At 35.4% G+C, this 135,387-nt stretch overlaps 4 protein-coding genes and 2 long non-coding RNA genes across 8 annotated transcripts in view; 4 read left to right on the forward strand and 2 right to left on the reverse strand.

Moving 5' to 3' along the window:
- LOC121416238 (transient receptor potential cation channel subfamily M member 3-like) overlaps nucleotides 1-9,227 on the forward strand; it is a 30,123-nt gene extending 20,896 nt beyond the window's left edge. For both annotated transcript variants that reach the window (XM_041609745.1, XM_041609744.1), the window contains exons 16-25: nucleotides 80-229; nucleotides 829-1,020; nucleotides 1,525-1,653; nucleotides 2,354-2,465; nucleotides 4,084-4,229; nucleotides 4,821-4,995; nucleotides 5,590-5,731; nucleotides 6,120-6,313; nucleotides 6,851-6,983; nucleotides 8,137-9,227. In XM_041609745.1, coding sequence (XP_041465679.1) covers nucleotides 80-229; nucleotides 829-1,020; nucleotides 1,525-1,653; nucleotides 2,354-2,465; nucleotides 4,084-4,229; nucleotides 4,821-4,995; nucleotides 5,590-5,731; nucleotides 6,120-6,313; nucleotides 6,851-6,983; nucleotides 8,137-8,272 — 1,509 coding nt within the window. In that variant the 3' untranslated portion in view covers nucleotides 8,273-9,227. The remainder of the gene's footprint in view (nucleotides 1-79; nucleotides 230-828; nucleotides 1,021-1,524; nucleotides 1,654-2,353; nucleotides 2,466-4,083; nucleotides 4,230-4,820; nucleotides 4,996-5,589; nucleotides 5,732-6,119; nucleotides 6,314-6,850; nucleotides 6,984-8,136) is intronic.
- Nucleotides 9,228-10,429: 1,202 nt separating this feature from the next.
- On the reverse strand, nucleotides 10,430-33,439 carry LOC121416239 (protein dead ringer homolog). Its single transcript, XM_041609746.1, has 7 exons — nucleotides 32,999-33,439; nucleotides 31,179-32,021; nucleotides 30,526-30,598; nucleotides 16,180-16,363; nucleotides 15,532-15,797; nucleotides 14,700-14,909; nucleotides 10,430-14,197 (listed from the first exon to the last, which is right to left on the reverse strand). The coding sequence occupies exons 1-7, from the start codon at nucleotides 33,092-33,094 to the stop codon at nucleotides 14,028-14,030; spliced, it is 1,842 nt and encodes a 613-aa protein (XP_041465680.1). The 5' UTR covers nucleotides 33,095-33,439; the 3' UTR covers nucleotides 10,430-14,027.
- Nucleotides 33,440-53,761: 20,322 nt separating this feature from the next.
- LOC121416240 (sodium-dependent phosphate transport protein 2B-like) lies at nucleotides 53,762-63,469 on the reverse strand. Its single transcript, XM_041609748.1, has 6 exons — nucleotides 63,289-63,469; nucleotides 59,821-59,953; nucleotides 58,796-59,071; nucleotides 57,247-57,551; nucleotides 56,689-56,836; nucleotides 53,762-56,343 (listed from the first exon to the last, which is right to left on the reverse strand). The coding sequence occupies exons 1-6, from the start codon at nucleotides 63,289-63,291 to the stop codon at nucleotides 55,439-55,441; spliced, it is 1,770 nt and encodes a 589-aa protein (XP_041465682.1). The 5' UTR covers nucleotides 63,292-63,469; the 3' UTR covers nucleotides 53,762-55,438.
- A 19,230-nt stretch (nucleotides 63,470-82,699) lies between these two features.
- On the forward strand, nucleotides 82,700-84,619 carry LOC121414978. Its single transcript, XR_005969933.1, has 3 exons — nucleotides 82,700-83,120; nucleotides 83,587-83,687; nucleotides 84,484-84,619. It is a non-coding gene; the product is annotated as an uncharacterized LOC121414978 (long non-coding RNA).
- A 200-nt stretch (nucleotides 84,620-84,819) lies between these two features.
- Nucleotides 84,820-102,162, forward strand: LOC121416241. 2 transcript variants are annotated; one of them, XM_041609750.1, is made up of 4 exons: nucleotides 84,820-85,000; nucleotides 91,918-92,043; nucleotides 94,286-94,465; nucleotides 98,541-102,162. In XM_041609750.1, exon 4 carries the CDS (start codon nucleotides 98,581-98,583, stop codon nucleotides 101,341-101,343), a length of 2,763 nt encoding a protein of 920 aa, XP_041465684.1. In that variant the 5' UTR covers nucleotides 84,820-85,000; nucleotides 91,918-92,043; nucleotides 94,286-94,465; nucleotides 98,541-98,580; the 3' UTR covers nucleotides 101,344-102,162. The 2 variants fall into 2 exon arrangements, with proteins under 2 accessions (XP_041465684.1, XP_041465683.1); XM_041609749.1 differs by having other exon boundaries at nucleotides 94,318-94,465.
- Nucleotide 102,163: 1 nt separating this feature from the next.
- On the forward strand, nucleotides 102,164-104,374 carry LOC121416242. The gene is made up of 2 exons (XR_005970113.1): nucleotides 102,164-102,734; nucleotides 102,840-104,374. It is a non-coding gene; the product is annotated as an uncharacterized LOC121416242 (long non-coding RNA).
- The last annotated feature ends 31,013 nt before the right edge of the window (nucleotides 104,375-135,387 follow it).

A 135,387-nucleotide genomic window follows, 5' to 3' on the forward strand; every position in this document is an offset into this window, starting at 1 on the left:
CTTCGGCTTCAGTCAGCCGCAAAACAATAACCTAGAGCTTGCAATTACTTTGATGATAATTTCTCTTTCAATTTTGCAGGAGTTCTTCCAATGGTTACTGTGTACGAATGATGACGTAGATGATGACGTAGGACAGGGGGAGTACATGGTGACGTCAAGACGAAATACTCAGTTTGGTAGCAGCGCGGAAACGAATATGATGAATGCAGACAGCGCCTCCATGAAAGTGGTATGAGCCTTATTACTATCAGGTGGTTAAATGGAATGTCAGAATAAGGGGAATAAAATTAATTGCTGGCATGTTGGTACGCAGCGCTAGCATGGGTGCTTACATTTTTGTTTTACTCTATCACCCCTGCTATCACCTTAGAAAATGCAAAAGCGTCCGAATGACAAGCTTGGTCGCTTTGCTTTCCCGCTTTCGAGTTTCTTCGAAAACTTCATCAGTGCCGCTCCCACCCGCAGGGTAAAAGAATCTGGTACCGCCATGATTGTTGGTTGTGCTTATTATGTTATTATAACTATTCAAATTACAATAAGATCACTTAAAAATCTTTTCTGGTAGTAAAAGGACAAATCAAAACAAAAACCAAATTTTAAATAAACCGATTTTATCTTTCCTCGTTTTTAAAATAATATAACAAATTACAAATACTAATCACTACGCTAACAAATGTCTGTATGGTATTTAGTATTCAGATGAACCAGATGGAAGTTAAAAAGAAAACTCAAATCAAACTGAAACAAAATCATATTGGTTAATTACTGCAAATGCAAGCCAATAAAGTCACCGCGTTCTTTCTTCCAATTTTGTTTCTGTTATACCAGGCGTATGAGCCACGCCCTAGTGTGTTACGATTTCCAGCAGTCATCGAGGATCGATCAGTGGGCGTGGTCAATCCACAAGATAAGACTGGTAGAAGGAATACCTTTCAGGTTGACCAGGAGGGTCGAGAGTCTTACTTTCAGAAGGTTCGAATCATCTTCACCGCTCCTATCGTCAAGTTCTGGATCAATGCGGTCAGTTTTACAGTTTTACATCATCATCTCTTACACGAGTTTCAAAGTGAAAACTCGAGATCACCCTGTAGTCTTAGCGTAACTCCCGCGTGATTTTCATTCACTTTGAAAAGGCTGCTATACGTTTTAAAGGCAACTTGATATATTCATAACAGTTTTGCAATATCAAAGCTGAGAATTTCGTGTTAATAAGAAATGAATAACGGATCCATGCCAGCATTGTATTTGCATAACGAATTCATGATTATAAAATACCGAATTTTATGACAAATAAATCACGTGTACTAATTTCAATTTAATACAATCACCAGTTTTGTGGAAGTAATCTTCTGCAGCTATGAATATTGTAGAAAATATGGAAGTAATTGGTTTATTCAGGTCTTTTATGTAGGAATTAAATTTGGTCATTTGCTTTTTCCTATGGATTTCTTCCCCGCTTGATCTCTCGTCGTAATTATTTACACTGTACAATGTTCACTTTCATTCTCTTTCTCTTTCCTATAGATGTTTTATTTTCTGTTCCTGATAGCATTCAGTTACGTGGTATTGATGGAGCTACATCCTAAGGTTGGATTGGTAGAACTGATTGTCTCTATCACTGTCTTCAGTTTAGCTACTGAGGAGATTCGACAGGTTAGTATCGAGATGTCAATTCACATTTCTCTAGTGTCCATGTTTCTCTAGTCCTGTTTCTCTAGTGTCCATGTTTGTGGTACTTTTATATCGGGGGCGGAACAGGGATTGACGAGACAAATAACAAACAACCTAGTAAAAATAATTCTAAATAAATATAAAAGAAAATAAAACTCAAAGGAACATTTCTGTGAAAAGCAAATCGACCAAAAAATGTCACCACTCACGAATAGAATCGAATAAAAATAAATATGATAACCATATTTTATGGTTTGAAATGAAACAAGAAAAGAGAAATACTCCGAAAATTCTTTTTGGCCAGTTGGTCGTGGGCCCAGCAGCCACTGTGCAGTGCCAGATCGACGTATGTCCCTTGAATCGTTGAACGTCAAACATCGTAGCAAGCAACTCACATCGTTTAAGGTCTTTTGGTCTGACGCGGCCGAGGCTTGAACCCCCGACCTCCCGGACGCTTACCAACTGAGCCAACACACTGGTTGTCCTGTTAAAAGAGGATGGCAAGCAAAAATAAATATCTAGAAGGTCACCCCCCCGGCGCATATTCTATACACTCCACATTTCTGTGATCCCATTAAATCTCGAGAACATTATACAGTCGGAGTCCAAAAGTATAAAGTACTCACGCTGGGAGAAGTTTATATAAATATTTATTATTTAATTTGATCGTTTTTATTTTCAGTTAGTAATGCAAGGAGACAGTGATATACTAACCTTCCAGCAACAAGTTCAGATGTGGGCTTCGGATAGATGGAATCTATGGGACCTGGTTGGCATATTCACCTTCGCCTTAGGTGAGATATACACTTAATAACTGAATGTAGATTTGTATTATTCCTTATTTTTTAAATTGGGCCTACAGGTATCATTTATTCATATTGTTTCAAGATCAATGTTACCGCTGCCACGAAAGGTTGATCCAAGTGCTAAATATATATCACCTCTAAGATTAAGAACATAGGCCTATTTACGATTCAAAACTCTGTCAACTTGTTATTTTTTTTTCGATTTAGTTACGGGTTGTGCATAGTCAATAGTGGTCCTCCTATTTGAAAACTCTCTCATAGAAAATGTCTTAGTTTGTTCGCTACTAATAAGGGATCGCTATTAATTTGGTTATATTTAATTAATAATGGTCCAAATGAAGACCGGAGAAAGTGTTCACTCCGTCTACTCATCACATGGTCTACATCCATTTAGTCTAATGCCATTTCGTCCATCAGCATTTCGTCTAGTAATAGCCATTTGGTCCAAATAACAATTTGGTCCAATCGTCACTTCGTCTATGCGCCAGTTCACTATGACCATTTCGTCTCAGAATCAGTTGGTCTAATATCCATTCCATTTTCATTAAATTTGCCCAATTAACACTTAGTCCAATCATGGACCTACTGATAGACCAAAAATAATGATATAAGCGAATGGCTATTAGACCAACTGGTTATTAGACGAAATTGTGATTGGATGAAATGGCAATTAGACCATGTATATAGTGGACGAACTGATGGTAGACCAAATGATAGTGGGCGAGCTGGTAATTGGACAAATTGACTTTAGACCAAATGAAAATAAACCAAAGCTGGTCCTAATGGATAGTGAGCACGATTCTAAATATGGTTACACTTCGTAACTCCGAAGGTTCTTTATTCTTTATTATGTGGAGCGTTGTGGCCCAGTGGATTAGTCTTCGGACTTTGAAACAGAGGGTCGTGGCTTCGAATCCCAGCCATGGCGTAATTTCCTTCAGCAAGAAACTGATCCACAATGTGCTGCACTCAACCCAGGTGAGGTAAATGGGTACCGGTAGGAAGTAATTCCTTAAAAAGCTGTGTGCGCTATGAACGCCTAGCTTAGCCGGGTAATATAGGAGCGCCTTGAGCACCTAAAAAGGTGGATATGTGCGCAATATAAATACCCTATATTATTATTCCGAATGTTCGTAATTCCGAAACACGTAAATTGCCCATATACCTCGTTGTTCGTTAATCAAAACGAAAAAGGGTTCGTTAATCCGAACATTTGTGGCGTTATTCCGACGGGTCGTTATTCCGAAGGTTCGATAATCCGAAAACGAAATAAGGTTCGATGTTCCGAAGGTTCATTAGTCCGAAAACAAAATAAGGCCCGTTGTTCCGAAGGTTCGTTAATCCGAAAACTAAATAAGGTTCGTTGTTCCGAAGGTTCGTTAGTCCGAAAACGAAATAAGGTTCGTTAATCATTACGTTTTCGAATTAACGAACCTTCGGAATTACGAACCTCATTTCGTTTTCGGATTAACGAACCTTCGGAATTACGAACCTCATTTCGTTTTCGGACTTACGAACCTTCGGAATAACGAACCTTTGGAATATCCGAAGGTTTAACAAGACTTTAAGTCAGAAGCATCTACATTTTCTTTTCCCCTTCATGCAGGGTTTTGTATCAGACTATGGGAAGGTGGTTTAACTACTGGTCGGATGCTGTACATCCTAGACATCTTAGTCTGGTATGTCAGAGTTCTTGATATCCTCAGTGTCAACAAGCTGATGGGACCCTATGTTAACATGATTGGAAAAATGGTAAGTCAAGCGGATATTGAGGTCTTTGATGTGATATTCCAATATTACAAATTATAGTGGCATTTGAACCGTTTTCATCCATACTATCTTCATGAACAATTTGAACAATTGCAATGTGACCTTTTTATATATCTAGCGTCCCCTCTCGGCGATGTTGCAAATTTAGTGTTGGATTTCAGAAATTCCTACAGAGATTGTTTTGTATCATGTCATTTCAGTCATTCCGTGCTTGGGAAAACTTTTCATACATAAAAAATAGGCAGATATTTTAATGGAACATCCGATCAAAATAAATGTTCATGTGAAATCAAAAAGTTAATCTGTGCTCTGATTCTAATAAAACATATTTGTATTTCATATCTTCCACATCATAACTGTTATAGGGCATATATATTCATATGATCTTGTGATAAATTGAAATGATTTACATCTACTTTGTTGGATTTACCAACACTTTTAAATAAGCTATAAACTGATGTGGAAGTAATTTTCAAAACTTGAACAATATAACTTCAAAATAACCATGGTAACTGTAATTGTTAACACATTTTGCTCTCTGACAAAATCTCCTTGTGATTTACTTTGGTTTAGATGAGTGATACAGCCAAGTTTATTGTCATCCTGTTCGTGTTCTTGGTGAGTTACGGTGTGGCAAGCAATGCTCTGATGAGTCCAATGAAGATATGGGATTGGAATGTTCTTCGTGATATCATCTATATTCCTTACTGGCAAATCTATGGAGAACTGTTCATCGACGAACAAGATAGTAAGTACAAGGGGGAAAAACGATGGTGATGTTTTGGGTGACGATAAATGATGACGGTCGCGTCTGTAATGCGATTGTTGATAATGACGACAACGATGATGATGGTGAAGAGGAGGAGGATGTTAATGTTGATTATAAGGATTATGATGATGATGTTGTTGATGATGATGATGATAATGATGATGGGGATGATGATGAGGATGGTGATGATGATGATGATGATGATGATGGTCATGATAATGATGATGATGATGATGATGATGATGATGGTGATGATGATGATGATGGTGATGATGATGATGATGATGATGATGATGGTGATGGTGATGATGATGATGATGATGATGATGATGATGATGATGATGGTCATGATGTTGATGATGATGATGATGGTGGTGGTGGTGGTATTGGCGATATTTGTGTTGTGGTGGAAGTGGTAGTAGTGGATTATGATGCTATTGATTGTGATAATGGGGACACTTATTGATGATTTAATTTTGAGCTCTCCAATATGTTTCGAAAATGAGCAGGCTTGAGACATCGTGATCCTATGTCTTTTGTAGCCCATGACTTCTTGTTGCTTTTTTTTTACAGATTTCGTCACAAACTGTTCGTTATTTCCCAAGCCTGACATGGAGCTGTGTGATCCTGGAATAGTCTTAGAAAGGTTGATAATGGGCATGTACCTTCTCATTGCTAATGTCCTACTCATTAATATGCTCATCGCTATTTTCAAGTAAGTAACTGGTGATATATTCAGATTCAGGATCAGAATCATTTTTGTGATACCCGGACCCCGTTCTCTTAACGTTCTCATAACTTTGCTACCTTTATTTTGTATCATTGCTCATCAGCAAACACCTAATTCAAAACTAATGTTTCCAAGAAAATGACCATCAGTTTATTGGTAAAGTTTAAACATGAGGCTATTCTTGTTAAAACAACTGTAACACTTATGCAAGCTGTTTTAACAAAGAGCGAGTTAACTAGTTAAGTTGTGTTTTTAACATGTTTAATTTTTTTCATAATAATACTTCGGAATGAGACAATAAAGAAAATGCAGGAAATCGTATTGATTATTTTTCCTTTCTAATCGCCTTCTTATTATATTTTTATTTCCATAGCAACACTTTTCAAAGAGTGCAAGAGAATGCAAACGAGATTTGGAAGTTTCAGCGATATCGTTTGATCATGGAATTCAGCGAGAGGCCATTTCTTCCTCCTCCTTTCATACTCGTTGTCCATATCTATCTCCTACTCAAACGACTTATGACGTCATGCTATCGACATCGAAAGACGAAACCCCCTTCAGATATGAGTATGTTATTATTATGTTTATACCTTATCAAGTTAAATTGACTATTCTGAAAGATTTCTGGAAATGAAATGAGGGTTGTTAAATCGGGCTTGAATAATATGGATGCCCAAAAAGGATTTTTAAAAATACAAAAAGGACTACAATTAGTAATTGATTGAATAATTAAATGCTTAGTTATTTTCTCCTCAAATGGAACTACCAACTTTATTTACTTGATGTCGAAACCAAAGCATGATTTTGGTTGTCATGCCCAAAGAAATTTAAGTTTTAATCTTTATTTCATTTATATTACATTGATTTTTTTACGTTGATTTCGTAAAATATTCGTGTTCTTGATTTACACTCATCTTCATATCGAACTCGGCAAACGAATGGTGTAGTTCTAAAATTTCATCTTACATTTTTTATATGATTCACAGTCACAAAAAATGCTTCTAAATTGTAAAATGTTTAAAAGGTAACAACATTCGGTAGAACTAATCTACCTTTTCTCGCAATCATGCTTTTTATTTTTCTCTCTAAATTTCTTTGTATTAGAAATCCACATGGATGAACAGTCTCTGCATCTCCTGTACAGATTTGAAGAAGACATTGTTGAAAATCACTTGCGAGAGAACACACTAACAGAGCAACAATCGATAGGAGGAACCATTGAACATATCAGTGAAAGGTATCCAGACGATTATTAAGGGTCAACCTTATTGTAGAAAATGATCTAACAGTCTAAACGCAAGTAATAGATACTAGAATTTACCAATTCGGAAAACTTTTTTTCCCTTTTCATTAAGCACTTAGTAATGAATAATCAAATGTAGTTGATAATAGAATGTTCTAAATACATGAGCTTTTCAATATTATATCATTATGATATTCATTACATATCAATCTCAGTAGCCATCTTGACAAATTTTATCTAGAAGGCGACCGAGATTGATTCAGAGACTATCAAAATTGGGTTATTAATGGGCTACAGAGCTCCCCAAACTCTGCCACACTAATCTACCTACGTGTGTGGCGTTTGAATGTATGATTAAACAGTCTTATCCACGTGAAGTTATCGGGCTAATTGCACTCCTACATCATAATTATTATGATGTTATGAATGTTGCACCTCTCTCGTCGCACCCCCATCTTCTATTCTGATGTCATATACCATGTCGACTGGCTCCCGTGATTATCTACCCCTACCATTAATACAACGTTATCACGGTTGTAATTCAGTAATCACATCATATCCTCATACTGGTGTACTGGTGTTGAACTTCAAATATGGGACTTCGGTCATTGACCCCGGCTGTCATAATGTCGCATGATTTAATAGGCGGATATGAATTAATTTGCAAATCTCGAGGTTTGAGGAATTGAAAGCGTTTGTTTGCTACCTTCTCAGTTTGGACAACAAGTTCGAGCAACAAGATTTTCAGGAGAGAGAGAGAGAGAGGGGGGGGGGGGACAAAAGATACAGAAAGAGAGAAAATGAGAGAAAGGGGAAGGACGGGGTAAAAATTACAAGGGGTTGAGTAGGTATATGAGACAGTTCGGGGGGGGGGGAAGACTTTTCTGTGAATCTTTCTATTAAGCTAGAAATGATAAACATATATACATTTTTTCGTACATCACGTATGTATGATTGTTTCTGAAGTATGTGCATTCACTTTCTCTTACATGGTTCGAAATTATTTGATTTTTCATGAATTATAGATCTTCATCTCGTCCATAGAGGTAAAATTTGGTTTTCCTGAATATCAAGTCAGTATCATTTGTAGGCATAATTTTTTTTCCTGATTTTAGTGTTTATCGTGATCTTTTTGCTTTCTTTTCAGAGTGGATGCTTTCACCTTGCAAATGGAACAGATGTGTCGCCATGATAACGAATCAAAACGAAAACTGGATGTACTAACTGAAAGAATGACCAACTTAGAGAAGGCTATTGAGGGATTCATAACACATCACAATTAACTCTCTAGCGCCATCTACTGTTCTCAGTTTAGCCAACCCTAACGTCTTGACCAAAATTTCATTACTTGTCCTTGCCACGGAATTCTAAGGCTGAATGGGTTTTCTTACAAACGAGAAGGAAAATGACGATTTACTGCAATCATCTGGAATTACATATAGAATTTAAAAAATGAAGAGGAAAAGTGGAAGAACTTTACATATAAAGTAGGATTCCTTTTTAACTTGCCAAAGCCAATCGTATAACGCTATTTTACCAAGATGGGTTAGAACTTAGAATTAACCTATCCAATTTTTATTGTTCCGTTAATCAGAACCTTGTAATATTACGTTCATGTGACAAAATAACGTTTATGAAAAAACAATTTTATTTTTCTTTAAAGTAAGGAATATCCACCAACCTCTTCACGTTCCACACAGCTTTAATGTATTCTAATGTTTGGAAACAACATAGCCCCCATGCTTACGAGGATTTTTTTTTGAGGGGGGCTTAGATTTAATGTGGGCCTATTCATGGAGGTTTAGAACAATTTTTATGTTTGAGGGCATTTTGGGGGAGGTAGGGGTCAATGAAGAATATTATTGTAAAGTTATCATGAGAGACTCAGCCATCAACTTTATTTCACATGAACTGAATTATGCCCTTTAGTTTTGAGGCTATGTGGAATCTTAAAGATTAGTGTCATTGTAACGTGTAACAATAATTACTTTTGTGTTTTATTGATTTTTCGTTATAAGAGTTCAGTGCCCCAAAACTCATTTTGCTCAGGTAAATTTTACATTAGGTCGAATTCCATTAATTTTTACTCGAAATCTTCTATAGGGTAACCAATTATAATAGACCATGATGATTACAGACATGTCCGACTGTGGTATTTTAAACATCAAACCAGTAATAAGCTACAACGGTCACGTGCCAAAATAGATTGCAAACCAAGTCAGAGTTGAGATAAATAAACCGTTAGAAAAAAAACTAACTGGCGTACAGATGAGGAGCTTTGGGTGCCCCCCCCCTGCCAAATGGTTCCACGATTAAAGGACAAGTCCACCCAAACAAAAACTTGATTTGAATTAAAAGAGAAAAATTCAACAAGCATAACACTTAAAATTTTATCGAAATCTGATGTAAAATAAGAAAGTTATGACATTTCAAAATTTCGCTTCATTTCACAAAAACAGTTACATGAACGAGCCAGCTACATCCAAATGAGAGAGTCGATGATGTCATTCACTCACTATTTATTTTGTTTTTTATTGTTTGAAATATGAAATATTTTGATTTTCTCATCATTGTCATGTAAAATGAAGTTTCATTCCTCCCTGAACACGTGGAATTCCATTATTTTAACATTTTGTGCAAGGAGGTCCTAATCGTCAAATTCGGAATTGAAATATTGTATAATTCAAACAATAAAAAACAAAAGAAATAGTGAGTGAGTGACATCATCAAATCTCTCATTTGGATGTAACTGGCTCGTTCATATAACTATTTTGTTAAAAATAAGCGAAACTTTGAAATGTCATAACTTTCTTATTTTACATCCGATTTTTATGAAATCTTCAGCATTGTGCTTGTCTGATTTTTCTCTATTGATTCAAATCAACATTTTTCTGAGGTGGACTTGACCTTTAAGAAAACACAAGAAAAATGAGGAAAAGGAGAAAGGAAGGGAAAAAAGAAAGGTGGCAAAATTATATATTTGTGAATAGTATGTCAAAATCCATCGCAAAATTGTATTTTTATATTCAGAAAGCGGGTAGGGATTGCCTGCTTGCTCGCTTCGTTCGCTCGGGATTTATCATGAATGTCACCACGTATTATGCCATGTTGTGTCCCTTAACTTGTTTTGGCGGTGGAGGGGGGGGGCTCATTACGCCACAGAAAGAAATTAAATGATCAAGTGAATTAGAAGATGCTGTTTTAGCCTTATTTTCTTGATAAGGGTCTTTAATCGAAATATTATTTTATCTAGCGGTGTGCTATTTGAAAGTCTTGGTAAATGAATCAGATCATTAATGATAGTGTGTGTAATTATTTTCATTGATGTACTGAGCATAAGCTGTCGGTTCAATTCTCCAACAAATTAACATATTGTTAAAATAAAATGTTTACTACTCAGGTGGATGCACGATCTCTAAATCTTATTTCAAACGACGGCATATCAGAAATACATATTTTTTAAAGAGAAAACTGAAATAAGACAACATTTTTAAGATGTGATATTAAGCTTTCACCATGGTGATTTATTTACATGTTTACAAACAGGGTACTGCATGTACATAATACCGTAAATATTCTCACAAACTTAAAACTAAGTTAACCCCCCAAAAAATCATCAATTTTGAAAGTATTCTTCTAACAAGCCTTTTTAACTAAGTTGATTGCTTCTCCTCTTCTATATTTAAATAGGTAAACGACTCAATAACAAATATATAATTATGAACCCAGCACACAAACGTTTATTAAAAATTGCACCTGTTTGCATTAAAGCAATGAAAGACAAACAAAAGGCACAAAAAAGAGAGTTCAGACAATAAACACTGCGATAAGCATGTACATAGTTAACGATTTGTGCAATGTTTTTTCAGATTTAAATCTATTTTAGTATCTACAAAATAACATAACCTATGATCGTCCCATTGCAGAGAACGAATTGGCACGTGATAAAGAAAATGTTTCATGAATACATGGTTGAATACTTTAAGAAACGTTTAGATTTTATCATGATAAATTAAACCTATTGTACAATTTTCTACAATCAGTTTCATTGAGATATTTCATGTGTTAATGTTTATAGATAACTCAAGAATGAAACTTGCATGTTGTTATATTTCATGGTAGTTGTATTTAAGTATAAAGAACAAATAAATGTGAAGTTACTTATATATTCTTGTATTATGTCCTTTATTTTCTATGAACATTAAAATTAGATTATACGCACAAATACTTATTCACAGAGCTTAACTATATCTTCAAAATGATGATTATGCAATCACTGTTAAATGGATTAAAAATCTATACTACCCATAGTAGAAATAGTAGAGTAATGTAATTATTTTGACATCATTTTCAAGAGCATGGTTGATTGTTATGAAGTTTATATTTCTACAAGATTCGTAGTTACTTATACATATAACTGTACATTTAACATTACATAAGATATAAATACAAACATTAATATTTACAAATCTTATGGAACGCTATCACGATTCTAACACTAATATGACATGCAGAAAATTATCAAGATGAGCACCATATTCATTGAATAAGATATTTATTGGAAGGATTATTGAATAGCAAAGGGTGCAAGTATAATGTTCGTTAAAATTACTAATGTTATCATTTTAGAACATAACAGAGAGGCAGTGTCCTGATATTGATATTAGAAATATTTTATTTAGGGCCTGAATTTAGAGGTGGAAATGTTCTAAAAAAATTGCAGATAAAAAAATAATAAACTAAACCATGTATTGCTGTGTGATAATATAAATAGTAGGTTAATTCAGTCTATAAGTTTTCCTAAAGAAATAGAATAATAAGTTTGATCACATACTTAACAGACATTAGACATGTTAAAGTTCAACAAAGCATTAACATGAAATTTCTATCATAATGACACATACAAACACGAAATTTCAGTTGTATGTGTACATATTTCACATCTGAATTTCCAATTGTTTTATCTATAATAGGCCTATCTCTAACAGGAATACACTCAGAGGTAAATGCTACATGAAATGAAAACCATGAATGTTCAAAATTTTGAGAAGATGAAAACAAAGGGATCTCATTGTTTTTTACTATAAATATATGTTCTTCTTTTGACCCCGACTTTGCAATTTACTTTACCGCCATATATCAACTCCTGTCCTGTAGGTGAGCACGTTTCATAATATATGTCAGGCTTTCCTATATGGCTAAATTATAAAACCAGTTTATATAAATTCATGTTTTAATAAATAGTAAAGATATATGTTCTCATATTAGCAGAATGCTTTGCTGTTAAACATATTTTTGCACATTTTCTCTGTGATAATACTGTAAACATGATAAAGCAGCAAACGATGTAGAATTATTGCCAAGAATGATCAATATTACAATAATTCTACTACGCATTTTTTCCAGTAAAGAAGAAAGAGTTATAAAAAAATATACATTAGAATAACATTATCCAGTCTGTAATCCCCGTTAAGACACGATAAGATTGCAACATAACACCGTATTGTAAGACGTTAGAAGTATAATGACATTTGTATTCTCTGATTATTTTGTCATGAGAAGAACGAACAAAATTTGACACATGAAGATCACTCTCCTTTCTATAATATAATACAAAATGTTTTATTTTTTCAATATGCTTTAATAATTCATGATTGTCTTTTCTCAGGCTGCTTATTGTAAACTCCAAATGAATGCTTATGAAATGGAACATTTATTGCACAAAATAACTCAACATACATGTCCCAAAGCATAAAGGTAAAGTGTGTTAGGTCTCACAATCAAAGTCCTGGGCTCCGTAACACAAAGATTAGCGATCAATCGCTAAATGAACTGACCAATCATTATCAACGTTACACGCGCATTTGGTTTAAAATACTGACCAGGGACCAATCAGTGCGCTTCTTTTATATTTGCAATCCATCGCAAACCTTTGTGTTACGCAGCCAATGTTTTCTGATGAAGGGACCATAGCAAAACCAAGCAAACTACACGTCAATCAAACCAAATTGATACGCTATTTGCAGAATATTATAGTGTGGATTATGAAATGAAAAAAAACTATTTCCTTTAAATATTAGAAAGTAAAAAAAAATAATTTTATTATTTTTATGATCACTATTTTGCAGAAAAAAGGAGATGGTTATTTAGTGATTCTAATCAATTTGAAGTCAAATCTTAAGTCTTTCGATCAATTAAAGGTTTTCATGTGATTGCTGGTCTGCTCCTTTCAACAGAAATATGAATTGATCTACAACAGTGATCTACCGATTGCAATTTATCATTTGAAAACTGCAATCAAGTTTCTCTCATCACTCATAGCATGCTAAGAATATAACATTAGATAGCATATTCTATTCGACCGGTTCAATTCAAATAAACAATTCAATCACAAATACATGTAATCATAACCCTGATTTATAACGAAATAGATTGTCAAATGCAATATACATGTCAAAAACCAAATTCTAAAACTATATAGGTTTTCATATCCCCAAAATACATAAAATAGCCAATATCGTCTACTGAACTAGATTATCTACTAACCCAGGTCATTTTTAAAAGTGAAATAGCATTTTCTAAAATCCGCGAAGAACTTTAACATAGTTACAGGCAGTAATGTTGAGCTGGTATTGTTATCCCCCACTGTATGACAACAATTTTTTGTTCTCACTTCTAAAAGTCGAAAATGTCATGAATTTATACAGTGTTCCATACAATTCTATAACATCATGGAATGTACACATCAAGAAATATGAACTGTTTCAGAATCTTTTAAGTGCACCAATGCATTGCTAGCGACCTTTTAGCTCGGTGCTTTGTCCACTCAGATCCGATCCATATCAGATCAGTCCATCTGGCTCAGAAGACTGCTATCTAATCAGGTTTTCAATCCTGTGCAGTTCATCTTGGAGGACAATCTTGGTTCTCGATTAAATGATGATTCCTCAGAAAATGAGAGTTCAATACACACGTCTGTCCATACAGACAAACATAAAGTCCTTTTGACAGCAGTCCATATTGTTGAGGGGCTCCGTTTTACTTAGGAGACGCACTGGAGCGGGGTACTGGTACACCAAGCAAGGGGTGCCCCGGTGCACCCCTGGGGTAAAGCACTCCTTGGTATAAGACACCATTAAGCTCAATACTCATCACCAATGAATTGTCTCCTCTCATCTCAAACAGAGGCATGCCAGAATCTGGATGTGCTGAAAAATATCAAGATTGAAAATGACAAAGTTTGGTTAATGAAATTATGATGAAATGCATTGTACAAAAGAACTTAATATCTGTAAGACATGTTTTACAAATAATATTAGCGCTGGAAGTCCCGAACAATAACGAGAATGTGGTCCGACAAAAAGATACAAGTAAAACCCAAAGTACCAATGTCTGCTTACAGTAGAGGATTCTCGCTTACAGCCTCTTAAAAGATCAACTCTTCTGAAATACTCCATTCAAGTTCTGATGAGTATCATTTTCACCATACTTCATTGGCTCAGAAGAAAAGGACGAAGCTTTCAGATTTGGGGCTTACACTTTAAAAGATGCTAGTCTGGAGTGTAACCATACTTTTTCAAAGCATCAGTGTAATTGTTATGTGTTCCTCCAAATATATAACTTAAAAGATGATTCACTAATATATAGCTTTAAGAAAGTGGCAAAATATCAAATTATTTAACAATCAAATCACGGGTACTGTTGACCTACCTCTTGCACTGCTCACTTTAAGATGAGCTGAAGGCATGAGAAGATGTTGCTGCTGAAGCTGTAATAGCCGCTGATGATGTTCTTCTGCCAGCAAAGATCGTTTAGAAGGTGGTGGTATCGATCCCCTTTCTGCTAGCTCAGCGAGCATCGCAGCGTGACTGAGAGAGCCTTGTCGTGGGAGGCCTAGGGGTACTGGATGATCATCCTCGACTGAAAGTAAAAAGGGAACACTCTAGATTCACAAGATGAATGAGATATATATGGACATAAAGATTGCTGATGTAGAAATTCAGGTTGAACTTATTATAGCATTTCTGCGGAATTTGCTTCAATATTGTAAAGATGATTTCTTTTACAGTTTTTAAAAACTCTACCATTATTTTCTTCGGTCTAATATTTTATTCAACATGTTCATATCCAGATAATTCAGAAAGACAAGGACACAAAAATGGATTAAAAAAACACGCACACAGGGGAAACACGATCAAAGATCGGGACGAACATTGATTATAAAACACAGAAAATGAAAGTAAAGACGATGAGAGATACAACATGCACAAGCATGCTCTAGTTTGCCTGTTCTGTAACATCGAATCAATGAATTGCTTTATAGTTTAGAAATCTTGGATTAATTTGCAACATTTTAGATGAAGGGGACATGAAACTCCCATATCTGATTAGATGAAGAAGATTAAGAAAGGATTCAATTCAATTTATTTATTCAACCATCATCAAGTACAAACAATTACATAAATACATACAAATATAAATAATCATACAAATACTAAATATAACAATGGAATGATGGTTTGATTCGCGTGTATTGTCTTACTTGGTGATGTAGATGGTGATAATCTCGTAGGCAGAGTAGGGATGCGTGATGGGTGTGGTATCATCGTGGGTGGAGGGGAACCAGAAGGGGTGTGTAGATCTAACCCATGATGGTATGCTAGGGAGGGGCCACGGGGGTGCATGTGAGGGCTGTGGTAGGATGGTCGACGCCCCTCCCGTCTGTTCCCATCGATGGCTGATTGGAGCTCAGATGGTGAACTCAAACTCTTCTTCTCACACTCATATGGGTAGAGATACTTCATATACCTGGATTGAATGAAAGAAACAAATCTCCGTTGGATTTTGTTTATGAACATTTATTTCATAATATACAATTTAGAGAACATTTAGTAGCGAATACATTTTAAATGATTCACTTTTTTCTCTTTATAGCTATGGGTCTTCGCATAACCTTAAAAATTGTGTTCTCTAAATCCAGGATGTAACAAGATTCAATGTACATGTATTCATTGATTCTGGAACCATTGTAAGTATTGCTATTTATTAGGTTCCTCATAGCTGATAATTTACTGAAGCATGACATGGCTCTATGTCTTGTTGACTTCTCAAATATAACTGATATATTGTGGAATGGGTCAAAACAGATCAATATCGAATTTTCGAAGTTTGAAATTAATCTTATACATACTGTGTTCTGAGTGTGAACGCTGCACTGGTAATGGATGCGGGTAGATTCAGACCCTTGGTGATTTCTCTCCATTGTTTCTTGTTAATGACTTCAACCAAACCTCCCTTTGCGACCACTAGATTGTAAAGTTCATACAGATCCAAGACTTGTTTTGCCATGATGGGAATTCTGTTCACTGGTGTACCTGAAACATGTGAAAAATATAAAGTTTAAAGTATCTCAATTAATTTAGTTTGTTGTGATGACAACAACGATAATGAGCAATAAAGCATTGATCTTTGTAAAATGATCTTTGGAATTATATTCAAGGATTTAGCAGAAGAAAAAATCGAATACTTTGGTACAAAATATTGATAAAAAGTCATGCAAATTTACACTTTTCAACGAAACACTGCTCAACTCCATTAAAATGTAGATTTATTCAAACTAAATTTATACAGGTGCGTTCTTAAAATAATTTGTCAAAAATAAATTTGTTTCTGATCTATAAAATGATCAAAGTCATCAAAACTACTCGTAAACACAGGTCTATAATTTGCTCAAAAGCGCTGAACAAAGGTAACGCGGTTCAAACGAAATTTTAATTTAAGAAGGAAATCTAATTAGTCCTAGGTCAAAGAAATAAACTTTTGCTCTATTACTCCAATTCCATTCTACGAAGTTTATTTTGAACAATACTACGTAGAGGTTACGATTCCATCCCGAAAGTACATAAAGGCATTTTAATGATGACCTATAATAATTATATCTCGATTTTCCGTATTTTACAGAAGGGTATTATCATAAATTTCAAGTATATCAATAACTCATTAAATACGAAATGGTCTGTTCCTTGTCCTGCATAACATGTGAGACAAATTATTTTTATTTAGTTAGTATGTAATTGAGAGAAAATAATGATAATGTAATGGTATCACCTTCTCTCAAAGGTAAGATCGGTCATGAATTTTCGCCACAAAATAATTACTGAACTTTTTGGCACGAAAATTGCAATTTGAAAGAGAGACAAATAACTACTGACAGAGAGAGAGAAAAGGAATTGGTGGATAGGAGTATAATGAATACCGGGGAATTGATAGAATTAGGCCTACAAACATTGCAAATAATGAAGTTTAAGACATTCTTAAAGCAAAATAAAAGAATGAAAACTATGATGAGAAATGTGAGACAGAATATAGGATGATATAAGAAAAATTAGAAGGAAAAGAATAGAGAGAGGGGGAAAAGATAGATTTTTTCCAAATCTAAAATAGTTCAATATGAAGGTGTTATTGAGTTTTATCATTATCCCCAAACAAGTCTAAAGCCACCAAAACAAGCAAGCAATGACTGGCAGGAAAATTAAAATCCATCTCGTACGAATTAAGTGTTTCAATTAGAGCTTTCACGCTGGGATATGATGTGATGACAAGATAAAATCAAGCATAATTTAAAAATCCAATCTACATTACGAGGTTAGTAAACACCTTTCGGATGGATTATGCATTAGTGCTCGATGATTGCTCAAATTGCCTCATGTACTTGAAAATAATGAGTTGAAAGGATGCGAGAAATATGGAGCTATGAAGGCAAGCAGTAAATCTAATCACTGCCTTGCAACGACAGGAAAAACTGCATAAAGCACGAGTATTGTTACCGATAAGGGAGGTGGAAATTGTATATCAAAGGCCTAATTCATTTGCATTGATACAGGAAGCTTTGTTAATTGTACATCTTCGATATAATGCCTGGGCCACTTAAACCCCGCCAAGACAAAGGCAACAGAGGAAGAAGATTTTTTCGCTTCAATCCTACAAATTCCCTCACAGCTCGACCCTTTGTTCCGCCGCTACTCTGGCTGCGATCAGTGTAAAGAGAGTGCTGACTGCACGCTGAGTATAGGTTGGATATTGATCCATCTGAAAGGTTTATTAATATAGCAAGCCGGTCACTGGGGAGCTATAATTGTTGTGAACATGTTTTGATATCAATTCCCGTTGCCATTTCTGATTCCTACCCCCCCCCCTCCGTTTTACCGCCGTCACCATCATCATCCTGTACCCAATATAGATCCATCTCCCCCTTCTCCAATCGCCATCCTTGCTAATAATCATACATTGAAATAAATCCTTTGCCCCAGGCGATTTATTCCCTGTTGTCTTCTTATCGATGTGTGACGAAATCCTGGTCAGTGAATCCGGTGGCATCAAACCATCTCGACAATGGTCAGAATCGATAAAAAATTGATGTTGGTGAAGAATAGCCCGGGGCGATATTTACAACTCTTATTGACAATACGTTGGTGCCCTTTTCCTTGTAGCGTCTTTGTCCCTCATTTTTAATTCTAATGGCTTTAGCTCCTTGTTCTATTGTATTGACCCATCAATACCCCCCTCACTGGCCATTCAATGACAACCTATGACATATGTTCCAAAACAATAAATAACAACCTCTACATCTGTCACATACTGACCGTCTTTTCAATACCCATTGATATATTTTTTTTCTCTCATCTTTTATTTGCATTTGTTTCTACTTTGGTGTTTGCGGGTACGGCGAAGTTATCGATTTTCGTTTTATTGTTTATCTAATTCTGGTCAACCTGCTTATGTACAACTCGAAGTTTGGCCATGAAAGGACAAACCCCGCAATTTTTATACAGAAACATGATCAAACTTTGATAAATAAGTCGCTTTCATGTTTTGATCGTCGTCATTGTTTTTCGATCTAAAAAGTATAATACAATTTAGACTTATTACAAAGTGCGTTTCTTCAAAATGTTCACTTTAACAAAAAATAATAACAAAAGTCCGAAAAACGTGTTGTACTGAAATGTGTTGTACTGCCTCCCAAATTGATTTACTTCAATCCTTGAAAGAATTGCCCCTCCAAACAAGCTAGGTCTAAAGAAAACGATCATAAAGTGTGATTTTGTATAAGCGTCATAGCAGTTATTGATGACTGCTAAATATAAAAGTTGGACACATGACAGACAAAGAAAATAAGAAATTGCTATTGCAAAGACAAAAATATCTGATTAACTAATCTACACCTTTGGAGGATGTCAAAGGTGTAACCTTTCCTTGAAGATTCCAATGCCAACATCATCATGCTATCTCCATCATAAAGAGCTATAAGGGATTTTGAAATCAAATAAGTTGAGACTGAAGTTAGCAGCCATTTTAAGCTCTCATATCAATAACAGCTTTTCATCGTACCAACCTGTGCGTACTTCCTATTAAGTAAGGGTTTATGATTACCCCTATCGTCCCCGTACAAGATCTCTATCGCCCCCCTACCTGATGAAAACCTCCCATGTTCACATTTGTTTTATTTGTGAATGTTAATTTGTGGTCTAAGTTGGTTTGTAATCAGTCAAGGGTAAATTTAATCCTCTATTTTACAAAAGGGAGTATGACTCGCAAAGAAAGTATAATTGGTCTATTTCCTTATCATAATTACATTCCATGTCATGGGACAGGATGATAAGAAATAAACACTGTAACCAGAAGTCATAAGGTATGTTTTTTTTATTATGTTGCGAACATGCAGTCACAGAATTAATTATCTTAAAAAGAAAAAATGTTTCCTCTTCGAACACTGAGATCTTTAATTCAATATCCTATATTGTCTTATTGATATACCGCATGGATTTTATACCGCCGAATCGTCCACAGTGATGATGTTTTAAAAACGAAAACGGACCATGTTTCATAAAAGCTTCCATCAGGTTGGAGAAGGGAATAATAACATATTATATTATATTATGCAGGGCCCGCTGGAAGAGCAGTCTTATGATTGAAGTGGTTATCCTGGGTAAATAAAACGTTATCATTATTATTTTAATAATATCAAACCACTCAATATTGTGAAAGAAAGTACACTGTTAAAAAATATTCGGTAAAATACTTTTGTAGTGTAAGTTTTTAGACCAGTTCATCAAGAAGTATTAATGTTATTGTCATCAATTGCTGGCGTGAAGAGTCGGTTCTCCACACCTTATTGGTACGTCCTTAGCAAGTTTTTGATCTCTTCATTTCTCTTCCTCTCCTTCACCTTCTCGTCTTAAGATTAGTCCCCCTAATAGGACTGTTTTCATCGTTTCAACCTCACAAGCTTCCGATAAAGCTACAAGCTGAGGAAAATCTATGTCTTATCTTCTCTAGCCATATGTTGGAGGAAATCATCCCTCATCACATTCACATAGAGGATGCAGCTTCTTTTCTTTTTTGAAGTAGAAAAACAATAATAATATTAATAATATCACCTAAGGGATGTAACATGAATGTTGGTGCAAGAGGTCTTCCTGACATATCACGCCCACTTGGATACACGTCTGCTAATCTTGTATGAGGGATGTTTGACGTCTTGTATTCGAATTCTAAATATTATAGGCATGCGTACATTATACACGACATTACAATCGGATTGCGTTTATGTAAGTGTATGGCGAACCAAGTGCATTTCTCAATTTTGAAAAAAAAGAGAAAGAAACATTGTATCAAAGTATGACCAACTTTCAGTAATTGCTCCAAAATGTTGTATGGTTCATAACAGCATTAAATGAGACGGTCTGAGATAAGAATACAAGTTCCCATTAAAACCATATGGAAAAAATGTAGTTTGGCTTTCCATATATACTTCAAAATTGATCAAAGACATAGGCAGTCACGTATCCAAAATGACATTCTTCGCAATTGTCTTTATCTAGAATGTAAAAACAAAACTTATATCCAATGCTTTTTTATATACTTGCCATACAATCGTTACTTAATAATTTTTCTGAAAAAGAAAAGATTGTCTCAAATTTGGAAAATATAATCATTTTGAAAAATTCCTAATTCCAAAAATATGTATCATATTAATTTTCAATAAAGGAATCCTGTGGAAGGGTTGAAAATAAAGAGATCCTTTATCTTTTTTCATTACACAATAAATTTCATTCTTTGTTCCACAGATTTATTCACTTTGCGTGATTGTGTCATTTCGATAAGACGATTAAAAAAATGAAACACCTAATTTTTCTGATTTATCACGCTAAAATTCCCAAATAATCTCAAGAAAAACAGATGACTTATCTTCCGATGTTTTGTTCAAAACTCTCCAATCATTTCCTTACCCCGAAACTCTATAACATTATTGGGCTGTCTCATGTCTGTCTCCTGCTCTTGTCTCAAATAATTGAATTAAAAACCCAGGATACCTGTTAATCATTACCCATTTTGCTTGAAATTAATCTCGTAATGACCCCATGTCCAATCGCGAGATTGCAAGGAGATGAAGAGGAATTAGCCATCTTGATGACAAACAACCACAATACCTCTCCATCGACTTGGAATTAATGAGAACCATGCAGTCAAGATGGGCGTGGCCCTCTCAAGACAGACCCATAATGCCTCGGGTCTTAAATGAAGAAGGAGAGAAATGCAAAATAAGGGCTTTGTATTTACCTAGAATGCTGAAAACTAGCGAATCACCTTCCCTTCCGCCAGAACATGGTCTAACAATTAAGACTCCGTTCGCTTGGCAAGAGGGATCACAAAACTGGAGATTATTTGTTTATTATGTATGGTCCTAGCATACGAGAATTAATCATTACGAGATTTTTTCATGTTAGGGGTCGTTGGTTCAAATTTAAGTTCTATATCTCATTAGATATGACCGATTTGTCACTGCGACCTTTTCATGCACAACTGTTCAATAAGAAACAGCCCTATGACCAAAAGAGGTAAATGTTATTTTATAATGTTATAAAGATGCAATTTTATCGGCAGGATTTTCCCGGCAAATACAAAAGTAATATCATGAATATATCCATTCTTATTGATTTTCAGAGTTAAAAAGCGGCGCATTCAATTCATAATCTTCTTTTGATAAGAACTCTTCGCACCTTGCATCCAAACTTGAAAAGATGGTTTTGAAATTTATATCAATATTGTCATCATCTTCATTATCATTATCTTCAACGTTATCTTTATCAAGCGATTGAATATTATTAGAAACGAAATGTGGATCACAGTTTCAAAGGGCGCCCTCATCGCCTCTTGGTTTCTACTTTTTTATTCTTTATTTTGTATTCATTGAGAATAAAGTGGAATTAATGTGAACTTTTATTTGGAAGAGTGAATCTCAGAAAAACACTAAATTAAGAGTATAAGACAATCAAAGAATAGAATGAGGCTCAAAGATCAATACTAGAGAGAAAGAGTCTCGTGAAAAGTGCAGTCTGAATTTCAAGACCATCGCCCGCCCTCTAGGGTCCTGTAATCATTTTTCATGCAACTTCCACATAATGGTTTTCATCAAAGGATATCAAGTTAAAGAGGAGCTCTTAATCTCTCTTTCCTCCTTTCTTAAATCATACCATCACCTCTCTCCCTAGGGAGGATTTATCTCCTTATGATCCAAGCATTACTACCCTGGCCTTATTACCCCCTCCCATTACCAATTCAACTCCTCAATACACAGGTATATAGTAGATGGCAGAACTGCTAATTCAGAATGAGAATTAACCAATTTGTAATAATTTGCCAATGTGAATATGAAGTCTTTCCAAGTTTTTAGGGGTTGCAGTTACGAAGAAAAAAAATCTCCGCATCTCTTGTGCATTATTGAGTTGGAATGGTAGTGTCGTCCGCGAATCGCGGAATAAGGGTCAATATTTCAACAGGAAAATAAATTATAAATAGATACGAATATATATCTACTCGAAAGATAGAGAGGTTGCTTCATTTATATATAATTTTCATTTCTCTTTTTAAAGCAAAGGTTTAACAAATACATTGGAAAATGAAATTTTGAATAACAAGATTCGGCTTGAAAATGGCTTTGATTCAAAGAAAAATAAGTTTATCAAGACTTTGCTATTCTACGAGACTTAAAGCAAACCATAACCATAATGTTTTCCTAAGTCCATTCAGCTGCGAAGGCGAACTTGCATGACATTTTGGTATTTTGAACAATTATGAGAGTTTTCGTACTGGTGAGTAATCAGATTGGTTTTGTTCTACATCGAAGAGTAGTCAAGTATTTAATTTGGCGGAAAGGTTGTTGATACATTTAGGACATTTTCTTATACAGTAGAAATGGATAGGTTTAAGATCAATTAAACCCCCAATAGAAATTCAAGTTGATAATAATAGGCATTGAAAATTATAGTGCCATCTATCTAGATATATTCTATTCCGAGGCGCGTTGTTATGACTATTAACCCGGCTATTGCTCGAGCTGCCTTTCAGCGCTCATGCATTCAATGAACTAATCTTGCCGGATACCTTTTTCCCTCACCTGGGTTGAGTGCAGCACAATGTGGATAAATTTCTTGCTGAAGGAAATTACGCCATGGCCGGGATTCGAACCAACGACCCTCTGTTTCAAAGTCAGTTAAAGTTAAAGTTATGACGTTTATGACGTCAAAAATCTAAAACTTAAAATTCTAAGAACTTTCTTAATCTTCAATGGATTTTTTTTCAAACCTTCACCAGTATTTTTTAATCATTTTGCTATTTTTACAACAAAATTTACTTCAGGGTTAATGTTTAAAGAATAAAAGTATTGCACTGATCATCGAAGAAAAAATATGCGCTATGCAAAATAATGTCAATGACCATGATGACACGGTCAAATCTTCGCATTGTGAAATATCCCGCTTTCCTCCTACTTCCTTCGATATATTCCACCAGTATCAAAAGGGAGATTAAATTAAGATAGAGTTTTTCAGTTAGAAGATTAAGCTATTGATGGTGATTGAATAAGAACAAGGAATAGTGGACAACTGTTACCTTCCCATCCAGTGGATTAATTTAATTCCCTCTCTTCCTTGGGAGAAGGAGCGAAAAAAATCAATTATCTATTCATCAAGTTGAGAAACCTGGACAAGTTCATTGCATGTAACAGATCAATCGAGATGTGAAAGTGGGATTTATTGATTTTTGCTTGATTTCCTTTTCAATTACGTTGTATAAACCAAGGAGGTTTGATCGATAACCGCAGTATTAACAACAAACTTACGTCTTAATACCGTGCTTTTGGCAATGGGGATAAGCTTTGAAGTGGGATTTTGATGAGACTTTCCCACAGAATTAATCGGATGTATCCATCCTCCCCCTTCCCCCTTTTTATGGCGGGTTTTCCTTTATTTCAACAATTCTATGATAAACATTTAAGTCACTATTTTCTTTTCCTATTTCACTTTTTTAAACATATTAATTTTGCACCGGTAGTTTTATTCACGAAATGTGGACCGAGGTTTCTTTCCGATAAGTGATGAGGTATTCCCAACACATTTTAGTGATTAATACACTACATCACTTAAAAAGTTCAGATTTAGTTTGCATGTAATACATGTTACTTGACTGACAAGCCTCTAGTAGGCTTTTAGAACATGTAGAATGGAATGGAAATTATTTTCTTGAAATCCTCGAATATAATTTGATATGGGGTCTTCAAGTCTATTTCAGCAAACTCCAAGCACTCAAACCATCTGAGGTGACGACGAATCTACTACAGATACTGATAAATAATTGAGACGAATGGGTGACATGGAGCCTTATTAACTAATTGTTATCTTCTTATTTCTGCCTGTCAGTTGTTATATTGGTTAATGGAATGATATCATTCGCCATGTATAACATAAAAGATACAATTATAATGTTTAGAGTATCAAAATACTTTGAAAGGATAGCCCATGAAAGCCAAAATGGCTTATTTCCAGTGTGGTCCTTATAAACTGTATAGGCTATAGACGTGATTTTATCATTTCTTTTATCCCTAAATTAGAATCCCCTTAATCACATGTTGTTGTTTTTCTCTCTCTTTAAATGCTACAAGATTGGTCCATACAACTCTTAAAGATCAACTATTATTTTTTAATCATCAGATGAATGTATCGGAATCCAATGCATTGCAAAACGTATTTAAACCCCAAAACGATTTGAATTCCATTAACAAGTCTTTATTTACTTAATACCAGTCGCTTTGTCATGGAATTGTTCCATTTAGATTTAAAGCGGAATACTTATTTTGGTCCAGTTCCAATTTGATCAAAGGGGCAAGAGATCTGAGAAAAGTGTGGGATAAAAAAGGTATTTCTTGACTTTCCTTTTGATCAGATAAGTATCTTATATTTCTTAGCGGACAAGAGAGATCTTAAATGGCCGAACGACAGAACCAATTAAGGTACACAGGTGCAAAAAGAATCTTACAATAAACGATCAATGCCTCCAAAATGCCGCAAACTTGTTCTCCGAAACCAATCAATCTATTCCTTTATTGATCTAAACGATATTGCTTCATCTGACCAACAACCACCTCTTTAAGTTCTACTAAGCATTCTTTCATTTGATACACAAGTGTTTTTTATACTAAGCTGAGGTATTTCCTCTTTTTACTAAAACTCTATTGTTCTCTTACATCTCTCCCTTTTCATCAGAAAGTAATTCTTTCTTATTTAGTGTTTCTGTCTTCACGACGGTGGTAGAATCTCTTTTGATATTCAGACCAGATTGAGATTCTGGGCTAGCCCCGGGAACTTGAGCAAACGATACCAGACCAAGTGGAAGTAAACAGCATCTATTCATCCAAACTCGATACAGAAGCAGAAAAATAAGAAGAACCTGCTGGTGGTATGCCTATTCAAAAGCAGGAAGAAATCTGAAGAGATGAGACCGCGCAAGATTAAACCTTTTACATAAGATTTGGACGAAGGGTCCATCCTTGATTAAATACGAGCTATTGTCATGCTAAGGTCCCCTTAAAAGGGGGAGATTATTCTTCAAAAACTGGTATGCGCTATCCAGAAAAGGACCAAGATAACAGGTTGACAACAATCAAACCAAATTTAGGATGCATAGAAAAGAGAAAGTAGATAGTAAAGAAGACTTTCTGATTCTTATTGATCGATTCACTGTCACGGTAACTCGTTTATTCTTGGTATGTTAGTTCTGAGATTTAGCACCAGATCGACAAGAAATTGGTACAATTTTGAGGAAGAAGCCCATTTAGACAAGCTTTGCATTAAGTTGATAGACAAACACCAAAACCTGTTTGTGAAGTTTTTATCATTATCTTGAGGTGTTTACAGCGAGTCGAACCACTGACATATAATTAGAAATTGGATTCGAATTCCTCATGTTGAGCGAAATCACAGAGCGAGCAAATATTAGAACTATATAAAGTTATAAGGATTATCATCTAAAGTTCTGTAAAAAGAAATCATGTAGATTCAATACATCTACTCCGGGGGGGGGATCCATCCTGTCATTCGGTTGCACAGATATGCCACATAAACAAACAACTTATTTTCCCATTTAGGAATTAAAAAAAAAGACATGATCAACTTAGTCATAGCATTCTTACTCTCCCCAAACATCATGTACATAGAGAACATACTCGCAAAGTGCAACCAGACACCGATATGTTTTCTTCCATTATTCATAGATTAGTGCAGATAAATTTGTAGCTTTTTGTAGAGCCGACTGTAGGGAGATTTGGGGCTCATGAAATCTTATATTGGTTAATGGGAATAGCAAAAAAAAAAAGGATTGCTCGGATTCCTTCCTCTGATAGACAAGCAAAAGTGGATAAGAATGCAACGGAAACACTTGTATGAATACACGGTGCGATATCAGCTTCAGAAAAAAAACATGATATAGGATCAACTTTAGAAGACAGGTGTGTATTTATCTGGTTGGGGTTTTTTCTGAAAGGAGCGTCATATTGGCGGTTTTTCGTATTTTTCTTTTAAATATGGGGTTAAGTTAAAAGTCAAGTAACTTTCTAAATACTGGACGTCTTGATCTTTATACCCAATTAAGAAACCGAAAAAATTGATTTGTTTTCAAATAAACAGGAAAGAATGAAGTTTGACAAGTAATAATAGTCATCTATTGAATGCGGTAATAAACCTACAAAATTCTTACTAGACATCATCATAACCCTTTTTTCAATGACTGTTGTTAAAACATAAAAAAGAATGCCGTCGGCTTATTTTCTTGCCCTGTTTTTATTATTATCATTATTATTATTTTTGTTTTTAAGTCTTTAACTTGTTTGTTTTCTTTTGCTGAGTGAATCGAACACAGACACGATGGTTTCGAGCTCAAGTCAGTTTCTGTTTTTGGCATGGTACCGATTTCCGCACTCGACTCGGGTGGGCTAGACCTATATATTGGCCAGTGTTTCAGGAGCCCTGGTGGGTGTTTCAGAAAGCTGTTCATATTAAGTTAAGAGCGACTTTAAGAACAACTGGTGATCCTTTCTTACGCGCTAAACCATCGCCTAAGGTGTATACCGTTTACCTAAAAAGGGATCACCAGTTGTTCTTATCTTACGAACAGCTTTATTAAACACCCACCCGGAGGACTACACAATCGGGTGTTGAAAATTACACCCTTGCAAATTGAACACAGCGTCAATGGATGCCGAAATAGAACTTATCAACACCACTCGGTGTTGAACGAACACCATACATTATTTGGTGTTGTCTTCTATATGTACACAAGTAGCGTTGATTTAACACTAGTGTTATAGTGTACTTGTCCTGAAAGGAGATCTTCAAACATAAAATCTGTAAGATGAGAGCGCTACATCGAAGAATGGACTATTAATATTACCATTAGTATTATCACCATGACAAAAGAAAGCTGAATCCATTTTATTGTTCCTCATATTTGCTCTTCATATTACCTCTTCTCACTGCTTCTTGCATTTTCATTGGAGCGCGGAGAATACCATTTAATATCTACTTTATCAAATACACCCACAAATTTAATGACAAGCCATTTTGTATGCCATCAATCTACTTTCAATTAACCTGCTTTAGGCGTGTGTGTTTGTTTTATATTGATGTAATTAATTTCTTGTTGCTTTTAGGCGTGCATCGTGCGGAATCTATCCTCAAGCTGCTGTGTAAATTCCATCTATTTTTGTACAAGAAACTTTTATTACCATGATAACCCGAAAGATCCGAGGTATACCACTATAACGTTTTTCTCTCCCTTGAGATCTTGCTATCGTGTTTGAGTCATCTTCTGAATGTTATTTAAAAAAAAACTCTCTTAATTTTCCACGATTTCCTTTCTAACTATACAATCTTAATTTTTGGTCAGCATGGTCAGGTAACAATTTCAAGCACTTTAAAACGGATAGCTGATAGTATCAAATAACTATTAATTAGACAAACTCTTATTTCGATGATTTAATGAAATTATTTATGTCAAAGTCTCATGCAAAGCATGAGCCATTAATTGTAAAAATCAACACCACTCCCTGCTAATTGAGTTCATTAGCTACAGGAGACAGAGTTAGTTGATGCAAAACGAGCACTGGTGGACAATATCCCGTAAGAGACATTTTTTTTATTTAACAAGTGCACACCTAGTTACCAGTAATGCATATAGCATTTCCATTTATTTGAAAGCAGGATAAAAGAGCATTGTAGATTAAATGCCTTGCTCATGGGCATAGGTGCCGCGGCCGGGGATCGAACCCCGGACTTTCCATGTATAGCCAGGCGCCTTAGACCACTCGGCCACGGCACCTCCAAGACATGATGGATGCCCCCTCCACACACACACACACACACACTTGAAAAGGGCGGATGGTGTGTGTTATAATTATCCAACTGTACTGAAATTCATTAAATTGCTTTTGAAGAAAAAAAATATTCATTTTTGTTTTAATTCTGAACACGAAAAAACTCCCACTTGACTTTCGCCCTCATCGCTTGCCCCCTCCCTTCCCCCACCCGATGATTTCAACCACTTCTACACTATACCATCAATATTCTTGCGTTTTTTTTTCATTAAAAAATATATACCAAATATCGACGCAGTCATGACAGGCTAACCGTTTTGCTCCCTGACTGTGGAACCCTTTTAAGATGTCAATAACAATGAATAACGGCTTGCGAAAATCTTGGACATGCTCTTGTATGCTCAACAATTGACATTTTTCGATCCCCATCCTTTTGTAAAAAGGCCATTGTATCTTCTCTTCCGTTTTAAGAAAGAGAAACAACACTTGATTTTGACAACTTGCTCAAGATCTCCTACTTTTCGATAAAGTCATGTGTAAATGTCAATTTTATCAATGTCAACTTTTAATTTGTAGGTGAATTAAACGTGATTACAGCCCCATTTAATTAATATATATATATACATATATACATATTTACAAATCCAAAGACATGCGAGAGGTGTACACTCACTTCACTCACTCTAGCATTATCTGACATCAACCCAACTGCAAATGTTTGATGTTGGAGTTTGCCATGTTGCTAGATTGGAAGTGTTAGGTCTTGCATGGTCTTTTGATACAAGAAACTACTACTTCTACGACGATAATCAGCATGATCCATAAGTCAGGATCTGTTGCAAGATTTCAACCACCAATATTTGCTGGAAAGGATGCAGCAAGTGTGCAAAACTACACCTAACGTTGCGAATGGATCGCAAAATTACCCATATACTATTCCTCGTTGGCTTGTGGAATTAATGTAACAGATTGAGATGCGCGTGCTTTCAATGTAATTGATATCGATTTAAGTGCATTAATACTACATCCTATATGGAATCTAAAATCAAATCTAAAGGGAAAAATCAATAGGGATGATCTGATTCATCACACACCAGCTTGAGATTAAAATATAAATATCAATGATCACAAGGATGAAATACATGTAACATTATCATGGACATAAAGCAAGACTTGTGCTGCACTCGACCCAGGTGAGGTAAGTGGGTACCTGGCAGGAATTTATTCCTTGAAATGCCACCGCGCTGTAAAAGGCTGCGGGGCTAAAGCCAGGGTAATAATATCCAATGAAGCGCATAGGGACGCATTTGGCAGTGATATGCGCTATATAAGCGTGTTGGTATTATTATTATTATTAAGATGACATAATATTCATAATCGTTGCCAAATTAAAAATAACTAAAAAGAAATGTCGTCATTCGCAATTTATATGTATTTCATTTATCTATCACTATCATTGTTTTCATCGATATGAGTGCTATTGTCATCATATGAATCAATTATAAACCTCAGCTTCCTCCTCCTCCTGTTTCTATAATGCTGGACATGTCCATCCCATCCCCCTTTGTTTCGTGAGTTTAAATTTCCTTCAACAAATTTATCGACATTATGCTACCCTCGATAGAGGACATTTAAATGGGGAACGGGCACGAACTTATTCCTTGAAACGCAAAAAGCTAAACCCATGGTATTTACGCTGCATTGTCGTAGAGACTATTGATAAAGTAAGTGATAGGCGCTGGACAAACAAATATTATCATGAATAATTATATATTATAAATAATCGTATCAAGGGTTTGAAAATGAAGATACCAATATCAAAATGAGACTTACCTCTTTTCTGCATGAAACTGAAGAGATCATCTAAGAATTCTTTTCTCTTGGAATCACTCGAGAGTTCATAAAGCTGGATAGCGTAAGATAAGACAAGTCGACCAATTCAAAGTAGAACTAAAACACACTTTATTCAAAATGTCTATGTACACTTAACCAATATTAGTATGCGTCTATAGTGTGTATTACTTATTCAATTAAAACATTTCACTATTTTGCATAAAAACCTGGTGATATTATACTTGAAAAAAAACATGTGTTACATGTATCATTACGGTCTTTAGAGGAGATATTATACCTCTTCACCTTTGTCTATTAGGTAGAAGTGTTATCTGTTACTTTCATTCATTTAATTAGACGGTACACGCATGAAAACAATTGATCCGGTGACATTGGTCTCTTCTTGTGTTTCATTGCTATTGACTTTAAAAAAGTGATGATTCATAAAACGTTCATATATCGTGACGTGTATTTTTAGACATGTTTATCGATGTTTTAAGTTTTAGTAAAATTCATGTTTAGGTTAGTTCGTGGTATGCCTCAATAACAAAAGAATATTCCCATTGAGTTTTTATAACAAAATTGTTTAATAATCGTGATTTGTATGAATTTATTTAAAGAAATTGATCATCAGAACGCTTGTGAAAACTCACCTGTTTGAACTGCTCTTCAAAAGACCATTCTGTCTGAGGTTTCTCTCCATCTCTATCCTCAAGATTAGACGTCATCTTCATCTCGTCTTTCAATCCAACATCCATCTCCATTTTACTCAGACCATCTTCTTTCTTTATAAGAGGGTGAGAAGCTTTCATGTAGGAGTGTGGTAGATCAGGACTTCCACCATGAGCAGCCCGATGAGACAGGTACGGATCGTGTTCGTTGCTATGGATACTACCATTGGTGAGGGGTGGAGAATGGGTGTTGGTGTCCTCCAGGCGGGTAGAAACATATCGACGGTTCTTATCAATCATCTCCTTGAGATGAGTGTTGGCTCGCATCATGTTCAGATCGATATGGGCGTGGCTGGTATCACGTCTACCAATCGGATCATCAGCCCTCATCTCATCCTCTGATGGTCCGTCATCTTCGCCCTCCCTTACCTCCTCCTCCTCCTCACCAACCTCTTCATCTTGCTCTTCCCTCATCATCCGTCTCCTCTGTTCTTCAACGATCAACCTTCTTTCCTCATCTTCTTCTTCCATCAGCTGTCTTCGCTGTTCTTCAACCATCCTCCTTCGTTGTTCTTCCACTATCCTCCTCTGTTCCTCAATGATTCTCCTCTGTTCTTCCATCACTCTCCTTCTCTCTATCTCTTCGTCCTCTGCAGTTCCAGTCCTCTCATCCTTCCCTCTTTCTTCTTCCTGATCACTGGTGGTATCTACACTCATCCTTCTTACTTTCTCCTGGTATTCATTCTCGTCTTGTCCATTTTGATGAATATATTTCTCAAGCATCTCTCTTCGTGACATCTCAAACATCGCAAGATGCCTGGGAGACTACATAACAAGAAAATAAAAAAAGATCATACAAATGGAGATTTGATGGCACTGAGATGGTTAGAACAAGCGATAAAGAACAAATTACTCCCATCGTAAACATCCGAAAACAAACATTTCTCAAATCGTACTAACAAATCATATCTTTGATAGCCTTTCATCTAAAAAACACTTTACCTGTAATTAAGGAGATTTAATGTACTTTTGCACACTGGAAAATATTCGGTGAGTGTTTGTGTACGTGTTCATCTCTCACATACTGCGCTGATTAAAAATATAATAAAGCTTGTTAATTGATTTGACATGTACACAACCCCATGTTTGGCCAGTTGTTTTCAAACTTGCTTCAAGATGAAACAACGTCAGTTTGGACTTCGGATTTTTTTATTTCAATGTAAATATTAGACATACTAGTATTTTTCTTTACCTCATCGCCTTGGATCATGAAATTGTAAAGTTCAACTATCATGGCTAACGTTTTATCAAATGAATAAAATAAACACTATGGCAAAATAATTAATATTTTGCTATACTTTAGAAATACAAGGTAAATGATCGATTCCAACATTTCTTTGTGAACGTAACAGAACCAGAATTATGTAAAGAGAGAGATCGTAACGGAACATCCCCCCAAAGGAAAATAACCCGATTCGAACAAAAATTTAGATCAATGTATCTACCATGCGATTCGAACATAAATTTAGATCAATGTACTTTGAACAAAATAAACAGATATTGGCTGTGACCATTGCAAAATGAAAATGAATATAACAAATTTAACCCCCAACAAAATGTCAAGGAGTTAAATATTTTAAAATATATGTTTTTTATGACACCGTGCATTATTAAATAAAAAAACGCACAGAGTATTCCTATTCGATACATGACCAAAACGCAATTCGTAATGTGAAAAAAAATCATCATTTTTATTAGTTGTATAACCGACTACAAAAAAAGAAGAAGAAAAAAAAACTTACCATATGTTTGGTGGTTGCCGCAAGAAGCGATTCCATTTCCTCGTGTTGGTGAAAAGAAATGTGATTTGGTGTGATACATGTAAAGTCTACAGACATTCGTTTGCCTCAACCCCTGAACTGACCGCGCGGTGGTTCACCCGAAAACCGAAGGATCGCTAAAGTCAGTGTTACAAAGTCAAGTTATCCACCGAGTTCTAATTTGTTCTATTCACTTGGCCAGGTGACTTTCATCACAAAACTTTACACCCCAAGAGCGAATGACATGATTGGACAATCGGAGACCAACGAAGTGAGTATTGTTTGAGAGATTCTATCCAACTGTTTCGATGACTTTGTCCAGTGGTCTCACGCTAATTTGATAAGGTGTGCAATAGTAAATGCTCTTGAACAATAAATCTAACTCGCACCGGTGCGATCTGTTCTCACTTCCCGTCTTTGATACGCTCATACCGTGCCGATATTCATTGGATACCGTGGGCTATCAAAAGTTATAGCACAGGTGGTAGCAACCAATCAACGCTCACACACTGAGCTATGCACCAGTGCGCATGCGCGATATCAGCATCAACGTCAAAAAGTACATTCGGAGCGATTGAACCTTTCTTCTTTCTCTTTCTCTTTCCCGATCCCCCTATCACACACTCCAAAATATTAATGCAATATCCGAGTGCAATTATAATATTCTTGTGAAGTTCAAATCAAGGCTATAGTCGCGGAATCTTTCAATTTTATCAAATTGTTGAAGCTAACACAAAAAGGGACAGTATCATAAGGACTCATTGCGTTTTGCGGCGGAAGTTTTATTAAGCAAAATTTAGTTACCAGAGGAAGTAGTATTATTCCTTGGGCATGCTCTTTTTGTTTGTTTGTAAATTCTGTTCTTTTTGGGTCATGAAAGGGACGGTTTATTTCTCACTTCCGTGGATGGACACTCAATGAACACACCCTTGAAATAAAAGACTAATGTGAAACTTATTGACCGGTCCCGAGTTGTTTACTACTACAGGGATGAATGATTATTGATTGGACGATCTGCCTCCCCTAATAATCTAACATGTTTGCTATTCAATCTAGTCATGTACTACTGACCAGTGACCGCATTACATGTTTAATACGAAATAATCGTTATATGGCGTCCATTCAGACAAAGGCAAGTGATGTAGATATCTTTTTCCCTATACCTCACGTTGTCATTGCACTAAACATGTTGAAAAATATATGTCTGTCATGTATACAGCACAATTATTTTGAAGAGCGAAATAGGATACATGCATAAAACAGTGAATGTTGAAAATCGTGAAGTAAGGTATTAGAATAATATAATCACTCATGCATAATTTTCAAGTCAGTTAAACAAAATCGTACATTAGTATATCACAGAGAGATGGCATGAGATACACACGCAGCTACTATACATAATCATTGTCTATCTATTTGGCGTTTGGTTTCTCTATGACAAAGTTGCACAGATTGACAGATATACAGACTTTGGGGGCAAATTATCAATCGGGAAAATTTTTAAAAAGGAATATAATTGATAAAATTCATTTGATTGCAATTCGTCTTTAGAATCATCTGCCCTTTCACACGGAAAATTCGTACCGTAATTGACAAGTCCACCACAACAAATTGTTGATTTAAATAAAAAGAGAAAAATCCAACAAGCAACACTGAATTTTCATCAAATCGGATGTGAAATAAGAAATGTGTTTTATACTATAAGATTCAGTCAATTTGGTCCTTACTGTCAAATCTAAAAAAAAAAATGAAATATTGTATAATTCAGAAGTATTTTTAAAAAATAGTGAGTGAGGGGCATCATCGATTGTCTCATTTGATTTGTACATATTGTGAAAAATGAGCAATACTTTAAAATGTCATAACTTTCTTATTTGACATCCGATTTTGATGAAATTCTGAGTGTTTTGCTAGTTCGATTTTTCTCTATTTATTCAAATCAACATTTTTATTGGGTGGACTTGACCTTTAACTGGAATTCACCTCCGGAGTAGAATTTGAATTCGTGATTGTGATTAGCGTTCGTGATTCTAGTTTGGTTTCACACGTGCTAAAGATCGTCACTAGCCTTATTTTTCAGTGGAATCATCATTATTTTTTTTTTAATTTACCATGTGAAAGGGGGCAGAATGTGTCATGTCCGTAAGCTATATGCTCTACAAATATCATTGTTTGATTGCGTACCAGGAATTAAATGTTAAATGTATATCTGATAAAGTCAGCAAGGGCTGTTTGTTTTGAAACATCATGTTTATGACGCGCCGTTTGACCAGATATATAGATTGAGATTATAAACAAGAATCGAAGAAAATTGAAAAAGGGCCCCGTTTTCTTGAATAATATTTGCATTCATATGAATATTGTTCTTATAAAGGTAATTTATTCCGATGAGTATATGTTTGCTTGATTTGCATCTCGCATTAATTTGAAATCGTCCCGCAGTCTTCTTAAACGAAAATGATTTAATTAAGACTTGTACACCAGAGGGCTTATTGCAGGAGGAATTACAAAAGAACTGGAAGAAAGAAATAGATTGTATCTATCTCCCACAATGAACATGATAAAAAAAAGCGGGAAAGAAGCTTTATAAACACTTAAATTGTTTGCTCCTACCAAACTTCTCATTCATTCCTACTCAAGAACATCAAGACCACAGATGGATTCGCTCGGCTTTTATTCCTGTCAAGCTTTCGATGTTGTTTGATGACCGCGAAAATCCCCTATCCTATATCTTCTTCCCATCAACCATTATCACCTGTCTTAATCCCTTTCCCCTTCATAATCCCCATCTCACCGCAAAATAAGACCAAAAGAATACAAGTTTTACCCCTCGACATTGAAATTGGGAATAAAAGGAGAAGGATTAATGGCCGTTGAAGATCTCCCTAACGGATGATCAACGGAATTCAGTTATATAGATAATTATTATTTTACCTCCTTTACCAGAGAATAGAAAGTGAGGGATCTCTAAACCACACCTGAACTAATTAAAACCTATTCATCTTGATCATCTAAATTGACAGGTCATTCAAAACCAATATCCTTAATCCATCATCATGTTTTGGGAGGTCAAAAGTTTAAAGTCAATTATCATGTCTCGGAAATAGTTATCTTGCATTAAATTTTGCTCGAGTATAATAACGTGATTTTTATGAACAATTATTAGTTGATATTGTTGAAATTCGCAGTGTGTGTGTTTTAACATTTGTCACAAATCAAGATATTGATGTATTTTACCTTTATGGTCAAAGCATCCGATTATTGACGTTTTCAGATTACAGGTGTCGCACCCCCTATAAGAAAATATTCATATACATTCATATCAGCAAGTAGGATGGGGTATATTATACATAACTTATCAAATATTGGTTTTACTAAAAGGTAGTCCCGATGTGAGTACTCGGAAACGGTTATGCCATCCGACTCATTTTCTATTTACTGAATCATAGAGACATGCAGATAGATAGATTTATTGGTTTATTGATAAAAAACATAATTAAGACAAAGTCGAATTGCTATGAGTTTACAAAGGTACTGAGGCATATTACATAAACAATAAAACAAACAAAATATACTTTGGAATATTAGTTCAAAAATATATCACATAATCATACATTCGTAATTTCATAAAAAAGGAAATACATTTTAAACACAATTTAAAAGTATAATACGAGTTCAGTTTGAAAACAAAATATATAAATTCAGAGAAGGATAACAAAGAAAATGCATGTAGATGGAGGAAAAAAGTAGGTGAAGAAGGAAAGTGGGGAGAAGATAATGAACTTAAGGAGAGGAGAAATAAGAGAAAAGGTGAAAGGGAAAAGGATACACAAAAGGAAGGATGGAAGATGAATCATACAGACTGAAATGCTGATAATTTAATGCACTCATAAAATTGAATTTATGTATCTTCTTACAAATAAATATTCATTCATTTGCTTATAATGAAATGATATTACATAAGATTTTTATAGCACACTTACCATCTTGATGCTGTTGATTAGATGCTCAATGCGCTTCAGAGCAGAAGAACAAAAAACTATTTCCATATAATACATGTCTGAGCAATTACTGTACCTTTTCTCTATCCATTTATTCATCTAGATGTATATCATTCATTATATTAATTTATTCATTCATTCAAACGTTTATTTATTTATTTATTATCTATTTATTCAAGTACTTATTTATTTATTTGTTTGATACTATATTTCCATCTGCTTGCTATTCTATTCACTCATTTATTTTGTTAACTTAATTCTTCATACACTCAGGGGCGTCGATCCATTTTTCAGATTGGGGGGGGGGCAAAATCATGATTCAACGTTCCAAAGGCGGTCGATCGTACAAAACACACACACACATAGACATAAATATGACTCATGAGATACAGAAACGTATCTCACCAACAAATTAATGCGAGTGCGAAGCGCGAGCTGAATTTTTTTTTAGTATACTGACCTTAAAACAGGAAAAGCGTACCTGTTTAGGACTGTTTGTAGTAACTCATGAGGAGGATACATATCTCACTAAACAGATATAATGCGAGTGCCGAGAGCAAGCTGAAATTTCTTTATATTCTGACCTGAAAGCTTGATATTGTAAGCATTTTTGGTACAAATGATTAAGATTGGTATCTAAAAGAACAATAGATGCGAGCGCGAAGCGCGAGCTGAAAATTTTCATATTTCGATCTGAAAAAAATTACAGCTTAAAGGACGTTTTTGATAAAAACAAGACAAGATATATATCCAACAAAAGAGTATTGCAAATCGAAGTAGGAGTTTTTTTTTTGAGGTTTAGAACTGAAAACAGGACATTCTATTCACCTATTTAATCATGAAAAGTACGGTTTTGATTCAGAAATGATGCGAGCGTGAAGTGCGAGCTGAGAATTTTATATTCCAATCTGAAAAGCGGACATTTTGAGCACTATATGAAATAAAGAACGATTGTGTATCTCAATCTCGCTTGCTGAACATTACAATCTTATTTTATTTTTGCACATCCGGAATTATTGGGGGGGGGGGGCAAAACGATATGTTTGCCCCCCAATATTTTCATTGTTGAGGCGATCGCCCCCTGCCCCCCAGGATCGACGCCTCTGCATACACTTATTGTTACATTTTATATTGCCCTATTCCATTTGCGACTAAAATATAATGTTGAAATAAAGACCCCAGGCCAAACTACGTAAATAGGCGTAATACTAAGTTTAATATTCACTGTAAACAAGACTAGTGAACAAACATCACGTAATTATTTTGACTGGTAGTTTTTCAAAAGGTTCAAAGGTTTTATGGACAGTTTAATGGTAGTGGTGTAACGCAATTTTCAATCGTAAACATGATCAGTTATAATATCAGTGAATATCATAATCTTTGTTTTATATAATCCCCCACTTTTCTTAAGTGTGTCAAGTACGAAATAAAATCGAGACATAAAGTAAATTTGCACTTTGTGAGGAATAATAAAATGAATTTTTCATTTCAAAATGTCAGAAATACCTGTAAAGAAAGAGAAAACAAAATAATGTTAACCTTTTGCACTTAACTCACCTATAATCTGTTGAACCTTTGTTTAACAGGGTTAAGAAGCAAAGTAAAACAGTTGGGCGGGTCTTGGCCAACAAGGTATGAAGTTTGCATCCTAAATACAAAACTGGTAGCGTAAGATTGAAAACGTTCACCAAAGTTAGAAAGGTGCAAAATATACGTTATTATTCTCTTTCACATTCTTAAATGTGCCACTTCGCGCCTAGACATGTTAGAGGGTGCATGAATATGGCGTTATAAAAGATGCAAATTCACTTTCCCAGACGAGTTCAATTCCACAAAGCTAACTGTAAATAACTTTTAGGCATGTCAGGGCACAATATTTTAACAAGAAGAAGTCCCAAATTCCAAGTGTGTATGTTTGTGTTTTAAGTGTGCCCAATTTTAATGAAGGTCAAGGTAGTATGTTAACATGGTTAAGATTCCATAAATCATAATGTGGCCATTATTGTTACTTATAGATTTTGAGAAGGCATTCGATTCAATTTCTCATGACTTTATTCGCAATGTACTACACTTCTTTAAATTCGGTCCGACCATTGTTAAATGGTTTGATGTGTTTTATGAAAATGCTCAATCTTGTGTTTTAATCAATGGACACCTGTCTCCCAGATTTTCAATAGAGCGAGGCTGTCGCCAAGGAGATCCATTGTCTCCATATATTTTTCTATTATGTGCTGAAATACTTGGCGTTTTGTTTCGACAATCAATGTCAATAGATGGTTTGAGGATGCCCTCTGGTAAATGTCATAAAATATTACAGTATGCAGATGACACTCTTCTGACATTAAACGGTTCAGAAAGAGAATTGAGTAGTGCTTTTGACATCTTGGAAAAATATAAAACAATTTCAGGTTTGACTGTTAATATAACAAAGACACATGCAATATGGATTGGAGGATACAAGAACAAGAAAGACTGTATTCTTGCCAACAGGAATTTGAATTGGGTATTTGATGAATACTTCAGATATTTAGGTATAGATTTTTGTACAGATCTTCAGAAAATGACAGTGCATAATTACAATGAAAAGTTTAAAGAAATCAAAAGTCAAATGACTTCATGGTTGAGACGTTACCTGACGGTCCTTGGAAGAGTTACGGTTGTCAAGTCATTGTTTGTGTCTAAATTGAACTACTTAATTCTTTCTCTCCCGAATCCAAGTGAGTTATTTCTAAAAGATGTAAATTCCCAATTTCATAGATTCATATGGGGAGAGAAACCAGATAAAGTAAGTAGAAATCAAATGTCTCAGAGTTATTCTGAAGGTGGAGTAAAAATGATAGACATAAATCTGCATTGCCAGTCATTGAAAATTTCTTGGATGAAAAAAATGATAAACGGTTCCATTGACGGTAATATTATTTGTCTTCTCCACTCTTTTTTGCATAAAACTAAAAACTTGGATCTTTATATGGGAAATAGCTATTTTTTTAGACTGGCACACGAAATTAAAAATACTTTTTGGAAAGAAATGTTCTTAGCGTATAGCACACTGTTATCTATGCACTGTAATGATATACCTTGCCAACCCTTATGGAACAATGATTTTATCAAAATAGGTAATAGCTCAATTCACAGTAGATCTCTAAATAATAGGGGTGTTCGTTTTGTTAATGATATTTTAGATGTACATGGCAATTTCCTCTCTTTGAATGACCTTCAGGAAAAATACAATGTTCAAATAAATTTTCGTTTTTACCGTGGATTATGTGATGCTATAAGAGACGGTTTTAGCAATGGCACACACTTTAGCAAGTTCCAAGAACCTATCATCCCTGATACAATAGCACTTGTTATGAAATATGATAAAGGTTGTTCACACATCTATACGATTCTTAAAAAGAAAAGAAAAGTGGAGTGTAAAAGTTTTCTTAAGTGGAAGTGTATATTCGATATGAATGACAAGCAATGGCAGTCGTATTGCTCTATTGGATTCAGTTGTACTACCGATGTGAATTTACGTTGGTTTCAGTTCAAAATAATGCAACGCATTTTATATACAAATGAAATATTGTTTAAAATTAATTTAGCTCAACAAAAAGAATGTACTTTTTGTAATGTACACCGTGAAACAGTCACTCATCTACTTTGTGAATGTACATGTATTAAACATATATGGGACAAGTTTGAACAATGGATATTTCTTAAAACTGGAAATAGAATATTTTTCTCTAATAAAGAAAAATTATTTGGCTTAAGAGGTTCAAGTAATCATGCATTAAATTGTTTATTGATAGTGATACGGCAAATGATTTACACTTCCAGAGTAAAACATCAATTACCTGTTTTTGATAATATCAAATTTGCACTTCAGAACTATTTCAAGAATGAAAAATATATCGCAGAGTCAAATTGTAAAATGGTAAAGTTTACAAAGAAATGGTTTCAATTACGTGCCATGTTTACATGAGGTGATCTGTTCAGTTCCCTTTCCATGTACAATTATACATATGAATATTATTGTTCATTTACTCCTCGTTTTTTTCTTAAATTGTTTACTATTATGTGAACCTGACAGTTCAATTTATATATTTGTTGCAATTACTGTTGTACTGTATTTTGTTGTTATTAATTTGATTTGTCATTGAAAAGATATCTTGTTATGTTTGAATAATAATAAAATCCCTGTGGAGGGGAAACAAATTGAAAAAAAAAAATAAAATAATGTGGCTATGGCGATGCCATGAAAATAAAACTGATATACAAGCCATCTCTGGAAATTGCCAAATGTGAGTAATTTATGTTGGCCTGCTTCGTCATGAAAATATAACACTGTGAATATGATTGCAATATGTCACATATTCAACCATTATTTCATATTCATTTATTTTAAGTTAAGATAATTAGCAGTGGATTCGTGCTTGAATAAAAGCATTTACAAAAGGGTTTCACCCTCTTGTTTGAACGCCTGCACTGTTTGCATTCCTGTAATTTGCAAAAACAAATTGGTTTCTTTTTTTATATAAATCATAAACAGAAAAAATAAATTTGAGTATCAAAATACTCCACTCTCATTTTACATGTTAAAACTCATATACTGCCGAGGTCTTAACATTTTTAATGAGATTGTGACGTCACTCCTATATATTCTGAATTCCTCATTATTACGATCAGATCAGACATTATATCCTTGCTTCTTGGTTCCTTTTATGCACAAAAGATTTAAACTCGAAAAAGGATTGAGAAACCTCATTAGTGCTGTAAGTGGATTTTCCCCCTTCGTATCAAACTTTTATCTTCAAGATTAAATGAAAAGTGCGTTTAAACGAAATCCCTGTATCGTGTTTATACAAGGGTAATAGCTTCTCAATTCAGTGGCATCGATGATTAAATAGAGAGAGAATGAGAAAGCAGCCTGTCAAGATATACATAAATTGGTTGCCATGGAGACAATGTCAGGATTTGCTTCTGGCGGTGTCAATGATTATCAGTTACACATGTACTAATGTTTTTATTTCCATTTTTATTTTGCATAAAACGAGTGCTTTTTTGGAGGTTTAGACCTAAAAACGGCGCATTCTTCTAACTTTTTGTAATCATGAAAATCTCTGGTGTATTCCTGAAGAAATGATGCGACCGCGAAGCGCGAGCTGAAAGCTTTCGAAATTCCAATCTGAAAACCGGACATTTTAATCACGGTTTTGAGTATATCTCAATAAACGAAGTAATGTGAGTTTAAGATCGAGTTGATCAAGATAAAAACGGTTTAAAATGTAGGACCACTTAGAAGAGGAATATTATTTGTTGTTATAGATGCAAATGTGAAACGCAAGCTGAATTTTGGTGGGAGATTTAGATCTAATAACGGGATATCCGAAGCACTTTTTGTAATAATGAATGGTCTAACTCAATAACATTAATGCGAATGCAATGCACTAAATATAATTATATGGGTCTACTGATATGAAGAGTAGATATTTCAAAAATTGTTAGTCGGAATTCAGGAATGCCTATCTTGATAATCAAATAATGCGAGCGAGTAGCGGGAGCTGAATTGTTTTTTTTATCAGTTCAACACATTTGTAATCATGAATAGGATGCGTAATTCAGTATCTCGCCGAACTTTCTTCATTTATTAGAATATATCTATCCAGGTACAAAATACCAGCATCATGAGCATAGAGCTGTTTTTCATCAATGAAAATTTAGACGTCAATCACAATGGTGCACAGTAACATAACACACGTACGTCCAGAGGGAGACGACCACCCCTCGCCATCTTTTTTAATCTCTCTATAAAAAATCCATCTTTAAAGCTCAACTTCATATTTAGCATGGTTTCGGAGGTGAAGAGCGTAGAATAATTTTTAATCCATGTATATATTTTATATACATAATTTGGGGAAATTCAGTAATCATTTGTAATCGATTACGTGGGGATTTTCTTTATACTAGTAATGTAATTAATTAAAGGACAAGTCCACCCCAACAAAAAGTTGATTTGAATAAAAGGAGAAAAATCCGACAAGCATAACACTGAACATTTCATCAAAAGCGTAAAACAAGAAAGTTGTGACATTTTAAAGCTTTGCAAGCTTTGCTTAATTTCACAAAACAATTATATGCACATCCTGGTCGTTATACAAATGTTGAGACTGATGACGTCATCCACTCACTACTTCTTGTGTATTTTACTATATGAAACATTCTGATTTTCTTCTCATTGTCAAGTGAAACAACGATTAAGTCCTCCCTGAACATATGGAATTAGCATTGTTTAACACTTCATGGTTCAGTCAAGTTGGTCCTTATGGTCAAATACGTAAAAGCGAAATATTGTATAATTCTAACAATAAAAAAACAAACTTATAGAAATAGTTTTTTTTAAACAAGCTAGTTCACCATGTTCACACCTAGTTACCAATAATGCATACATCATTTCCATTTATTTGAAAGCAGGCAGGATAAAAGAGCTTTGTAGATTAAATACCTCGCTCACTGGCTTGGCTTCCGGGGATCGAACCCCGGACTTTTTCATGTGTAGCGCCCTTAAGTACTCGGCCACGTCACCTCATTGAGTGACAGACATGATCGATTGTCTCATTTGCATGATTGTGCGTATCGCTGTTTTGTGAAAAAATAAGCGAAAATTTAAAATGTCATAACTTTCTTATTTTACACCCAATTTTGATGATACATTCAGCGTTATGCTAGTTTCATTTTTCTCTATTTATTCAAATCAACATTTTGATGGGATGGAATTGACCAATAAACATGTATAATATTCATTTTTAACTGTTCTTTAGTGTTCTGGCATAAAGATAAGTGGAAATTACCATTGCCGTTGACAAAAATATTTATTTCACGATTTCATAACTGTTTTTAAAACAAGCTCAAATTTTATGGACTGACCAGCGCCCGCCAGAAATAATGAGCTTAATCGGAGATTATGTACCATGCACTGCTAGTTAACTAGAAGTTTCTGCACCAAATTCTCTAAAATTTTACAGGAAGCTGTTGCGACAGGATGAGCATGATTACATAAGCAAAATTTCAGAAATATAATACTTTGCTCTTATGCCTGTCATTATTTCGTTGTTGAACGAAGCTTAAGAATGCATGGTCCGAAAAGCTGAAGTATGAAAGTGTTGGAATAACTGTTTCTGTTTCTGTTTGCGGTAACTCCCGTAGGAACTCGGCAGGACAGCATTTTGCTGGTAAACGCCAAGCTGGTATATAACCAATTACCTATGAAACATGTTACGTCTAGGTTAATCAGTCATAATGGCTGACGTTATAAACGACAGATATCACTCTCGGGCCTTTTTATCAAAGTGGAGACAATGGCAGAGTTTGGATTCGAACTCACAACCTTGCGATTATGAGTCCAATGCTCTAACCACTGGACCACACGACCCTAACTAGAAGAAGTAAGAATACTGAAATTACCAAGATACTGAGATGATCCAGTGAGGATACTGAAGATACCGAAATGTCTGAGATCATACTGAAAATACTGTACTGGAATGATGGATTTACTTGAGAAACTGAAAATACTGGAAAAAAAGGTAGAATGACTGGATAGACGAGTATGGTCGTCCTATTAACAAGAAAATCACGCAGGATATTAGGTCTTCATCATAGTTGTGCAGTTCCATGAGATATTATCTAGGTTACTGAGAAGGAGCAAGAAGAGTCAGAAGTGAAAAAGACGGACAATCCACCAACTGGTTGTATATTGCAACCGAAGCAAACCAGTTCATCAGGAAAGAAAGTCGGTTCGGCAACAATATTCTGATAGGAAATTATCATGATTTGAACATTTCAGTCATTTTAGTCGTTAACCGTATGGTTTATGAATAAAATCATTCCACAACCTACCCCATGCAGCACGACCAAAGAGGGCGTATGTGACGATTTTCGAGGGAGTTGTAGGTTGTCAATTTACGAGCCATGCAGAATGAGCTCGAAGTGCGCCAAAATCATATTCCACGTTGTATTCATCGCAAAAACATATTTCAGGGATAATCTTGGGCGTGGAATCGACTTCAAGCCCATTTGACGTCACCTTGATACTAAAACTGGATTGGCTACTTAAAACCTATCTGTGAAGTGGCGTATAACAATAAACGATTCGCCTTTTTATTATTCTTTTATTCCTTATAATCCAATCAGTGTATATACATGTTTCATATATTTATTAAGATGTTGTCTCAATGCAATGTGCACTTTTGTACTGAATTTCCTTTAATGTTTTTTTTTATTTTTACGCTCTTACTTTAGCTTTCCTCTCATGCGTTAACCAAAATATTGTGTTATGTGACAGTTTACAATCTTATTCGTTACCAGTGGTTTGCTCCTTGCGAAAACTTATTTCAATAACATTATGATAGCAGCCTAATTCATTTTATAAAATATTCCGTGTAAATTCTTGCGAAACTATTGAATTTTATAATCTTTTCCTATTAGTAACAGGTTATGTTATTTCACTTTTGTTATTTTGTTTGATTTACTGTATAAGTTATTCTTTCTTGCTTGCTTTTTATTACATATGGACCCCGTGGAAGAACAGTATTGTCATGTTGACAAAACTGAACTATGGGCCATCCGTCCGTCTTATGAACTAATATAAAATCTTGGTTAAGTGTTACTTTACGAGTGACCTGACAGGACCTTGGTTTATACTTCTCACGTCATGTCTAAAAAGTGTCTATGACATCTTGAATATAATTTTATGACATCAAAAGGATCGTTTAATGAACGAAAAAATAACTTCAAAATCTATTATTATTAACCGGATTTTATTAAACTGTGTAGACTAGGGTCGAAACGCAGATAGTATATCACACCAAGAATATATCACAGGATGAACTTCCATGTCATTATCCTGACTAATTGAATTCATTGATGTTTTTTTTTTCATATAAAAATGATTACACAATTATAATGGTTTTTCTCATTATGTTTAATACTTTTTTAATCAAATATCTGAGATAAATTAAAATGAGATGTAAACTAAAAGATCAACAAGCTAGCTAGCTTGTAAACAAGAGCTGCACCACGATTTTTTTTACCATTTTCTGAGATTGAGGTATCAAATTAGAGCAGATAATAAACTTTTTCGACAAACGATTTTAGTTTTGAAACTCCCCGCCGAGCCACATTTGAAAAAAAAGGTTTTGATCACTCACACGTGAATGAAATGTCGTGTACGTCATACCAGATGAAAGAGGAGACTCTAAATTTTTTTCCATTACATTTTGTCTGGTGCAAGGTATTTTGTGAATTGAATTCATAAATCATAGACAATTCTCGGTTTTGCGTTTTATGGTACCAACTAATGATAATAATAATAATCATCATCATGAATATATTTTTTTCAAAGTAAATTGCATTGAATATTGATGAGGCTTGCTTGCCATTATATTTCGTCTGCTCTCAAGTTGAATAAACTTTATACCGCCCTCTTTTGTTTAATACATTGTATGTTTACCAATAAATCTAATGCAGTCGTTCTTTTGTCATGTTTGTCAAATTTATTGATAGATCATGAACCCTCTACAACGGTGAAAATTATGATACTTTTTAATGTAGAACAGTTATGAGATTGTATATTAGATTCATTCAATAATGTAGAACAGATTATATGAGGAAAAGTTTATACAAACCTCATTATACACTAAATAATTATCATGATTATAGGTACACACATGATTTTCCCCTATTTTATTTTAAAAGGAATCCTTAACGAACCATAGGTCCTTTTCACGTCTAGAAAAAACAACAAATTTTCTCCTTCATTTCAAATGAATGTATGTCTCGATTCTGACAAAATATTATTTGATGTTTTACAATATCAATGGGATCCTGATTGAGGGGGCTTATATCTTTTTTCTTATTTTGAAGACCAATGCAAACGATGTTTAATCGTTTTTCATGACTTTAAAAAGGATTGATAAAAACGAAGTGGATCTGTCTGGTTACACTGATTCACTGGACATGTTGAAGTGGGATCCTTTCCAGGGTTCAACATGGGTATCTAGACAACTTAATACCACTGACAATTATTAGGAAAACAAGAAGTTTTCCGAATAGTCATTGTACAGATCTAAACTGACATCAAGTGCCTTTTGTGGCAAGTTTTCTTTTATTGATTTAACATCATGGACGAAAGTAAAATAAAAGAAATTACAATAAATTGGAGACATATAAAAAAAGTTTTACATTTTTAGCTGCTTCAGTTTTGGGACCAATTCGTTGGAACGAAATAATATTTCGAGGGAACGAAAATTTAATAATCCACGGAGAATTTTCGCTTCTTCATGTCACCTGATGGTCTCCTGAAAAAGATAACACTGGCGAGGAAGATATTTTGAACTTACAAAATGGCTCTTGGCAGGAAAATAAACGCATAGCCGATTACATGGCATCCCGTTGGTCATTAATAGCAATCATACTACTTGTACTTCTACCAGCATCACCACGGCGTAACCAGCCTGACTATTCTCATCATCATCATTGACATCGTCACAATTTAAAGTACTGGGGTGGGGGCTCCCCCCCACCCAAGGGCGTATGCGGGTTTGATTTTGAGCATGTGGGTGCACATCCTTGGGAGCTGGAACTAAAGAAGTATGGGGATTCACCCCCCCCCCTCCTGCCACCTCCAGTATTTTCATGCAGCAAAATATCCCAGTTCAGTAAGAGATAAACACTGATAAAGGACTTGTATTCAAGGGAAGTTCCAAACATAGGAGTGCCAATTAAAGTTGTAGGAAGATTTTATGGTTTAGCGCCCTCTGTCGTGTTTTTTAAAACTGTTAGTCACTTTGGTCTCGGTATGGTATCACATTAAATCATTGCGAATTTACCCCCTCCCCTATCCGTGTCTTTAAATGTGCCTTGGGAACTTTGCATCGTGATCGTTTGATCACTGTCATTATTTTTATTTCATTGTGCTTATTTTCATCATCATCGATCCTCATCCTCATTATTACAATTATTATTATTATCATCATCATCATTATCATTATGCATTATGATTATTATTATTTACTTTTATTATTATTATTATATTAATACTGTTACTATCATTTTGATCATCATCGTCATCATTATTATCATCATTATCCACATCATTATCATTACCATCGTCATCATCATCACCTTCGTACCATCCTCATCATCATCACTGCCATCATCATCGTCGTCGTCGTCTTCAGCACTTTCATCATCATCACCATCATTTGATTTGATTTGATTTGATTTATTGTTTTCTTCTGCATCCATAACATTTGTATAATACATTTTTCATAACATAATAAACATAATATGTTAGCATTTTTGGCATAAATTGTAAATAAAGATTACTAAAAAGATAATTCCAGACAAAAATGATTGACTATATGATGTTAACAATTTGCAGGAGAAGGATTGTCATCATAAGCAGATTGCTTGAAAAAAAAAATGACAATCCCAAACTTATACTAATTGAAATTAATACATTTATAACATTGATAAAGCAGAATGGGCATATTCTTTCAAATAGCTGAGGGTGATGGTGATATGATGATGATGTTGATGATGATGATGATGAAGGCCATGGAGATGATGATGGTCAAGATGAAGATATTGGTAATGAATAAAACGAAGGAGGAATAAATTCACGATAAAAAGGATACGACACAGAAATTTTACTTCAAGTATTCTGATAATAACATAGATTTAACGTTTGCCTTAAATGAGTGAAGAGACGAACATTGTTTGACAGGCTCTGGTAGAGAGTTCCACAAATCTGGACCATGGTGTCTTATGGATCTCTGCGCAATAAGCAATTTGGGGTTAATTAAATGGAAATTTGAAGAGTTACGGGTAGGGTATGAATGAATAGATGTATTCAGAGTATAAAAATTGTGGAATGACGGTGGGAGCATGTTATTTACGTACTTAAACATAAGTAGTAAGCTTTGAAGAGTATTTATGTCAAATACTGTTAGAGTCTTTAGTTTATGGAATAATGGATTTGTGTGTGATAAATATTGAGAATCAGTACAGATTCGAATTGCTTTTTTCTGTAATAAGTATATTGTATTAATTTTAGTTTTTGCACATGTTGCCCAAACTATGTTGCAATACGATATATAAGGCAATATTAATGAATTGTATAGTATGACAAGAGTTGTATGTGGAATTATATTCTTCATTTTGTAAAGTATACCAACGTTTCTAGAAATACTAGTAGTTATACAACGTACATGTTCATTCCAATTTAAATTTTCATCTATTGTGACACCTAAAAACTTTGTTTCTCTTTTCCTTTTGAGAGGAATATTGTCTATGTTTATATTATAAGGAAATTCGTTACCATGTAAGTTTGTATGCTTGAAATATATAAAGTTTGTTTTGTCTATATTGAGTGAAAGCTTATTACACTTAAACCACAAAGATAGTTTTGGTAACTCACGGTTAATTATATCTACTAAAGTTTCTAAGCTATTATGTGAACAAAAAATGTTGGTGTCATCTGCAAATAATACATATGATAATAAAGGTGTTACAGAAGTCAAATCATTAATATATATTAAAAAGAGCAAGGGGCCTAGGATTGATCCTTGTGGAACTCCGCATTGTATTAACTGAAAATCAGAAGAAATATTATTGTGAATTACATATTGTTTTCTATTGGACAAATAACTCTTAAACCAAGATAGTGTAATTCCGCGAATTCCATAATTTTCAAGTTTTGTAAGTAATATCTGGTGGTCAAGAGTGTCAAAGGCTTTGCTTAAGTCCATGAATACGCCTATTATATGTTCTTTATTTGCCATTGCATTTGTAATTTTATCATATATTTGTATTAACGCCTGATCAGTCGAATGTCCTTTCCTGAATCCATATTGGTTAGAATTTAGAAAATGAAAAGTATCTAGAAACTTATAAAGTCTATTGTAAATAATCTTCTCTAATATTTTGGAAATGCTGGGAAGAATAGAAATAGGCCTGTAATTTGTTATTTCATGCGGATTGTCTTTTTTAAAAACAGGATTTATCTTTGCAATTTTTAGGGAATCAGGACATATTCCAGTGCTAATTGAGAGATTGAAAATATGACACAAAGGAGAGGCAATATAGTGTATGATCTGCTTAAGAAGGGAAGTACTAATTCTATCAATCCCCTGTGATTTGCTTGATTTTAGATTTTTTGTTATTTCAATTAATTCCTGAACATTTGTTGGGTTAAAGAATAAAGAAGAGTTAATGGGTGTGGGAAGAAATTTTCCAAAATTTTCATCAGTTCTGTCAAGTTTGTTTGCCAAGGAGGGTCCTAAGTTAACAAAAAAAGAATTAAAGGTATCAGCTACATCTTCTGAATTTATTGCAAGATTATGAGCTGTGAAATTATCTTTGGGTAATGTTTTGGGTTTCTTGCCAATCAAATCATTTATAATCTCCCATGTTGCTTTCATGTTTGATTTGACTTTGTAAAGCTTCTCGGAATAATATAATTTGCGAGAAGCTCGAATTGTATTGGTTAGTCTATTTCTATAAGTTTTGTATTTATTTTTGCTTTGAATAGAAGGGTTCTTTAAAAATGCCTTGTAAAGTTTATTTCGGGTACGTATGGATCTTAAAATTCCTTTAGAAATCCATGGCATTTTTGCCTTGTTTCTTTTGACCTGTGATGTCAAGGGAAAATTTTTCTCGTAAAATGTCTGCAATTTATTGTTAAAATTTGTGTAAGCAATGTTTGGATTAGACTCATGAAATACATCCAACCATTCTTCAATTGCAAGATCCCTTTTAAACGATTCAATGTTATTTTGGGATTCATTTCTATACATTGTCGATTTGAGTATTTTTTCTTTTGGAATATCATTATCGCAAAATGAAAAAACCGGCAAATGATCCGATATATCAGATATTAACAATCCGCTGGTAATATCTCTGTTTAATATATTTGAAAAAATGTTGTCGATAAGTGTTGATGAATGGTTATCAATTCTGGTCGGTTTATCTATATGGGGATAATAGCCAAATGAATGCATTGTGTGTAGGAATAAATCGTGTTCATTATTTTGGGATAACAGGTTGATGTTAAAATCTCCCATTAAATATATTTGTTTCTCTTCTTTTCTAATAGTATGAAGGCATGTTTCAAGGTCTTCACAAAATAAATTTACTTTATCATGAGGGGGTCTATAAATCAATCCAATAATTATATTTTTGCTTTTTGGCTTCGTGATTTCTATGAATAAAGTTTCACTCTGTTTTAATGATAATTCTTTCCTTACTTTGAATTGTAAATGTTCACTGATGTAAAATGCTACACCTCCTCCTCTTTGTTCTTCCCGGTCACGCCTAATGAGATTATAGTTTTGCAAACTGAATATGTTAGGTGAAGTATTGTGAAGCCATGTTTCCGTGACACCAATAATGGAAAATTTGAAATTGTTTAAAGTGAAAAGTAATGATTCCAATGACTCAAAATTTTTGTTCAAACTTCGAGCATTAATATGAAGCAAACTGAATTTATGTTCCATGTCTCTAAATCTAGAAGTAAAATCTTCAGTTGAGTAATAGTTATTATCAGATGATATATTGTTTGTATTGAAAATAGAAAAAATGTCCATGTCATTACTCAGGAGGAATATTTAATATTACCAAAAACTTAAGATTATTGGTATGACATGTTATTTGTGTGTAAATTTTCTGTGTCGTGACAGCAAGATGGTGATGAGATGAAGAGAGGATGAAGTTTAAAAAAACTAGAAATGGATGAATGTGAAATAGAATTTGCTGTTGGTGATTATGATGATGATGGTGATGATGATGATGATGAAAATGATGAAAATGATGACAATGATGATGGAGTTGATGATTGGAGAATTCAAATCCTACAACCGGAATCTGATGAATATTCATAATCGAAATGTAATGAACACTCTTATTTCTGAGTGTCTAAGCCATGATTTGTATATGAAGGAACCTTTTAAACACGAAATGTCAGTGGCACTGTAATAATATAAGGATACAAAATAAAGGTTTCGATCCTATCGAAAAAATATACATTTATAATTGATATAATTGGGCCTCGGCATCACGAAGTGTCTCAGAGGTCTGAGTCAATCCAGAATCAAAGAAAAAATTTAATTTGTTAATTTCTAATGAGATGCAAATTGTTAAATATCTCGTTAAATTTCAGAGTCTTTTATTTTTCATGATCGATCACTTGTGTTGGTATTCAAAATAAAAAAAGTAAATTCTAAAAGCTAGAAATTAAACACAAGTTTCTCAAAATTTCAAAATTGATTCATGACCTCTGAAAGAAGGATAGTTCGTGAAAATGATGATAAATTAGCACATAATGTCATGTACAACCAAAGGGTGGTGCCACAATGGATATGCGTGGTATAATCACATAATGCATGGTTGCATAGGGCCTATACACATAATGGCTGCATACAGGTTGATTCAGCAAAAGCTGGTGGATGCAAGGAAGGGAAAATTTCACTTGTCAATAAATGTCTGGACGATCAAATGATTATAAAAACTGCCCTGACCTGGCAACGGGTAATGCATGGACAACGTGATGAGTTTATTCACCGATTAATAACAATGGAACACCCCGTCACGTCACATGGCCACCGAGATAGCAAGAAAGGTATAAAGGTACGGTCCAGTAAACCGCCATAGGCACAGTTGATATTTTCCGGAAACAAAGCAATGAGGTGTCCCTAAACTCACTCATATAGTGAATTGCAGCAATCAGGAAGTTGATTACATAAAACATTTGTTTTCCCTTCCCTATGTTTATCGATTTAGTCTAATTTTTCACTTGAGGCGCCAAAAACAAGATATAATAAAATGACAAATCGAGCCTTCCAATTGATATCAGCTCACGGTGAATAAACTACATTCGCGTGTGCACCTTCACATTCTAGCTACACAGCAATAAAAAAAAAAAAAATTAGATCCACAAAATACATCCACATATTAGAGTCTCACAATATGTGATGAAATATGTGAAGTATACTAATGGTAGTCACTTCTTTAACAATATCTGCAGACATTTCGCATCTCCAGTATAAAAAAAGAAAGATTCACATAGAGCTAGATTTAGTGTACACTTTCACAACTAGCTAAATGAAACTCATGATATATTGAAATTTAATTGTGGTGTCACCGCAACCCGGGCACGTTGTTGTCTAGAGGTTGGACTCTCGCCTTTCAAGCAAAGGGTCATGGATTCGAATCCTAACCATGGCGTGTTTTCCTTCAGCAAGATATTTATCCGCACTGTGTTGCACTCGACCCAGGTGAGGTGAATGGGTACCCGGCATGATTAATTCCTTGCAATGCACTGAGCGCTGGTGATGGTAGCTCGAGCTAAAGCCGGGGTAATAATAGCAGCGCTTTGTATCCTCAGGCAAAAGCGCTTGATAAATACAGCTTTTATTGTCATCATCATTATCACTGCCACGTCATCATCCTCATCATTATCATCACCACCATCATCATCGTCGTCCTCAGCACTTTCATCATCATCATCATCATCACCATGACCATCATCATCATTGTTGTCATCAGCACTTTCATCATCACCCTTGTCATGATTACAATAAAATGGACACTACACAACCATTCAAGGAGAATTGAAAGGGCAGATGTTATCAATTTTAGATTTATTGCAAAATATATAATCTTTTAATTACATATAACGAAACTATATAATATTAACCACTTCAAATCTGGATATATTGATATTTTACTAAAATTTGACAACTGGAAACATAATGCTTAACACGCTTTATATACCAGATGAATTGCAGCACTTTGTGATTTGTGTAGACCCCATTATACAGTGCGTCCCACAAACACACAAAAAAACGTTTTTATAGAAAAAATTCACAATTAAACATGGTGTACTATGAATTTGATACTCATGTTAAGAGTGGAATCTCATCTTTAATTTGAGAGCAACATCTTAGCAAATCATTCATGCATGGCAGGTTACAAACAATATTGAGGCCTCTCAGAAACGATTTGCGCAGAAACTAACGTGTTCATCCGAATCCATACTCATTTCAGGGATCAACGAGAACAAAAGAATATGCTAATGAGTCAATCGTCAAGTAAGCACGGATGTCGCATCACAAATATTTTTTTTTTGTGCGCAAACTGATTTTGACATTAAAATTTCAAACTCGTCTTGCTCATTAATGCGTGAAGTGTTTGTCACATATTATGTATCCCAATGTAGAGGAATAATTCAATTGTATGATGATGTAAATGAAATATCATAAATCATTTGCCTTTGAAGGAAACTTGTGGGAATCCCGGTTTCCTTTTTTTCTGGGACGCACTGTACATCTTCATTCTAAGCCCATACATTAAAAAAAAGAATCAAATCTGCGCTGAGATGTATAATTCAGTTTCTTGGATAATTTTGTTTTCTTTCAATGTTTTTTAACGATATAGATTCAGCATGCATTGAAGATAATGAATAACTACGAGAAAAGGGTTATGACAGTGTTATTAAAATACCATTCAGCATATTGCCCATAAATATGTACATGTACAACATTCATATTGCTCTTAATAACCACGATAAATTTGCATTGTTTTATAGTAGTACTGTGTAAATTTGAAAGAGAGAAGCTACCTGACAAAACTAAATCATAAATAGTATAAGCCTCATTCATGTACAAAATACCGGTTATAATGATCACATCCATAATAATATAAAACCAATTTTCATTCTTACCTTTACGTTTTTTGATCTTATTCGATCACAATTTATCACTTGATTTTCATATTTTCATGTCAAGGCAGGGAAAAGTTATTTCGTACAAAGTCTACCATTTTCTCACAAAAATCAAAAGGTAGCATAATGATTATAGGAATTAAACTAGATTTTCATTGATCTTGTATTTATTCAACAATCACAATTTTTTGGGGGGGAGATAATATTTAAAATGCATAGTCGCTTCATCACATATATCATGTATATAGAAATGAAACAGAGAGTCATCTGGTATGAATAATCAGTGTTAAATGTCTATCTACACCATAGAACATGATAAACTGTATCTTATTGGAGGGAAAAAATCTGGAGTTGACGATATGTTAATAAATACTGCATCCTCAAAAGCATACAACATGATATACCATCTTCACGCGCCTTAAAGCACATGTATGCATTGCATCACATGATGTTATGCGATGTACATGTATTGAATAGTTTTCTAAACTGTCAATCGCCCTGAACATCACATCACAGACCGAATCTTTTTATTAGTAGAAAGAGTTCTTCTGACAAACTGGACACACATTGATCATGGGAACAGGCTGTCTTTCTTTAATTTTTGTTTAAATAAATACAGTTGAAAACTATACTTGTTCAGTAACCATGGAAACAGTCAGTCTACAAAGGAGTATCGAAAGCTGCGTTACTAAGACCATTGACTCCGTTTGCTTTACCATTAGAAGCATAGACAATTGATTTAGTGTCGCTTTCGGATTGGAGTTGTTGCCGACACCACCTGCATCCAAACACGTAATCAAGAGGTTTCAGGGAATGCATCCACCAGGGTAGGAACTCCCAGGTTCGAAGTGGTCTTGGTAGAATTGAAGGACGTTTCTTCTGGATGATATTAAGGAACAGGACAACAAGGAAGACGAAGAGGACGATGCCACCGATAACGAAAAGATAGATGTTACCAGCGATAGAAAGCGCGAATGCAAGAGCGGGAAGTACAAAGAACATGGTGATGAGATAAAAGATGGCGAACCAGCGGTATTTGGCAGTGGTGTTCCCCATAACCCGGGCCATACCGATTGGGAGTTTGCGCATAAAAGGAATAGGATACCAGATTAGGATGCCAAAGATATTGAAGAAAAAGTGCGAGAGGGCAACCTGCATTGCATTGGCGAGGTCCTTGCCTTCGTTCGGTAGGGCTGCGATGATGCCGGTGGCGGTCGTTCCGATGTTCGATCCCAGAGTGAGAGGGTACATGCGCTCGAGCGTGATGACCCCAATGCCTACGAGTGGTGTCATCGCCGACGTGAAGATAGAACTACTCTGGACAATGAATGTGCAGACGGCTCCGATGAGGATGGCGAGGTAGCCTGTCAGGAATGCAGTGTAACCAGGGAAGTCAGCGTTGACAAACTTCTTGATGACGAGGGCTATGCTTCCTCTGAGAAGTGAGTTTAGGAGTTTGACGATACAGACTAAACAGATGCAGAGGAGAGCCAATGCGAATACTAACATGATAACACCGGCGACAGTATCGCTCAAACCAGAGTATGCAAACCAATGCCATGAACCTGGAAGTGGAAAGAAAAAAAAAATCAAAATTTAGAGTATTTAGTTCTTCAAGTTCTTAAGTGACAAAGTGACACATTATGGTTCTTGTTAAGCAACACCTCTATTAATTGCTCTTTAGAAGATTACACAGCTTACTTGGGCTTGGTAGGGATGGTACAATCTCAAAAATCTTATTTTGATTAATCATATTCAACAACGGAGTAGTTCCAAATATTTTCCCTAACCTTAGATAAAGTACCTTAGATAAAGATCTAACCTTATATAAAGTAATGGTCACCAATTAGTTGGTGACCATCTTACTTTTTTGTAACATCGAAACACAGTGATCATTGGTGATAACTTACATGGTTTTGGAGTGGTTGTTTCCATCATTGCAGTGGTCATCTCACCCGGAGCTAATGTACTGGTCATCTCAACCATGCATGTCTTAAGAAGACGGACATTAGTAAGGTTTGGGTTGAGGGCGGTGTCTTCAATGGCTCCTTTGTCAATCTGTATAACAAGCAATCAAGAAATGACTTTAGAACGTATAGAGGGCAGCAATCAATAAAAGAATCAAGGACCGACAGTGTTACAGTAGTCCTTGGCAACAGCATCTTTTGCTCGGGACAAAGGTCATTGATGTAAGGAATAGACCTATCGTAAGGGCGTTACAGAATGGAATGCAAGAATTATATTTTATTTCTAGAATGATGGTACTTATAAATAAGTTTTACCAACTCAATGTACTTTCCTTTGACGTGGGGCCATATTTCCTTTCGTATTCGAGTTATCTCATAACTTATTTCATATCCGACATAATATGAAAGATTGGAGAAGTGCATCTTAAAGAGAGAAGGGCTTTCCTAAAACTAACTTGGTATAGACCATTATCATTTTAAGAATTGATATTGTTTTCTTACCCTAATGACCCAGCTTGTGAATGGCTTAGTGATGACCTTGAGAATTTCAATCTTGACATTGTTTCTTTCGATCCCAGCACCGACAACTATTTTTTCGGTGAGACGGAAGAGAGGCTGTGCGATCACCTCTAATGGTAGAAGAATCAGCACGGCCAGCCAATTAAACATGTCGTGCACCGTAGCACCACCGAACGCACGGCGGAACTCGTTCTTCTCCTTTGCCTGACCTAGCGACACGATAGTGTTTGTGACCGAAGTTCCGATGTTAGCGCCCATGATAATCGGGATAGCAAGCTTCACAGAAACTGGTGGGAGAAAAAAAGGATCAAACATAACACGAAATTAGTTTTTCAAAACGTATCGTCATCTTTTACTTGAAAAGTAATTTCTAGTAATTAACTCAAGAGAGATTTATATCTTATTTCTGATAAAGGGTAAGGAAGTTAAAGCAGAAAAAATGAGAAAAGAAAAAGAACGAAGTGCGAAGGACTCTGGTTTCCTTCTAAGGAATGAAACGAGTGCGACTGACTGTCCATAGGTCACGGGAACATTTTCAACAATAGTTTAATGAACGTTTGACAGGCCCGCGCCTGCTGCAGATACTTTTGGGTCGGCTTGTTTTTTTTTTTCATTTAAAACTCGAAATAAACTTTTAAAAATTAACGCTTATCCAAAATAAGTTGCTTTTTTTAACTTTTGAAAGGTTTTTTCTGCAAGTCTTCCTTAATACAGGGCAATTTTTAAAGCACTTTCTAATGTCAATCTTATTCATCATACCTTATGCTACTGAATAGCGCTGCACGTAGTATCATGGACCTACGACTCAGGATAATAAAGCTGTAGGTCCATGCATGGTTATGGTCTCACCGATGAAGGCTGTATATGCGCTCGGCGGCGCTGCTGTGTATATAGCGGGGCCCGCGCCTTGTTAGCCAAGCCTTGCATTTGCTGCAACTTGCAAAGTTAAGAGAAAGTATAGAAATTGAACTACTTTTCAACAACTTATGTCATGCGAGTTTATATTATCTGTAATGAAAGTCGTGAAGAACAGGCGTTCTTCAATAATGCACAATGAGTTTTGTCATGTTAGTAATGAAAATGAAAACGAAAAAGAGCGAAGAGTGAAGCTATAGGGGCGCTCGTTCCATGACCCCCCCCCCCCGCCTGGTTCCGTTCCCGCATATTCTTTTAAATCCATTGATGTCGAGGGGTATCACATTCAGTTTGAAAATTTTTGCTTATCAAAAAAAAAGGCAAAAATGAAAATGATGAACTTCATATCCGATTGTAAGAGTTAATTGGGCCTACGGTATGGAGGACTTTTTCGTAATAGAAAATTCACCCATCCATGGAATTTTAAGAGACACATGACTCCCCCCCCACACACACACCTCCCTGGCTAAGTGTTAATTCTCTTGGCACTTGGAAACTTTGGTATAAAGCGCTTTATAAATTGTGTATATTATTTTATAATTAGTAATATACTATAGAGGTATAGACGTGTAAATCATATCTCGATGGCAAAATATAAGAGAAATAAATCACTTACTGATTCTAGCTGACGTCATTGATACAACGATTGAAGTTGAAGTACTGGAGCTTTGTACGAGCACCGTAACTAGGACACCAATCATTAACCCACATATTGGATTGGATAGAAGCTCACTGTTCTGAAGAACCTCACCGGCAGCTTCACCACCAAGTAATCTGAAGGCCGTAGCCAGGAAGTCAAGGGCACAGATGAAGAGATAGAGACATCCAAGGAGGAGGGTGATGCGGACCAAGGTTAAGAACACGAAGATGACCTTGCCTGTGGTTGTTCGGTCTGAGTGAAAAAAGCAATATGAATTTGATTTTATTATAATATAATAATAAAATAATAGAATAATATATGATTAATGATAATATCACTATATACAACTACTACTACTACTCCTACTTCTACTACTACTGCTACTACTACTACTACTACCATGACTACTACTACTACTGCTACTATACTACTACTACTACTACTACTACTACTACTATACTACTACTACTACTACTACTACTACTACTACTACTACTACTACTACTGCTACTAGACTACTACTACTACTACTACTACTGCAGCTGCTGCTGCCACTGCTGCTACTACTGCTTCTACTACTACTACTACGACTACTACTACTACTACTACTACTAATAATAATGATAATCGTAATAATGAAATAATTATGATAACAATTACAATGAAAATCAAATAATAATAAATAATGAAAATAACTCACAATGATAATGAAAATTACTATGATAATAATACCTTAATAGTAGTGTCATAATCATTTTGCACTTTAGTTCTGTGCCCTGATAATACCTTAGCATGATAATACCCGGCTTTATTTAGATGGGGCTGCCTACAGGCGTTCAAGCTTTGGAGCAAAGTTTAAATTCATCAATTACTGTATATATTTCTGCAGCAAGAAAAGACTGACTTTTTTCATGCGCTGCTTCCTTATGAAACAAACCATATTATGGCTAGATTTCGACAGAGTCCAGATGTGTTTAGAATGATTACAGAAAGAAACCCACCTTTCCACTTAGTTCCTGGGTTGATCTCATCCAAAGCAACATCCCATGGATCCTCACTGTCGGGGACCAATCCTTTCTCTACTGCATCTGTATCTACCATATCGAGACCACTCTCCGCTGCTTTACTTGACGCCTGCAAAGAGAAAATTAAAAGAAAAAATATTTTAATAATCAGACAATTTGTCAAAACGAATTCACAGTAATGATAACATTCACGATGTTCCGATATAATTGGTGTTGATGTGGTCCTTCCAAATATTGTGCGTAAAAAATGTAGTCCGGCTGATGTTCGCAAATATAATATGTACTCGATGACGAAAAGCTCGTTGTTCTGATACTCTTTCAGGGCCGCGGAAGCGGGAGGGTTTAGCCCCCCCCCCCCACACACACCCTTTTTTTTCCAAAACCGCCAAAATGACCATATAATTGTGATTTTTTGCATGGTCACCCTTATCACGTTACGTACGTAACGTGCCCTATCTTGAAAAAGACATCCTATTTACGTGTTTTATGTTTTGGTCGCGCATGGTATCCACTCGTCAATGTAAGTGCCCCCGGGTCCGCGGCCCCTGACTTTTACTCGAAATCGGCAAAATGTGTAGTTTTTAACAAGTACACAAAGTGGTAAAATGTCTGGGGTTTTTCGCGGTCCTAGTCTACACTTTAAAAAATATATTTGTTACTTCCTAAAATCATTTATTGGAAGGATGATACTAGCGAGGGTTTAACCCAATTTTCGCCGGTTTATCCTTACAAAATAGGTTAAGCGACTGAAAGGGGAACCTGAATCAATGTTCTCTAAGGTGTTGAACAAGGCCCTGTTGTAGAGTTTGTTTCGTATAAAGCAAAATCAAACTCAAATCCACCAGAATTTTGGGTTTCTGAAAATCAGGCTATATTTAATTTCTTGAGTTGCCCGTTATCAATCAATACACTCCCTGAAACTGGTTCTTTGGTTTTACCAAAGTTTTTTTTATAACTCCTTAGCTTTCTGTTTAAAGCTCATTGGCTTTACTCTTCTATCCACATTTTTCGATTTTTTTTCTTCTTCCATATCACTTTATAATGTGGTTAGTGGTCTTACATGCCCCACGGCAACGCCCCTTCATTACAATGAATCAATTGAATCATGCCATTCCTTTCTTTTATGAGGCATGTTATACATCAATGTTCAAAGACTTGCGATATACAGTGCGTATCAAAAAAAAAAAAATACACTTGGAAAAAGCCCTGGGAATTAAAAATATACAACATGTGGGATTTTTTTTCGAATATAATCTTGGGTTTAGGTCTCATCTATTCATGAAAGTAAAAGTATTGACAATATGTTACACTTGAGAGAGCACTGTCCATTTTTGTAAAGCTCGCAGAAATCTGTTTGCGCAGAAATGCTTGTTTTTACGCTGTGTCAAGGGGAAATGGCGAAATCAAACTTACTCTGTGAAACATTTCTCTTACATTTCTCTTGCACTCTTAGTCAATTGAAATAAAACGGATATATTCAAGCATTTTGTAACTATTTTGCCATCAAAATTGAAATTTCAACACTTGGTAAGCACAACCTTTACCCTTTTTCTGAGGACGTAACTGAATCTGAACAAAAATTTATATCAGACATCTCCAGACATTTTTTCCACTTTTTTATAATTTTTCATTTAATACTTGTTTCCCCACACTTTTACCAAGCTTTACAATGATTAACAAAATGAAAATCCTAATCCATTTATGTAAATCACAGCTCAGTGTAAAGCAAATATCGTCACGATGGCCTCGGTGTGGGGGGGGGGAGTGGGGTGGGGCCCAATGCACTCTTCAAAGTGTTTTGGGCAAAGAACAAGTAAAAAAAGGGAAAAGATAATAACTTCCACGTGTTCTTCTTAATTAAGGTCTACTTTTATTCTCATAACTACAGTGTATTTCAAAGTTCTGCGCAAATCATTTTTCACTAACATTTCAAAAGTAAGTGGTGCTCACTCAAGCGGAAATATTTTTCGACAATTATATCGTCATTTGCTTAAATGGATCTGAACCAATGTTAAAATGTGGAAAAATCTTCAGGATATTACCAATGGATAATTTTACAGTGCTTTTTTTGATACGCACTGTATAGCTCGATTCAAACGAGTACTATTGTTTTTAGTTAAGTGAAAAGTTTTGTTATTGTACCAACTTTGTTAGCTATATAGGCAGATTTCAAAGCAAGATATTATGTAAGCATGCCTTGCATAGCAGAATAAAGAAATTGAATAGACCAGAATAGTGCACCAATGAACACTCTCTGAAGGTATTAGCAGTTGTAATACTTAGCCAACTGTGAATTACCAGTCGCTAGTGCTGGACGCATTGTTTTTGTGTATATATCTAATCAAAACACAATTCAAAAGAATATATGAATAATCAAGACATCAATGTTGGTGCTTATCTCATTAAATATTAGACCACCATGTCACTTTAGTACCAATGACTTTCTTCTGATCACGCGTAGAATGGAATTACGAACTGACTTATTTCTACCCCTCCCCCTTTCTCTTTCTATCTCTCTCTCTCTCATTATCAAACTTTAATGAAAGATTTCATTCCAGGCATATTGGTGCCAATTAAGCTGAAAACCTCTTAGCACAAAGAAACATTAGGTCAAATACTCGAGTCTTCGTGCAACCAAATAGCTGGACAACCCGGTATATGAATTTGAATCCGGGTTTAGTCCAATAGACGTTCAGCCATTCGGTATGTTACGTCAACCTTGTTGAAATTGTCAAACAAAAATATATAGACCTATCATTTAAAAATGATTTAAAACAAACAACATCCTGTATTTTTTTCACTTAACCCATTATGATACCAAACACAGATCCGGATTCTATTCAACATGATGTTGACAACATCTCACGATAATTGTTCAGAATATTTGGACAGCGATGCGGATCAAGGGATAGATACTGCTGCAATTACTACGATCAGTAAATTTGTTAATAAAGTTTTTAAACATTTGTATGTGATGTTATTTCTCTTCAAGGGAAATACGAAAGTAGAATGTTATTGACATCATTTTGGATGGGGGGGGGGAACGCATTTCAATTGTGAAATGTTTTATTAAAACTTAAAGGTACTATCATCTCAAATACGTGGCTTTCATTAAAAAGAAATCATCAGAATTTTCAATTCAATTTCAAATATTTAGAAATAAATGTAATTTTCAGGCCTATATTACTACACATAGTCAGTAAGGTAAACTCGTTTGGTAATGTAACGATAAAATGAACCCCTGTAGAATCTATCATTCTTCATTATTTTTGTTAAATCTTCGGATAGATGGTGGAGGCCTTAATTGTTACAGATTGAAAGCTTGAAAATGAATGAAAGCGAGCTCACTGAATTCTAACGTCGTCCGGTTGAAAGCGAGCTCACCGAATTTGACGTTGTGATCGGATTTTTCCAGATTAAACGATTAAAAAGGTCTAAACTCACCATTATCAAGTTCACGTCTAATTCCCCTAAATGAAACAAAACAAAATAAACAGATTCGAAATAAAATCAGAAAAAGATGCAATTGCAACTCAGGAATGTTTAGCCCTTCCAGAGCAGTACGTGACTCCCATCTCTTGCACCAAAGTTTACCAGGAAGAGTGAAAAACCTCTCTTTCTCCGCGCTCTTATCAAACTAAGGGTAAGTTTGTAATTTGACCAAGTATACGGGATGAGCTGACGAATACACCCCTTTCTTTTGTGATGGTAATGAGCGAATACAATAAGGTTTTTGAGTTCATGGGGGATTGAATTATGTCTGCCGTACATGTGATCACCATGAGCAGACGGTCTCAAGGTAAATAATTGCGCGGTGGTGCATGAGATCACGTGACTAGCTATTTATTCAACCAACCAATCAGAGAGACTGCTTTGACTTGCACCTTGCAAATCGTCAACAGATTTTTATACTTGCATTATTTTGTTATTTTGTTGATTTAAAAGGTGGATAAAGAATGTGTTTGGCAAAAAGCGGGTCGGTTTCTAGTATCCTAGCTGATTTAATGGGAAACCTAAATAGACTTTGGTTAGGTCAACATCCGCGAGTACCACAATAACAAATTATTAAGAAAAAACATCTTGACATGTACATGTAGTAAAATCAAGACACATATATGCACCAAAAATGAGTCTAAATGTACTATGTATGACTGTCTTTAATATTGGTCGATATGATTAGTTTGAAGAAGCTTATTTGGCGTCAGAACTCCTTCCTTTATGTACAGATGCATGTGTGGATGTGTGTGAGGGTATTTTCTTCATCGTGGCTTAAATGAGAGTGGAAACTATAAAAGATATCAAATTTGTTTCATACAAATGTACATAATTAAATCTGTTAAATTATGTATAGTTTATGTCATGCAAGCCGGTTATAAGTAAGCTACATTTAACTGCAATGAAAGACAACGTTGAAAAGCTTAAGAGCTATATGTATTATCAAACAAAACCAAAAAATACATGACGGAGAAAAGTTTAGAATTATTGATTCAGAATTCGTTTAAAAAATGACAGAGATTGTTCCTGTTTTGAGGTTTTACAACAAGAATCGTATTACGGCCCAGAGTTATGTATGTATTTCATGATATTGTTATCAAGCTCGGGTATATATCTTAGTTAAACCAATTTGAAGTGTACTTTTTGTTATTTTCGAGGAGTTTCAGTTCACATGAACTGGGAATGACCATTGAGTCAAATGCTATTCAAGTTCATGTACCAGCATTTTGTTTACAGTTTCCAGGGATCATTCAGTTGTCCCACCTCTTTCATGTATTCTTCTCTTTTCTTCTCTTTGGTCTACTCCATTCTTTGTTTACAACTTAATTCTGACTCAGCTTTCTGTTCCCAAAGGATTTGATCCATTATTCCTTATATCAACTGTTACCTTGTATTAACATTTGTGAGAACAGATCTGCTGAAGTAGTTCCTTTCTGCGCATGATCAAAAGATTCTACGCATGATCAGAAGAAGGTCATTTGTACTAAAGTGACATGGTGCTTTAAAATCTAATGAGATAAGCACCAACTTTGATGTCTGGATTATTCATATATTCTTTTGAATTGTCGTTTTCATTTACATCCACAAAAAACAATGCTTCCACGATCGAACGACTGGTATTTCACAGTTTGTCAAGTACATTGTGCAACATGCTAAGATATGCATTCAAAGTAGGAATGCAACAAATGTTCATTGGTGTGCTATTCTAGTCACCTGGTCTATTCAATTTCTTCATCCTGCTATGTAAGGCAAGCTTACGTAATATCTTGCTTTGAAATCTGCCTATCATGATGAAAAAAATGAAAGGTCATTTGACCAAAATTGCCCATGAAGTAACTACGAACTGGTCTATTCTAGCACTGTGATATAGTGTACAAGAAAGATTTTTAGTCGAGCTTCAGTGAGTCTTCGTTGAAGTGATTGAGATAACGTCACAACCTGTCCTGCATTTTTCATCAGTCATGCTAACTTGGTGAAATAAAATCGATATATCTGTGAACTATACACGAATTTGTGCTGAGTTATTTTGTACTCCAACACGTCTTCCGTTTACAAAACGTATCAATGTATTATTATTTCACTTATGTAATGGAGAAATGGAAGAAAAATGTCTTTTAGATAAATAATACATCAAGAAAACATGAAGAACAAAGAATTTCACTTTTCTTTGGGAGAAGGGGAGGAGGAGTCGCTGGTTTTACACCGTTAACGGTTAATGTCAATCGCTCCAGTACGATCATTTTGGGGTGTTTTTTTCTCTCTTCTTTTCTACAAGCTAAGCGTGTTTAACAAAAGTATCACTGGTAACATAGCAATCCATTGTATTGTAATTTCCATTTTGGTCGATTTAAAAAATATCGATTCGTGCTTATAAAGAGACAGAATCCAGTACTTTGGAATCTCATATGATTGTGTAATTTGAACTGGATATCTGAAATGAATCTAAATAAGATGGTAAGACTTGAAAGGTACAGTCTAAACAAGAGTCTGGGTATGTCTTTTACAAATTACACGATTGATTATACTCATTAAGATGAAAACCTGTGTGCACCTGAAGAGGTAGCCTAGCTTAGCAGGGGTAACAAGGGCGCGCTGCATGGGTTTTCGGAACTGACGGTGGCTAACCGTGGGTATAATATAACTTTATTATTTGTATTGGTAGTAGTATTGTTATTATTCTTATTATTATTATAATTATTATTATTATTATTATTATATTATTATTATTATCATCATCATCATTACTGACACTGAAAAGGACAATGTAAATTATAAGTCTGCATAATTCAATTGAAGGAAATGCAAAATACTTGAAAGAAGAAGGAATGCCGAGGAGAATTTCAAATCATGCGTTAATTTAAATCGCACCAGCACGATAATTCATTTCTCTTTCTTTATATAATTATTATCTTATTCAGCATATTTATACAAGAATACAACGAAAAAATTCGATTTAGCAAAGCTATTTTTCATCGATGTCCTGTTAAAACACACGAATACATACATAAAATTATCTCCAGTTATACTGGTCTGACGTAATCCTTTTAAACATACTTTAGCTTTTTACTTTATACTGTACTTACTTTGTTTTTGAGATCTCTATTGTTACACTAGAGATCTCCAAAACAAAGTAAGTACAGTATAAAGTAAAAAGCTAAAGTATGTTTAAAAGGATTATGTCCAGACCAGTATCGGATTAAAAAGAAGAATAGTAGACAGCACACAAAGCACAGACAAAGTGCGCATTCTCTATACGATACACACCGTCATACAACGTTAAAATACAATCTTCCCTCTCTCTCTCTTCACCCCCCCCCCCATTCTATCACCCATTTTCATTCTACCATGGTCACACGTAAGACACTCCGACATGCAAACAATGTATTCTCAACAGAAATATACAAAATCGGCCACACACATGAAACCTCAGCTGTAAATATATATATATATATATGAAGAAAGGGAAGATTAGAAAAAGACTGCATGAAGAAAAACCTGCATGGGCCATTCGAAACTTAAAGAATTATCAAATAATTTGAAAATAAATGTATGTAATGGAAAGGAGATGAAAAACAGCTCCATTCGAATGATTAAGGTTAAGATCTCTAGAATTGGATCACAAAGTAAAGCTGTCGAAGGTAAATAACGACTATAAGCAGATATACCCCTGTACAAAAAAGAGAAAATAACATAATGGATTAAAATGCATGTTGGAAAAAATGCCATAAAATTGTATTTTCAATTTTTTGTATTTACTGATATAAAATTAATAAGAGGGCTGAAATTCCCTCATCTTATGGTGGTAATTTTAATCAAACTCCTCAAAAATACTTATAACACTTGTACGAGTTGTTGCTTGTAAAAGATGTTGTTGGTGCATTTATTGGATATCCACCATCATGAGTTTAACATGTGAGATCTGGCGGACTCTCTTCGCCGCGCCGCCACCGTGAACTTCTTCTCAACACAACGGGACTGTCCTATATTCATCACGCACTTTGTTATGGTTATTATCTCACGCTTCGAGTCCGACCCCTATCACTACTGTGGATCAATCAAGTCTAAAATCATAACAAGGAAACTAAAAAAAAGGGGGAAATCAATTGTTATCCGCAACATGTGATTGCCATGTGGGGTTGTTAAAATAACGCTTTCATGCGAACTACAGCAGTGAGCGGTTTGTCCTTATTTGCCCTTTGTCTCGTTCTTACTTCGGTCACAACGTGTGTGTATTTTTCAATAACAAAACCAAACAGAAGTATTTGCTGAGAATTACTGTTAATACATACATGTATGGTCCTTGTAAAAAATGCGGTTCCTAGAGAATACTAGAATTCTTCCAAGAAATTATCGAAAGGTTGAATTATTAACATTCATCGTGAAGGGTCCGAGGTTCTAGACTTAAAATGTAAACGTAACGTAATAGTCATAAGCTTACGTTGCCATGGTATGCTTCGTGACAGGAGATCTAGTTTTATACATAAAATCCAATACGTATTCTTAAAAAAGGGGTAAGTTACACTACATCTGCACTTAACATGCTTAAGGACAAGCGTTGTAATGATAGTTTTGACGCCAGTTGCAAAAATAATACAAGAATGGGAAAATCGTACTCTTAAGGAAAAAAAAAACTTTTGCCGTATTCAAATTCAAATCTAAATATTGACCGACAAAGTTTGATGATACTATTTACTCTCTCGACATTTAACTCAAACTCTTGGCAAGTCACATAACCAGAGAAATTCATGTTATGTGGTCCCTTGTAGAGGACCTTAAATGTTAGTCCTCTGGTTACAACGTATTTTAATCTTTTTACGATACTTTATAGCATCTATGTTAAAAACATAACCACCAAATAACTTAAATGTTATGTTTTAAGGACTGCATAACTATGTTCATTCATTTTCATTTATTTCATCTTAATTATCTACTTGTGTAAAAAAAAATCACAGAGGAGCATGTCATATGCAAGCCATGGAAAATATCAAAATAACTAGTGGTACCTAGTTATTTTGAACACAAAAAGGGCGTCCCAATAAAACAGGTGTTGACAGTCACTTTGGTAGGTATTGAGTTTCAAGTTTCAAAATTTATTGATCAAAATCCACACATATTGGATCATTCTCAATTTTACAAACACTTATAAATTACAGAGAGACAAAAAGTTACAAATGAAATAAATACATAAATAAACATAAATACCAAATACAAATACCGGTAGACAATGGGTCCATATATACATGATATACGGCGTCGAGGTTTGGAAGGGTTTGCCCTATATACCAGGGGCCGCGGAAGTGGGGGTGGGTGGGTGGCTTCAGCCCCCACTTTTTTTCTTAAACCGTGTACAATGACCATATGATTGCGATTTTTATATGGTCAGCCCCCCCCCTCTCACTTTGAAAACCATTCCGCGGTCCCTACTGTATATAAGGGCCATTTTGCCAATTGAGTACCGAAGAGTAACGTCATCAATATTCAATTTTTGCATGTCGGCGTTTTTTATACCATATTTTGGTAGAGCATGATGGGAAAACCCCATTACCCGAATCTTGTGAGAATAGTTCCATACTGGGGCCCCTAGATTTGACCTTATATGAATATACATAACTATCCTCATTAAAGTCAGTGTATTATTGGCCCGGTTCTAAATGTTAGGAACCAGGCCAATGTATACATTGACTTCAATGAGTCTAATATTGTATTCATGAGGTCATATCTAAGGCCCCATGGACCGATTCCAACCCGATTTTGGTTGTGGAGATATTTCATCATTACCAAAATATGGTATAAAAAATGTTGAAATGCAAAAAAAAAGGTTTTTGTGAAGTCGATCATCACTTCGGTATTCCATTAAGAGCAGTGTCTTTCCTGATAAAAGGCACAATATTGGATTGATGATATTAGTTTGGGATCAGAAACATATCTTTCAACAACAACAAAAGAGAACAAGAATGATTATATTACAAGAATGAAACTAGCATAACGCTGAAAATTCATCAAAATCTAATGCAAAATAAGAAAGTTATGACATTCTTAAGTTTGATCGCTTATTTTTCACAAAACAGTGATATGCATAAGTCAGTGGCATGCAAACATGGCAAATGAGACAGTCGATGATGTCTTTCACTCACTATTTCTTTTGTTTATTATCGTTTGAACTATACAATATCAAATATTTTTTGTACAGATTTGACAATAAGGACCAACTCGACGAAATCCTATTAAACAGTGCTAATTCCACATGTACAGGGAGGGATTAATCGTTTTTTAAGAGAAAATCCCCCTCTTTTTTTGGTGGGGGGGGGACTTGTCAAATTTACATTAGCACCCCCAGTAAAAAAAAACGTTCCCACGGCCCTGCTAAACGTTGAAAGATTTTACCCTTAGAGGTAAATCTTTACTTAAAAAAACCCCTCTCTTTTGTAATTATCACTGTTATTTGCATTCATACAGCACAATAGAGGACCGTCATATGAATCAAATAAATTTTTACTTAAGAAAAAAAAAATTCGTGCAGCAGAGTCTCGAGAACACCTGTAATCTTATACCCGCATTTGTGTAAAATTACAGAAAATTTGTATCTGGTGCATGTATCCTTCCAACATTTTTTATTCCTTTTTCTTTTCCCTTTTTTTTTTTTTTTGTGTATATTGCAATGCCATGTGTGATATTCCATGTAATTGTTTTCTTGATTGTTGTATAATTATTTCATCAATAAAAACTGAATTATAAGAAAACAAAATACATAGTGATTCCTTCCGTGAAATCTTTTGTTTTTCTAACAGTGTATACTAGCATTTTTTCTCTCCTCGGCTTGGCAGAGCGAAAATAAAGGCGCTGCTTTTGAGACGGAAACGGCGGCATCGTCAACATTTAAAGTTTAAATAGACAATCAAGCCTAAGTTTTTAAAATGTTATAATTTTGAAATTATATGGAATATGGATCTAAGTTAGGAAATTTGGACATGATGGTAATCAAGTATAACTAATTATATTACTGGATGTTGCATTATCAAGGTCAAAGGTCATTTAGGGTCAATGAACTTTGATTATTGTCTTTTGTGTTAAATCAGTACTTCAGAATAATTAATTTATAAGTTCTTGGTAACTCCTTTATGATCCTTCCACTATTCTTGTAAACATTCTCACATACGTCATAGTGTGATTTATATGAAATGTTCCATGTTTCGTGATTTTTATGATTTTTATGAAAGTGATAAATAACGTTTCACTTTCATTTCAATCATGTTGTTGTATCAGTGGTATCAATATTGAAGTCCTATATAGCCAAGGTTAAGTTTTTAAAATGATGTAATAATTTGAAAGTAAATCGATTAATTGCTTGAAACTAGGACGTAATTAAAAACTAAGTATCCCTGATCATCTTGCATGGAGGTAAAAAGTAATGTGAGGTCAACTAACTTAAGATTCAAGATGTATTTATTCAATTATTGCATATAAATTGCACAGAAAAGTACATGTTTAATTTGACAATAATTCATATTCACAATGATAATTCAAGTTTACAAAATCAAGTCAATTATAACAATTCTGATTTAAATGAGCAATGATAATTACAATTCACATTGATAATTATAATAGTCATGATATAGTAGAAACGATTTAGGTATAGACACTAAAATATATTTCATAAAATTGAGTGTAATTCGGGATGAGAGTAATGATGGTTAGCATGGAAGGGAATAGGATATTAAAGCTTCAATAAAAAAGTTATTAATTGATGTGCAAGTAAGTAAGGGTATTGTCTCAAAGAAAGAATAAACAGTATTTCGTTGAATAGCATTAATAAATCAAGACTCTTGCCATTGAATATGATAATTCAAATATCGACGAGTATATCTTATTTTATAATCAAATGAATCGTACTTTTTGACAAATTTTTCATTTTAGTTTTCTTCAAAGTCAACACTACCATGACTATACTGCTATGTTGAAATGCGGGCTTTTATTTGCATCGCCTCTGATTGGCAATAATTTCAGGATCATATAAATATGTATTGTCATGATCTGCATGCAGGTGGCGTGATATTCGATTATCTGTCACATGGCTCCCCCAATTGTCATGATTGTTATTGTACAAGTTTGTTTGTAAGATAAACTCAGAAAATATATTTATTTCCCGCGTTCGCCCCCCCTTTCTCTCTCTCTCTCTTTATATCTAGCTGTATACCTGAATTTAGGGAAAAATGCAACTTAAGGTAATCAAACGGTTATTCTATAAATGCTAATTTCTAATATCATTTCCAAACTTGCTTTTCAGTCAGTTTATTATCTTTTTCCTATTGAAAGCGCGGCGTAATCTGGAGTAAAAACTAATATATTCAGTGATCTGAAGGTTCAAAAGTCTTAATTTGGACACTATCGTAGGATATCTTACACCAAGACTTGTTATTTTATTACGATGCTCTTTCCATTTTACACGGGCCTTGATTTTTATCCATCTTCTATAGTTTCATTTCCCGTTTAAAGTGGTGTTATCTATTTTCATGTACCTATCTGAAATTTTTGTAAAATAAACCTCGATAAGATTTGATTATGATTATTTCATACGTAACTATCTTTTTTTCTTAAACGATTACTGACCTGTCCATAAATAATAATGCAAGCTAAATAGATTTTTTCCCCTGAAAATATCTCATTAATCATGTTAATAATCTGGCGATATATTTTTATCAAAAGATATGAATTATGGAAAATTTGATTTGAATAAAAGAATAATTAAGTTTTGATTAAATTTGATTCATGGTAAAATGTATTGTCGCATTCATTAGTCCATATTCTTAAATTGAAATTATTGAATGTTTTCTCATCTTATATGTATCTGTAAGATATTTTGTTATGGGATTGTAACTTAATTTAGTAAGACATAAATCAGAACAAAGAGCTAGGGCTCCATCGACATCAAACAGCTATATGAAGTGTGTATTGTTCATATCTTTCTTGCTTGCATTTGAATGAAAAGTTTACATAAATCGAAATGCGCGTATAAATAATGTAAATCGTTGATTTTTTTCTTTTGTTATGTAACGCCTTTTAAACATCTAAAAATAATAGTATACGATCATTATATTTTATCATTTGTTATCATTCTGATACTAACAATCTCGAGTTGTTCAGATTGTGAATACTACACAAACATAAAGATACATGTTTAAAATAGGCTATTGGTATGTCTGTCAGCAGATGGTTTCAAATATTTTTTTCTAAAACTGCTCAAAATACTGCATGACTTTAATATTTCATTTTGTATTGAATGCATAAATTGAATTCACACTTTTAAAAAAAGGAGAAGGATCGCCCGCCGTACACGAAATGGTCCGATGCGACGCGATTTCTCAACTTATTTTCAATTTTATCAAATGTGAATGTTTCGAGAATTAAAATTATTTCTAGGAATAACATTTTCCGAGTTCTGCTTTGCTGCAAGCTTTGTAGTCGGAAAAAGATCGCGGCCGACTGATGACATAAATTTACTCGAAATAAACTGAATTTTTATTTCAGTATTCATATCACTATCATGATTATTTTTCCATTTTGATTGTTGAAATTTTAACGGAGATAAAATATTTTGTTTTATCTACGATAAAATGGATCTCAGAATAGCACGCCTGTTTTTTTTTTATTAATGATGCCACTTTATGAACATTAATACAACTATATAAAACTTGGGTGAGTTTGGATAATATCAGTTGTGAGTCGTGAAAGAAACTATTTTGAAGTAGCATAGGGTTCAATTTGGTGAATTCCAACTGCTTATTTTATTACACGAATCTAACCCTCAAGCCCGGTGCACACGATCATTACAATTGAGATTCGATTTTAGGAATTGTAATCAAATTATATATGAATATTCAAATCCATAGAATCTTAACAATCGAAGTGAATAAAATAATCATGAAAGTGATAAGAATATTTCATACCAGGGACCAAGTATACACAAAAAATTTGTTAGAGGTTATCTTTCCAGTATACTGTTTTTCACACTTAGTCCGATAGATTCGTGAACATTAAAGGTAAATGCTAGTTTTGGTAACGATATCAAAGTGAGTTTGTACAGAATCCAATGAAATGACCACTAAAGTGTCTGTTTGTATAAATAAAACGCATGTGCCAAAGGATTCTGGAAGAAATTGTGTAATTGCCGAGAAATCAGCAAATAAGCACGGGATTCGGGTAGGGCGTCGGGCCCGACGCCCTAAGCAATAATTATACATTGTCCCACGTGCGCTTATCTGTGTTGGGGATTTTCGGTGTGAACATTTTTCAGCGTAGATTTCAAGATTTCACAAAGTCCAGTTAATGTAACTGTACCAGATCTAGATCCTCGATGATATACTGGCAATTAAGCCTTGTTTTACAGACTTTCTCATGAAATCAGTGTTAACTGCAACTACTGGAATTTCTCTTTAACTAACTTCTATGACTTCTGACGTGTTCCAAAATACACTGTAAAACGCTGTTTAAAATTCTAAGCATGTTGTTTAAGCCTGTCACTCTAACATTTTTAAACAACTCTTTCAACTTTTTAAAAACTATTTAAACGTTTTGAACAAGTTGTTTAAAACGTTTAAACAACTAAAAAAGTTTAAATAACTTGTTGTTGGAGTAACAGGCTCAAACAACGTGCTATTTTTCTTTTTACCGTGTACTTTGTTTTAGTTGTTTTCAAAGCAAGCCTATTCTCTTTCATCAACAGATTAACGTGGTACAGATTTCCATGGAAGCGTGATTAGATTTCCTTAGCTAATGAGCCATTGTAAAGAATCCTTGTGTCATCAGCATTACTTTTCCATTCTTATCGAACTTGGTAAGGTGTTCACATAGAGTGAGAACAATGGAGCCCTATATAGGATAGATCCTTGTATTCCTAATCGGATATTTCTTGGCTGTGCCTATAATGCATCTCCTACACTAAGTGCATTGATCTTGATCCTGCATAGATGAACCATTCTCTTTCATTTTCATTATTATTGCATGGAGTAATTGATATTGGCCTATAATCATTAATTGGACATGTCATCCCGTTCTCCCCCTCCTGTGAATGGTAACATGATGGCAAATAACCGAGGACACTGTTTAAACTTAAGTAATCAAATACTAATGCAATCGAGACCAGTTTCCTTATTTTGTGTGTGTAAAGAGAGAGAAATACAGAGAAAGGAAATTCAGAAAATAAGTAAGAAAGAAAGAAAGAAAGAAAGATGGAAAAAAGAACAAAGAAAGAAAAGAAAGAAAGAGAGAGAGAGAGAAAGAAAAAGACATCAAAGAGGGAAAGAAAGAAAGAAAGAAAGTGAAATAGAAGGAAGGAGAGAAGGAATGAATTAATGAAAGATGAAAAGAAAGACTAAAACAAGGAAAGAAAGAAAAGGGGAAAGAAAGAAAATGGGAAAGAAAGAAAGAAAGAAAGACGGAAAAGAAGAAAGAAAGAGGGGAAATGAATTAAAGAGTGAAAGAAAGAAAGAAAGAATGAAAGAATAAAAGAAAAAAAGGGGAAGAAATGAAGAGACATAAAGAGAAAATAACGAAAGAAAGAGAAAAATAAAAATGTACAAAAATCAGAGTACAAAAAAAATATCTGTTTTATTTCTTTCAGGAATTTCACCCTTTTCTCTAAACTATGGAGGTATAATATCATGGCCACGGTAAAAGACAAATTATAGTATTTTATCAATAATGAGAGCAAAAAATGAAGTAAAAAAAAAAAGGTTTCCATTCTCACGCAAAATTGATTTGATGTGTTTTCGCTCCGTCGCTACAAGCATGGCGTGCAATGCCAGTACTTTTATGACAAAAGTTTACATTGCGGGACGATAAAAAAGAAAAAAAAAATGGGTTGTAAAACTGGGATCGTGGCTGTCACATGCATGCAGGAGAGACAGTATTGGGTGTTGTAAAACTATTGTAGAATAAAAACAAACAAACCCCAAAAAACCCCACCTTATTCAATTATTTTTTCCCGAAACTCTCTCTCTCTCTTCCCTATATTTACTCTCTGGTTCTTGAATAAGCGACACATTTTATTCATCGATAACACTGTTTTTCATTGTAATGATATGACAGGCCTACATGTACCTGTAGCATGATAGAATATCATATCTTTATTATTAAATGACATTACTTGGGCTTTTGCGTTTGAAAGGATGCAAAGACTACGCAACTTACGGAGCAAACTGTGTAAATATTCTTTGTGCTGAACATGAATGAACGCCAAACAATTCCTATTGCCAAAACAACCCAAAAAATGGAGAACATAGCCAATTTGATTAGCGCTATTTTCATAAAATCGCTGTTCTTTTTCTTAATCCCGGCACACAATTTACGATCCGTCGAGATCCGAGTTTCAAAGACTGAAATTGTAATCATGTTATCAGTCCAATCCATAAAATATTTGCAGTTAAATTTCCGAATAGTATACTGGACCACTCGGCCACGGCAAGTGGTCCAAGGCGTCCAAGTCAAAAGTGTGTCTTCTAATTTCTCGAGGTGCATTTTTGTTGTCATGTTTGTTGAGTGACTAGCGAAGAAACCAAATTATTTAAAAGTATGGAGTGTTTTGAATGTCTTAATTAGTTTTTTCTTTTCTCTTTTTTTTCAGAGTCAGGTGCACCACTGTCCGTCTGTTTCATTGAGTTTTCAAGACCCTGAATCAGTGGCGTATCTATAGTATACGCGGCGCCCGGTGCAAGTATATACTGATATCGCACCATTTCTCATTTGCCCCTTTTTAACTACTGAAAAATCATAGGGGTCCATTATTCTTTCCCTCTGTTTCGACTTTCTTTCACCTATCTCCAATCATCTGAGTATTTTTTGAAGAGGGGGCTGGGGATATTTTCTTCAACCATGATTATATATTTTCACGATGTTTTTTTTTTCTTGGTGGTATTTCTTTCTACTTGTGAGCACAAGATTACTAAAGGAGCTGTCACACCTTGGCGTTTTAGACAGCGTATGCCCGACGTATGAGGAATTTGGTGAATACGCTGGCGTACGTCGAATACGTTACGGGTAAGTTTTGCATACGTTGAGAGTACGCTAAAACACGCTGGTATACGTCGTCATACGGCGAGGTCGTCGAAAAGTTTTGTGCAAGCACAAAATTTTTCGACGTATGCCAGCGTATGGCTCATACGTCCCGCATGCGCGGGTCATAAGTTGTAGGCAAGTTACGCGATCGTTGATACACGTTGACACGCGTTAGTCGAGCGGCAGCATTTTTTTAGGCTACGACACGTGTTCGTCAGCTGCCGCGCGCTATGCGTAAAGGTGGTGTCACATCTTGGCGTTTTAGACAGCGTATGCCCGACGTATCAAAATTTCTCTAAAACGTCAGCAAACGCTAAACTTTGATTTTTTTTTTAACTCTGGGCGTATACTTAGCGTATTCATAACGAGTTGGACGTATACATAACGTATTAGTAACTTATATCGAACGCTTCGTTAGCTTATAAGTAACGTATTCCAACGAATGCTTAGCGTATTGCTGGCGTACACAACTTATGCCCCACGATAGCCTAACTTACGCATAGCGCGCGGCAGCGTATCGCTGACGAACACGTGTCATAGCCTATAAAAAGGCTGCCCTCGACTATTCAACTCATAACCGCACGATACATCACCCTATCAACACCACCGCCATGCCGAAGAAAACTCCTGTGAACCCCACCTTTGTATACCAATTCCTATAAACGTTGTCAATACGCCATTATACGGTACCTGTAAGTTATAAACACGTTCAGTAAGTTTTGTGGTCATCCGGAGCACGTCTTCATACGTCAATATACGTTGGAGTTAAGTTACACATACGTTCAAAGCACGTTACTCATAGGTTAGAAGTAAGTTTTAGGGTACGCTGGACATTATCTCGACGTACATCGACTTATGAGTAACTTACGAGTAACGTGTGTCAACGTGTATCAACGATCGCTTAACTTGCCTACAACTTATGGCCCGCGTATGCGGGACGTATGAGCCATACGCTGGCATACGTCGAAAAATTTTGTGCTTGCACAAAATTTTTCGACGACCTCGCCGTATGACGACGTATACCAGCGTGTTTTAGCGTACTCTTAACGTATGCAAAACTTACCCGTAACGTATTCGACGTACGCCAGCGTATTCGCCAAATTCCTCATACGTCGGGCATACGCTGTCTAAAACGCCAAAGTGTGACGGCGCCTTAAGTTAGGCTATCGTAGGGCATAAGTTGTGTACGCCAGCAATACGCTAAGCATTCGTTGGAATACGTTACTTATAAGTTAACGAAGCGTTCGATATAAGTTACTAATACGTTATGTGTACGTCCAACTCGTTATGAATACGCTAAGTATACGCCCAGAGTTGAAAAAAAAAACAACAAAGTTCAGCGTATGCCGACGTTTTAGAGAAATTTTGATACGTCGGGCATACGCTGTCTAAAACGCCAAGGTGTGACAGCGCCTTAACAGAGGAAAATCACAATGGACATTATTACAGCGTGTTTGAAACAAAAAAAAGCATCAACAGTATTTTGTGATGACTTTTTACAACACATGAATGTTTGATGTATTGTATTGTTATTCAGGATTTTGTAAAAAGGGGATTCCATCGTTCTTCTGAGTGCCCAGTAGAGTGATGGATCAAGGTTGGGGCAAATCCGGCCCGTGCCCCCCCCCCCCCACTTTACCGTACCCACGTGAGGACTTTTTTTTGCTTGTCAAATTTTTCCCGATATAACTCACCATTAGTTGGTCATGAAGACATTTTGGGGGCTTGTTAAATTTTGTTATGTCCAAAAATGCCCCCTCCCTAAAAAGATCCTGGTTCAGCCCCTGACCCAGTATAATAACGACGTTTCTATTCGCCTTATATTTTTATCACCTGATCAACGGATACTGATTCCACGATACTTACTCCATTTAGTATTAACAGGGTGTTTTTTTTCTTTCTTTCATTTTCTTTTTTTTTAATCGAAGTAAGGACACTAGAGAGGATATACTAGGGAATTATTTAGCGATTGGTACTGACATTTTAGAAATCTGTGTTTGGTAACTAAAGCAGTGTTTGATGTAGGGGATAATTTATTCCTGATTTAAAGTGGAAGCATTTCGTTGGGGAATGTTGATTCTAAGATCCACACACTTAAATTGTGATATATTCAGTGGATGCACTAATAGGGGGGGGGGGGGGTGGCAAGGGGGACATTTGCTCTCCTCCGAAATTTTGAAAACTGAAAGTGCTATCATAATATGCATCCTGCTCAAGTTGTAATTTTGAAAATTTTCTCATACAGTATAGTTCCCTATAACTCCCAACAACATTAATCACTGGCACAAATGTTTCAGGTCATTAGACCCGATATAAATTTCAAAATTTCGCTCGCGCTTCGAGCTCGCAATGGCCGTTGATTGAGATAAATAAATGATCTCTTCAATATGATTACATGAATAAGCATATCCATAAATAATGCAAGCCAATAGGCAAAACAATTTTTCTATTGCGATTTTAGTCTTTAATATTTTTTTTCAGTTAAATACGCATCCTACATTTTCATATTCGAAATGTGCTGAATATTGACTTGCAGCTAATCTCAAGATATATAAAAAAATCAGCTCGCGCTTCGCGCTTACATTATTTATTTGGTGAGATATCATGATCTTCACGAGTCACTGCACACTGCTTGAAACAGGTCCCTTTCCAACTTCAAGTCAGTATGTCCTATATTGAGAATAGTTCGATTTAAAAAAAAGGCAAAAGAAGCTGCTGAAAACTGCTTATCTAAAAAAAGAGCCAATTGAGTAAATTAGAGAGTCAAAAGGGGTCTAAGCTTTCGATCCTAGCAGAATCTTCTTCGGAGGCAAAATGACAAAATGACATTTTGTCATAAAAAGGGGGGATTTCAATCTTTGCCCCCCCCCCAATATTATATGCCCCCCCCCCCCCTCTTTGCTTCCCTAGTTTAAAAATGCTGGTGCCGCCACTAGAAATGTTTTTTAAGGTTATTGCAGACAAGCAAAGACTGAGAATCCTTATCAAAGTCAGCAAAGACTACACAGCAGTCAGAATAGGCTTCAAACATTAACGGTGTGTAAAGATGATCAAAGGTCGTCAAATTTCCCACTTTCCAGTCAAACATTATTTGCCAAATACAATCAAAGGCCGGAGGAGTGGTCATCATTAAAATCAGAGAGGTGCAAATTAGTTTAAATACTTTCTTTCAATTGGGCGATGTGCTAAAAAAACAGTAGATAAAGCACTTTTTGTCAATCAAACTCCATTCACAGTTCATCGTTCTAACAAGGTTGTGATTGCCATAATAGTTATCGCGGAGGTACAAAGTCGACGGTGGTAAAAACTTCTAATGATAAACATCAATAAATGCCCAATATGTATTTATATCATAATGGATAATTCATATCGATAAAGATATAAATACTATTGGGAATCAAGACGTCACGTTTAGAAGTGTACACAATTTAATCAAGTCTGAAGATATGCAGAAGCTGATCTTTATTGCTTGGAAAACAAATCTTGTCATAAATACTTAAAATTTCAATAAAAAAAAACAATATTTGCTAATCTGGCCGCAGAGTGGAAATGCCATTAAAAATGTATCAATCATCCTTAAACTTGTCCTAAATTCCAATTAGTGAGACGGATGAGAATGATCAGAGAGAATGATTGTTCTTTGGTTTAGATAGGTGTCACGAACGGTTACCAACCTAATAGGGGTTAATATCCGTTCAAAGCAACCTGTGCGCGCCCCTCCTCCAATCTTCCTCCTTCTTCTTCCCCGATCCTCCTCCTCCTCCTGCCCCATCCTCCTCTTTCTACCCCCCCCCTGCCCCTCCTCTCCCTCCTGCTTTTCTGCCCGAAGACATATTTTTGTCCGACAAGATGTCAGATCTGACATCTTTCCATGATTCTGATTGGCTGGGAGGCATTGTTCCTATGGTAACTGTCGGATAAAATGGGACTTGTCGGATAAAACGTCCGACAAGTCTTTTCATGAAACGCCCCCGGTCAGCCCCAGTCCATGCATGCCACAGACTTTTGCACGTTTTCGGCGGATTTGGGGCTTTAATAGTTTAGTGGTTTTCAAGCGAACTTGCAACTAATTCGGACGCTGATAGTTTAAAAATGAGCGTAAGGACCCCATATGTTTAATGTTTTAACATCTTCAAAATATATTCCTATATGATACAAAATTTCTAGAGAGTAGGATGAAAGAAAATGATATGGATTTTAGTGTTTGGGAGCAAAACTACGGAACCATTCGCATTTTATAAGGTATCATTAGACTTTTGCATGTTTTCGGCGCATTTCAGGCGATTTTCAAGCCAGCTCGCAATAATTTGGACACTGATAGTTAAAAAAATGAGCAAATGGACACATATTTTTAACTTCCCTACACCTTCACAATGCATTCCTATACCTTTGCCGAATTTAATGAAAATGATATGGATTTTGATTAAAGTGCAGCTTAAAATACACATTTTTTAACTTTCGAGTAGATTCAGGTCTTTTGAAGATTTGTTTTTAGGAAGTTTATGCACCATTCATTCTAAATGAGGACGGTGCTGACTCCAAATAGGTATAGTTTTGCCAATTAAAAGCCATTATCCTACTTTGGGTATCCACTTAGTTACATATCCTGAATGTTTGATGAAGTTTGATGCGATATCGACAGAGTAAGATGATTTAATCTCTTTTGGTGAATTCGTGAGTTGGCGGCGGAAGCCAAAAATTTTAGGAGGGGACAACAAAAAATTTTTTGACAAGCAAAAAAAAAAGTTCTCAACCACAAAATTTAAGGGGGGACGTAGAAAAAAAAATTGACAAGCAAAAAAAAAAAAAAAAAAAAAAAAAAAAAAAAAAAGGTCATCAACAACAAATTTAGGGGGGACCGTCCCCCCCTCCTCAAATTTAGGGGGGGACACGTCCCCCCGTCCCCCCCGCTTCCGCCGCCTATGGGGCTAACATGTCTAAGAGAGGCATAATCCTCTTGTTTGCGCAACATTTCATATCATTAAATACGGAGACTTAAAAAAAGGAAATGAACCTATATTATTTTTTTTTGCATTTTCATAATGCATTTAGATGCCAATGCAACTCTATGCAAAATTAGGTAAAAATGGCATGGACTTCATTCATTTTATTGTGCATATTATTTTGTGAAAAATAAGTGAAACTTTAAAATGCCAAAACTTTTTTTTTATTTTACACCCGATTTTGATGAAATTTTCAGCATTATGCTAGTTTGATTTTTCTTTTTTTATTCAAATCAACATTTTTTGGGGTGGATTTGGCCTTATTGTAACAAATAGCAGAAGCAGCGAGCGGGTTCACAAGTTATCATTAATTTAAAAATGAAATGTCATCCCCCAAAAAACAACGACAACAACTTTGGGGGCCATTCTCTACAAGCAGTTTGCTTTTTTATGCCCCTAGCCATATTTTGTACAATTTATTACACAATTATGTACTCTGTATGATTTGTATAAACATATTTTTATTTTTGAATAAAATTGAATTGAATTGAACTGAAAATGGGTTCTTTTGTACATTTTAGTAGGCCTATATCAACAGACAAAATATTTCACACTATCCTGAAAGAAGTAAACGTGAACCAAAATTGAAATGTGTGCATTTTATAATAGGGCAGCTCATGCAGCTCGTATAATTATGACGTGACAAATAAAAAAACCCGTTAACATTCTGAAAAATCTTGTGAGAATGGGGGGGGGGCATCTTTGATGACTATAGTAGGCTGGTGGTCTAGTGCACCCCGCGTGACAAAAAGTTTATTGTAAAATGATAATAATGATGATGATAATAATAAAATAACATTAATAATGGTGAAGATTTGCGGAAGATCCATTGAAAATCAAGAAATTTATCATCATATCCATGGGCGGATCCAGCTTTTTATAAAGGGGGTTGGGGTGGTATGCGAGGGAGCGTAGCGACCGAGTCCAAGCGAGCGGAGCGAGCGAGGGGGGAGGATGTGGGAGGGGGTGTCCCCCCTCCCACAGTAGGGAAAATTTTTGAAAACAATAATAATTTTTGAAAACAAAAACAATAATAATAATAATAATAATAATAAATGAAATAAATACATAGAAATAGAATAAAATAAAATTACAAGTTTAAAAAAAAAAAAAAAGATTTAAAAAATGGTCCCTGGATTTTTTTTTTTGGGGGGGGGTTGCAACCCGCCCCCCCCCCCTCTAGATCTGCTTCTGATATCACCTTCAATTTATTTTGGAGTGACCCCCTTTTTCACCGGGGTGCCCCCGGCTTTTTTACTTGTATATTCCTGTGGTAAATTGAATTTTATTGCAAAATCATTTTTTTTCTTAGCGGAGACACCGTACGAGAATTTAAAGCGAAAGTGTATTTCTTTTTGGTCGATATGTTCCGTTGTTTACTCACCTGTTACGTAACGTCAGTGATGTTGTTACCCAAAGAAGTAAAAGTAGTTCCTCAGACTTATAGCTGATTATTCTCATATATTCATGATGTGAATGATGTTTATGTTAAATTCATAGTTGTTTTCATTATACTTTTCATTTATACTGAATCTAGTGATATGTCATAAATATTTGTGATGTTGTGGAAGGATATTTACATCAGATAGCGTTCAAGTGTAGGTGGCGCGAAAGAATAAGCGTTTATGTTGTTACGACGGTAGGATAAATCAGAAAGCGATTTGTGACGACAGTGTACGTTAGGGGTATTATGTTCGTTCTTCCAAGTCAAGTTCGACAAGGAGGCATGTAAGTTTGATTCTAAGTTATATCGTTTTATCAATTTAGCAGCTAAGATTTTGACTACGTTGATATTATTCTTAAGAAAACAATTATCACAGTGAGTAGGGTTGAATATGTAAATTCAATTTTGTATATCTGGTACATGATCGTTATATGCTTCATGTTATATGCTTCATGTTTAATTTCACATTACAAGGTGAAGATTTCTTATGATCTGCTTATAAAATGAAATTATATTATGTTCTTTTCTATGATGAGATCGAGTACATTAGACGAAGTTGATATTCTTGTCAGTACTTTGCCATGATCAGTTTTGTATACCCCCCCTTCGCCGTACGTAGAAAGTGAATGAACTTTGTTTATTTTGATTATAATTGCCGAGTGGTAGTAGTAGTCTTGGAAATTCAGACTCGATTGAATTAGATGAGTTTTAAGGAACCATACTAGCTAATTTTGTTATGTCAATTTTTAGGGAATTTCATTTGACGTACTACCATGTATGAGTGATGCCGAGTGAGGTCTCCAGAGGGTGATTGGTGGATAAACCCTTGTTTTCTCTTGGCCTATAGTAGGGTGAGTTAGTCAGGATGGCCAAGTTATGGTTATTTTGTTGATTTACATGTATAATAATTAAGGCAATAACTGTTCAAATGCTATGATATAATGTGCTTAGAATGATTTAAAATCAGTGCTACATTATTGTGATTATTATCATTGGTTAATTGGAATATATTTTTGTAAACATAAGACTTCATTGAAAAGCGATCAATAATTCTTAGTAATAGACACTTGTTCACTGCTACCATCTGGCCTGTGGAGAATCTACAGGTAGGACTATGGTATGCCAATGCTGTATAGAGCACACACTCTAAAAAAATCATTAAAATATCACTTTTGTGACCAAAATTACTAATTTTCATACAGTTTTAATTTATTTATCATTAGTAATGTGGGAATAATTTTTGTATTCACCAGAGCGCTCAAAAACTTGAATTTTGGGCATATTTTTGTGTACGCCCTCTATTGGTGGAAAGTAATATGGCAAGAAAATTTTCATTTTTTGATCTCTATTTTTAATTAAGAAAAAATTATATAAAGAATCAAATTTAAATAAGAGCCAAGCAGTATGAATTAACAGGTCTAATGGAAACTGTCAGTGTAAAAAAATCAAGCATTTGCCCCAAAGAAAAAGAGAAAATAAGCCAAACATTGCCACCCTTATTTTGTCACACATGGAGATATAACTGAGAACAAGGTTATATTATAACCTTGTTCATTGAATGAGTGGTAATAGATATGATATGATAATCATGTGATCTTGGATCAGTATTGATTAATTTTTTTATATTCATTGTTCCCTTATTTACAGGGGTTTGTTTTCCCTGTTTTTGCATGATCCACCGGCTGTCAATAAATGGCTGACCCACCCCTACTTCTTGTCTATGGTTCTATGGTTTTCCTGACTGAGTACCCAACCCCCAATCCATACTACCACCCAAGCCCAGTTTACTACATTCCTGACCAAAAATCCCCTCCATTTGAGAGTTAAGTATAAAAAAAATCCTGGGTATTTTGCTTGTTATGCTAATATTTAGCCTACAACCAAAATCGCATTTTTGTCAGAGAAAACTTTTTTCTGTTCTTACTTGTTTTTATATTTTGTTTGCTTTCAAACTGTTCGGCTCTCCCGAAGCTAGAAGACGACGGTCCAAAATTGCACTGTAAGGAAATTTGTGCGCGCGCTTTTTGAGGAACCGGAAATTACATAACTGCTACCTAGCCTGTATATGCGATGCATAACCAACCAACCTTATGCGATGCACGTGCATAGCTCGTCATGTTCTGACGAAACTGGGTCTGGAACTCGACCCGATGCTGAGGCGAGGGTAAGTGAAACTTTTTGTGGTAAATCTCATACTTTTAAGCTGATTTATTACACCCAAAAGCCGGTACATAATGAGAAACGAGCCCGTGGACCCCCGGCCGCGTGCCGTGGTGAGTGCAGTTCACCCATGATGGAGCTGGTTCACTTCAGGCTGAGCTTGGCTGAGCTGAGCGCGGCTGACGCATTGCCAGTGACGTGACACAGCACAGGGAGCTCCGTCCCGCGAAGCGAGCCGCGGAGCCCAGGGGTAGTATTCTGAAAACGTTCTTATATTTGTTCTTATCTTTTATCTTATCTCACTGAGGTAAGAAGACGCTGAAATCATTGCAAATCGGTATTCTGAAAATCTTCTTAACGCATTCTTATCTCTGTAAGGACTGCCCCCTTCTTACATGTCTGGCATTATCGTGATTTATATATAGGTAACTACCGTTCACTTCATACAGCAGCGCTTTATTCAGTCGCACGCACGGTTCCCTATTTCCACCTCCATTCACTTTGTACACAAATGCGCGTACACAAATCTATGAGTGGTTTCCAATCTATGAGTGGTTTCCAAAACCACGATTTGGCCACATGTCTTATCTCCAACACGCCCATTTTTAAGATTTTACCAATCAAAATGCGCTTTATATTGGCAGTTTAACCAATAGAAGCGTTCCTTATGTGAAGAGAATATCATGGGCGCTGCGCGTACACTGTTTCTGGCGCATTGCGCGAAATAGGCATTTTATACGCAATGACTGATTTTATTATTTCGAGACGTCCACGTGCACAAAATAAAGAAAGAAAAAAGTAAATAAAGCAGGTACGAATAAAGAATAAAATATGAAGAAAGAAAGTAAGTAGGTATTTAATTAAGAAGACAGAAAAGGGTCAGAATGAAGCAGAAAAAAAAGATGAAAGGAACACAGCAGAAAATAATGAAAAAATAAAGAGTAAACGAAAGAAAGCAAGCAAAAAGGACTTAAAAATAAAAAAAAAGAAAAATAGAATGAATAGAAGAAGGAAAAGGAAGAAAGAAATAAAACACTTATCAATGATAAAGTGAAGGAACAAAAATGAAAAAAAAGAAAGAAAGGAAAGAAACTAACAGGAACACACACAAAAATAAAAAGATCAAACTAAAAAGATTTTTAAAAAAGTAACAAGGAACCGAAAAAGAAAAAAAAGTCTAAAAAACAAATAAAAGAAAGAAAGAAAAGAAGGAGAAAAAGGGAATAAAAATGTAAAAAGTGAAGGAAGAGAAAAAAAAAGAAAGTGAAACAAAGAAATAAAATTGAGAGAGAAAAAAATGAAAGGAAAATTAACGCAAACATGAAGACTACAAAAAGGTAAAGGAAAGAAAGGTAAATTCAAAGAAAGAAAGAAAGAGGAAAAAAAACGAAAACTTAAAGGGAAAATTAGGAGTTAAGAGAAGAAACAAAGTAAAGAAAAAGAGTAAATAAAGAATGAACAAAAAAAGAATGAGCGACTAAATAAAGAAAAAAAAAGAAAGTAAAAAAAGACACAAAAATTTCAGAAAGCAGAAATAAAATAGATTAAGAAAGAAAAATTAAGAATTATTAATGGGAAGGAAGCAAAAGGGGAAAAATAAAATGAATGATTTAAAAAAGGAAAAGCATATATAAATACGAAAGAATGGACGAAAAAATAAGGAAGAAAAGTAAAAAGATGACAAAAAAAGTGAAGGAAGAAAGAAAGAAAAGGAAGAGAAAAGGGGGAGTAGGTATAAAGAAATAAGAAAGGGATAAAACGAAAAGGGAAAATTAAAATGGAAGAAAGATGAAGTATAAATGAAACAAAGCAAAAGAAAAAAAAAGAAATTAAAAGATTTAAACAGAACAAAAGAAAAGATATAAATAAAGAATGAAAGAAAAGAAGAAAGACATGCAGATAGCAAGGAAGAAAGACAGACAGATGGAAAGGAAGAAAGACAGACAGATGGAAAGGAAGAAAGACAGATAGAAAGGAAGAAAAAAAGAAAAAAGGGATAGAAAAATGAGACGGGCAAAATAAAGGGTGAATGAAAGAAATTGTGGGGGTAATACTAGTGGGTACTTGTTACTACTAGTGGCCATCGATTTTGAGCAAGAAAAAACGCGAACATCGTGAGATGTGATGACTCTCTAGCTATCTTAAATATTATCTTAAATACCGTGAAAGATAAGAAAGAACGTTTTCAGAATACCACTTATCTTGATTTTGTTCTTATCTTTTTAGCGCACTTTTGTATTATATGCGCGAGTAGTATATTTACGCGCACAGCATAGGATGTTTAGCAAGATAAGAAAAAGATAACAAAAGATAAGAAAAAGATAAGAACGTTTTCAGAATACCAATTTGAGATCGTGACGTAGATAAGAACAAAATTAAGATAAGAACGTTTTCAGAATACCGCCCCAGGACTCGTCCGTGTAATAATGATTACGTAATAGGTACATTGTAGACATATACTCTCCAAAATTGGGTAGAATTCGGTCACAAATGCACTCCAAATAAAAGGGGGTAAATGAATTATGCACTTACCTCGATTATGGATGAATGTGAATCTTGAGTGTGAAGTACAAGTTTGACGCTGGTCACCCACTACTTTGGCAGTAGGATTCCACCTCAGAAAAATGTTGATTTGAATCAATAGAGAAAAATCTGGCAAGCACAATGCTGAAAATTTCATCAAAATCGGATGTAAAATAAGAGAGTTATGATATCAAAGTTTCGCTTATTTTTAACAAAATAGTTATTTGAACGAGCCAGTTACATCCAAATGAGAGAGTTGATGATGTCACTCACTCACTATTTCTTTTGTTTTTTATTGTTTGAATTATACAATATTTCGATTTTTACGAATTTGACGATTAGGACCGCCTTGCCTGAAGCACAAAATATTAAAAATAATGGAATTCCACGTGTTCAGGGAGGAATGAAACTTCATTTCACATGATAATGACGAGAAAATCAAAATATTTCATATTTCAAACAATAAAAAACAAAAGAAATAGTGAGTGAATGACATCGACTCTCTCATTTGGATGTAGCTGGCTCGTTCATACATGTATAAGTGTTTTTGTGAAATGAAGCGAAATTTTGAAATGTCATAACTTATTTTACATCCGATTTTAATGAAATTTTCAGTGTTATGCTTGTTGAATTTTTCTCTTTTTATTCAAATCAAGTTTTTGTTGGGGTGGACTTGTCCTTTAAAGATGAGACAGAATTTGGAACTAAATATAGAGTCTTAGATTGCATTCAGAAGCATCCATAGGTAGGTATGTCTATTGTGACACAAAATCCTGACATCAATTGAGGCACAAACTGGACCCTCGAAAAAAGAAAAGTTCTGTCTCGTTCGTTTTTTCCTGTCAAAATTGAAAACAAATGGCCGATTGATACTGAGTACGAACGTGTCATCGAGCTTTAATTAACTTTTCCTTTTTTTGATGGTCCAGTTTCTGCTTCAATGTCACGATAGCTTCATCCATATCGTATAAATCGAGGTAAGTCATGTGAGTGCATAATTTATTTTTCCCCGAATTTTGGAGTGCTATTTAGTATATAGACAGCTGGCAGCCATCTGTTTTTGTGGAGTTCTTTAATTCTTAATTTTTAAAAAATTTCTCCTCGTACACAGACGGCTCTCTATCGTGCAGCCACCATAAGGGGACTTACAATGCAAAATCCCCCCGTCAGGGCTTTTCAATTTTTGTCTTTAATGAATCAAACTTGAAAATTAACGTGACCGAAATGCAAATTAATATTCCCTCTTGGCATTAATTGCCAAAAAACAGAAAAAATCAAGTTAAAATGAACAAAAACAGTGACTTAGCTCGGCTGTCATGCAACTTTTATCCGAACTGAGTACAAAAACATATGGCCATTGAGTCCCCTGGACAGATCGCGCTAGAACTTAGGTGTCTGTATTTGGTGAGTGAATTCAACGGAGTTCAGCTGAACAACCAAACAGAGACCGAAGCTTTTTTTGGGAAACTGCATTAGTGCCCAATGAACAAGATATGGGCAAGTCCAAGAAAAGGTCACCCTAGTGGGGTGAGAAAGCCCAAATGTTGAATTTTTAAATTTCATTTAGAAAAGTGTGACTGATAATATGGATATTTTTGGGGGCACTTAATTTGCATGATTAGTAAAATGGGTGTTAAGTATGGGACAATAATAACTCATAGAAAATCAAAACGAAACTTGTGAGATTTAGTTATTAGTGGGACAAGGACCCCCTAACATCTTACCGGAATTACTTTTTTGGGGAAAAAGTGGTGTCATCTATTTAAATATGCAAATTAGGTCTTGTCCAAGGATGGAATGTCCCATATAAATGTGTCATTAATTTGTTTGATTAGAGTCTGTAATTAGAGGGTTTTGGCTAATGACATGAAACTTGCCTTTATAGATATATTAGAGTGTTGTGACTTTTGTCACGCTAAGTTGCAAGTTTTCAAATGAAATACTTTTAGAGAATTCTCAACTTGAAAATAATGTTTTAGAAATTGTCTTTTTCTGCGTCCCATACGTAATGGCACATCTTCTCTCTCTAAAAGGTCAAGAATTTTCAAGATCATACCTGTACATGTATGTCACAATTGTTTGCATGATTTTTCTTCTCCTAGATGTCTAACATGACATGATGGTATTCAATCTAATCAAAGTCATTTAACACTATTTTTTGCGTCATTAAAGCCTCTGAAATGTCCCATGCATAATGCGCGCAAATTTTTGGACTTTCCTAATTTCATCTACAGTGCGTATAAAAAAAACGGGACAGATTTGAAAAGTCTATAAAATATAAATTTGTTTCAAATTATGATCTCTATATTTTGGTGTCAACAGGTGCTCTGAGGTCTTATCCTTCAATGCCATCAAAATAATTTAGTTTCGTTCATGCTTGAGCGAACACGGAATGGTTTTGTCTGGGGTTAAAAAGGAGGCTGGTATTTTCATCTACAGTGCGTATAAAAAAAACGGGACAGATTTGAAAAGTCTATAAAATATAAATTTGTTTCAAATTATGATCTCTATATTTTGGTGTCAACAGGTGCTCTGAGGTCTTATCCTTCAATGCCATCAAAATAATTTAGTTTCGTTCATGCTTGAGCGAACACGGAATGGTTTTGTCTGGGGTTAAAAAGGAGGCTTGCGCCAGAATGGCATAAATTGATGAATATGATGATCGGACTTCTTGCTAATCGGCAGACTTCCTCATAACCTTTTCAATATCTTTGCCATAATTTTCGAATTATGCGGTCAAAATTCATTTCCAAATTTATTTATTTGCTTGAATATTTCTGTTGTTCCTTTTTAATATTTTCTCTTTTAGCTTTGAACATTCCTTATTTAGGCAAGAACATTTTTTTATAAACCGAAGTATGGGAGAGCGTGTTTTTTTTGTTTCAAATCCTTTCATTGCGTGCTACAAAGGTTATGGTGCCTTTGAACGTGGCATACTGATAGGTGGGGGCTTGGGGTGCTCCCCCCAAAAAAAAAAAATCATGACCAAGAAAAAAAAGTGGAAAGGAAAATAAAAGAAAACATAGAAAATGAAATATATCATTTTCTGAATATTATGTCAAAATCACAAAATTTGATATTTTAATAAAAAGTGGAAACGTTTGCTTGCTCGCTTCATAACTTTGTAATGCATTTTAACTGATCTGCCATATCTTGCTCCTTCAAAATTAACTAAATACACCATTGCAATTGAGAGACATGAATCCTTTCCTATTTGTCCTGTCAAGCACATAATTAAACTTGGTGAAGGATTCAATAACCCCTTGAAAATAGGATTCATGTCTTTTATAGGTACCATAACATAATTTGTTTCACATGATAAAAGGATTTGAATAATTACAAATTCTCCCAATTAATAATGCAAATCTTCTTACTTGAGTTGACAAAAAGTCTTCTTTTCTTACTTAAAAAAAGTCAAAGGTAAAAGAAGTTTAAATGAAAAACAAAATAATTCATGTAAATAAATAAATTTGTAAATGAAATTTGACAGCATAATTCGAAAATTATGGCAAAGATAATGAAAAGATTAAGAGGAAGTCTGCTCATTAGCCAAAAGTCTAATCATCAAATTTCTCATTTCTGCCATTTTTGCGTAAGCCTCTTTTTGAACCCCCGACAAAAACGTCCCGTGTTCGCTCAAGTATGAACAAAATTTATTTTTTAAAATGGCATTTCAAAGATAAGATCTCAGAGCATCTATTAACATCAAAATATAGATATAATATTTTCAAACAAATTTTTTATAGACTTTTCAAAACTGTCCCGTTTTTTTTTTTTGATACGCACTGTAGATCTACATGTAAATATCAGATTGTGGAATATTCTCACTGCCACTCCAGTAGATTGTAAACTGCATTTCAGTAGCCAGCATCAAAGACAAGGCTTAGGTGCAGAAAATCAAACTCAAACTGCACTAAGACTGCACTGATTCTTGTTAACCACACATACATGTAGAATATCTTCCACAGCACTTTTCATACCGGTAGTGACATGAAAGATTTTTTTTGGTTGATTTTCCAAGTCTTCTCCTTACCTTATTTTATTCACTCATCTTTCTCTTATTTTTCCTCTTCTTTTTTTCTCTCCTCTCTTTTCCCTTCTTTTTTTCTCTCCTCTCTTTTCCCTTCTTTTTTTCTCTCCTCTCTTTTCCCTTCTTTTTTTCTCTCCTCTCTTTTCCCTTCTTTTTTTCTTTCTTTCCTCTTTTTATCTTTTTTTTGCTCCGCCAATAGGCCCCCCCCCCCCCCGATCCGCCTATGGAGTGCATCTTCTCATATTGCAATTTGCATGACTTATAGATTCGTTGAAGTGTGCAAATAATTCCTTGGAATACTGTATACAGCAAAGTGAAAATGTGCTATCACTCTAAACCAGTTGCTTTCTAAATCTTTTTCCTGACAGCTCCTGGTCTAGTGCCATAGGCTTGCATGTACCGGAATGCAGAGGGTGGCTAATGGCTAAGAGTGGACTACATGTACACTGTACCTTATGGCTGAATCGTCAAGTTCAGGATATAAGTCATTTGAGGTATGACATTGAGCCGAAAGTATAATACCTGACGTCTATATACATGTATAGTTAGGGCTGGGACTAAAACCCGGGTACCCGGGTCCCGCCCGGAAGCCTCGGGTACCCGGGTAGAAAAATCAATACCCGATACCCGAAAATTGCTCACCAGTATAACGTACATTTGATTTGTATTGTGTAGTGTAAGACATGATTGTAAACTCATCACAAAAGTACACTCTCATTTTGAATCTCACCAATTACCCTCGAAATATCTACTAGTTTTTCAAGTGATGATGTGACTGAGATCGTTCAATCGTCGCCATGTTTCTTTTGCAGCGCAGTGACGTCATCCTGCCACTGCGACGCAAGCCAATTTATGAATGAAAATATAGTAAGCATGCGCATTGCAAGCCTCAGCCCCACGCAGTATTCCGTCAAAACAAGTCTGCAATACTCTTTCACCTCGTACCAAAATCGACCTAGAATTCCACTTTCCTTTATTTCATATGAATTATGAAAGGCATTCTCAGAGGATCTATTTTCTCACCGATAGCGCACAGGTAAGCAAATTTTTATTACTTCTTGCTTTTCCGTCAAAATCTTACGAAGTAGCGTCGATGTTGCATCGTGTTTGTGAGTTTGTAGAATCTATCGCTACGTGAACAAAGTCAATTGATTTCCGGGTTTCGGAGCATACGAGGCGCCAGCCAATCACGTTCTTGATACCATTTTCAGTCCATCATAAACCGAAAATGGTAACACGATCGTGATTGGCTGGCGCATTTGACGCTCCGAAACCCGGAAATCAATTGACTTTGTTCACGTAGCGATAGATTCTACAAACTCACAAACACGATGTAATATCAACGCTACTTCGTACGATTTTGACGGAAAAGCAAGAAGTAATACAAATTTGCTTACCTGTGCGCTATCGGTGAGAAAATAGATCCTCTGAGAATACCTTTCATAATTCATATAAAATATAGAAAAGTGGAATTCTAGGTCGATTTTGGTACGAGGTGACAGAGTATTGCAGACTTGTTTCGATGGAATAATGCGTGGCGCACGGGAGGCTTGCAATGCGCATGCTTACTATATTTTCATTCATAAACGAAACATTGGCTTGCATCGCATTGGCTTGATGACGTCACCAATGGGTTTTTTCCACCAGTCATATTTCGAGCGGGATGATTTTCGGGTACCCGCCCGAAAATTTGACTGAACGATACAATGTTAAGTAAAACTTTTTTTCCCAGGACAATGGGGAGAAAATAAGAATATTTCATATAATAAAGTACAAAAGAATTAGTGAGTGATGTCATCAGTTCCCTCATTTGCATACCGACCGGTATGTGCATGTAACTTTTGTGAAATTAAGCGAAACTTCAAGATGTCAGAATTTTTTTATTTTACATCCAATTTTGATGAAATTTTCAGTGTAATGCTTGTTTGATTTTTCTCTTATTCAAATCAACTTTTTGGTGGGGTGGCGATGTCCTTAGAGCAAGGATGTATAGTAGTGTTAAAATATTTTGGGTATTAACAAAAAAATGGATTCTTTCCATTTCATGATTCAAAATTTCAACTTGATGACTCAGCCTCTCTTTAATATGACCATCGAAATCTGTCCAAGTGTACCAAAATTTGACTTGATATTATCAACACATGTGCATATCTTGTTATGATATTCTGAAATTACATATTAATATTGACTTGAAATAATTTTTTTTTCAAACAATGCTTTGAGGTACAAATAAGGTTAAAGTGGAGTAAAGAATTTAAACATGTATCTGACTTTATACTAAAATAATATGGAAATGAGAAAGGCTGATTGTAATTGATTTATTTTGTTAGGTACATGTATAACATTAGAAATGCAGCTGTTATATTAAAAATAATTCAGGATTAGCAAAATACCCTTTCACCTGACACCAATCTTGTCAGTCATAAGAGGAAGAACAAATTGTAAAACTTCTAGGCCCACTAGAAACAAAAAACATCAGTTGCCTATTGGCTTCTTTGAATTACATGATAATTTGGTTTTATTATTTTTTCATTCATTAACTTATCACCATTTCCATATGAGCAAATTTCATCATTATTTGAAGATTTATCTCATTAAGTACCCCCCCCCCCATAAAAAAGAGAGAAAAGAGTAGATAAATAAAATCCAGGCTTTCTAAAAAAAATATCCAATCCAAAATAAAAATTGTCTCTTTCTGTCTCTCTTTCCTAAAACTTTTTAACTTGTTGGATGAAGGTAATCTTGGTGATGTCATCATTTCTCCACAGGAAGAAAGATATGGCTACCTATATTGTCAAAGAAGCAGATCCTTTGAGAAAGTATTAGTGAGAGGAGCGGAGTTGACCCCACCAGGCAACAGAGTACCGTCTTCATCTACATGTAGTTCATTCAACTTTGGTCACTTAGAGAGAAGAGGTAATGCTTTGGACCCATTGTGATAAAGATTGGCACAGTCAAGATAAATGAGTAACAAATTTTATACTACATGTAGTAGTAGTAGTACCCCAGCTCCCCTGGTTTATTGTCTCGCCTGCATAGCAGAGCAAGACTACACCACTGTATAGGCGTCGCTTTTCTGACGGTGGCGTCGTCAACATGAAATCTTAACCAAGGTCAAGTTTTGGAAATGTCATCACGACTTCAAAAAGTATTTGGACCTAGTTCTTGAAAGTTGGACATAACGGTAATCAAGTATTACTTACTTAAGATCTTGCCTGAGTTTCAGGTCACATGACCAAGGTTAAAGGTCACTTGTCAGTGAACTTTGACCATGTTGGGAGTATTTGTGGAATTTTCGTAATAAAATTTTATGAAACTATTTCATGAAACTTAAACACAAGAGCAATTAAGTATCCCTGAACATTTTGTGCAAATTTCAGGTCACATGACCAAGGTCAAAGGTCATTTAGGGTCAATGAACTTTGGCCATGTTCGGGGTATTTGTTGAATTGGCATCATAATGTAGAAAGGTTATGGATTTACACATGCAGTTCATGATACATGGACATAAGGGCAATTGAAGTATGAATGATTGTTTTGCACACATCTTACATGTCTGTAGGTCACATGATCATGGTCAATTGTCAATTTTGGTCAATGGACATAGTATTTTATTATCTTATTAGTGTTTTCTTTTGTGAATAATTATTCAATATCTGTTTTCAAATGTCAGCACTGCTGCTATATTGAATTACATAATCCAGGCGAGACTCCCAGAGGAGTTCCACTTGTTTGGATTTTGGCCCATCACACTTTTTCCCGGGACCCAAGACAAACATCATTTCATGTTGGGACACATTAAAAGGAATTTAGAAAACATTTGTCATATCAAAATGATAAAAAAAGTATTTTCGACCCATGTGTAGCCCACTCCTTTTAATTGTACTTCAGAACGATGGGTTTATTATTGATGCTGTAACCATTGTTACGAGCATCTATATTGCACCCTGTATTAATGAATGTGTCCATTTAGACTGTGGGATGGACAAGGAAAATGTCTCTAGTTTTTCATTTCCGTGGGACGGCAAATACAACCATGGTTCTTGGACATGATAATATGTAAAATATTATGAGTGAATACATGCAACATGTTGCCATCGCTAAATTCTGCTCCTGACCTCAAAATTAAAATAATATGCAAAATCGTACCATTGATTCGACTGGAAATTCCGCCATTCACCCCGTGTGTTAAGGACTTTCGCGAACGCGCGCAAGCGTGTACAATGATGTAACCTCGTTCACGTTTATTTTTTTATTCGCTGTACTTGATATACCGGTACGTTATACAGAATCTACGACCCGAGGAGAGGGGGCCGGTAAATTTCTTTCAAGTAAAGAGCTAGAACAAATTTAAGCCTTTGTTGCATTCGTTGGTGTAGACTACCTGGGACTTCGGAATAAAAATAGCTATTCGTACAGCAGAGAAGTTTACGATTGACTTGCATGCAGCCCGGCCCAGGGAGCAGTGGCTTAACAGGGGGGCAAGCTGTCCCCCCTGGCGGAGTTCACCGGGAAATTAAAAAAAGGGAAAAAGAAAAGGGGGAGAAAGAAAGGGAAAGGAAAAAAAGAGGAAAAGGAATTAAGAAAAAACATAAAAAGTGAAAATTGGAAAAGGAAAGAAAGTAGTACAGTTAGATTGTCATGAAAAGGTGATTTTATTTTAAAAAATCGACTTGAGCATGCAAAAGCATAAGAAATCTTGTTTACCGTGGCGTACAGACCAAGAAAAAAAAAGGAAAAGGAAAGAGGAAAGGGTGAAAAATATATTATCTTCTTTAACATTATGTCAAAATCTAAAATTGGATTTTTGTAGTAAAAATGTCAAATTTTTTGCTCACTCGCATTGTTTTTTTTTACCCGATACACCATATAGCCCCTCAAAATGTTGTGCATGCCCCCCCCCCCTTTGAGAAGCAAAAATAATAAAATTTGTAATGTGAAAATGCCATTAAAATAGAGGTGTGCCCCCTCTTTTGAAATTGAAGACCCCTTTTTTTCGTGTACGAAATATACTTCATTTGTGGTTGAAAACCTTTTATTTTTATTTTATTTTTTGCTTGTCAATTGGTTGAAAAACTTTTTTTTAGGGGGGGGGGGCTGGTCAAAAACTTCCTCTTAAAAATTTGCCCCCTTTTGGAAAATCCTGGATCTGCCCCTGATAAGACCAGAGATTTTTTTGCTCTTGCCCCTCCTGGCTACCGACCCCTGTTACACTGCCCGGCCCGACCAGCATTGCAGCAAGATCCGAATGGATCAAACTAACGTGATAGATGTAACGCGTTACATCTTGCTGAGAGCCAGGTCAAACATTGTTCGTATCACCAGCATTCCAGCAATCAAGCGATCGAAGGTGAAAAAGATACAGAGGATGATTTTGAGATGGTGATCCTTGTGACAGCGATCTTTGTCCATGCCAAAATTGTTTCACTTTGTGCTCTTGCATTTCATTCTCTGCAAAAGTGAAGCAGTACAAACTTTTGATGATTTTTGTATAGGTCTAGATTTCTTAATTGAATCAATACATAATGTGACTCATGTCATGACTCACTTCATCGCCACATTTACAAGTGTATGAATAGAAGACGAAGTAAGTCACGAGTCACATTATTCATTGACTCAGTTAAGAAATCTAGATGTAGACCAATACAAAATATACAAATTCATCAAAGTTTGCACCGCTTCACTTTTGCAGAGAGTGAAATGCAAGAGCACAAAGTGAAAACAAATTACCTTTGATGGCTTGATTGCGGAATGCTGGTGATACGATGTTAATTTGACCTGGCTCTGGGCAAGATGTAACGCGGTACATCTATATTTATTTTGAACTATTCAGATCTTGCTGAAGTGCTGCTCGTGCTGGTCTCGATCCCGCGGGGCCGGGCTGCATGCAAGTCAATCGCAAACTTCTCTGCAGCACGAATAGCTATTTTTATTCTGAAGTCCCAGGTAGTCTACACCAACGAATGCAGCAAAGGCTAAATTTGTTCTAGCTCTTTACTTGAAAGAAATTTACTGGCTCTCTTTCCTTGGGTAAGACATGCATGTAGCATATATTTGCTAGTGGTAAATCGTAATTTTTGCTGTCAAAACATGACGAAGACGACGACATCTTATCCGCCATCGTAGATTCTGTATAATGTAAATCATGTACAACGAATAAAAAAAATAAACGCGAACAAGGTTGCGGAAGTCCTTAATACACGGGTTGAATGGCGGAATTTCCAGTCTAATCAATGGTACGATTTCGCATATTATTTTAATTTTGAGGTCAGCAGAATTTAGTGATGGCAACTTGTTGCATATATTTACTCATAATATTTTACATATTATCATGTCCAAGAACCGTGGTTGTATTTGCTGCCCCACGGAAAGTCACAATTTTAGCGACCATCCCACAGTCTAATTTATTTACATTCTCAATATACATGTATTCGCTGAAGGTAGTGTAAGCATGTTTAAACCATGGTTTCATACCACCTTTGTCAATTGAGGCCTATGAGATCAAGATCTAGAAACAAGTTTTGGTACAAACACTCAATAAAATTTCCTTTACTTTGTGCTGAAGGAGAACACAATGATAATGTTCTCTGCTGTGCTCTGCTGGCAGCAGAAATGAAATGAATTGAGATATAAAAGTTTACTGTACATGTATATACTGGAAATTTGTTTTCTCAAAATATGTTTTTCCTTTTCTATAGAATTGATATTATGCATTCAATACCAATAGATCCTCAGTTTGCTTCTATCCTAAATGTATGATTTTAAATACTTGCATTGAACTTTGGTAATATCTCTCTGTTGTGAGTCTGATAGTGCCTTCTTGTTGCTTTCTTGTGATTAATGCTGTGGAATCAAGAATTGGAAGGAAATCTGTTTTTGCTCCTTTCAAGGATGAAAACCAAAAATTGTTCACATGCTTATTAGCATTTACAGTTTGCTTATTTAAAGCTTCAAACTGTATTCCCTTATTATTTTTCTTTCTTTCTTTCAGTTTCACTTCAAATGAATCATTGCCAGGTGTGACAACAACAATGACTGACCAAGCAAAACAGCAGGACCAACCCCAAGGGCTTACCTGTCCTCTTTGTCTGAGTGACTTCAAGAACCCAACCCTTTTGAGATGCGGACATACATTCTGTAAGGTCTGTCTGGAGAATTATGATGAGCAACAGTATGGTAGAAGTTACATGGAGTGCCCCGTGTGTAGGAAATGCACAAAGCTAGAGAGAGACAGGATCGCAGGACTCTCGCCTAACTTTTCACTCAAGGGTCTCCAGGATGAGCTTAAGTTTGGTAAGGACATCCATTGTCCAATTCATAGGAAAGAGGATAAGAATATATTTTGTGAACTTTGTGGGGATTTCATTTGTATCACTTGCTTCATAGAAACCCATCAAGGACACAAAATCAAATCAAAAGTGGAATTAGGAGAAGAATTGAAAAAGCAGAGATTGGCTATTATTAAAGAAAGCGAAGCTGGGAAAACTAAACTTGATGAGATATGCATTGAAGCAAATCAACAAAGGAAAGAAATCCAGTGCTATATAAAGACAATAAAGAAAGAAATAGAGGATGCATTTGCCAAAAAATATACCACTCTGCAAGAAAATGAAAATAACTTAATCAAACAGGTCAATATGATCAGCACCACATGTGATTCGTCAATAATAAGGAGCAAATTTGATCATTTAGATTTAATACGTGCAATTGACACTTCAGTTGCTATCTTGAAATGCCATGAATCACTGCATTTGCAAAACCATGTTCTGAAAGAACATTATCAGCATTGCATGTCTCTTGAAAACACTCTCAAGAAGATCAAGAATTTCAATGAGGTCAAGCAGCAATACATGACCCAAGTACAAGTTGCAGTGAACACAAAGTTTTATCCCGCTCAGGATACACTACTTGATGTAGGTCATATCAAGGTCGGAGAAGTTCAGCCAGAAAAGACAACTCCGTTGGGTTCACCAGGCGATAAAGAGCAGACCAATAGAAGAAATTCAAATTGCAGTGATTCATCAAAGAAGCATACATTTGACATCATGCTACAAGAGGGAAAGGCAGGAGACAGACGTCAAGAAGTGAAGAAAACTGCCTCAGTGACTGAGAATCACCCAGGAGATGAGAAGAAAGGACTGAAAGTCAAAACAAAGAGTGGAAAAGAGGTAACTGAAGTGGATTCTGTGCGTACCCAGGAAAGCACACTGTCTGGAGCAAAGTCTGCACCTAGAAGCAGTGAGGGAAAAAGGAATACTGCAATTGAAGACATACAAGAGCTATCTCAAGTTAATCATGTGCCTACTCTCGTTGACATGATACCAGGGCCAAAGACTGGAGAAAGAAGCTGTCAACAGGTAAAAACAATTTCCCCAGAGAATTCCCCAGGAGGTAAGGGGAAAGGAGGAAAGGTCAAAACAAAGAATGGAAGAAAGATAACTGAGAAAAATGCTGTGCCTTCCCATGCAAACATGCTACCAGGATCAAAGTCTGTAGGAGGAATGGCAGAAAAAAGAAGCAGTCAAGATTTGAAGAAAACTGCCCCAGTTACTACGAATTCCTTAGAAGACAAAGAGAAAAGAATGGGTAAATTGAGTAAGAAGCAAGCGAACAGTGATGCTAAATGTACATGTAATCCTGAGACTACCCTTGCCAGCACTCTACCTGGAGGGAAGTCAGTAGCTACATGTAGTATCAGTCAGCTTAACTTCATGCCTGAAAATGTAAAGTCTCCAGACTGTAAAAGGAATGAAGGAAAAGCCATGTTGAAGAATGTACAGGCAATCAATAATACTTTGTCTACCCTTCCTGATGATGCTTCTGAAAATACTCCATCAACTAGTAGGAGTGACCCGTCAACTACATTTACTGCTGCAAAAATCAGCTTGGGTAATATTCAACCTTGTACCAGAGGTAATGCTGGTGCAGTGCTATCAACGGTCAAGACAAATTCACTGACCATTGTAAAGGAAGTTGAATCAGGTGGGCATATCTATGGGATCGGAGCTCTGTCTTCTAGTTCTGTTGTTGTAGGTCATGGTTGTCTTACGCCGAGTTCTGAGTGTATTTCTTTGTTAGGTGAGAGGAAACCTCATCTAAATCTAAAGGAGGCAGGTGGCATTGCTTGCCTTGCCAATGGTAAAATAGCAGTGTCGTGTCGTGATTATTCATATCATATTTACAATGCTGAAGGCTCACTGGATAAGTTATATTGCATTCCAAAGCTCCAAAGCTTGATGTCTTATCCCAGACTATGTGGTGATCAGCATGGTGATATCTATGTTGTCACTGGTGACTCGTATATTCGTATTTTCAATAACAGCGATTTTTTTCCCAAAACCGTCATCCCAACTGGGAAAGTTAGAGCAAGACACGTGTCTGTCGCCAAGACCGGTGCCATTATCATGTGTGGAATCACAAAACGCAAGACGCTGCATCCGCTCCAATCAGTCACTGTATACAACAGTGAAGGTCATACTGGTAGCTCAATCAAGTCCTATAATATGATGATTGAACACATGTATGCTGCGGTGGATAGTCAAGATCGAGTAATCGTAGCTAGGATGAAAGACAGAAGTAATACCATCAGACTGACTAGATATACACTTCAAGAGCTAACACTCTTCAAAGAAGTTACATTCAAACCACTCACACTACCATCTCTTGTAAATGTAGAGAGCTACATGCACCGTGGTAGCTACATGTATAATAGTTCTTGCATGGTCAGCCTTTCTCCTACTTTGATTGTATTTTCTTACTCGCATCGCTTGTATTTCATAGAGCTTCCTCAGTAGGTTCCTCCAAAGCTCTTGCATTCCCTCTGAGAAGACAGTATCAAATAACTATTGTAGCAATTGCACATCTCCTGTTCTGAGAACATTAAGAGCAGCTCTCAGTGTTAGTGCGTTACAGCAATGTATTGTGTCTGCAGTATAGAGAACACATATTTTACTACTGATTCCTGATGCATTCTGATGAAGATATTGCTTTGTGATCGCCACGTCCTACGCAATCACAAGATCTAGTTTTCTTCCCCAGGCAAACTCTTGTTAATGACATATATGTAGAATGAAAAGATTTCATCATCTGCATTATATTGTGAAAGTAGAACTTGAGGTGATTTTGAGTGATGATAATGCATAAATCTTCTTTGGCTTCTTAACAGTAATTCTGGCTTTATGTCATAGAACACCGGTGGATCCAGGATTTCATAATTGAAGAGGATGGGGAAAGATAGTTGGTAGATTTTGCTCCACAGCATTGGTTCCAAGCAAAAAAGGATAAGTTTTCTCGGGACCAAAAGGATCCAAATTGTCAGTGTGAACAATTTGACAAGCAAAAACAAAAAAGAAAACACAAGAGAGTATTACGGAGAATGTCATACAATAAAAAAATAAATAAATGCAAATTAGCAGGTGGTATGTATATACATGTACATGACTATTCTTTGAATAGTAAAATTGCGAGTGTGTGCCTTGATAGTGATTAATTTTATGCATTTGCATGAAAAGTTCTTTTTTCAAGTTTCAATATTAAAAGATTCATGCAATGTGTTCAAATTTATTTTGTTCTAATACTTCTCCCTTCATTGCTTGTAATATATGAAGCAAGCAAGTGAAGATTCCCATGGCATTTTTGGAACAATGATGTTCTCTGGTGGAATGCTACTAAGATGTTCTTTGCAGAGATTATGCTCTTTTATATTTGATACTGAATTTATAGTTTTCTCATGAAAAGATATGGAAAGTTACATTTAGTTTCTTCTGGTACATCCACTTATCTTGAGTTAAAACAGATGGTTAACGAGTCTTCATCAATGCGTAATTTTGTAGCAGGTATTAGAGAGGAATTTGATAAAAGCTTTTGAAGATATTACATGTACAACTACTACATGTATGCTATGTAAAATTGAAGGTTTTATGCTTTGCTAAATGATTTAAGTGTTTCATGTTATAATGTTATTCAAAATTCATCCCAACTATTATTGGAGGTGTTCCATCTTATTAATTATTGATATTGAAGGTGTTACATGTTATTAATTATTGATATTGAATGTGTTACATGTAACTCTTTATTAACTGATATTGAATGTGTTACATGTAACACTGCTGATTTTGAAGATGTTAGTACATGTAACACTATGCTAACTGATATTGAAGCATGTAACAATATGGCAATATTGAAGGTGTTAAATCTAACACTATGCTAACTGATATTGAAGGTGTTAAATGTAAGACTATGCTAACTGATTAAGGTGATACATGTGACACTATGGTAACTGATATTGAAGGTGTTACATGTAACACTATGCTAACTGATATTGAAGGTGTTATATGTAAGACTAATGCTAACTGATATTGAAGGTAATACATGTGACACTATGGTAACTAATATTGAAGATGTTTCATGTGACACTATGCTAACTGATATTGAAGGTGTTACATGTAACACTGCTAACTGATACATGTATATTGAAGGTGTTACATGTCACACTAAGCCAGCTGATTTTGAAGGTGTTTCACATTACATTATCCTAACTTCGTATTAAAGTGATATTGATTCTGTTTCACATAGCAGTGTGCATAAATTCATGTAGGCCTACAGTACATGTATGCAACCAACCAATATTTTTAGATGTAATACACGTGTGACTATGTTACTGTGAATGAAATAACATAGTGCGAACTGATATTAAATGTGTTTTATTGGTGTTACATGTTACTCTATGTGCTGATATTGAAGGTATCGCACCATGAAGTAGGAAAAGGTAGTCATTTTAATAAAGAAAATGTTCTCATTCATCCAGTGACTACATTATAACTGCTAAAGTACATGTTCATGTGCATACTTTAATCTGTTATCATGGAGATCCATTTTTCAAAGGAAATTATTTCTATCATCTTGAGCATTTAAGAAGTTATATTTGAAAGAGTTGTTCAATATTTTTCATTGTCTCACAATTATTTCAAGCATGTGCCAAAGTCATGTAAATAAGATAATTTATACAGTGTCATTGTACTTTTCATTATACTGCTTTGTAGTAATCATTTATTATCACGGGGGAATCATATGATGCAAATATCATCGGTTTCAATCACTCTTGTGCATTCATTGATACAGTCGTTGGTAGTAGGATTTCAAGAAGTTGATGGATAATTTTAAGGTGTTTTTTTTTCTAAAGCATGAAATATATGTACATTTTATAAATGCATTTTAAATACCCAGAACATTTTAGATTGTACAGTACTTACTATCGAATCCATTTATGAATGCAGTCTTTGCCGTCACAAATGTGATTGATTTTACGGTAACAACTATTATTATAATTTCTTGCCATGGCTGCCTTACTTTGCTAGTGAGCTTTAAAATGAAAAAGTACTATTGAGCTGAAACTAAAAATGTTACTCAACATGATTGTTCAAATTTTGCGGTGTGTGTATGACTAAGCCCACATCAAGTTGCATTTCCATTGGTGTACATGTATCATGTATATTTTAGATTTAGACAAAGTTATAGTCGTAGTTATAGTAGTATATAATAATAATGATGATGATGTACTGCTTATACGGAGCTTTCCCATGAGGCCCACAGCGAAACAGTTAAAATGGAACCTGTTAAAAATTATCTAATGCTAAAACTAAAATACTGCAAACTATGAAAGAGATGGAGATTTTAAGGCATTTTTTGATAATTTCTATTGATGGAGACTTACTTATTATAAGAGCCAAACCATTCAGTATTTTTAGGCTGGCACAGTAAACAACAGTTCTGTCACTGGCTAACAAATGATTTTCCCTTCTGTTGCAAACACTTCAATTAGTACTACTCCTGCTGCTACTACTACGTTTGATGTACAACAACTATTACTGCTGCTGCTACTACAATTATTACTACTACTACCACTTCTACTATTATGATATTATTAGTTGTATAGTAGTAGTTGAAGAAGAAGTAGTAGTGGTAGTTGCAGGCGCGGATCCAAAGAGAGAGGGAAAGAAAGAGGGAAGAGGGGACAGAAAAGAAGAAAGGAAGAAGGGAAGAAAAAAGAGAGGAAAAGGGGGGGAAAGAAAAGAGGAAAGGAGAGAGAGGAGAGGGGAAGGAGGAAGAGGGAAAAAAAGACAGAGGAAAGGGGGAAGAAAGGGAAGGAAAGGAAGAAAAAGAGAAAGGAAAAGGGGAAAGAAAGAAGGAAAAAGAGAGGGAAAAAGGAGAAAAAAAGAGAGAGAAGGGAAGAGGGGAAAGGCAGAAAAAAAAGGAGGAAGAGAAGAAAAGAAAGGGGGAGGGAAGAAGAGAAGAAAAAAGAGGGGAAAGAAAAGAAGAAGGGAAAGGAGAAGAGGGGAAAGAAAGAGGAAGAGAAGAAAAGGGGAGGGGGAAAGAGAGGAAGAGGAAAAAAGAGAAGGGGAAAGGAAGAGAAGAAAAAGAGGAAGAGGGGAAATAAAAGGAGAGAGAGGAAGAGGGAGGAAAGAAAAAAGGGGAAAAGAAAGGAGGAAGAAAAAAAAGGGAGGGGAGGGGGAAAAGAGAAAGGCGAGAAGAAAGGGGGAAAGAAGAGAAGAAAAGGGAGGGGGAGATGGAGGAAAGAAAAGGGGGAAGGAAGAGAAGAAGAGGAAGAGGGGGGAAAGAGAGAGGAGGAAGAGGGAAGAAAGGGGAGGGGGAAGGACGAGAAGAAAAAAAAGAAGAGGAAAGAAAATGATGTTCGAACCAAAAGGGCGCTGATATGATGTTCGAAGGAATCTCAAAATGCTGTTCTGGGGGCAGAATTGATTTTTTAACGGGGGGGGGGGGGCGAATTGATTTTCGACGTAGGGGCGCCAAATTGATGTTGGAACTAGGGGGCACCAAATTGATACTCGAGGTAGGGGGGGGGGCGAAATGGTATTCGAACTAGGGGCGCCAAATTGATGTTGGACCTACATGTAGGGGCGCCGAACTGCTATTCGAACTAGAAGGGCGACGAAATGATGTTCGAATTCATCGAAGTGGGGGCGCCAAATTGATATTCGAACTAGGGGGGCGCCGAATTGATGTTCAAACTACGGGGGCGCAAAATTGATACACGAGCTAGGGGGGGGGGGGGGGGTCGAAATGATATTCCAACCAGGGAAGGCAAATTGAGTTCGAAGGGATGCCAAAATGATGTTCGAACTGGGGGCCGAATTGATGTTCGAACGGGGGGGGGGGGCAAATTAATGATCGACCTACATGTAGGGGCGCCGTACTGATATTCGAACTGCCGCCTTGTTGTTTGCTCATTGTTCCATATATTGAAAGTTTGAAATGCCTTGGCCTTGAGGTTTTTAGGCCTTGGGGTTCCATGCCTTGGCCTTGGGGATTGAAGCCTTGGTCTTGGGTATTAAAGCATTGGCCTTGGAGGTTTGAGCCTTGTCTACAACACTGATGGATATATTGATAGATGTTATTTACAGAAATTTTGAACTTTACTTGCACACACTAAGCAATAAAGGTTCAGAATTTAGGAGAATTTAACCCCAAAAGGTTGATGCAAAATCAGCACCCTATTGGTTCAAAAATTGAACCCCTGATTTGGGGTTCAAAAATTGAACCCTGCGGTTGGGGTTCATTTTTGCACCCTGCGGGTTCAAAACTGCAAAAATTTAGGGGTGCAGTTTTGAATCCGCAGGGTGCAAAAATGAACCCCAACCGCAGGGTTCAATTTTTGAACCCCAAATCAGGGGTTCAATTTTTTAACCCATATGGTGCTGATTTTGCATCAACCTTTCGGGGTTCAATTTTGAACCTTTATTTCTTAGTGTGCAATATGTAAAAGAATATGAAACTTTCATTGTAATGGTGAAAGTTTCGGATGCGTGCTATATTTTTTGACGAATCGTCAAATACTCAAATAACTCTATAGTTTATATCGTTCCTATATTTTTGTTTCATGTAGTAATGCGTAAAAGACAGCTATATACAGTTGATGATACGACACCTTTTCGTTTCCAACCTACAGTGGGAAATCACGTTTTATTTTTTTTAAACGAATTCCACTGAAACTATATATTACGTGGATTTACTCAGGCATAAAACTGCATTGCTATCATTTACATTTATTGTTACATCTTGAAATAGTTGATGTATACAAGATACATGGGGCCTTGGAATTCATGTTTCACTAGTATTGTATGAAAGAGAGATAAGAACTTATCGTCCAAAATGATGCGAACTGAAGAGCATTGTTTTCATATTTATAAAGACACTGACAATAAAGAATAGTACATTATATTATCTTTAGTATCTTATATTCTTTTTATATACACCGTTTACACGCAACAAAACTGTAAAATCAAACGAGAATGCAATGTTATGCTGTGGATGTGAAAGATGGATACACCTATCTTGTTCTTCCTTGGGATTTGACTTTTTCAATTCTACTTCAGACTGGACTTGTGACCTCTGGTCATTTTCAAACGTGAGTGACACGACAATCGGAGAGGTTTAAGGGCTCATATCTTCAAACTTAAAGGTTATGAATCAATCATGACTACTATATTTTATACAATGTAGGACTGGCATGGGCCACTACGAGTTTGATTTGAATTCAACAATTCATTTAGTAGATATGATTAAAAAACGGTGCGTGAGTGACACGACAAATTTTGAACATGGGTTTCTGACCACTAACACATATGGTTGGATTCGTGCCCAAGTAGTTGTCATGGAGTACTGTGAGTACCAGTAAATGGACATAAATAGTGTACCTATCTAACACATATAGTCAAAATCAATCAAACCTTCTCTATGGAAAATGGTACCCTCCTATATACCGTGAGTGACACGACATCCAAAACGTGAGTGACACGACAAGTGCAAAAATACAACATTTATCTCAACATTGAAAGTATTTTTTGCATGATGTAGAAGAGTAAAATACCATTAACCAAAAACAAGCTTAATTACATAATAACTGCTTTCTTTTAAGTTCATAACATGTCATCCTGATGTTTTATTCTTGGTTTATGGTCATATTTGCCCATCAACTCACATTCCCTATACCATACCACATTGTCACACTAGGGCTTCTACCACTCTCCTCTTTAGAGGAGGAGGGGGCACTTGAAGGAGGTGTTATGAGGTCTTGGCATTGACATCAACTCAAACATTCTTTTTGTGGCCTGATATCATTCAAAACTTTAACTCTTTCTCCCTATCTGTATATGAAAGTTTACAGGTTTATACAATTCAGCATCCACAACGGATGGAATAATTTTTCCTTGTAAGAAAGGTATTCTCAATAGTCACATCATCTGGCATGGTCTGGTAGCCAATGATGTCATGTATGACTCCCTTTTCTTGAAATATTGGATTACAGTATTATTCTCCTTTAATATTTTTATAGGCATTGTCCAAATAGGACATGGCAGTTTAAATGTCTTTTTTGGTACCAAACCACAATCACGTTGCTGCACACTTCAGATGGACTATCAGCAAATCGCCTTGAGAAAATTGGAAATTCAACTCAACAAGCATAGGTTTTCTCCTGAACACTGCTTGTATGTGGACCCTCCCAAGGCAGTACATATGTAGGCACTGTACCAAAATTCAGAGCTATGCTTTTTGCTGGAATTTGTAAGCGCCTTTTCATTGCTAATTATTTGATCATATACCATACCACGGGAATCCAGGGAAAGCCACAAGGTGAAAGACGCAGTCAGTACCTGATTCTTGCAGTCTGCTACTAAATAACAACTACAAGTCATTAGCCTTTCCTTTTCTAAGCCCTTGGATGTCACACTAAAATCCAATTCAACATCCCAACCAGGCTCCCTTTACACCTCAATAGCTTTTTCCCCTCCTTATCAGGGTACCCCCCCCCCCAAAAAAAAAAAAATGATCTACTGGTACATGGCAACCCATCCAAAGTTGCTCAAATCAAAATGCGGTCTCGGTTGGGACTTGTTGGGACCTACATGAACATGCATCATTTTGTTGTAATGAATATGTGTAAATGCAAATCTGCTCTGAACACACATCGGCCCACTTACGGTAGTTTGCTGTACAGACCATACATGTAGTTAATCACTAGCGGTATGAATGGTGGCCGAACAAATAATGATTTTGAACTTGGCATGTAGCTGCTTCAAGCAATATCCAAAATGTTCTATCAAATCTCAGTACATTCTCACCTGAAATGTTTGTTTTCTTGCAAATTTTTCATGTCCTGGAATACAAGCTTTATGGCAAATGAAAAGGTTGATTTAATCAATCAGAAGGAAAAGAAAAATATTTTCTTTTCCGAATTTGAAAAAAATGTTTGGTGTTCATGGTGATCTCTTATATCTCATGTACACTACTTTACCACTAAAATTTCTGCAAATTTCAAAAAAGGATCTGTGACTTTTCTAGCTGAGTATAACAAAGAAATAACATTACTCAAAAGAAAGGTGAACTTTCTGCTTATTTCTGTAAATGGAGACAGAGAATGTTCGAGTAATACCTAGGTATGACTTGAACCATCACCATCACCAACCCTTTATGCATTGTAAATATGTCCATTGCTTAAGTATAGTGGTTTTTCTCTTGATACATTCATAATTTTGTGTTGATTGATTATGTTGTTATATTCTTAATCACAGTACATTCACCAAAAAATCTGAGTCTTCACACCAATGGAAAATTGTCAGGATTTTTTAAACCAAGGCAACCACGGAGAGGAGAGAAAATAGATGAACTCAATGTCAAATTCAATATTTCCATAAAAAGGAGTAAAATTAGGAAGATGGAGGAAATTATTAGCCTAAAATAGGCCTAAATGATGTCAGGAACAACATTTTGACTGTATCCCTGGTAAAACGCTTCAAAAATTACTGGATGTCCTTTTTTATACACAATATAATACCGTGAGTGACACGACATTTCGTGAGTGACACGACATTGTGAGTGACACGACACAACTTTGACTGTTAATTTTAGCTTTACCTTAACACATTGGACCAAGTTACTTTATATACAATAAGGTACAGATAAACTGTATTTGCTCCAGTACTGGGATAAATTAATTTTCAGAATACACAGCTCTAGAAAACTTTTTGCATTTAAAACGTGAGTGACACGACAACCAGTTTTGAAAACTTTGAAACCCAATTTTTTCAGAAAAACACTCCACAGAATTTTTTTTTTGCTTTTTAGGAGTTAGATACAATACACAGCTTGTATCTTGCCAACAAATGTGCTTCTAATACAAATTTTATATTGTGATAGGCAATATGTGAATTTTAGTGCAAAAATCAACATTTTGTAACATTTAATTTCCCTTGCATAGAATTCACTGTATCTCAAGACATAATTAATAATTTTATGTAAATGAAATGGAAAAATATACTTTAAGATGTCTAGTTTCAAAAAACATTGAAGCCTAATGATTTCTAGCAAGTTTTAATTTTCACCCCCATGTCCACTTTTGTTTGAAAATGACCATCTGTCAGTTAAATGAATTACCAAATCACTATCATGATGACGAACTATTTATGGATGATCATCAATCAACTGATGATGATAACTTGCATGAACACTCTGATGATAATACCCATATTGATAATAATGAAAGTATTTATGATATTCTTGAGAAGTTTAAAGGAATTACCATTACACATTTGAATGTTTGCTCGTTGTTGAAAAATATTGATGAAATTCGGAATATTCTGGATAAAATTCATATCCTTACATTGTGTGAAACTAGACTAGACCAATCTGTAACAAATGATGAAATCCATGTGAATGGATACAGAGTGGTTCGACGGGATCGGAACAGGAATGGAGGAGGAGTTCTTACTTATATTCATGAATCTTTGAATTATCATGTTGTGCAAGATTTACATGTAAATACTGAAGGACTTGAGTTGCTTTGTATACAAATTCAATTTTCTAAACAAAAACCGTTCATGTTGATACCTTGGTACAGGCCTCCTGATTCAAATATTCAAATATTGATGCAATTGAAGAAGTTTTACAAAGTGTTGAAACACGCTTTTTGGAATACATATTGATTGGTGACTTAAACTGTGATATGTTGTCCACAAACCCTTCAAGTCATACGAAACGTCTCTTAAGACTGGCGACAGAATATATCTTACACAGTGTGTTAAACAAGCAACTCGAATCACTCAAGTATCGGAAACGCTCATTGATCATGTTTTTTCTTCTAATTGTGACAATGTTAAAGGACAAGTCCACCCCAACAAAAACTTGATTTGAATAAAAAGAGAAAAAATCAACAAGCACAACAATGAAAATTTCATCAAAATCGGATGTAAAATAAGAAAGTTATGGCATTTTAAAGTTTCGCTTATTTTCAACAAAATAGTTACATGAACAAGCCAGTTACATCCAAATGAGAGAGTTGATGACATCACTCACTCACTATTTCTTTTGTATTTTATTATATGAAATATGAAATATTTTTATTTTTCTCGTCATTGTCATGTAAAATGAAGTTTTATTCCTCCCTGAACACATGGAATTCCATTATTTGAACATTTTGTGCTTCAGGCAAGGAGGTCCTAATCGTCAAATTCGTAAAAATTGAAATACTGCATAATTCAAACAATAAAAAACAAAAAAATAGTGATTGAGTGACATCATCGACTCTCTCATTTGGATGTAACTGGCTCGTTCATATAACTATTTTGTTGAAAATAAGCGAAAGTTTGAAATGTCATAACTTTCTTATTTCATCCGATTTTGATGAAATTTTCAGCATTGTGCTTGTCTGATTTTTCTCTATTGATTCAAATCAACATTTTTCTGAGGTGGACTTGACCTTTAAATACTGTGATGTAATACCACTCAGTTTAAGTGACCATTATATCATTGCCTTATCTTGGCATGTCTTGGGGAAGAAGTAAGCCCATGTCTCCCCATAATCACTGTTACGTTTGTTCTAGAAATTTAAAGAAAATTGACATTACGAAGTTTGTTGAAGACATTAGAAGTTATCATGGGACACTGTGCTATTGGAAACTGATACTGAACTTGCATACATAAACTGGATAAATAAACTTAGAGCAGTACTTGATAATCATGCTCCAATAAAAAGAAAAAGAGTTCGACGTAGAAAATCGCCGAATATTTTGAAAATTGAGTACACTGTATAATGCATCGCATATTTTCAATGAACTCCCTCAACTGGTCCGGAATGAAGTAACTTTCTTGTTTTACCCGAAGCATATCAAATTTATTTCCCATGACATTTTAGCTTTATCATTAAACGACACGTGTGTATATTTTTGGTGGGTTTTTTTTTTTTTGGGGGGGGGTTGCGTGTGTGTAATTAAGTTGCGAAATATGTTATTCTAATGTCACTTTGCTTTTATTATTCACTCATGTATAAATTTGTTTTTGTTGTTTTTATATTATTGCACGTATGTTCTACGGACTTGCTGAAAAACAGCCTGACGGCTGATAGCAGGTTTTTACCGTATGTAAATAAAACAAACAAACAAATTCTGTTTCTTTTGAAAATCTATTTGGAGTATATAAAATTTGAGCAAGATTATAAGATAAGTAACCTTTTGATACTTTATATGATTGTTGCAAGAGCGGAAGAGCCAATGTTTGTCGATTAGGATTGACAAGACAACTCACTGTTTTTAATGGATTTCAAGCGAATAACAAAAGATTATATAATATATCCAAACACTTACAGATCTAAGTAGGCAGTGCACTCCCAATTAGTAAATGCTGAGTGCTGACTACTGATCTACCTCAACTTTATAATAAAAAGCATGTAAATTTATATCTTTTTCAAGAATATCTTACCCCAAATAAAATATTAATTTTCTTTCATGTAGAATATGCAATTTAGTTCTTGCACAACCAGTTTTCATACGCGGAGATACAGGGGCGTCACCCCCGTAAGATTTTTCAACCCCTGAAACAAAAAGTAGAAAAGAAAAAAAATGGGAGTTCCCACAAGAACGAAGAATGCAAATAATGCAAAAGAGGTTTCTGTGAGAAGTAACTGAACTAGACATTACCCATTCGACAATGGGAATCAATATTTCGGCTTGATTATTACTTGACTTGAAATTAGGGCCCCCTAAGAAATCCTGGATCCGCGCCTGGCTCCCGCTCACATAATTCTAGCAGGGCCTCCTCTGATGAAAAATTAAACGAAATTGAAAGCATCAAATGGTTCTTTAAATGGCATTATTGCGAGGTGTTTCGAGCGTGAATCACAAGCTAAAACTTTAGGGTATTTCAATAAAAATGGAAATAAGTTTTTTAAAATGCGAGCAGATTTCTGATGTCACTACAAATATGTGCATCTAACTAAAGAATTAACACGAGCGCAATACGCGAGCTTAAACAAACTGACCAGAAAAGGAATCTTAAAGAAAGAATTTAGTGACCTCTTTAGGATACATATTTCACCAATCGAATAAATGAGAGTGCGAAGCGCAAGCTGAAAATTTGCAATATTCCAGCCTGAAAACTTTAATTTAAAAAGAGTATTTTATTTCGAAAAAATGAAAAACAGCATATTCATTTTTGAAAAAAGATCTTTCCCATTTTTGGAAAAATATGCATTTCCCTGTTTTTTAATTTCATTTTTGGGGTGCAAATGCCCCCTGCCTCCCTCCCGGCGGATCCAACTTTTGTCAAATGGGGGTGGGGGGAGCATTTTTTTTTCGGCCATATTTTCCTCGATCGGCAGCTTAAAGTTGATTTTTGTTTGTTTTTTGAAAGGGTAGTCCTAACAGTCAATAATTAGCTTTATACTTATAAAATAAAGTAAATATGTAATAATATGATAAACCCTTTTTGAATAATGCGAGCTATATTTTTTTTAATATGATGGGCAATATGTTTGTGATCTTCAAAACGAGATGCCTATGTAACTAGATAATAACTGCGAGCAAGAAGCGCGAACAGAAATTTTAAATATAAGCTCTGACCTGATCTAAAGGGGACATTTTAGATTTTTTTGCAGTTAGCCATGAAGACGATGCGTGTTTCAACCAGTGGCGGCGGAATGTATTTTCCTTTTGGGGGGAGCCACAAAAGGGGCCAATAGGGGCATTTTGGTGCAAACGGATATTTTCGCCATAAGATTATCATCTGTGTAAAGAGGTTGTGTGTTTTGTAGTAATTAAGTTGAGCAAAAAAAAAATAAGTGATCTCTGATTGGTCAGTTATATATTACGTTTCATTTCTGCGAGCGTAGCGAGCAAGCGGTTTTGGGGAAAATGTAAAATTCGCCTATCTTGTCAATTACTGTTAAAAGGACATCCTTGTGAGATGTTGCCAGCGAATCACTTGCTCAAACTTTTTGAAATTTCATGTAGGCCTAAAATGATAAAAATTATATTATTTACCCAGGGAAGCCTTTTCAGTTCTGAAAACTGTTCTCCCAGCTATTATTATTATTATCCGTGTTTGTTACCAAAATGAATAATTTTCATTTTCGGAAATACGAACCTTATTCAATTTTCGGATTAACGAACCTTATTTCGTTTTCGGATTAACGAACCTTCGGAATTACGAACCTTATTTTGTTTTCGGATTAACGAACCTTCGGAATTACGAACCTTATTTCGTTTTCGGATTAACAAACCTTCGGAATTACGAACCTTATTTCGTTTCGGATTGACGAACCTTCGGAATTACGAACCTTATTTCGTTTTCGGATTGACGAACCTTCGGAATTACGAATGTATGTGTTTTTGTGTACACCCTCTATTGGTGGAAAGTAATATGGCAAGAAAATTTTCAATTTTCAAGCACTATTTTTGATAAAGAAAAAAATAATTTAAAAGATCAAATTTACTTAAGAGCCAAGTTATATAATGAAAACTGACAGTGTAAAAAAATCAAGCATTTGTCCAAAAGAAAAAGAGAAAATAAGCCAAACATTGTCAACCTAATTTTGACACACATGGAGATGTAACTAAGAACAAGGTTATATCATAACCTTGTTCATTGAATGAGTGGAAGAAATCGTGAGCAAGTGCCTGCAAAGATCCAAAAGTTTCCAATGAAATAATATAAGAAAGAAGCTAATTATTCAAATTTATGACGCTATATTTCTTATTTCAACCTTGTACGTTTGATATTCTTCTCCGAGCATTTGTCACAAGTGCAATTTTGTTTATATTTACTATCAGACAAACACGTATTATGTATTTGCAACCTACGTGTAAAAACTGACCGGGAGCAAATATCACAAAAAATAAACTTTTACTAAAAAGTTTTTCGTGCCTTTCTTCCGTTTCCGTTGGTAGGGGAAGGCGGGGTAAGTTGTGACAGTTTTTGCTTTTTGCATGTTAGAATTTATATAATTAATAATCTTGTCGAAATAATTACCTTGCCTTGAAATTTCATTCTTCTGAAATATTTTCCACCTATATATAACTTTCTACCCCAACACTGAAACTGAAAGTCATCGTGACCTTTGAAAAAACCGATGTCAAATGGCTCAACTTGCCCCATATATGGGGTAAGTTTGAGCCACCTTCTGGGGTAAGTTGAGCCACAAAAACTATGTCCAAAATGTATGGGGGGAGAACCAGCATGTCAATTTCTTGTTTAAAGCCTTTTCACTTGCTAATTCTCTATAAATACTAACATCATGTAAAAGGAAAAGAGCAGTCATGTAAATTTGCTCCTTTCAGTCTGCATTTCAATCGATTTTTATGGTTTGTTTGTTTTTTTAAGATACACTACCATAGGAATTACCATGGCCCAACTTGCCCCATGCCGTTTGGCTCAACTTACCCCAGTCCGAACTTAGTGCGATAATTTTGTATCCACACATTTATTATGCATCCATCATATAAAAGACTATGACAAGAATGAAGATCCATACCTGGACTAATAATGTTGTTATCATGTCTTTATTATATTTAAAGACGTGTGTGTTTATAAAGCACTTATCTATTTCACACTCTTTTATACTTTTTTGGCTGAAATTCACATTTTTCCCTCTAAAAAACTACTTTTTGTTTCAAAGTTGGGGTTAGGGGTTATGGTATGGGTCATCAATACATGACACCACCACAATGTCTGACTCATTCATTATTGGCCTGGGGCTGGTGGCTCAACTTGCCCCTATGCTCAACTTACCCCGCCTTCCCCTACAGTGTGTTATTTTGGGATTGATGAAGCAATCACAAGAACACATTAAATTAGTGGCAGTTGAACCAAACTTAACTACAATGTAAAGTAGGCTACAAGTAAATAGGTGCTTACCTTTATTGCTGATTTCTTAATCTCTCCCAAAACAGTCCTCTTCTGGCGGTAACTGTCTGCTCGAGGCATCGTCGGCAGGCCAACATTAGCCCTCGTCATCCTCATACTCCTCGACGGAATCAACGAAGACTGTGATGCAGTTGAGAGCGACGACGATGTCGAGACCTGTCGGATCGTACTAAAACTAGAATCGTAACCTTTGTGATAAGTGTCCTTCTTGCCCCTTTCAACGGGGGAGGGGTACGTCACCTCACCCCTTAGGATCTTTACGATGTCGTGGTTTGACATGATGGGTCGAACGAAGTCGAATTAAGTCGAAAACTCCGTGGATGATCGCTGCTGGTGTATTCCGTTGTGTACGTTGAATATTACCTAAAGTATGATAATAGATTTGCCATTATCAACAACAGTTTAGTTGTATGACCGATCATTCAACGTGGTTTATCTGTTGAACAACTGTAAACGAGCTGGATGAAGATATCTTGTCAACCGAAAATCATAATGCTGAATTTGCTTGCCCGTGTCATATTTCAAATAACCCGGAAAATAGTGTACGCAAATTTGATAACGCGAATGAGCAACATGTCCCACATGTGTATATGCATAGCGATGGGGTATAGCCAGGTATTCATTCACTCAAAAAGACTCTTCGTCATCAGTAAAACTATTTTATTAATGCACTAGAGCATGGCGTCTTAACCCATTGTTGATGTATTGCTGCATTCTTTTTAACCATCTCCTTTTTCTCTTCTTATCTTCTCTCTCTCTCTCCTCCCTCCTCTCTCTTCCTTTTCCTTTTCTCTTTCTAGCTTTCTCTACCTCACTTTCTCACTTTTCTTTCTGCATGATCTGCTTTCAGATGATTAGGATATGTGTTTGTATGGTGCAGGCGCGGATCCATGGGGGGCCGAGGGGGCCTTGCCCCCCTCTTCGGCTTAAAAAAAAGAGAGAGGGAAAGAAAGAAAGACAAAAAGAGGGGAAGAGGGGAAAGAAAAGAAGAAAAAGAAGAAAGGAAGAAGGGAAGAAAAAAAAGAGGAAAAGGGGGGAAAGGAAAAGAGAGAGAGGAGAGGGGGGAAAGAGAGAGGAAGAGGGGGAAGGAAGAAGAAAAAGGGAAGAGGGGGAAGGAAGGGAAGGAAAAGAGAGAGGAAAAGGGGAAAGAAAGAGAAGGAAAAAGAGAGGGAAGGAAAAGGAGAAGAAAGGAGAGAGGGGAAGAGGGGAAAGGAAGAGAAGAAAAAGAGAGAGAGGAAAAAGAGGAAAGAAAAGGAGGAAGAGAAGAAAACAAAGGGGGAGGGAGAGGGAGGAAAAAAGAGAAGAAAAAAGAGAGGGAAAGAAAAAGAGGGGAAAGAAAGAGAAAAAAGAGGAAGAGGGGGAAGGAAGAGAAGAAAAAGGAAGGGGGAGGGAGAAGAAAAAAAGAGGAAGAGGGGGAAGAGAGACGAAGAGGAGAAAAAAGGAAAGAGAGGAAGAGGGAAGAAAGAAGAGGAAAAAAGAGAGAGAAGGGGGAAGAAAAGGGGAAAGGAAGAGAAGAAAAGGGAGGGGGAGAGGGGGAAAAAGAGGAAGAGGGTGAAAAGAGAGAGGAAGAGGGGAAAAGGAGAAAAAAGGAGAAAGGGGAAGAGGGAAGAAAGAAGAGAAGAAACAAGAAAGAGAGAAAGGGGGAAGGAAGAGAAGAAAAGGGGAGAGGAAGAGGGGAAGGACGAGAAGAGAGGAGAGGAGGAAAGAAAATGATGTTCGAACCAAAAGGGCACTGAAATGATGTTCGAAGGAATGTCAAAATGTTGTTCGAACTGGGGGGCAGAATTGATGTTTGAACGGGGGGGGGGGGGCGAATTGATGTTCGACGTAGGGGCGCCAAATTGATGTTCGAACTAGGGGGCGCCAAATTGATGTTGGACCTACATGTGGGGGAGCCGAATCGATATTCGAACTAGGAGGGCGCCGAAATGATGTTCGAAGGATGCCAAAATGATGTTCGAACTGGGGGCCGAATTGATGTTCGAACGGGGGGGGGGGCGAAGTGATGATCGACCTACATGTAGGGGCGCCGAATCGATATTCGAACTAGGGGCGCCAAATTGATGTTGGACCTACATGAAGGGGGGCAATATTGATACTCGAGCTAGGGGGCGAAATGATATTCGAACTAGGGAAGGCAAATTGAGTTCGAAGGGATGCCAAAATGATGTTCGAAGGGGGGGGGGGGCAAATTGATGATCGACCTACATGTAGGGGCGCCGAACTGATATTCGAACTGCCGCCTTGCTGTTGGCTCATTGTTCCATATATTGAAAGTTTGAAATGCCTTGGCCTTGAGGTTTTTAGGCCTTGGCCTTTGGGATTGAAGCCTACGTCTTGGGTATTAAAGCATTGGCCTTGGAGGTTTGAGCCTTGACTACAACACTGATGGATATATTGATATATATTATTTACCAAAATTTTGAAGTTTACTTGCACACACTAAGAAATAAATGTTCAGAATTGAACCCCAAAAGGTTGATGCAAAATCAGCACCCTATGGGTTCAAAAATTGAACCCCTGATTTGGGGTTCAAAAATTGAACCCTGCGGTTGGGGTTCATTTTTGCACCCTGCGGGTTCAAAATTGCACCCCTAGGGGTTCAATTTGAAATTTAGGGGTGCAGCTTTGAACCCGCAGGGTGCAAAAATGAACCCCGACCGCAGGGTTCAATTTTTGAACCCTAAATCAGGGGTTCAATTTTTGAACCCATAGGGTGCTGATTTTGCATCAACCTTTCGGGGTTCAATTTTGAACATTTATTTCTTAGTGTGCAATATGTAAAAGAATAAATGATACTTTCATTGTAATGGTGAAAGTTTCGGATGCGTTTTTTATTTTTTGACGAATCGTCAAATACTTAAATAATTAAAATAACTCTATGTTTTATATCGTTCCTTTATTTTTGTTTCATGTATATACAGTTGATGATACGACACCTTTTCGTTTCCAACCTACAGTGAGAAATCACGTTTTATTTTTTTTAACGAATTCCACTGAAACTATTACGTGGATTTACTCAGGCCTAAACTGCATTGCTATCATCTACATTTATTGTTACATCTTGAAATAGTTGATGTATACATGATACATGGGACCTTGGAATTCATGTTTCATTAGTATTGTATGAAAGAGAGAGATAAGAACTTATCGTCCAAAATGATGCGAACTTAAGAGCATTGTTTTCATATTTATAAAGACACTGACAATAAAGTATATTTTTACAGTATATTTATCTTTAGTATCTTATATTCTTTTTGTATACACCGTTTACACGCATTCTGTTTCTTTTGAAAATCTATTTGGAGTATATAAAATTTGAGCAAGATTATAAGATACATAACCTTTTGATACTTTATATGATTGTTGCAAGAGCGGAAGAGCCAATGTTTGTTGATTAGGATTGACAAGACAACTCACTGTTTTTAATGGATTTCAAGCGAATAACAAAAGATTATACAGTGCGTATAAAAAAAAGTTTACACTTAGAAAAAATCCTGTAAAATTATGTATTTTTAATATCCTGATGATTTTTCCACATTTCAGCATTGGTACATATCCATTTAAGCAAATGACGATATAACTGTCGAAAAATATTTCCGCTTGAGTGAGCACCACTTACTTTTGAAAAGGTGGTGAAAAATGATTTGCGCAGAACTTTGAAATAGTTATGCGAATAAAAGTGGACCTTAATCATGGAGAACACGTGGAATTTAACTATTAAAATTGATTTGAAGATATCTTTTAACTTTTTAAACCTGTTTCCTTGCCCAAAACACTTCGAAGAGTGCATTGCGCCCCACCCCACTCCCCCACATACCGAGTCCATCGTGACGATATTTGCTTTACACTGAGCTGTGATTTACATGAAATGGCTTAGACTTGATTTTCATTTTGTTAATCATTGCCAAGCTTGGGAAAAGTGTGGAGAAACAAGTATTAAATGAAAAATGAAATGTAAAGCCACTTTGAATGATAAAAACTTAGTGAAAAATGCTGGAGATGGCTGATATCAACTTTTGTTCAGATTCAGTTATGTCCTCAGATCCAGCTGGCACAAAAAGGGTAAAGGTAGTGCTTACTAAGTGTTAAAATTTCAAATTTGGGCGGCAAAATTGTTACAAAATGCTTGAATGTATATGTTTTATTTCAATTGGCTAAAAGTTATAGGGAAATTTATGAGAAATGCTTCGCAGGGTAAGTTTGATTTCGCCCTTTCCCCTTGACACAGCATGAAAAACAAGCATTTCTGCGCAAACAGATTTCTGCGAGCTTTACGAAAATGGACAGTGCTCACTCAAGTGTAACATTCTGTCAAAACTTTTACTTTCATTTGATAGATGAGACCCAACCCATAATTACATGTGAAAAAATTACCCACATGTTGTATTTTTTTTTAATTCCCAGGGCTTTTTCAAAGTGTAAACTTTTTTTTGATACGCACTGTATAATATATCCAAACACTTACAGATCTAAGTAGGCAGTGCACTCCCAATTAGTAAATGCTGAGTGCTGACTACTGAGTCTACCTCAACTATATAATAAAAAGCATGTAAATTTATATCTTTTTCAAGAATATCTTACCCCAAATAAAATATTATTTTTCTTTCATGCAGAATATGCAATTTAGTTATTGCACAACCAGTTTTCATACGCGGCGATACAGGGGCGTCACCCCCGTAAGATTTTTCAACCCCTGAAGCAAAAAGTAGAAAAGTAAAAAAAATGGGAGTACCCACAAGAACGAAGAATGCCTACAATGCAAGAGAGGTTTCTGTGAGAAGTAACTGAACTAGACATTACCCAATGGGAGTCAATATTTCGGCACGATTATTACTTGACTTGAAATTAGAGCCCCCTAAGAAATCCTGGATCCGCGCCTGGCTCCCGCTCGCATAATTCTAGCAGGGCCTACTCGATAAGAAGTTAAACGAAATTGAAAGCATCAAATGGTTAAAATAGAAATCGCTCGAATTTCCCGCTCGCATTGATTATTTTTTAAAGTGATAGTACATTTATTCATGAACACATCATTATAAAACCATTATTCAATTGCCTCTTCTTTATGCATAGGCGGATCCAGGTGGGGACCTGGAAAAGGAGGAAGACGAATGAATAAAATAAGATGAGAGGAAGACTTGGAAAAAATATTTTATGTCACTATATAAAATTTTCGCTCGCGCTTCGCGCTCGCATTGCCTGTTAAGTGATCCACATATCTTGTTCAACACGGAGCTTAAATATCAAGTTTGGAAGTCAGTATACAAAACATATTTCTCCTTGGAAATCGAACTTTCATTAATTTTTGAGATTTACATATTGAGTTTTAAAAAGTGCTCTGTAAAAATGTCAGTTTTATGGTCTGAATATTAACATTTTCCAATTGCGCTGCGCGTTCGCGAATTTTGATTTATCAGGTACCTATTATTTTCATGTATTCCATAAAATTTTCAAAATATCCCTTTTCAGGTCTGATTGCAAAAACGCATCAGCTAGCGCTGCCATGCTTGCATTTTTGATTGGCGGGTTATGTATGTCTCAATATTGATTGTATAACAAACTACTTAAAATCCCCTTTTCATGACAGTTTATCAAAAATTTCGGCTCGCGATTTGCGCTCGCATTAATGGTTAAAAATATATCAACTAATTAAGGATGTATCCTATTCATAAATAAAAAGGTACTTGAAATGTTCAGTGTTCAGGCCATAATATCATCAGATTCCGTGCCCTCGTTATGCATTAATACTAAGATATCAATTTAATAATTAAATTGTCTCTTTTGTTTTATCTCGCGCTTAGCAAGATGAATAGGAAGATATATAGTCATCATATTCATATGATAACATGTCCTAAGTATGTCAAGGTCCTATGTCTCAAAATTAAAGTAATAATGAAACATATCAGCTCTTTATCAAGTGTGATTTATATCCACCTTACAAGTTTCCTACAAAGTGTTTGAAATATCAGATCGGAATATCAAATAATTTAAGCTCGCACATCGCGCTCGCTTTTATTTTCATGATAAAAGATTGTTTAGAATGCCTAGATTCTAGGTCTAAATCTGAAACACGCGCGCGCATTTTCATTCAGTTATCCAGTTTCAGATCACAATATCAAAAAATTCTGCTCGCCCTTTGTGCTCGTATTATCAATGTAGGAAGATCCCCTTTCTCATCCCTTTCATGATTTACAAAACATGAATAGAGTATCCCGTTCAAGGTCGAAATCTCGATTTTGTTTACGCTCGCGCTTCGCGCTCGCATAATTTTATTGTGAAATATGTAATGTCTTCATGGCTAAATGCAAGCATTCCTTAAAAGGCACTTTTCGATCACTTCAAAACGTATATAAACATTTTTTGCTCGCGCTTTGCGCTCGCATTATTAATGTAGGAAGATCCCCTCTTACTCATCTTTTTCATGATTTAGGAAACATGAATAGAGTGTCCCGTTCTAGGTCTAAAACTAGAATTTTTCCGCTCGCACTTCGCGCTCGCATCAATTGTTTAGTTATATAGCTATCTTGTTCATGATTACAAAAACTGATTTAAGTTTTCCATTCTTTATGTAGAAATGTCAAAAATTTTCAGCTCGCGCTTCGCGCTCGTATTATTTGATTGTGAAATATGTATTGTCTTCATGGCTAAATGCAAGCAGTCCTTAAAAGGCACTTTTCGATCACTTCAAAACGTGTACAAACATTTTGTGCTCGCATTATTAATGTAGGAAGATCCCATCTTACCGATCTTTTTCATGATTTAGGAAACATGAATAGAGTGTCCCGTTCTAGGTCTCAATCTATAATTTTTCCGCTCACACTTCGCGCTCGCATCAATTGATTTGATTTGATTTATTGTTTTCTTCTGCATCCATAACATTCGTATAATACATTTTTCACAACATAATAAACATAATATGTTAGCATTTTTGGCACGAATCATAAATAAAAAGTACTAAAAAGATAATTCCAGACAAAAATGATTTACTATATGATATTCACAATTTGCAGGATTGTCATCATAAGCAGATTGCTTGAAAAAAATGACAATCCAAAACTTATACTAATTCATTCATTTAAGACATACCTATTCAAATTGTAACTGATTTTAAATGTATTTTGTTGTATTCCATTTATGATTAAAAGAAAGATGATTCATTCCTTCCCATTCACTGGCTGTTCATGTGGGACCCGGTGTCCTCAGATTGCTAGAGCTCCTTTGAGTTATGTACTGACTGGGTTTACCCCTTAAATTGTCAGTGAACGGGGCAGCTAGAGGGCACTGGGTTCCGCATGATGATGGGCTGATGGATGGGTTGGGGTGAATGAAGCAGATGTGAAATTATTATTCTAACATTGTACTTGTTCATGGTTCTTGTGTAGTATTTATATAAATTTCTATAACATCTAATTTTTACATTGTAAAAGAGAACTGTTGCTCGGCTAGCGCCATGAGCGTCTACTGACGGTATGTGCGCTCTACAAATATACACTATTATTATTATTATTAATTGAATTAATACATTTATAAAGCAGAATTGGCATATATTTTCAAATACGAAACATGAATTCATGCAATATTATAGTATGAAGATGAAGATGATAAAGCTGAGGGTGACGGTGATATGATGATGATGTTGATTATGATGATGATGAAGGCCATGGAGATGATGGTGGTCATGATGAAGATATTGGTAATAACTAAATCGAAGGAGGAATAAATTCACGATGAAAAGGATACGACACAAAAATTTTTACTTCAAATATTCTGATAATAACATAGATTTAACGTTTGCCTTAAATGAGTGAAGAGACGAAGATTGTTTTACAGACTCTGCTAGTAGAGAGTTCCACAAATCTGGACCATGGTGTTTATGGATCTCTGCGCAATAAGCAGTTTGGGGTTGATTAAATGGAAATTTGGGAGCATGTTATTTACGTACTTAAACATAAGTAGTAAACTTTGAAGTGTATTTATGTCAAATACTGTTAGAGTCTTTAGTTTATGGAATAATGGATTTGTGTGGGATAAATATTGGGAATCAGTACAGATTCGATTTTTTTTCTGTAATTAAGTAAATTGTATTAAAGTTTTCCATTCTTTATGTAGAAATATCAAAAATTTTCAGCTCGCGCTTCGCGCTCGCATTATTTAATTAATGAAATATGTAATGTCTTCATGGCTAAATGCAAGCAGTCCTTAAAAGGCACTTTTCGATCACTTCTAAACGTATACAAACATTTTCTGCTCGCGCTTTGCGCTCGCATTATTAATGTAGGAAGATCCCCTCTTACTCATCTTTTTCATGATTTAGGAAACATGAATAGTGTCCCGTTCTAGGGCTAAATCTAGAATTTTTCCGCTCGCACTTCGCGCTCGCATCAATTGTTTAGTTATACTGTATAGCTATCCTGTTCATGATTACAAAAACTTAAATATTTCGATTCTTTATGTAGAAATGTCAAAAATTTTCAGCTCGCGCTTCGCGCTCGCATTATTTGATTGATGAAATATGTAATGTCTTCATGTCTAAATGCAAGCAGTCCTTAAAAGGCACTTTTCGATCACTTCAAAACGTATACAAACATTTTCTGCTCGCGCTTTGCGCTCGCATTATTAATGTAGGAAGATCCCCTCTTACTCATCTTTTTCATGATTTAGGAAACATGAATAGTGTCCCGTTCTAGGGCTAAATCTAGAATTTTTCCGCTCGCACTTCGCGCTCGCATCAATTGTTTAGTTATACTGTATAGCTATCCTGTTCATGATTACAAAAACTTGAATATTTCGATTCTTTATGTAGAAATGTCAAAAATTTTCAGCTCGCGCTTCGCGCTCGCATTATTTGATTGATGAAATATGTAATGTCTTCATGTCTAAATGCAAGCAGTCCTTAAAAGGCACTTTTCGATCACTTCAAAACTTAAACAAACATTTTGTGCTCGCGCTTTGCGCTCGCATTATTAATGTAGGAAGATCCCCTCTTACTCATCTTTTTCATGGTTTAGGAACATGAATAGAGTGTCCCGTTCTAGGTCTAAATCTAGAATTAATCTAGAAATCTAGAAATAACCAAATTTTTCAGCTCGCGCTTCGCGCTCGCATTTTTTGATTGTTGAAATATATAACGTATTCATGGCTAAGTGTATGCAGTCTTTAACAGGTCTGGTAGGCCTACCTTTCCGATCAGTTCAAAACGTTTATAAAAAATTCTACTCGCGCTTCGCGTTCGCAGTATTGCAGGCACATGTTTTTTTCAGAATGTTCAAACTTTAGAAAAAATACATTCAATTTCAAATAAAATTGCTCGCGCTTCGCGCAGGCATTATGAAATAAGGATTATGATATTATACATTTATGTTGATTTAAAGAATAAAGCTAAGAAGTGACTTATAGGACTACCCCCTTCAAAGAAACAAACGAAAAAAAAAAAACATCTTCGAGCGGCCGATCGGGAAAATATGGCTGAAAAATATTTCCGGGCCCCTTTATTGGCGAAGGCTGGATCCGCCCTGATTCATGTGCCTATGAAATAAGATAATTTAACATGCATTTAAGGCACTTATGATTGCCTGGGGAGAGGGAGGGGCCGCCATTTTTCCGAAAAGTACATAGGGCCCCAAAATCAGGTCGAATTTGGGCCCCCCTCCCTACGAAATCCTGGATCCACGCCTGGGTAGTAGTAGTAGAGTAGTGGTGTAGTAGTAGTAGTAGTAGTAGTAGTAGTAGTAGTAGTAGTAGTAGTAGTAGTAGTAGTAGTAGTAGTAGCAGTAGTAGTAGTAGTATTTAATTTCATCTATTGAAATAATTTTTAAGCCATGTTTAGTGTAGTATGCCAAAGTAGCGGTGGTGGTAGAAGTAGTAGTAGTAGTGGTAGTAGTAGTAGTAGTTGTAGTAATAGTAGTGGTAGTGGTAGTAGTAGTAGTAGTAGTAGTAGTAGTAGTAGTAGTAGTAGTAGTAGTAGTAGTAGTAGTAGTAGTAGTAGTAGTAGTAGTAGTAGTAGTAGTAGTAAATTTCATATATTGAAATAGTTAAGCCATGTTCAGTGTAGTATAACCAAATCCAAGCTGAGCAAGTTTGTAAGGCATTAAAAGCCTTATATTTATTTTCTTTTGATGTACAGTAGGGGAGACCAGGGTTAGTTGGAACATGGGGTAAGTTGAAGTATTGTAATTTTCTTAAAAGTCTGTAAAATAAATTTATGCAATACTGCCCTCAATTTATTGCTATTAATGATACAAGAGTGTTGAATTATTATTGCAATAAATTGAGGGCAGTATTGCATAAGTTCATTTTACAGGCGTTAAAGAAACTTGCAATGTTTCAGTTAATCTTTAGTTAATTTCATATATTTAAAAAGTTTTTAAACCATGTTCAGTGTAGTATGCCAAAGTAGTAGTAGTAGTAGTAATAGCGGTAGTGGTGGTAGTAGTAGTAGTGGTGGTTGTAGTAGTAGTAGTAGTAGTAGTAGTAAGTAGTAGTAGTAGTAGTAGTAGTAGTAGTAGTAGTAGTAGTAGTAGTAGTAGTAGTTGTAGTAGTAGTAGTAGTAAGTAGTAGTAGTAGTTGTTGTTGTAGTAGTAGTAGTAGTAGTAGTAGTAGTTGTAGTAGTAGTAGTAGTAGTAGTAGTAGTAGTAGTAGTAGTAGTAGTAGTAGTAGTTGTTGTAGTAGTAGTAGTAAGTAGTAGTAAGTAGTAGTAGTAGTAGTAGTAGTTGTTGTAGTAGTAGTAGTAGTAGTAGTAGTAGTAGTAGTAGTAGTAGTAGTAGTAGTAGTAGTAGTTGTAGTAGTAGTAGTAGTAGTAGTAGTAGAAGTAGTAGTTGTAGTAGTAGTAGTAGTAGTAGTAGTAGTAGTGGTAGTAGTAGTAATAGTAATAGTAGTAGTAGTAGTAATAGTAGTAGTAGTAGTAGTAGTAGTAGTAGTAGTAGTAGTAGTAGTAGTAGTAGTAGTAGTAGTAGTAGTAGTAGTAGTAGTAGTAGTAGTAGTAGTAGTAGAAGTAGTAGAAGTAGTAGTAGTAGTAGTAGTAGTAGTAGTAGTAGTTAGTTGTAGTAGTAGTAGTGGTAGTAGTAGTAGTAGTAGTAGTAGTAGTAGTAGTAGTAGTAGTAGTAGTAGTAGTAGTAGTAGTAGTAGTAGTAGTAGTAGTAGTAGTAGTAGTAGTAGTAGTAGTAGTTGTAGCTGCAGAATCAAACCCCAGAATCGACAAAGTTCAAACGCACATCAGCAACGACACCCGACGACAAAGAATAAATCCAAGCAACGCCTTGTACAGTTGAATGAATGTTTATTCTCAATATATACATGCACCTTGTGTGCGACGTATCATAAGCATGATAAGCGGGTGTATGGGTGTGGTCAATCGTGTGAGCGTGAGAACATGTGTGTGTGTTCACGTATGTGTGTGTACGTGCGTGTGTGTGTGTGGTTTACTGCAAGAGACAGACAAGAAAGTATACATATTTACAATAACATCATGACATGAAGCTAGGGTGCAACGAAAACATAGTACATCAATAAAATACATAGTGCAAAATGATAAATAGATAAATCTACATTATAAGGTCAAAAACTAAGACTATCTGCTTCTATCTTCAGGGATTCTCAATAGAATGTATCTTAGCTCTTTAAAGTTTTGACAATGTAAACCTTCTCAGAAATCTGTTATTTTTTGTATACTTTATGAGATCATAAATAAACAGAGGAAATAAAAACGTTATTAGGTTTCGTTCATATTGTTAGAACAGTTATCACAAATTATTGATCGAATTTGACTCAAACTCTAATTGAATGTAATTAATTGTAATTTGTTTGCAATTATCAGCAGTTGATTTATAATTATTTTGTGAACAATTCAAATATGATTAATTATCCTGAACTAGTGAAATAACTATAATGACATTAACTCAAGTATAATCTTAATAATATGAATGTACATGTATATGATAAGGAAATATTTATAAACTGTATTTGAATCCTGAGTGCACAACATCAAATATACGCATTTGTTGTAAAAAGAAATAATAAATGAATAAGTAAATAAATTACTTGGTTATAGTTAACCTTTCAATAAACATGGAATACATCTGCATAACTCAAATTAGGTTCATAGATTTGTCAGTATCTCTCACTTCACTGTGTTTGCTACAGACAGTATAATACAATATGCATATAGTTCAGTACTGTTAGAGTATCATGAAGGCTATTAACCGTGCCAAATTTCAGGCATGAATTTAAGACAGAAATTACATAAACTTTGAATACTTAAACAACACAATTTTTATATGGTCTTAACAGCAATAATGTATTCTACAAAGTTATACAAGTTTTGTAACTTACCAACTTTTGGCTATTCTGGGATTTTGACAACTTTCCTCAGGACATAGACTTGAAAATCTTTCTTAAATGTTGAGATCTTAAAAGCAGGCACACCAGTACAGCATGTGTGTCTTTGATCTTGACTTCTATTCAATTGAGGCTTTCTTTTACATACTGCACTCCACGCCCAAGCTTATCCCCCAAGGTGGATGGTCAAAGACAAGAAACAAAGGATTGACCAAAGTGATTTTCATGGACTTAGTGCGCTTGGGTTGGTCAAGCAGGTATACCACTGCACATACTAACCATAAACATTATATTACATTACAGTAAAGTATAAGTGGACAGGAAGTATACAGAGAGAGATAGAGAGAGAGATAGGGCGAGGGGTGCATAACTAAAGCAAGATATATAATGAAGCATATTCAATTTTGCACAAAACCATTGAATATGACAGAAGTTACAACTGGTTACATGAAGTATAAACCAACAAACTACATTTTATCATAAATTCAATAACTTAATGGAATCTGCCGCAACAGTAGTAGTAGTAATAGTAGCAGTAGTAAATTTCATCTCTTGAAATAGTTTTTAGGCCATGTTCAGTGTAGCATGCCAAAACCTACATGTAGGTTAGCAAGTTTGTAACGCATGAAAAAGCCTTTTAAATTTGAGTAAGTCTCCGCCCCCCTTTGATGGATGTGCGATGGATTCATGGCGATTGTTCATACATTTTTTACATATGTTTTAATCGGGGAATTTTTTTTTACTATGACACATAAAATGTGAAAATTATGTAATTAATATCCGCATACATTCGTAATTCAGAAGCTTCGTTATTCCGAAGGTTCGGATATTCTGAAGGTTCGTTATTCCGAAGGTTCGTATTTCGAAGGTTCGAAAAGTCCGAAAACGAAACGAGGTTCGTAATTCTGAAGGTACGTTAATCCGAAAACAAATTATTTTCGTAATTCTGAAGGTTCGTTAGTCCGAAAACGTAATGATGAACGAACCTTATTTTGTTTTCCGACTAATGAACCTTCGGAAAAACGAACCTTATTTCGTTTTCAGATTAAACAACCCTTGGAACATCGAACCTTATTTGTTTTTCGGACTATCGAACCTTCGGAATAACGCCACAAATGTTCGGATTTACAGACCCTTTTACGTTTTCAGATTAACGAACATCGAGGTATAGGCAATTTACATGTTTCGCAATTACGAACCTTCGCAATTACGAAGTGTAACCGTTAATATACATGTATGCACTGCAATTTACCAGTAGATCTGCATAAACCCTTTGTTTGCATCTACAAGTACTTTCTATGAGCGATAGTAAAGTACATTGAAAGTTTTCTCTTCACTCTACCAGTGCCATATAAAAATAGGTTTCTGTGGTCAATTGCAAATTTGAAAGCACATCATATTTGATTACAGGTCACTTTTGGCTAGAGGTCAGTCGTTTGAAGAATATGCTTATGTAAGTGTTGGCCGCTTTTGTGATACACTCTTGTAACAAATCAGTCAAAGTCAGGGGTGTCGATCCATTTTTCAGATTGGGGGGGGGGCAAAATCATTAACGTTCCACAGGCGCTGGATCGTACAAGACACTCACACATACACACGCACACACGCACACACATATATTTTTTTTTTTCATGCTGTTTTATTCTGATTCCATGAACAAAAATATAACATTTCAATTTAACATTTCAAAACACATAAAATAATATTTTACATTTCATATTTTGACTTATTTCACTAACTTAATACAAGCATAAGTCATTTATAACTTAAAGGAGAAACAATGAAATCAGTTATAAAAATGGTTGAAACACCACTCCCCCCCCCCGCCCCAAACAAAAAGTCTTCCCTTGCTCATTTGTGGAGGGCGATTTATACATGGAATACAAAGAAAGAACAAACAAAGGAGACCCAAATCCAAAACAAACCAATAAACAAATAGATATACTGACACTAGGATCCCCTTAAAAAAGAAATACATATAATATGCCTAACACTTTTCCTTTCATGTATCAAATATTCAACAATGATTTTAAACTTATATGAAATTACTTGGCTTGTACTCATCAAAAACAAAGCAAATCCAAAAAAAATAGACGAGTAAAAAAAAAAAAAAAACATCCCAAGGAATCACCCATCCCAAAGGAAAACTTCATTTTCCCTCCCCCCAAATCACACATACACCCACCCTCACATACACCCTCACACACACCTACACAGTCACTTTCTCCAAAATCACACCTGGATATCGCCCTCAGTCCTGCCATTTCGGTACATACTCTCCCATTTTAATAAATGCTTGTCTAACTTGTTCCTTTTAATAGCTATTGCTTTTTCTTCATTTCGATATTCTACGACTCTCTGAATACTCTCTTCTTGAGTAGGAACTCTACCTTCTGACCTTGATCTAAAAATGATATATTTCATTAAAAAGATTACCGTGTTACAAAATTTCACTTCAAGATCGGATCCATTAATTCCCACATGTATATTTTTCCACTCTGCATTTTGAAGCTTTATCAAACTAAGTTTTTCAATGACCCTCTGCCATAAAGCTTTAACATCATTACAGAGCCAGAATAAATGTTCATAAGAATCCGGGTTATGTTTACAGAATGAACAGATATTAGTATTTATAAAACCAAATTTGAACAAATGTTCAAATATATATATATATGTATAATATATATGTACACACACGCACCCTCACACACACACATACACCCACACACACACACACACATATATATATATATATATGACTTATGAGACACAGTCACGTACCTCACCAATAAATTAATGCGAGCGCGAAGCGCGAGCTGATTTTTTTTACTATACTGGCAGGAAAAGCGTGCCTGTTTAGAACTGTTTGTAGTAACTCATGATGAGGATACATCACTACACAGATAGTACGAGTGCCGAGAGTGAGCTAAAAAAAAATTATATTCTGACCTGAAAGCTTGATATTCTAAGCATTTTTGGTACCAATGATTAAAATTGGTATCTAAAAGAAGAATAGATGCGAGCGCGCAGCGCGAGCTGAAAATTTTTATTTTTCGATCTGAAAAAAAATGACAGTTTACTGGACGTTTTTGATAAAGAACAAGATATATATCCAAGAAAAGATGATTGAAAATCGAAGCAGGAGGTCTTTTGAGGCTTTAAAGTGAAAACAGGACATTTGCATTCACCTATTTTATCATGAAAAGTATAGGTTTTTGTTACATAAATGATGCGAGCGCGAAGCGCGAGCTGAAAATTTTTATATTTCAATCAGAAAAGCGGGAATTTTGAGCGCGATTTTAAATAAAGAACGAGTTGCTTATCTCATTCTCGCTTGCTGAACATTACAATCTTGTTTTTTTTTGCCATATCCGGAATTATTGGGGGGGGGGCAAAATGATATGTTTGCCCCCCCAATATTTTCATTGGTGGGGCGATCGCCCCCCTGCCCCCCAGGATCGACGCCTCTGGTCAAAGTGACTAGACCAGTAGTCAGCTGGGTGCAACTGATATGTCTTGTCACATTTCTGAATTATATTCTAGCCAGAATTAACTGTGTTCTAGTAAAATACGACTGGAAAATAGTCAAATATGACTAGAATAACAGTTGCACCCAGCTGATCCCGTTGGCTATTTTTTTAAAGTTTTTTTATTTATTTTTTTTTTTACTGTTTTGTGTTTTAAGAGTGTAGATCATAATACATATGCATTGGAGCCTCCTATTAGATAATGAATGAGAAATGCCATCAACGGGTTGTGATCAATTGGACATATTGAAGCACTGGAAAATAGTCAAATAGCCAAATTGTGTTGGCTATACTGGTCAGTCCTCCTATACCAAATATGGTACATAAATCTCCATTGGCCATTTCATTTTGTAATTGATTGTAAACCATGTATACTTGCAATCAGAAGTACAATCGCTGTTTTTTGTGATCAATCGGAAATCGGTCGGTCTTTGAAAAAAATGCTCATAGAACAGTGGTTGTGTAACAGGCCAAGGCCAAATTTAGGATCGATAGTTCCATGAATATTACTTAAGCTGAGTAATTAGTGTTCGACAAAATCCATTTCGTATTGTTATAAATGATAAGTGTCCATGAAGTAACATTTTGAAGTTCTGTTTTGAATACATTTTTATCATTTTACTCTGTAGACAGCTGTGAAAGTTTAGGGCATGACGTGGTCCTGTGAAGGGTAATTGACAATACTTGCCCTAGTGACTGTGTATCTCTTTATAACAATTAAACATGTTGCTCAACTGTATTAAAAAGAACCATATTGCGATTTGCACTCTATCTTTGACAGTTGATTTAATAGTTTAAGGTTGATCATTCGTAACCGAGATCTCAGGGGGGGGGGGGCTCTCCCCCGAAAAGTTGGTCTAAATAAACCCGTTGAAAAAGGCTTTAAGGGGCTATTCCATTCTGAAAAACATGTTGATTTGACTTCAAAAATTGAGTTAAAACAGGAAAGATTTTAAAGAGACAATTTAGAAAAAAATACAAAATAGGGAAAAAACCATTGTATATTATGCAAACTATCATATTATTGTTTTATAAAATGATGCACGTTCCAGAATTTGATGTATGTATTTTCTATCATATTTTAATGGAGGGGCAATTTTAACTTTATTTATACTGCATTCAAACCAAATTTGCCTTATTAAATTGTGTGTTGAAAGGTATGACTATTTTTGCAATGACGATCTGGGGTTTTATCATGAAACAAGGAATCGCGAACCTAACTAGAAACAGAAAGAGATCGACCGAGCAGATCATAATATGAAAATGAAGGGGAGGGGGTCGGAGTCTGAAACTGAGAAAGACAATGAGACAAGGACGAGAAAGATGTAGAGAGAGAGGAGGGAGGGGGGTGGTAGGTCACGTAAACTTTTTGCAGTGATGATGAATTCCAAATTAGATTAAAATTTTCATTGATCTCCATTATAGATTTAGAAGTCGATCATTTGATAAGTCAACCATCTTTACCAAAGAATTTTGAGAGAGAGATTGAGATTCCAAAATACTTATAAGTTAAAAGGTGAGTTTACGAAGCTGATTTGTTAATGGAACAAAAAGGAAACTGGGAACATTTGGATGTACATTTATTAATAATTTCAAAGGGATTGAAATGTAAAGAATATCTCCAGTGTGGGGGACGGGAGGAGTATACCAACCCTGTGGATTTACGCTTGTTACCGGAGGAGGGTTATTCAGGCGTGGCTCTGATATTTTTTTCCTTTTTGAAGGGGTGTGTTTTTTCTTCATAAAATGAAGGGCGTTGTGTCCAATAAAGTTTAACAAGCCCCCTACCTATGAATTAATGAAAAAGGTCACTCATTTTTACGGGGTACACATCCACCACCATCCGCGCCGGCGTCCCCCTTTCCTCGGGATTAACGCTCGTCGCATATTCAGAGCTGCCAACTTGAACAAGAGCATTTCAATATTTTAAAAGTAGAAAATCAGTCTTTTGGTGAGGAAATCAGTATTTATGAAGAAATACCATAGGACAACACTTAAAACTGAAACTCAGAAATCAGTATTTTGCATGAAACCATCGGTATTCTAATTTTCATTACTAAATACTAAAAATCAGTACCAGTTGGCACCTCTGCATATTGTGTACCAGCAAGGCCCTTTCGCCCCCTTACTTTACTTATCCCTCATACCCGTATTCCTCTTTTCTTTAACCTTTTGTTTACCCCCTCCCCCTCTATTTCTCCCCTTCCCAGATTTAAAATAAAACAATCGTGATTAAGTAGGACGGTGTACATGGTAATTGGAAGCAATTATAATGGGCCTACAATATTATATTACATGATTAGACACCAAAATGGAATCTTGTAAAATCATGGCCCTGGTAAGCGAGGGGGGGGGGGGCTGAAGCCCCCCCCCAAAAAAAACATTGGGGTGCTGCGTGTATTATTTTCCATAGGCATTCTGGAAGACGTGTAAAAATGTAACCAAAATGACCTTCATTTTTAGTGAAACCCTTTTGTTTTTCTATTCAAATTCACGTCAGCACCCCACTTAAAAATCGTTCCGAGGGTCCTGCACAAAGTATTACAAATAGCCTACCCCCATTTTCCACTGCAGGCAGCACTGCTCTTTCGAACGTTGAGATTAAGCACTGTACATTCCAAAGTTGTGTGAATATTGGTAAATTTCAGTCATTTTTGTTCTTAATTCCAGCAGGGAAAAAAATGAAAATAACAAATCAAAATTTTATAAATGCATATACGAAATTCCAGTAAAGAATGAATAGCATTCGAGAACAGTTTGAGTATCCTCTTGTGTGCATTTAATCAGGAATCCCATCAAGAATCACAAAAAACAACACTTTAATGTTTTATTACAGATTTAGCAGCCGACTTCTAATTTCATGCATAAAATTGAAATCAATTTGAATTATTTTTTAACAATTAAATGATTAAGTAATTCTATATATTTTTATTTTATGAAGTGTCAAGTTTGTTTGATTTTCTCCTCTTTTTATTCAAATAAAAATAGGTTGGGCTATATTTACCTTTAAATTGATATTAATTAGTTCTTTGTCAAAGTTATGATCTTCCACAAAGAGAATGCAAAAGAAATTGTATTAAGTACTACTTTGACAGGGCACATAGAAAGACTTTTTGATAGGGTGATAAAAACAAGATTTTCGCTACAAAAGGAAGGTAATTTTGTTTAAATTTCTACTTTTTATAGCATACCGACCTGATTTCCAGGGAGTGCTGCCTATACAGTGCGTATCAAAAAAAAGTTTACACTTCGAAAAAATCCCTTGAAATTATATATTTGTAATATCCTGAAGATTTTTCCACATTTTAACATTGGTACAGATCCATTTAAGCAAATGACGATATAACTGTCTTGACTGTCGAAAAATATGTCCGCTTGAGTGAGCATCACTTACTTTTGAAAATTTAGTGAAAAATGATTTGCGCAGAACTTTGAAATAGTTATGAGAATAAAAGTAGACCTTAATCATGAAGAACACGTGGAATTTAGTGAGTAAATTTGATTTGATGATATCTTTTACCTTTTTAACTCGTTTCCTTGCCCAAAACACTTCGAAGAGTGCATTGCGCCCCACCCCACTCCCCCACACACCGAGGCCATTGTGACGATATTTGCCTTACACTGAGCTGTGATTTACACGAATGGCTTAGGCTTCATTTTCATTTTGTTAATCATTGTCAAGCTTGGGAAAAGTGTGGAGAAACAAGCATTAAATGAAAAATCAAATGTAAATCCACTTTAAATTATACAAACTTAGTGAAAAAATGC

Source organism: Lytechinus variegatus, chromosome 5 (assembly GCF_018143015.1).
Source record: "Lytechinus variegatus isolate NC3 chromosome 5, Lvar_3.0, whole genome shotgun sequence".
Taxonomy (NCBI): Eukaryota; Metazoa; Echinodermata; class Echinoidea; order Temnopleuroida; family Toxopneustidae; genus Lytechinus; species Lytechinus variegatus.

Coding starts and splice junctions, on each gene's coding strand:
- LOC121416239 (XM_041609746.1), bottom strand. CDS start 33,094: ATGTCTGTAGACTTTACATGTATCACACCAAATCACATTTCTTTTCAC. Junction 32,022..32,998: donor CGGCAACCACCAAACATATG/GTAAGTTTTTTT, acceptor CTTGTTATGTAG/TCTCCCAGGCATCTTGCGAT. Junction 14,910..15,531: donor ATCACCATCTACATCACCAA/GTAAGACAATAC, acceptor TTTTACTTTCAG/TCGAGGATGATCATCCAGTA.
- LOC121416240 (XM_041609748.1), bottom strand. Junction 59,072..59,820: donor CCCAGGAACTAAGTGGAAAG/GTGGGTTTCTTT, acceptor TTTTTCACTCAG/ACCGAACAACCACAGGCAAG. Junction 56,837..57,246: donor TCACAAGCTGGGTCATTAGG/GTAAGAAAACAA, acceptor CTTGTTATACAG/ATTGACAAAGGAGCCATTGA.
- LOC121416241 (XM_041609750.1), top strand. CDS start 98,581: ATGACTGACCAAGCAAAACAGCAGGACCAACCCCAAGGGCTTACCTGT.